Below are 141,586 nucleotides of genomic sequence, written 5' to 3'. Positions count from 1 at the left end.
CTGTTGAGAACCCCTTTTGTTTGTCAGATTTAAATTTTTCAAATAACTGATGGCATTGGAACCAGTCTGAGATGTGTTCTCTTATTTCCTCAAAGTTTTTTAATTTTATTTGGTTATCTTCATTTTTTAGAAGTGTTTTATATGTTGGCCAGCTTTCCTGAGTATTTTTCCGTTTTACTGCTATGGCTTCTATTGGAGAAGTCCACCACGGGACTTTAGGCTCCATCAGGTCTTTATATTTTTCCCATACAGCAAAGAGTGATTTTCTTATTATATGATTGGTAAATTTTTTATGAATTTTCGCTTTTCCATATATCAGGTAGGCGTGCCATCCCCAACGGTTGTCAAAACCTTCCAGGTCCAGGAGGTCTGGATCCTGCAACGTGCACCAATCTTTTAGCCAGGTGAAACAGGCTGCCTCATAGTAAAGTTTTAAGTCGGGTAGGGAAAAGCCTCCTCTCTCTTTTATGTCTATTAAGATCAGGTGTTTAATCCTAGGTTTCTTCCCTTCCCACAGGAATTTGGAAATTTCTCTTTGCCATATCTTGAGACAACCTGCTTTGACGTTTGGGCATTTTTAATATTATCTGCTGACTTTATAATTTAACTCTCACAGTGAAAGAGGAAGGAAAGAAGAAAAGAAGTACTTATACACTCACCTCTTGCTTCAGCAGTTCCTCTGCTTGCCTTCTAGTTATGTTTTTCAAATACCACCTGAAACATGACATAATATTTGCCAGGGAGAAAATGCAAAGAAGAGGGCTGGGAGGTGGTGAACCTCTACATTTGGGGTGAAATGTTAACATAAAGCTCAAACATTTCCCACCCAATCAGGGCAGATTACTAGGTACCTTGGTAAATGTGTGTTCTCCAAGGTTGCAAATCTGGGGGCAATGGAAGTATTTTGTAAGGGATGAGCTGTCAGGAAAATGAGACGGATGCTTAACCACTCCCCCATGAAATCAATTCTCCCCCATGAAATCAATTCTCCCTTGACGCCAGTTCCCCCTTTGCCATATTTCTGCTTTCCCCGACCACTTAGCAGGGGTGTGGGGGTGGGATGAAAAATGGGTTGTCATGGGAGGCATTTGCAAAAAAGAGGAATAGACAACATTGTCAATTCTGGTTTCTCCTGTTCTATTTTTTCTAATCAGAAATTTGTTTTGCCCCATTTCTGCATTTATTTGTGATTTTTTTTATTAAAAAAAACCACTATGCAAAAAATTCCTGTGTATGTTTGGGAGCTTATCTCCTATTATATGCAATTCTGCTTAGGATAAACATTTTGCAAGTCGTTCCCACCCCCCAATATTTGTGTATTATCCACTATGTCTACATGAGCTTTTCATGATTATATGCAATTTTAGTATGCATTCTTTGGTAGAAGAATGGCATAATAAAATTTGGAGAAGTGTGAATTTTGAAGGAGAGCTGTTGCTTGGTTCTCGATTTGCAGATTTGGTAGGTTCGCGAAACACATTTTCCCCCTCATCACTACCCCCATTCCAGACTCCAGAATGTATCTTATTACAAATGCAAAGGGACAAATATTATTATGTTTTTCTCATAATATTTAACTTCTGCCCTCAGGCCCACAGTTCCAAGGAAACTCACTCATACATCTCCAGAGAATCTTTTGTTTCTGTGACATAGTTGCTGGGAATGTAGCCTTCTTTCCTGTAGGGCGAAAGAAAACAACAACACCATGAGCCACTCCCTATGCAACTGACAGGAACCCAAGAGGAAAGGGCTGTAGCTCAATGGAAGGGCGCCGACTTTGCATGCAGAAGGTCCCAGGCTCAAATGCTTTGGCTCAGCTGAAAGTCCAGCTCTTTTTTAGCAAAAACACGATCTCCAAAGACTCGGCCCAGTATACCTGAAGGAGCGTCTCCACTCCCATCGTTCAGCCCATACACTGAGGTCCAGCTCCGAGGGCCTTCTGGCAGTTCCCTCTCTGCAAGAAGTGAGGTTACAAGGATCCAGGCAGAGGGTCTTCTCAGTAGTGGCGCCCACCCTGTGAGACGCCCTCCCACCAGATGTCAAGGAAATAAACAACTATCCGATTTTTAGAAGACTAAAGGTAAAGGTACCCCTGCCTGTACGGGCCAGTCGTGTCCGACTCTAGGGTTGTGCGCTCATCTCACTTAAGAAGCCAGGAGCCAGCGCTGTCCGGAGACACTTCCGGGTCACGTGGCCAGTGTGACAAAGCTGCTCTGGCAAGCCAGCACCAGCGCAGCACACGGAAACGCCGTTTACCTTCCCGCTAGAAAGCGGTACCTATTAATCTACTTGCACTTAGGGGTGCTTTCGAACTGCTAGGTGGGCAGGAGCTGGGACCGAAGACGGGAGCTCACCCCGCTGCAGGGATTCGAACCGCCGACCATGCGATCGGCAAGCCCTAGGCGCTGAGATTTTACTCTCCAGGGCTTTCCCCAAACAACCAGAGACTGTACCTATGGCAGCCAACCTCTCCTCTCCTCTCTTCACGCCTTGCCTAGTTCTGGGAGAACAGGAGAGAGGGGAGCTTATCACATCAGGAGAGAGAAACACCTGTGACTCTTCACCAGCCTGATTAAGCTCTGCTTCTTGATCTCCCTCTTCCCATCCTCCTGCTCCTGCTCCAGCTTCTGGACTTCTCTCTGCCACAGACTCTCCCTGCTCAATAAGGCCTGTTACCTCTTCAACTTTCGACACCACCTCCTCTCAGGTTTCTCCCTCTGACCACTCATGGTTGTCCTACCACCACTCTCCGGGCTCTGAGCCTGCTTCCCTGGGGGGTTCCTCAGCTGGTTCCTCCCAGAACATTCCTCTGCACCCAACCAGTCCATGACAAGCACCATACATTTTCTCCTTACACATGCTTTGTATTGAATTTTCCCTAAGAGGTACATTTTTTGCAAAGCAATTTCTCCCAGAATAATGCATCCTTGTATGTTGTCTTCACTAGTAAATGCATGTTTATGCATACTTTATCCCAGCAGGTGCATTCTTGCACATATTAATTGGCTGCAAATCTGCACAGCAAAATTATGAGAAGTGCACATTTCGAAGGACAGCCGACTCCATTCTCATATATTCCCACCCCACCCCGGAAAATGTGAATTAGTTAGGCTCACCTTTAAATGATAATTAAATCTACTTTTCCCCTCATCTCCACCTGTGGGACAGGGGGTGTGCAAGTGGAAGGTGGGCTCCTGGCAGTGGCCTTGCACTGTTCTGCCCCCTACTGTCTGTGTTGGGTCTCTTACCCATTCTGGTCTTGTGCTCTCCACCAGGACTCATTGCTCTCCTCCAGGACAATGTACTCTTTGCCCTTTTGCAGCTCCAGGTCCTGTTCAGTCATTGGGAGATAGTCATAGAGAGCCACGACTTTCCTTGTCCTAGACTGGCCACCAGGCACCGGTTCAGGGGGCAACTGCTTCTTGATCATCTTTGCCCGTGTTCAGAGAGGAAATAAGAAAAGAATAAGACTTTCAGGATACCACTTTCAGCACCTATCACAAGTAGAGGGAACTTGATGGAAAGAAGTCCCAACGAGAGAAGAATGGTTACGGAAACGAATGGACTATGCAGAAACGGCAAAACTTACCAGAAGAATAAGAAATCAAGACAATAAACTTTTTTTAGTAAGAAATGGAAATGGTTTATTGAATATTTACAGATATGTTGCAAACAAGACATTAGCAGGATTGTTGTAAAAACTTGCAGTTTCTAAAACATATATGAATTAGATGAGAAAAAAGGATAGAGTTAATTGGGATATGCAGGGGAAAAGAAAGAAAACAAATTCATGGAACTGCAGAAAAAGGAGGAGGGAAGTCTGGGAAGTCAAAGATTGATATGTGAGAACTGTTTCATTTTCTTTGTTGAAATGTTTATTTGTTACAAATGAAAATAAATAAACTTTTTTAAAAAAAACAGGTGGAAGGAACTTGTGAAACACACACAGAGAGATGTTGCTGGACTACAACTCCCATCACCCTTGGCTATTGGCCATTCTGCCTGTGGTTGATGGGAGTTGGGAGTTCAACAGCACTATGCTGCCTACCCCTAATACAGTGGTGGAGAAACTTTCTGGCGGGCCAGCTCTGACAGGTGGGCACAACAACCAAGTAGAGAAGCCTTGTTTTTCCACTCCCTATCAGGTGGTGGGGAGGAAGAAGAAAAGCCTGCAATGTGTAAGCATGGCTGCAAGCAGGAGGAGACCCTCTTGCCTGCAAAAAAAAGAGCTGCTTGCTTTAATAATAATAATAATTACAATAATTATAATAATAATAGTACCCCACCCATCTGATTAGGTTGTCCCAGCCACTCTGGGTGACTTCCAACACATACAAAAACATTAATAACAAAAAAATAATACTACAAAAACACAATAAAACATTAAACATTAGAAACCTCCCTGTCCTGGGCTGCTTTCAGATGTCTTCTAAAGGTTGTATAGTTACTTATCTCCTTGAAATCAGATGGGAGGGCATTCCACAGGGTGGGGGCCACTACCAAGAAGGCCCCACTACCTGGTCCTTTGCTTCAGCTGGGTATGTCTGTTCTCAGTAGGATTTAACTCCCCCCACCTTGCCGTACTGGTCAGCTGATGAGTGGGTGAAGGAACAGCAAATTCCTGCTGCTTTGGGTATAAGAACAGTCATGTGCAACCAAGGCAGAAATGAATCCCACCCTCCTGCCCATCAGATGATGTCACAAGTGATAAAAAGTTAGTGTGGTTTGAGGGAAATGGCTTCATGGGCCAAAATAGGCCAGTTGGAAGGCTAGGATTGGCCCTTGGGCTGAAGGTTCCTCACCCCTGCCCTAATCCTGTCTCTGCCCCAAGGTGCAACCCACCCACCACAAAAAATGCAAATCCTGGCTGCTCATACCTTGTTCTCCTCTGGAGTTGGTGGTAGAGGCTTGTCAGGCTTGAGAAGACAACGGCCACTTCTGAAACCTTCAATTAGAGGAAAGCAGGGCATTTTAAGTGCATCTCCAGTAGGAATAGAGAGAGAAATTCTTCATCACGCACCCAAAACCACATCTTTTACAGTTAAAATGCGTATAAAATGTGTATTTTATGTGAAACTGCCTTGGTTGCGCTGGTCAATGATCTCTGGCAGCTAGACGGGTGACTGGGAGTGGCTGCCGAGACCACATAACACCGGTCCTGAAAGATCTACATTGGCTCCCAGTATGTTTCTGAGCACAATTCAAAGTGTTGGTGCTGACCTTTAAAGCCCTAAATGGCCTCAGCCCAGTATACCTGAAGGAGCATCTCCACCCCCATCGTCCTGCCCAGATACTGAGGTCCAGTGCCGAAGGCCTTCTTGTGATTCCCTCACTGAGAGAAGTGAAGTTACAGGGAACCAGGCAGAGGGCCTTCTCGGTAGTGGCGCCCACCCTGTGGGACGCGCTCCCATCAGATGTCAAGGAAATAAACAACTATCTGACTTTTAGAAGACATCTGAAGGCAGTCCTGTCCAGGGAAGTGTTTAATGTCTGATGTTTTATTGCCTTATTATTATTATTATTATTATTATTATTATTACTATTCATTCTGTTTGGATCCACCCAGAGTGATTAGGGAGACCCAGTCAGATAGGCAGGGTATAAATTATAAATTGATGATGATGGTTGATGATTAGGATGATGATGATGATGAAAGTGCACTGAAAAATCCCTGAAAAATAGCATTTGTGGGAGGGGAGATGCAGACAATAATGCTTATAAAAAGAGTACAATTTAAATAAAAAAATTTCATGCACTATTTCCAAAAATCAGCATGAAACAGGAAGGAATGGAACTATAAAAGAGTGCCAGCAAAAATAAGACAGGACAGACTAAGGATGTTCTGTCTGTCCCAAAGATGGGGAATCTTTTCAGTCTGGCAGGGCAGATATTTATCTCCCCACCCCATGAACCAACTCAATCATCTGATGCTTGGAGACTGATAGGTGGGCAATCCAATCAGTTGATTAACATGTGGCGTGGTTTAGGAGAAAAGGCTTCGCAGGCTAAATTTCACCCCCTGCTGGGCTGAGACTGAACTGCAGGCTGGAAGTCCTCAACCTCTGGCAAATCCCTATTCACAAGTAAAGAGTGCCTTCCTCAAACTCGCACACGGCACTCTTTGAAAGTAGTGAACTACTATAGCAGGGCAGGGGAGAGCACTCCAGCTGAAAGGGTTACAAGGCCTTGCTTTGTTAGGGAGGTTGCTCTTTAGAGCAAGCGAGAAAAATCCTCTACTGACAAGCTGCCACCAGCCTGAGCTGAACAGCCTTCCTGGTCTCCAAATATTCTGAATCAACCAGCTGGGGCTTATGGAAGTTGTGGCCCAAAACATCTGGAAGGAGAAGGCTGGAATAGGTTTAGAGGCTAATCAGGCAAAGTGGACAAGGAAGGAAGCTTTCTATGCTCATATCACATACCAGAGGTGATTCGGAGGTAACACACCTCTGATTACTAGAGACCATGTTGTTGCTATCGTTGTTCATCGACATCGTCATCATGCCACAAGCAAGGCATGATGGGCGGCAACAACTTCCTGCTAGCTCAGCAGTGAAGCATCTGCTCTGCCTGCAGAAGAGCTCGGGTTCAACCCTCAGGCTGGTGGCTGCTTTAAGATTTAGACCTCAGGAGAGCCTTGGTGAATCAGGCCAAAGGTCCACCTAGTCCAGCACTCCACTCTCACAGCAGCCCATCAAGTAGGGCTGGGAAAGACTACTGCCGAAACCCTGTCAGCTGCTGCCAGTCAGTGTGGACTGCACTGAGGTAGATGGAGCAATAGGCAACTTCCTATGCTACTGTCTACTCCACTCGGGATCTGTTGGAAGCTAGCTGGATCTTTGGTCAAATGACCCAGAACTCTTCTGTTATTACATCTGATTATCTGTTTTCAGGAATGCTTTAGACCCCCACAAGATGATTAGGGGCACCTGCATTTCAAGCCAGCTTTCTGGTTCTGTGCTCTGAAATTAGGCCAAATATGCTGAACTAGACATGACAAGATGGGACACAGGTGGCGCTGTGGATTAAACCACAGAGCCTAGGACTTGCCGATCAGAAGGTCGGCAGTTCGAATCCCCGCAACGGGGTGAGCTCCCGTTGCTCGGTCCCTGCTCCTGTCAACCTAGCAGTTCGAAAGCACGTCAAAGTGCAAGTAGATAAATAGGTACCACTCCGGCGGGAAGGTAAACGGCGTTTACATGCGCTGCTCTGGTTCGCCAGAAGCGGCTTAGTCATGCTGGCCACATGACCCGGAAGCTGTACGCCGGCTCCCTCAGCCAATAAAGTGAGATGAGCGCCGCAACCCCAAAGTCAGCCATGACTGGCCCTAATGGTCAAGGGTCCCTTTACCTTACTTTAGACATGACAAAGCAGGCATATGTATCTTAAACATGTGTCTGCCCCAGTCACAAATAAAGCAGAGGTGAGGTGGAGGTTTCTATTATTTCCATCAGGACTGGAGAACCTGTGCCTGCCCCCCTTCAAAAAAAACAAGGTTTCTGGACTCCAGCTCCCATCAGCCCCAGCCAGAATGATTAGTGGTCAGGAATGAGGTGGGTTGTAGTACAAATATCTGGAGTGCAACAGGTTCCTCCTCCTGGCTTTAAGCAAAGATGAAGTGCACTAACATATACAAACCACAAGGAAAGTTCAAAAAACAGCCAAAGTGAATTCTTACTTCTACTCTTGCCTCCCAGAATCTGGCAGCCCATGGCCATTTTTGCTGTCTGGGAGCAGCAGAGGTATTGTCCGTCAGTCCAGAAGCAGGGATGATATTTCTGCACCAGGTTGGCGTTGTAGCAAATCACTGCAGCAGGAAGGAAGGGTTACTATAGTTTCTGATCTTGTTTGAGGATGGTAAACAGTTCCAGAAAACAAAACAAAAAACCAGGATATTGAAACTCGGTTTGAAGTTGGTTCAATATCTTGACTTTCTCCAGAGCTGCTAGCCATAGTTTCCCAATTCGAATGAAACAGGAAACAACTGTCAACGAGAACTTCCTGGCTTGTTTGCCAGCTTAGGTGAAGGAGGAAGTGAAGGGCTTGCATGTGTGGGCAAAAAAAAAGGGTACATTCACATCACACTTTAGTAAACCGATATATGATGATTCAAATGCGGCCAATCAGGTTAAACAGAAGCAAGTAGTGTTAATCTCCTCAAATGGTCCATTTGCTTAATCTTGGCCTGAAGAGGAAGGGTCTTTAGGCACATTAAGAACATGAACCCATCCCTGGCAAGGCCTGATACTCATCACCAATTGCCACCACTCACCTCTCTGCCCCTTTGTAAGCTTATCTTGGGGGGGCATCAGGATAGTTCTGGGCGAGTCCTAGAGGGAATTTTTGTCAGGGCACCCTCAATCTTTGTGCCAGCCCTGGTCAAGGCTTTACCACCTACCTAACCTATAAAGGGGATGCGGGTGGCGCTGTGGGTTAAACCACAGAGCCTAGGACTTGCTGATTAGAAGGTCGGCGGTTCAAATCCCCGCAACGGGGTGAGCTCCCGTTGCTCGGTCCCTGCTCCTGTCACCCTAGCAGTTCGAAAGCACGTCAAAGTGCAAGTAGATAAATACCGTATTTTTCGTTCTATTGGACACACCGGACCATAGGACGTACTGGACCATAGGAGGGGGACAACAGGGGGGGGGAAATTTTTTTTCTTGTTTTCCCCCTTTAAGTCAAGGTGCGTTCTGTGCATTCAAGGTGCGTTCACCTGAAGCCTCCGGAGAAAGCAGCGCTTCTCCCCACCGCCAGCCTCCAAACCAGGTCAGGGAACAGCGGGAAGGCGGCGCTCCGCCTCCCCGCTGCCCCCCGAGCTTGTGGGGCTGGCAGTGGGGAGAAGCACTGCTTTCTCCACCACCAGCCCCACAAGCTGGGGGGACAGCTGGGAGGCGGAGTGCCGCCTTCCCGCTGTTCCTCGACCTGGTCTTTGGGGCTAGTGGTGGGGGAAAGCAGCGCTCCCCCCCCCGCCAGCCCCAAAGAGCAGGTCGAAAGTAACCCAAACCAGGTTGGGTTTGGAGGCTGCTATCCGCAAGCCTTGGGAGCCCGGCGGGAACTCCCGCTGAGCTCCCCAGGCTTGCGGATAGCTTCCTGAAGCTTCCTTCCGCACCGACCCCTCTCGCTCTCCAGGCTTCAGCGAAAGGCTGCATTCGCTCCATAGGATGCACACACATTTCCCCTTCATTTCTGGAGGGGGAAAAGTGTGTCCTATAGAGTGAAAAATACGGTAGGTACCACTCCAGCGGGAAGGTAAACGGCATTTCCGTGTGCTGCTCTGGTTCGCCAGAAGTGGCTTAGTCATGCTGGCCACATGACCCGGAAGCTGTACGCCGGCTCCCTAGGCCAATAAAGCGAGATGAGTGCCACAACCTCAGAGTCGGTCACGACTGGACCTAATGGTCAGGATTCCCTTTACCCTTTACCTTTAACCTATAAAGGTGGAGACATCTTGATGATGGACTTTCCTAAGTATTACATTTATAAACCCACCTTTCACCCAAGGAGGACAATGTGGCATATATGACACACACACCCCACTCTCCCAATTTTATTATCACAATAGCCCTGTGAGGCAGGTTAGGTTGGGAGGCAGTGACTGGCCCAAGCACACCAGAGAGCTTCATGACTAAGTAGGGATCTGAAACCTGGCCTCCCAGATCCTAGTCCAATGAACAGCTAGCTTCTTTATCAGGATTATCTGAGAGAAACCATGTACAGTGGTACCTCGGGTTAAATACTTAATTTGTTCCGGAGGTCCGTACTTAACCTGAAACTGTTCTTATCCTGAAGCACCACTTTAGCTAATGGGGCCTCCTGCTGCTGCCGCCACGCCGCCGGAGCACAATTTCTGTTCTCATCCTGAAGCAAAGTTCTTAACCTGAAACACTATTTCTGGGTTAGTGGAGTCTGTAACCTGAAGCGTCTGTAACCTGAAGCATATGTAACCCAAGGTACCACTGTAAACTCAAAGCAATGTAAAATAAATAGAAACCAATACAGTAAGTCTGCAACTTACAAAGTGGTTATGTTCTGGGGATCATGCCTAAAGCCAAGTCATGTATAGCCAAATCACATTGGGTGCAGTGGTAGGTTGGGTTGCGAAAGTGTGTGTGTGTTTTTCCCCTCAGATGCCTGGCAACTTTCCACCTCCTTTTAAATTTCTTTTTGCCAAGATTGTAAAGAGGAACGTGTACAAGTTAAATGTGATTGAGGTTGAATCCTGACAAGACAGACGTACTGTTTCTGGGGGACAGGGGGCGGGTGGGGGGATTCCCTAGTCCTGAATGGGGTTAACTGTGCCCCTGAAGGACCAGGACTCAGTAGTGGTGCCCGCTCTGTGGAACACCCTCCCAACATATGTCAAAGAAATAAACAACTATCGGTCTTTTAGAAGACATCCGAAGGCAGCCTTGTTTAGGGAAGCTTTTAATACTGGATGAATCATTGTAATTTAATATTCTGATGGAAGCCGCCCAGAGTGGCTGGGGAAACCCAGCCAGATGGGCAGGGAATAAATAAATATATTATTATCATTATTATTATCAGTTGTGGCCTTACTGTGTAAAAAGTTTGACATGTTGATATATATCTGGTGAGACAAATTTTTAAAAGGTAAGACTGCCAGGGTTGTTGGAGAAAGGAATCTATTGTTTTTTGCATTATAAAGGCACCCCAGAACAAGGAACCTGTGTGAACCTTAGTTAAATAAGATTATTGGAAGGAAGCATGCAATAATGACTTTACTTGTAATCAGGTTGTCATCCATGCAACGAACAATTTCTCCCCAGGCTACTGCTCCTCTAGATGACCTGTTTATTAAACATTCATCCAGATTTGCTTCCACATAGCGTACACAGAGGTTAGACTATGTCTGGGGTTTCCTAAACTTGTGTCTCCAGCTGTTTTTGGAATACAACTTCCATCATCCCTAGCTAGCAGGACCAGTGGTCAGGGATGATGGGAATTGTAGTCCAGAAACAGCTGGAAACCCTATTACAGGCCAATCATTCTGATTTGTCTGCAGGGAAGTAATACAACAGTGAGCATACATCTGGAATTCATCCTGATTTGCTTACAGGGCATTTATATGCCTTCTTGTTAATATTCATTCTTCTCACGCTTTTCAGGGTGCTTCACTATCACTTTCCTAAGAGCAAAAAGTCAGCTGTGTGTGTATGCTTTTAAGTGGCTTTGTGGCAAAAGGGCAACAGATTGCTTTAATTCATTTCAAGTGTGCAAACCTAATTTTCCACCTGAATCCTTCCTGCAAAATATTGTTCCTATTTAAAATATCTAGATTTTAACTACTAGAGAGAGAGACTTACCATTTTTCAACTGGTGAATCCAGCGGCTCCTCAACTCCTCTGTTGGAGAGAAGACGTAGAGGGGCCCTTCATCATACACCACCTAGTGGGACAGTGTCAGAGCAGCACAGATAAGAGCCACGAACACATTGTACACAAATAGTGTCATATCAAGATGGGAGTCTGAGTCCAAGAAACCAATAATTGCAGCGGATTCTTAAATGTACCATGGCTGGTTTACTACTTATTGAAAGAAGGGATGGGAGAAAGAAATAAGATTTTATGTGAATGTAAAGAGAAATGATGTGATTCATGCTTGGTTAACCAATAGGATAACTGAAACACAATTGTCCTTTGAAAATTGCATTCTTCTGAAATTTTTGATGGAGTTATCCAACCAAACAATGCATACAAAAAAAGCATTCATAAGGGGAAAGTACAAACAAAATCCATACTGTCATGAAAATAAGATACAAAAATGCATTTTTGCGTGTGCACACACAAAAGTATTTTAATAAAAATTTCAGTCAAAAATGTATCTTAGGAGGAATTCTCACTGAAATGGCAAATATTCGAAAGGATTTTTTAAAATGCAAATTGCTGTGGCAACATGGAGAATTGGATTTAAAACCAGGTAAATGAGAAACAGAGAAACCGAAACTGACAGTACTGGACTACAAAGACCAATGGTCTGAAAGTCTGCATGCACACACCACACATTTAAAGCATTTGACTCCCCCCCCACACAAAAAAATCCTAAGGATTGTGGTTTACCCCTTACAGAACTAGTTCCCCAAACCCTTGGCAAACTATAGTTCCCAGGACTCTTGGGCTGTGTTCTTTAAATATATGGTGTGTGTGCAGTTTTAGCCAGGGGAAGAGGAGCATAAGACTATGACGCTTAAGCTTCAGGGCCCAAATCCTGGACAGGCCCCAGAAGTGACTTTGGTCCACATGGCTTAAAATTTTTTGGTCCACTAGACCCAATTTGAGCAACATGACACAACCTATTCATTTTTTGTTGTACAGTCATACCTTGCGTTAAATATGCTTCGAGTTGAGTGCGTTCGAGTTGCGCTCCTCGGCAACCCAGAAGTAACGGAGCACGTTACTTCCGGGTTTCGCCACCTGCGCATGCGCAAACGCTCAAGATGATGTCACGCGCATGCGCAGAAGTGACAAAAAGCGACGTGTGCGTGCGCAGACACGCCGTCGCTAGTTACGTTTACCTGTAGATGCAGACGGGGCTCCGGAATGGATCCCGTTCGCATGTTAGAGGTACCACTGTATATATTTCAACATTCCTAAGCTTGACCATCAGTAGCACAGACGTTGTACATGTGTGGTGATCTGTTGTAGAACAACCCCATTGAAGAAGATAACAGCAGTTATCCAGACCTCACTGCTGGTTGTGAAGGAGTGCCTTGCGACACTTCAACATTCAGGGCCCCAGAAATGTAGGTCCATCACTGGAAGACTATTAAGTCCAGAGTAAGGTAAAAGTAAAGGGGCCCCTGACCATTAGGTCCAGTCGTGGCCGACTCTGGGGTTGCGGTGCTCATCTTGCTTTATTGGCCAAGGGAGCCGGCGTACAGCTTCCGGGTCATGTGGCCAGCATGACTAAGCCACTTCTGGCGAACCAGAGCAGCGCACGGAAACGCTGTTTAGCTTCCCACCAGAGAGGTACCTACTTATCTGCTTGCACTTTGACGTGCTTTCGAACTGCTAGGTTGGCAGGAGCTGGGACTGAGCAACGGGAGTTCACCCCGTCGTGGGGATTCGAACCGCCAACCTTCTGATTGGCAAGTCCTAGGCTCAGTGGTTTAACCCACAGCGCTACCCGCATCCCTTAAGTCCAGAGTAGCCCTGTTTAAAGGCATTTTGAGCTGAAACCATCCTGCCAACAAATTCTTTCACTTTTTTTTTGGTATAAATGTACCTGATAATGTTTTAGCTGTACCTGTGGCTTGACCATGGGGCAGGATGGTGGAGGACTAAAGCAACAGATTCTGGGAGTCATTAAGGGCAATAAAGTAAGAGACAAGACAGGTACAGACACATTCTCTTGAGTCTGGAACATGTGACCCAACTGTCTATGATGGGGTGGCTAACAGGAAAAACAGCTCACCTGGAAAGGATAGGGGAACCTCTCTATGATGTCTGTCTCGCTTAGATCTTCTCCTTTTCTCTGTGTGCATGTGAAATAGATGGGAGATTAGTACATTAGAAATGTTTCCCCTACACACCAAAACTCACGTCCAGGAAACTGTGGGCAGGTGAAAGTGGGTGTTGCTTAAATTTTAAGGTCTCAAATATAGAAAATAAATATTCATAAATGCACACATATTTAAATATATGAACCATTTGTCTTAAATAGTACAGGAGAACAATCCTAAAGCCATTTTAACTCTCCCAATAACCTCAAATACTCCTCTGCAGCAAGGGAGGCAAATGGGGAAAGCCTTCCCATTGTCTTTTTGCTTGCAAATCCTGTCTTAAGGGCACATTTGTGTATGAATAGGGTGAGCCTGTGGCCTGGATTCAGGAACTAAAGTATCAACCATCAGAAAAGAATGGCCAGGCTGCCCAGGTAATGCAGCCAGTGACCATTATCAGGTATCCTAGCAAACAGGATTTCTGCTGTAGACCGCCTCAGCTGCAGTAGACTACCTCCTTCTGTGATGTACGCCTGATGTTTTAGGGGGGTGGTCTGCGTGTGGTGAGTGGGGACCCTGTTGCAACAGTTCCTTGAATAAAGATCTAGCTGCTTTGCTTCTCAATATACTCTGGTTGGCCTCTGTTATTTTCTCCTACCGATAGGGAACCCACTTAAGGACTCATCATCATCAACCTTTTATTCGACCGTCAGTCAGAAAAAAGTACATTTGTCAACACACAGTTAAAACATCCAGGAAGATTTAGAACTTAGCCAACACTAAAATGGGCTAAACAGATAGCCCCATATCAATACAGTCAATTATAGTCTTGCGACGCTTAAAAGCTAAAAAAAGAAATTTGGCCACCAAGGAAGGTATAGCTCTAGTGACATTATTCAGCAAGTGTAAAACCTGGTTTTCTCCGGGTAGGAAGCTAAATTGACATAGGAGTGGGTCTATAAAATTTTGTCTAAGCTCTGCATAAGAAGGGCAAGTCAAGAGAATGTGTTCGGTGGACTCAACCACACCCATGGCACAATGACAGGTTCTCTGGGCGTATGGTACTCCCCTGTACCTTCCCCACAATATCGCAGAGTCAAGGACATTTAATCTAGCCGCTGTAAGAAGTCTGCGGTATTCCACATAGTGGATTTCTGCAAGGTAGGGGGCTGGTATGGTCTGATAAATCTGGTCCCCTAGAAACATCCCTGGTTTTACCAGGGCTATGTCCTCTTGTCTGGCAATGTCACTCAGTCTCCGGGAGATCACAGCTCTAGCTTGATTGTACGTCATAGACTCAAAGTAAAGGTGAAACAATCCGCAGGATTGAACCTCGTTAATGACCTCCCTTTCCCACGATGATTGGAAATCGTCCCTCAATATCAAGGGGGCAATACCCACTGGTTTAAAACAAAGCTTGAGCCATAGCCAGAGCTTCGTCTTCAAGGCCACATACCGTAGAGCTTGCCAGCCGACCTCTAATCTCATAACCGCACCCGCTACCGAGGGGGGAATCCTAAGGATGGCTCTAAGGAATCGTGTTTGGATAGAATCCAGTTTCAAAAAATCCCTACGGGAGCCTAAAGAGATGCCCACCAAAAGAAGGGGGAGGACTTTCATTTGAAAGAGTCTCAAAGCTATCTTCACTGATTGAGCCTGATTCTTAGCATATAGAGATCTAATCTGGGTGGCTGCTTTAGATGCATTAGTTGTTATATAGTCTCTACGGGCCAGAAAAGACCTATTTGACCGTATTACTTGTCCCAGATATTTAAAGCAGTTAACCTGCTCTAGGGGGATCCCGTTCATCGACCATCGATGGAGTCTCGGTCGGGCAGAGAAGACCATGATCTTGGTCTTAGCATAGTTGGGTTGGAGCTCATGCTGATCACAGTATTCATGTAGAGCTTGCAACATTCTCCTCAGTCCAATAGGGGATCTGGCAAGAAGTGCGGCGTCATCCGCATACAGAAGAACATTCAGAGATCGGCCTGCTAATTTGGGGGGGTGCAAAGCATCATTGGCCATGTGAGTCACCAGTGAGTTAATGTAAAAGCTAAACAATGCAGGGGCCAATAGACAACCCTGTCTTACCCCTCTAGTGGTGGTAACAGGGTTGGAGACTAGGCCTTTATTGTCTAGCCTGATTCTCAGAAAGGTGTTTGTATGGAGGCTGATAATCAGATGAAGGAGACGACAATCGATCTTTGTAGCAGCCAGTTTTGTCCATAGCTGCTTTCTAGAGATTCGATCAAATGCCTGCTTAAGGTCAATAAAAGCCACATGAAGAACCTTTGGGGCTTTGCCGGCATACTTTTCCGCCAGGTGATTCAAGGTTAATGTTCGGTCTGTGGTAGATCTTCCAGGGCGAAAACCCGCCTGTTCATCGGCAATGATATTGTCGTCCTCCATCCATTTCGATAGTTTGTTTAGCAGGTACCCCGAGTAAATCTTCCCAATGACATTTAGCAAGCTGATTGGCCTAAAGTTGCTCGGCTCTGTACGTGGGCCTTTCTTATGTATTAATACAATCAACGCAGAGCTCCAGCTTGAGGGAAATTTTGCTGTTTTGTTTATATGCGTGTAAAGTGCTGCTAAAAGTGGGATCCACCAATCTTTATTTGCTTTGATGGCATCAATGGATATAAGGTCATCACCGGGGGCCTTGCCTGCTTTAAATCGATCTATGAGAGTTTCAACTTCAGGGCATGTAACTGGGTCCCAATCGGGCAGTGCTTCCGGCTCCACCGTATCTCCGCAGGCATCATGGGCTGCATACAGATCGGCGAAGTATCTTTCCCAAGTGTCCGCTGAGATGTGGGGTTCTATTCTTGCAAGCGGCCTACCCAGGTATCTGGAAATTAACTGCCAAAAAGAGGCTGGATTTCTATTCTCTGCAGCTATCAAAAGGTTGTTCCAATTGTTTCTTTCTGCCTCGAGCTTCTTTTCCTTTAGTAGGGCTTTGTAACTTCTCCTGAGGGTGATAAGGCGGTTATTTGGCATGGGGTCATTTGATGCTCTGTATGCCAACCATTCATTATACAGATGATTCTTGAAGTTTTTGCATTCCTCATCGAACCATTTTTTGTGGAAAAACTGTTTACCATGCTTTGTGGGGGACCGAGCTAGTGTTGAAGTTCTACTAAATCGTCATATATTGGTAGGGGCTCATCCGCCTGCATAAGGGAAGCCCTTTTTATTTGGAGCTGATCAGACCAGAGAAGTTCGTTCAACTGCTGGGCCGAGTTGGAGGTCCATTTAAGGGCTGTAGGTCTTATCTCCAGATGATCATTTGATAGGTGCACAAAGGAGTGCCTATCAAGTTCGTCAGCCAGAGTCAAGGAAATTTCTAGAGGGAAGTGATCACTCTCCAATCTTGTAGCCACCTTAAAGCTGGATATTTTTGGGGTAAGGTCGGGAGATATCCATACAAAATCAATAGTGGATGCACGTGAACCTGACCAATAGGTGAATTCGGCAGGGTAGTCCGAGCTGACTGCCCCATTTAGCAGAAGGAAATTGAGGGCCAGCAAAGTTTGCCTGCATTTGAAACCTGCGTAAGTGGCTATGTTATCTTTGAATTTCCTTGGTAAAAGATCTGTAGTCATAAGAGGTGAAGAAGGGTACTTGTTAAATTTAGAGAATAAGATTTGGTCAGTATGTGACAGGCGTCCATTAAAATCTCCCACCAACAGAAAAGTGGCTTCGGGGTATTTATCAAAAAGCGTTTCCAATGTCACTTGGCTTTCCTGCAATCTCAGATCAACCAAATTTCTCTTATAAATTGGACATAAGTAGATATTGATCACTACTATCGTTTCCTTTGCTGTTTGCAACTTTATAATCAGCATGAGTGACGACTGGATGTCAATTTTTTCGGCCTGAAGATTTATGGCTAAGGAAACAAAAGTAGCCAAGCCTCCTTGCGGTCTACCATGTGATAACGAGTTCTGCGTGGCATTCAGGTAGAAGCCCTTGTATCCTGTTAGATAGAAGTCCTTACAGGCCCATGACTCTTGGAATAGAAGGATGTGGCTGCCATTTATATAGGCAACAAATGATGGATCTGTCAGTTTGGATTTAATACCAGCCACATTCCATGATAGTAGTGTAAGAGGTCGCTTTGTGTTTCCCTCAAGTCATGATTTCTCTTGCGTGGTTAATCCTGGAGAATCCAAATGGGGGTGCACGCTGCGTGAAGGGGCAGTAGGGTGAAAAAAGGCAGTGATTTTTGATTGTTTGCATTTCAGGTTCAAGTTGTCACATGTCACAGGAGCAGCCAGTGGCTGGGGCGAATTTATAGATCGCTGTAAGAGAGAATCTTGATACGAGGGGGTGTTACTAGCCGACAAGTCCATAGACTCGTCGTTTGCCGTATGCTCTGTAGTTGCAGGAGTCGTGCCTTGAGGATCGAGGCTTGTTGATGGGAAAGCACTATGTAAGACAGAAGAAAGACATCCTTTTCAGTTAGCTTCCAGTAGCTTGTTTAGCCTTGCCACTGCCTCAGTGTTTGTCCAAAGGGCTACTGGATCTCCCAGTGTCTCTTGCATCGTCATGGTATCAGCACAAGGAATGCAGCCATTTTGAGGCTTGGAGATCGTTATCGCTGCAGGGGGGTCCACATGGGCTTGTGTCTGCCAATCTTTAGGAGCATCTATAATGGCCAAGGCTGGACCCGTCAAAGCTCTACCCCTTAAGGCAGTCCCTTCTTGCCGGTGGGATGGTCGGCTAGTAAATCGTAGGGAGGGGTTCATAGGAAGGGTCCGTTGCTGCGAATTCCGGTCATAATCCTCAATCCTCCTTGTAGGCCAGCTAACCAAATTTGTGAGTTTGGGATTTTCCCAATAATGCCCCTACAGTTGTTAAAGAAGCATCTTTGTGGGAAGATTCCATACCAGTTGAGGCGATTTTGAAGTTTGCTCAAAAGTGCAGGAAGCCTGGGAGAGTCGAACTTGAGCAACAAGCGCTTAAATTTTGGAGTCTCTGGCAGCCATTCTAATGATAGGAGATCACCCTGGGCCAAGTAGGACCTGGTCAACATTCGCAATGAGATCACAGCAGCTTTACAATTTCTCCAGGCATAGTAGGGGAAGCAGGAGTGAGCGATGTTCAAGCATATATTGTTAGGGGTGAGTTGGAGGTTTACTAGCTGCTGCCCCCTACTTAGGCTCTGTGCCTCATGATTATCAGGTCCCTGATGATTTAATGGCGGATTCAAAATCGAAGCAGGGGTTTTGGTGAAGGCATTTAGTTTTCCCTCTAACATATCAGCCAAGTGCAGGCAATATTTCTGCAAAGTCCTCAGCTCCACTGATTGTACTATATCACATAAAGATTTACGATGAGGGTTGGGGTGGGGAGAGAGGCCATCTGGGTTGGAGGTTATATCCAACAGCGATTTGTCTCCTGGCAAGGGAGTATTTGAAGTCGTTGCGGGGTCATATGGACAGTCTACCTGCTTGGAGGTGTTTAAAAGGTTGTTTGGAGTCATTGCAGGATCACGTAGGCAATCTAACTGCTTGGAGGTAACAGGCGAAGGAGGCACAAGATTGCAGAAAAACTCCTCCAATGATGAGATAGAAGGCTCTAAGGTCTTAGGTGGTAAATCCAGCCCAGTAGGCTTCAAAACCTTAGACATAGGTTCTGAGGCATTAAAGGAAAGGTCTTCCACAGAAGAGGTACGACCCCGTTTTAGGTTCGTCATGCTAAACCCCTTGAGCGGCTCGGTTATCTAAGAGTCCTTCAAAGGCCAAGCAAGAGCTGGTGGAATGCCAGGGAAGCGCGGCCGGTGGCTGCCCAAGTTACAGCTAATCAGGTTGTTAGTGAAGCTCATTAAGGAGACTTATGGCGCTGACTTTGCAAGCTTCCACAGGGTGAGTTCCTGGCGTTATCATCAAAACATTATCGTGCCAACTTCCAGAGAAAAAATAGGAGCGGAGTAACTTACAGCATGAGCTGAAAAGGGGAGCTCCGGCAAGCGCATCTTACTTCATTGCCATCTTGGCCCCTCCCCACTTAAGGACTCTATATGGGCTCTGGAATACCCCATAAAGGAAAAGGAGCAGGTATTTTTTTTCTTATAACAGGGGGCAAAGCAACAAATATATATTTTACCTTTGTAAAGTAAGCTAGCTTCTCCACACACCTTCCATTCTTTGCCCTCCATTCACACAATCAAGAGGAATTGTCAAAGTCAAAGGATGCATTCCGTCCAGGGCCAGGGAGGGAAGCAGGGGAGATGGGAGAGTTCCAGTTGGCACCTATACCTGAGGTTCCCCATGCAGGTCTAGCACTGAAGGGCCATGAGAAGCATCTTTCCCAGTCCTACCTGGAGACTCCAGAGATCAAACCTGGGACCTTCTGCATGCAAAGCAGATGCTCTGCTCACTCAGCTATGCTCCTACACTGAACCTCACAAGCAGCTAGTACCAGTGATACATTTGGAACTCCAGGACTTCGCCCTGACAGCCCCAAGACCCATGAAATACTCCTTCAAGGGGAATCCCAAAATGCAGGTATCTGTGTTGGTCCACTATTCTGTGGCCTCCCTTGTGGGTATGGATATGGACCCTCCACTGACCACAAGGAGACATGTCACAGCTGGTTTAGGGCACTGTCCCTGGATGGCAATTTGATGTAACTGTGGAGCACTGAAAAACAGTGTGGCATCCCCCCCCCCCAAACGGCATGCATGCATATGCTTAGCAGGTAAATCTTGTGGCTGCTGAGAGCAAAAACATCCTGTCTGGAATGAAGGCGCATTAGTGCTTCATTACCGGGATTCGCCGTTCTGGTGGAGGATTGTTCTCTGGAGCCACAGTCTCCACGCAGGTGATCTTCTCAATGTCCACGGAGCCTTTCTTACTTCCTCGGCGCTGCAAAGGAGAAAACAGGAATGGTTTAAGACAGTCCAGCTTTGAGCCAGCACTACTTGCACAGCAAGTGGGTTAGGCTGGATCTAGACACATCAAAAAAAGTTTCAGGAAAACGCATTGTAAAGCTCATAATGAGAAATCACCTACAGGTGGTACCTAACACCAAGAAAACTAGCGCTAATATGCCCAGGAACCTCACCAAAATGCTGGAGAGGGTGCACCTCCACAAGCACATACCTCCACATGTGGTGGGAATGCCTCAAAATCCAACTATTCTGGACAACAGCCATACGAGAAATATGTAAAATAACTAAGCAAGTATTAGAAATGACCCCAGAATTGGCCCTACTAAACATCTTCCTTATCACCTCATCTGTCTCCTGAGAAATCTCTATGTGGGACAAGAAGCTACAGTTAGAACTGGATATGGAACAACTGATTGGTTCAAAATTGGGAAAGGAGTACGGCAAGGCTGCATATTGTCTCCCTGCTTATTTAACTTATATGCAGAATTCATCATGTGAAAGGCTGGGCTGGATGAATCCCAAACTGGAATTAAGATTGCCGGAAGAAATATCAACAACCTCAGATATGCAGATGACACAACCTTGATGGCAGAAAGTGAGGAGGAATTAAAGAACCTTTTAATGAGGGTGAAAGAGGAGAGCGCAAAATATGGTCTGAAGCTCAACATAAAAAAAAAACGAAGATCATGGCCACTGGTCCCATCACCTCCTGGCAAATAGAAGGGGAAGAAATGGAGGCAGTGAGAGATTTTACTTTCTTGGGCTCCATGATCACTGCAGATGGTGACAGCAGTCACAAAATTAAGAGACGCCTGCTTCTTGGAAGAAAGGCGATGGTAAACCTAGACAGTATCTTAAAAAGCAGAGACATCACCTTACCAACAAAGGTCTGTATAGTTAAAGCCATGGTTTTCCCAGTAGTGATGTATGGAAGTGAGAGCTGGACCATAAAGAAGGCTGATCGCTGAAGAATTGATGCTTTTGAATTATGGTGCTGGAGGAAACTCTTGAGAGTCCCATGGACTGCAAGAAGATCAAACGTATCCATTCTGAAGGAAATCAGCCCTGAGTACTCACTGGAAGGACAGATCGTGAAGCTGAGGCTCCAATACTTTGGCCACCTCATGAGAAGAGAAGAATCCCTGGAAAAGACCCTGATGTTGGGAAAGATGGAGGGCACAAGGAGAAGGACAACAGAGGACGAGATGGTTGGACGGTGTTCTCGAAGCTACAAATATGAGTCTGACCAAACTGCGGGAGGCAGTGGAAGACAGAAGTGCCTGGCGTGCTCTGGTCCATGGGGTCACGAAGAGTCGGACACGACTAAACGACTAAACAACAACAAACATCTTCCAAGACAATAATGCCCATTTACACCACAAAGAACTCATAACCCACCTACTCTCAGCAGCCAGAAACACCATAACCAGACACTGGAGAGACCTGTCAGGAGTAAGCATGGACCAATGGTACCAAACACTGTGGGAAACAGCCTTACTAGAGAAATTAACCAATAAACTGAAACTGACACGGTGACAAATAGAAGAAGACGCCTTTCCCCTGGTATGGCTCCCCTTCAGCACATACACAGCCCAACAAGACAATGACAATAATCCACCAACAGCATACAAATCAATATGGCTAACCTGATCCAAAACACCCACCCATCCCACTCACACATGGAAACAAAGATCACCACAGCCAATAACAAACAAACAACCACTCCCTAGGCCAACCCCAACCTCTCTCACCACCAAAGGAACACAAGTAAACAGCAGAGAACCTGCACAAGCAACACTGACACCAAACCCTACATAAAGGTAAAGGTAAAGGGACCCCTGACCATTAGGTCCAGTCGTGGCCAACTCTGGGGTTGCGGCGCTCATCTCGCTTTATTGGCCGAGGGAGCCAGCGTACAGTTTCCGGGTCATGTGGCCAGCATGACTAAGCCGCTTCTGGCGAACCAGAGCAGCGCACTGAAATGCCGTTTACCTTCCCACCGGAGTGGTACCTATTTATCTACTTGCACTTTTGACGTGCTTTTGAACTGCTAGGTTGGCAGGAGCAGGGACTGAGCAACGGGAGCTCACCTCGTCACGGGGATTCGAACCGCCGACCTTCTGATCGGCAAGTCCTAGGCTCTGTGGGTTAACCCTCAGCGCCACCCGTGTCCTAAACCCTACATACATTAAGTATAATAGAAACATTGCCACCCGACCCCACCCATCTTCCCCCCCTGCACCCCTCTCTCCCTTTTCTTCCTAATGTCTCAACAAATGAAACTGATTTGTAAAAATGTTACACAGAAAAAATACAAGAGAGACACATTACACATACTTCTGTAAATCAAGAAAATATTTAATAAAAATACATTAAAATAATAATAAGAAGAAATCACATTGCCGAGGATTGAACTCCACAGCACCATGTGGTGTCACAGTGTTATAACACATTTAAAATGCTTTTCTTTTTTTTCTAATGTAGCTGAGTCCCTAGGATCAAAACATGAGTCCTTCTGTATGCATCAAAACAATCACACCCACATACCATACATTAAAGCACTATTATGCCACTTTAACAAGATATGGCTTCCCCCAAAGGATCCCGGGGACTGTAGTCTGTTAAAGACACTGAGGGTTGTTAAGAGACCTTACCCCCCCCCCCCACAATCAAGCTACAATCCTGGGCATCCTTAACAAGCTAAGGTTCCCAGGCTGTCAAAATGGTTTAAGAGCACTTTGCATGTAACCGTGCAGATGTGACAGCACTCAGCCAGTTAAATGGGCCTTAGATCGCAATGCAGCTGTGTTTGCTGCACAGACAAAAACTGCCTTCCTCATGTAGATCTCCTTTACAAGATCCAGGTGTTTTGTGTGCCTTCAGAGAGTTAGTGTAGGCACCCCACCACATTGTTCTTGAATTCTTACCATCCCTGATCATTATCTGGGGCTGAGAGAAATCAGAGTCCAGCAACAGGCTCCCCATACCTAGTTGAGCATGTCAGACTGGGACAGTAGAAATCCAGCTTCAAATCCCCACTCAGCCACAAAGTTCACTAGGTGATCATGGGCCATTCATCATCCCTCAGCCTAACTGATGCACATTACCCAAGGCTGGTCCCATGGGCACCTGAGACAGAATATCCTACACATACATTTCCCTGTCCCTGTCAGTAAAAATACAATAACAATAAATTAAATAACTAAACACTTGCTGCCCTTTCATGGCATCTACAATCAACAGCTTTAGGGTGGCTAGGTTCAAAAGAGGACAGCGTTGCTGCATCTTTAGTGACAACTACCTGCTGGAAGTCCCTCTTTAATGCAACTATTAAAGGCGCAAAAGCCATATACTCATTTGCACCTAGCTACCTCACTTCTAGGGACGCGGGTGGTGCTGTGGGTTAAACCACAGAGCCTAGGACTTGCCGATCAGAAGGTCAGTGGTTCAAATCCCCGTGACGGGGTGAGCTCCCATTGCTCGGTCCCTGCTCCTGCCAACCTAGCAGTGCGAAAGCACGTCAAAGTGCAAGTAGATAAATAGGTACCGTTCCGGCGGGAAGGAACGGCATTTCTGTGCACTGCTCTGGTTCTCCAGAAGTGGCTTAGTCATGCTGGCCACATGACCCAGAAGCTGTACGCTGCCTCCCTCAGCCAATAAAGCGAGATGAGCGCCGCAACGCCAGAGTCGGTCACGACTGGACCTAACGGTCAGGGGTCCCTTTACCTTTACCTCACTTCTATCACAGCCAGCTGTCTCTTCTCTGTGACTCACCCCACGCTCAAAGTCGTACTCATAGTAGGAGAGCTTGCTCTCAGTCAGCAGGAAGAGCCGTTTCTTGAAGTTGAGAGGGGATGTCTTCTTCTTCTGCTGAGAGCGTTTTAGAAAGATGCCCTCCAGGATAACATTCGACATGGCTCACGTCGCCTTCTCCTCCTCCTCCTCCCCTTCCACGGTGGATTCGCTGGACTTCCGCTAATCAACAAAAAGGGACAGCTGCAATCATCATCATAATATAGACTAGAAAGGAAGCCCTGATTAACAGACTTCTGTGTAAACATGCTTATATTGCACTGTTAATGACCCAAAGCTAGCTAATTCTCTTTCTTATTAAATCAAAATACATTCAGGGTGATAAATATTCAAGATGCACAAACCCAGACCATCTTCAGAAGTCCTTCTTTGGTTGCCCCAGCCAAGTGAGATACTAGGGAAAGGGCTTTTTCAGTGGTGGCCCCCTGACTGCGGAATGTTCTCCCTACAGGTTGCTGGGTTCCTTTTTGGGATCATTTCAGTGCCATGTAAACAAAGGAACTTAGGAACTTAGGAAGTGGCCTTATACCAAGACAGTCATTGGTCCACCTAGCTCAGTATTGTCTATACTAGGGTTACCAAACGTCCCCGGTTCCTGGGGACAGTCCCTGGATTTGCAAATCTGTCCCCAGAATGTCCCCAGGTTTGCAAATCTGTCCCTGGGAAATGTGGCAGTGGCAGCCTCAGCAGCCCGGAGCCAGCCTGGTAACGCAGTTGACTCTGGCTGGCTGCGGGCTGCTGATTGCCGCTGCTGCCGCCACTGCCAAAAGGGAACCGGGGACGCCCGGCAGTACAAATCTCCTGTTCCCTTCCCCCTTTGTTTTGACTAATGGGGGAGGCTCGGGACTTGCGGGTGGGGTGTTGCCCAGGAGGGGTGCAAGGCGCACGGTTTCTCTGCTGGGCAAGGTGCAAAGCCCTTCTTTCGCACCCTGTGAAACATAAATGCAGGTTTTGTTTTTTTTAAACTGGGCAAGGGCCGGCTGCCTGCATGATTCCCAACACTCCCCTGATCTCCTGCCCCCTTCCCCCTTTGTTCTGACAGATTGGGGGAGGCTCAGGAGCCACGGGCGGGCAGCCATTGCCCAGTTTTTTAAAAACTCTGCGCATTTATGTTTCACAGGGTGAGAAAGAAGGGCTTTGCACCTTTATACAATATGCATGTGTGCTTGGGCCCAGGGTCTTTTGCCTCACCATCCCCACTACTGACTTCCTGTTGCTACTCAGCTTCAAAAAATTTTACAAGTGTCCCTGGATTCATTGAAAAAAAATCTGGTAACCATAGTCTATACTGACTGTCAGCAGCTCTCCAGGATTTCAGACATGGTTCTCTCACAGCCCTAAATGAAGATGTCATGAACATGAGACAGTCTGCCAGCAAGACAGATGTTCTGCTATTAAGCTACAGTCATTCCTTTGATGGGCAGCAAGCTTGACAGGGTCTCTTTTAACGGAAGATGCCAAGGGCTGAACAGGGGTGTTTTTTGCACCCCAATATATGCCACAGGGTTCAATTTTTCCATGAGGCAGAATTTTGATACTCAAAATAATAGGTGTTAATGACTTCCATGATCTCTTTTGCCATGTGTGCAATTGATGCTGAGAGCTGACTTTGGGTTCTGACGTTCTCTGTAAGATTATGAAAAGTTCCGTCATGTTCTGGTGCTCCTAAAAACATGCCTAGCCAAAGTTGCCATGGGAGTTACTCCCATGTGCAGTTGGAGATGGATCCAATTCCATGCAGCAGAGGACACCAGCTGCTTGGAAGTAGAAGCAGTATCTATCTTATGCATCTAACTTCTTGATAAGCCTTCTCATCTGCAGATTGTGGGGCTTTCAGATACGATGAGGCCCCATCAGAAAAAAGAACTGCACAGTTTAAATATGTTTCAGTTTCCCAACTTTGCTAATCTAAAAACAGCATAGCTGCTCTGTATTCCTGCTTGTTTTCCCCATTGAAGGAACCTTTGTGTTTCACCTAAGCATGGAGATCTGGGTGTAACAGCTTGATTTTATATTTTCACAAGGATGATGAACCATTGTATGTCTGTCTTGGGAAACAGTCCCACTGAAACCTACAAAATAGCAAAATATACCAAGTGTAGGGAAAATTTGGCGCTCTGGATGTTGCTAAACTACAAATCCCATCATGCCTGGTCATTACCCATGCTTGCAGAGATTGATGGGAATTGTAGTTCATTAATATTGGAAGGGCCAAAAGTTTTCCACATTTGAAATAGGTCCTCGTTGGAATGAGTAGTACCTTCTCCTCCCATATTAAGACTGTGACTAAATTCAGATTTCGTCCAACATCAGCCAATTTTTCCCCTTCCTCTTCCCCCAATCTTGTTTTGTTTACCACAAAGCCTGATAATGTGTTATGGAGGGCTCAAAAACTTGCACACTATTTTGTAGCATTTTGTTTGACCTAATAAAAGTATTACTTTTTGGATTTTTTTCTCTTCTGGGCCAACCTTTGCTTTTTGTATTAGAAGTAGCTTGCTCCCTAGCACAACTTCCAGAGCGTCAGAAAAAGGAAGGCATTAATTAGATAGAGCCAAGCAATGTTCAAAAAAGCTAACACAGACTTTTGAGCTACACCTCCTGCCACTCTCATCTGCAATTGCAATCCATATGGGATTACAATTAGATAATGCATCTGTACTACTTTGAACACTGGAAAGCACTGGTTGAATGCTATTATAATGTTTTATATATTTCTGTGGGGAGGTTATAGTTTTGCTGCTTTTGTTTTAACTATTTATTTGTGTTTTAACCTTGTATTTTTATCTTGTGAATCGCCCTGAGATCTTACGATGACGGGTGATACATAAGCCTAACAAACAGTTCCAATACAGAAGGAGGGGGGAACCAGTTGCCAATTAATTTATTAATTGTCTATAAATCCCTGGCTCTGCTATCTAAAGGTAAGGGGACCCCTGACCATTAGGTCCAGTCGTGACCGACTCTGGCGTTGCAGCGCTCATCTCGCTCTATAGGCCAAGGGAGCCGGCGTACAGCTTCTGGGTCATATGGCCAGCATGACTAAGCCACTTCTGGACACCAGAGCAGTGCACAGAAATGCCGTTCCTTCCCGCCGGAACGGTACCTATTTATCTACTTGCACTTGGACATGCTTTTGAACTGCTAGGTTGGCAGGAGCAGGGACCGAGCAACGGGAGCTCACCCCGTCGCAGGAATTCGAACCGCCGACCTTCTGATCGGCAAGCCCTAGGCTCTGTGGTGTAACCCACAGCGCCACCCGCGTCGCCTGCTCTGCTATCTACCATGGCTCTAATTTTGTCCATAATCACAAATGTTCCATATTTATTTACTTACTCTTCCTTTATACAAAAAGTAAGAGAAAATATAGCATGTAAGAAAAGAAGCCATCGAAATACTTTTAATTCCCTATGTGAATGGCTTCAAAAAGCAAGTCCATCACTGTCTGGTCTCTGCGCACAGATGGCTTGTGATGGCCACAGATGCCATGTTCCTTGGAAGAGTACAAATGCAGCGTAATCAGGAGCTGCTCTTCAGCAGTAGTGCACATGCTCCACATGAAGGTCCTAGATTTGATCTCTGGCACCTCAGTGTGGATAATACTGAGTTAAATGGACCATTAGTCTGACGGTGTAAGGCAGCTTCCTACATTTCTGCGTACGCACATGTATATCTGCAAGGTACAGAATTACAGTAAGAAGACATGGCGTCCAGGATTTGAATACCAGCAGCCAGAGGTGCGTGGGCTGGGAAATACACCTGAGAACAGAAAACTAGAGTGTCTGCGTGGCCCACAATTTAGTTGCACAACACTCATCAAATCTGCTGTTGCTCTGATTCCTATTGGTGTTCTCAGGCCCAAGATCATCACTCTGAAATTTTCCACTTGATTCCTGAGTGAGGCTACAAATTGACCTGCCTTCATTGCTTTCATTTCCCCCTCCCCACTTCTTAGTTTGCTCTCCTCTCTCTCCCCCTCTCTCTTTTTCAAAAGCACTGTTGATTCTGAGCTAGCGCAAAGGATTAAAGACTCACTGGTTGACTCTTGTCCTTGCTGTTCCACACACGGTGCTGCAAAGGGCTCCTCTCAAAAGCAGCAGGTTCCTTGAGACGCCTCTGGACTCTGGAACAGCCGGCACATAGGTGGATGGTTTTAAAATCTTTGAAGGGCTGGTAAAAGGAATGGCAGCAGCAGGAGACTCAGTCAAAGAGCTGTGTTGCACTGCAGGGAAGACTGTCATCTGGAGCTAACCCCACCCTTTCAGTTCCCCTTTTCTTAGTTTCTGACCAAACTGTCTTTATTTCCTTTCAACCATGATGCCACCCTCAGGGTGTCTCCAGACATAAGGGGGTTAATTTGCGAACAGGTCATTGGCAACAGGTGCCCCCCTTTCCTTTTATCCTCTTTCCCCTGAAAAGAGTTAATCTTGATTAAATGGGGGGGGGGGGTTAAAATGGGCTGGCATTTTGATGTGAAGGATGTTGTGTGGCTGCTGCAAATGACTTGTTTATATGGGAATACTGATCCCACAGTAAATGCCCATCTGGGGGCATACTCTGGGAGCCTCCAGCCCAGGCGGTCACTAATTTGTGGGTGGGTTTCAAGCACACACCATAGGTTCACGCTTGCACAATGAAAATGGATTAAATCGCTCTGTCACCCTAGCGCAACAAATCTGCTTTTTAAGAAAAACAATGCCACAAGTGTTTGGTTTTTTTGCTGCTAGGAAAGTGACTGGGAAATGTATTGAAAAGTGTGAGATGAACGAATTGTTAATGGGGAGATGTGTAAACACCCTGCAGGAAAACGTGGGTGAATGCTTGTTGTTGTATAGCTACCCCATAAACAAATAAGAACAAGTACTCAATAAGCAACAGACATAGTCTAACCACTGTGAAAGCTCTGTGCAAGCAAATGAGCTCAATAAAACCCCTGGAGGAGCTTTCAGTCTTGCTGCAAGAAAAGGAAGTCCTAGCTCAGTAGGGGGGCCAGGCCTTGCCTGGTAAGAGGCAATAGGTCTGTCTGCAGAGAGGCAAGGAGAGGGAAGGAGAAACAGAATTGGCTCCAGGACTAACTGCAAGCAGATGGTTCCATACACACCAGACCTTTAAGTACATTTGAAGTACATTACAGTGGCACCTCGGGTTACATACGCTTCAGGTTACATACGCTTCAGGTTACAGACTCCGCCAACCCAGAAATATTACCTCTGGTTAAGAACTTTGCTTCAGGATGAGAACAGAAATCGTGCTCCAGCAGTGCGGCAGCAGTAGGAGGCCCCATTAGCTAAAGTGGTGCTTCAGGTTAAGAACAGTTTCAGGTTAAGAACGGACCTCCGGAACGAATTAAGTACTTAACCCGAGGTACCACTGTATTTCTTTCAAAGAATTCTGGACACTAGTTTGTTAACTAGGTTGATGGGAATTATAACTTAGTGAGGGGTAAACTACTATGCTCAGAATTATTTGAGGGAAGGAATGTGCTGCGAATGTGCTATAAAATTATAGTGGGTACACAGCCATAGAAGCAGAGGGGAAGACAATGAAAGGAAGATACAGAATCGGTTAACTATCTTTTATTGGGCTAATTTCAGATTTATTTTTTCTGTTTTCCAGAATTCTTCATCAAGTAGGGTCAGCCTGTTGAAACATCCTGCGAAACTCAAAAGCTTTCACGCCAATCCAGTTGGCCCAATTCTGGAGCATGGGGGAGGGGGTTGGAATAATTATTGCACAGCAAACTGCAAAAGAGGCAAAGGAAGATGTTGCCTGTACTGTATAAGAAAGAACAAGCTGAAGAGGGGTCATATCCAAGATAGATCCTGCCATTACAACCAAATAAGGCTTGAGCAGGGTGCAATTTGAACTGGGGCTTAACTTTAGAGCTGGTTTTGAGAGCTTCATAAAATATGAAGAGTGATGCCAGGCACAGGAAGACTGTGGTCACAATGACACCATGCTGTACACTTAGAGCACACTTACATCTCGTTCACAGTCATGGCTTCCCCCAAAGAATCCTGGGAACTGTAGCTTGCCATGAATGCTGGGAACTGTAGCTCTCTGTGGAGGTAAACTACAAGTCCCAGGATTATTTGGTAGAAGTGGCAGCTGGTAAAGTAGTATAACCAGTGCTTTTTTCCCCCTAAAAAAATGTTTAGGGGTACTCTCATTTTCCTATTCACATTGAAATACTGCCCCTCAATGAGGCCAAACTTAGATTCAAAAAATGTTTAGGGGTATGTGTACCCCTGCATACCCCCAGGAAAAAAGCACTGAGTGTAACATTGTTTTAAATCTATGGTGGTGATGTGACATGTACAGCAATGCCCATTCTTTGTCCATGGCCCACATTAACCATTTCCCTTTTCCGCCTCCCTTTCTGTTTTGCTTACCAATTTGTCTGCCTAAGAGTTTTGGCAACTCAACATTACCGCTGCCTTTCATAACATTTGGGTTACCCTAATGTGCACCAAGGCTTCTCTTTTAACCCCAGCCTGCAACTCAGAGCTGAGGTTAACTCCAGGTCAGGAAACTACCCCCCCCCCCCAGTATTTGCAAAAACTGCCATTTGGCCAAGTCGGAGAGGAGTGTGTTTGTCAGTGGAAAGCTAAATAAAGTACTGGGTGCGTGTGTATAGGGAAGGTCAGGGTCAGAGGCAGCCCTCGCCAGTGTGAGCCCCGTTGAACATTGGGAGAATCTCCGGAATTTGCACAGCCACAAAAGCTTCCTCTTTCCAAGTAATGCACTATGTGAGCAACTCTCTTCCTGATAAAATGGTTAAATAAAACACACCACACAACCTTTTTTGTGACTTTGTCTACTTGTAACATTTACTATTATTATTACTATTTTATGAAGATGGCTACGATGGCTATGATTTCAGTATCATTGCCAGACATCTGTACCTTTCTATGAGCTGCGTAAAAAGGAAATGTTATGCCAGCTGCTCCTTATCCGTCGCAGTCGCCGCAACGTCCCAATTGGGAAAAGCTGCACTTGGAAAAAATCTCCTTCTTATACCAACTCATGCATCCCGACCTTAACCCATGTTAAGGTAAGTCCCGCCGAGTGCAATGGGGCTTCGTTACTCTCAGGTAAGTGTGCAACGCGAACAAGCCATGCAAGCACATGTGCCCGCAATTTCCTCTCCTTTCCTGAAGGTGGCGGACACGGCTCGCTCGTTCTTCCTCCTCCTCGACGACTCTATGATGAGCCTGCGAGTGGCGCTCTGGCCTTCCGGCTTCCCTTTCTTTTTCTGCTCTCGCGTATCTTTGACTTCCGCTTCCGGGAAGAAGTTCTTTCTTTCTCTGTGGAGGCGACGTTGACGCTGGCAAGATGGTGAGATGCTTGCATCCAAAGCCATCCGCTTCAGGGGCTAAGGGCAGCGGTTCGGGCGTGGGTCTCAGAGAAGCGGCGACAGACGGCCGACAGGGCTGGGGGGATTTGGTTGGGGAATCGCTGGGTTGTGGAGAGAAGGGAGGTGGAAAAGGCCCGAGGTTGGCAAGGCCAGAATGGGCATGGAGGGGAAGGGTAGACCCTGATTGTGCCTGTCCAGTGAGCGAGGCCCTGACGGTAGTGCAGGTCGCTCTTAGGCTATTGTAGGCTGCGCTGTGGTTCAGGTTGCGGGGGTGTTGGCGGAGGACATGGTGCATATAATGGCATTTACATTCCTGCGTATAGAAAACTAGCTTGTCTGTGAAAAGCTTTCCAACCCAGCCTTCTCGTGCTGATTTTCTGCTGGCGGGGATTTGATTATTTGTAATTCCGTCGTGTAAACCTGTCGATTGCCATGTGTACCTCAGAAGAGCAGTTGCTGTGGGATGTGAGAATGCTGTTGTGCTCAACTCCTGTTTTTTATTTCACAATTTACACTTGAAAAGAACACTGCTGTGAGCTATGTTCCATTGGCCCCTTGTATGCATTTTCGCTAGGTGGGTTTTCCTATTAAGGGGCATCTTACTCTGCCTGACCACATGGTATGCTAATTATCTAGTTAGCAGGATATAATCACATGGTTGCATGCAAAGCTAAGGAGACACACTTACTGCTGTAAAACTTAACTTGCTCTTCTTTGCCAGGTGAACGTCCCCAAAACCCGCAGGACTTACTGCAAAAAGTGTGGGAAGCACCAGCCCCACAAAGTAACCCAGTACAAGAAGGGCAAGGAGTCTTTGTATGCTCAGGGTAAGTTGCAGAAGTGTACATTTTACTCCCAATTTCTTGGAATCACAAAGAGCATGCCTGCAATATTGTAGAAATTGTACATTTTTTTGAAACTTGGGATTGCCATCTGTAAAACGTTATTTGAGCATATCTTTCATTAATTTAAGAAAATGCAGGAGGAGTACAGAGCATTGTGCCATGTGGGAAATACGGAATCAGCTCATGTCGTGAATACATGAAGTGTTCTACTTCATTAAGTGGATTTTGCTTTTACTTTGCAGTGTTGGCCTTTGTGTGCACAACCCATACAAAATGTGGAGGCGTGGGGGGGGGGATAAGGGAATAAATACAGAGGTTCCCTTAACATTTAAAAATAAAGATTCTCCCTGCGTATACCTCATCACACAACAACAACAGTAAAGTAGATAAACAACACCTGGCTTGTGAAACCTCAGAACCATAGGGGAGAAAAATAGGCAAGGTAAGCTGTTCCAAGAATGTGTGGCAGGAGGAAACAGTTGCATGTTGTAGGAATACAGATAACCAACCTACCTCATGGTGAAGTTGGTTGTTCCCTTGTCTTGTAGTGTTTAGGGGGGTTGAGTTTCAAGTAGACTTCACTGTTATCTGAAGGATTTAATTTCTTCCCATTAGGAAAGCGGCGATATGATCGCAAGCAGAGTGGCTATGGTGGCCAAACAAAGCCCATCTTCCGCAAAAAGGTGAGCCTGACTGGAAGGCTATGGGAACTTGTATGGTGCAACTTGAAGCTGAGTATGCTGGTGTGGAACTGGAGAATTCCTGTTTTGGGTTTATTTCAGGAATTAATATGAATGAATGAAAAATCAGGACTTCTGGGACTGGATCTTCCTTTTTAGGATCTCAGCTTAATTTTGTTCACTTTTCATTTTCACGGAATACTAATCTGACTGATTGCCTCACCTTTTCACTTTTCTGCTTCCCTTTCTGCCTTGCCTTGTAAGTAGGTGTAGGGAAGGTAGGGGACAAATGTTGAGATAGGCCTTTGTGAGGGCCTGAATAGACTTTCTTTTCTGTTTCAGGCAAAGACCACAAAGAAGATCGTGCTGAGACTGGAATGTGTGGAGCCCAATTGCAGGTCAAAGAGGATGCTGGCCATTAAGAGGTGCAAGCACTTCGAGTTGGGAGGAGACAAGAAGAGAAAGGTACAATCCTTTGCTAAGTCATGTTCTGTGCAATGCTGGCCCCATCCTTTAGTGTCCAAATTGATGCTGCCTGTCTTGCTAATTGAGGGTGTTTGTTGTGACAGTGAGAGATAATAGCTGTCCTTTGGACCATTAGATTGATTGTAAAAGTGGGTTTGATATAGTGTGATGACAGAAAAGAGTTGGAGGAATAAATAAGTGAAAACAAATCAGGATATGTACACCTTTCTCATGCACCTATCTTGTTTTAGGGCTTTTTGTGCAGTGGATTCAAATAGTATGAAAAACTATACTTTTCAGGGTGCCTTATATGGGACCCACAATCATACACGTTTAAAATCATTTTCTAGGTTTATCTTTAGTCTTTGGGAGTGGTCCTGGTCAGCTGATAGCAAGTGATAAGCCTCTTTTGCAAATGGGGGGTGGGGGGGAATCTACAAAATTAAAAATGCTTTCGGGTGCTGTTGGCTGTATACTCAGTCTGGTTTTTTTATTTCCCCTTACAGGGCCAGGTTATCCAGTTCTAGGCTGCTGTGGAACCCATTGTTGGTTGGTGTATGAAATGTAATAAAAGTCCTATTGGATCACCCTAATATGTGTCATAGCCATTTTTGTTTACTAGTGTGAGTTTATCTCATTTTATCCCTGTGACAAAGCAGGTCTGTGGCCCAAGATAGCTTTCCTTGACCCCCTTATTGCCCAGCTGCAACACACTAACCCTGCAAGTTTACCAGTGGATCTTACTCTTCAGTATTTGCTGTCACCACCATTCCAGTCCCTGATGGGAGGGAACCTAGGGTACACAAAAACAACTGCTTTTAAAAGAGTTCTGAGCCAGTGCTACAGCACTACTCTGTTCAACCCACAGCTTTGTGATTTACTCAGAATGTAGCATCAGCCCATTCTCTCTCAAACACACACCAGAGAAAAGTGCGCTGGGCACTTACAACTTCAGTCCTAAACTCCCAGTAGACTAAATACCAAGGGTCTACGCGCATGGAGATTATAAAACCCTGAGACTGGTGTATATTTTGCTCTAGGAGGCCGAGTTTAGTCAGAATTGAGTATACAGATGTGGATATTTTTCAGCTCTCGTGCCCAACTATGAGGCTTGCTGAAGAAAGTGGGGGCGTGTTTTCATTATATTGTGCTGCTATGTGTAGGACATGACTGCCTTTGCCTCTTGGCATTTATCTTTTATTTATTTCCTTTTTGTCATTCTGTTTTCTCTGCGACATTTTATACAGGCAGCCTAGGACCAAACCCTGCTTTCTCTGTTCCCCTTTCCCACTCATTCAATATTTACCCATGTCTAGCCTTTTCCCCCACTTGCACATTCCTTTTGGGGAAAACATTCATTGTAAGCCAATTCACTGACATAACATATTTCTCTGGGACTACTTTCATTGCTGGGACTCTCTGTTGGAAGATAAGCAGGGATGTTGCTTTTTCAGGTCTTGAAGCAATTGGGAATATGGAAAGTAATGTACAGTACAGGGACGAAAGCTATTTTCCATGCGTGTCTCGCTTCAGTCTCTAGCAGAGACTTCATAATTTGTGCAGTGATTAGGGCAGCCTTTCTCAGCTTCTGGTCCCCAGATGTTGGACTATAACTCCCATCACCCCAAGCCAGAAGGACCAATGGTTAGGGGATGATGGGAGTTGTAGTCCAACACTGTAAACCCCCAAGAGTTCAAAGGCATATGCAGGATAAGCCTTCACTAAACTCCCATAATCACTTGTAACTATATTCTCAGTCTTTTTTCTTTAGAATGCTTAAATTTTGAGATTTTTGCACCTTTATTTGTTAAAAATTTAGAAACAAACATTTAAGTTTCAAGAAATCATAAGCAAATTTTAGTTTCTTGCTTCATTGTATTTGGCCAGAACAACTGACCTGATTTTTCCCATTGTGTTCCTTTAACCAATAAGCAGCAAATGGAATATAACACGAAAACCCCAATAGCTTGATCATGTGGATTTTTAATTCACTTCCATTATCTCTTGCCAGCAACAGGGAATTAGTTCATGGCAGAAAGACAGCAAAGATTCATTGAAAACATTTTGCCAGTATCTCTTGTACAATCACATTGTATGGATCACTTTAGTGAAGCAGTGAGGCTTAGCGGTATGAAAAGTCCATGATGACTTCAAACTTACTGGTAGCAACACAGCTGAGATTTCCCCTAGATTTACTGATAAGACTGCTTTCCCCCCATACAACGTGGCTTACACAACAAACAAAACCCACAGGCAAAAATAGAAGTTCAATAAATAGGCATAGTACAATTTATTCAAGTGTCCTACTGAAACAGGTTTTCAGAAAAGTGCCTGAGGTACAACGGGGTGTGCATGTTGTAATCTCACCTGTGCTATAATTATCTTTAGGTAGTGGGGGGAGAGGACTAAAAGTAACAAAGCTGTGTATATTGTGGTTTGAGTAAGCTGCAGGAATAGGTGACTGCCCACAGGAGTTACTGGTGTATAACCACAGCCTTTTTCTTAACAACACAACTACATTCATCGTGCTTGGCATCCCCCAGAGGTAGAAGAAGAAAACATGGTGTTGATACTGTGTTTGGCAAAGCGCAATAAGGCATAGACTGCTATCTCCAGCTTACTTGCCCAGAAATGCAGGTTCTTACACTTTAAAGGAAATTTAGAAGTCACTGCAGGATTAGGAATGTGGCACTGAACTAAGGAGTTGATGTTGTAGCAACCTTTCCCCTGTAGGAAGGTTACTTGCTTCTGCTTAAAAGTCCTCCTTGGGAGAAAAAAATGAGGGGGGAAAGAATATGCTATGTTACAAGAACTCTGGAAAGCGCTTCTTTCCATTATCAAACAGTTTCTCCTCAGTCACCACCGTCTTCAGCAGCACTGTGCCAGTTGGGTTCACCACCACCTTCAAAGGTGAAACCCAGTTGTGCAGCCCCAAATCCTCGCTGGTGGGAAGGATCTGCTGGATGGAGCAGGCAGGGTTACAAGCTAAACCACTGCCAAGGTAGGCAGTAGAGAAGACAAAAGCCTGTGGTCCACCAATCTCCTGACGGTTCAGCACAGCAATGGCAAAGGCTCCGCCTGACAGGGGCCGCTCCCACAGCTCGAAGTAGTTTTCCTGGAAAGACACAACATCCATTACCAGCTGCAGTAACAATCACTGGGGATGGGGGAGCTGTGGCCCTCCAGATGTTGGGCTGCCAACTCCCGTTGGCCACAGCCAACCAGCCCAATAGGCAGGGTGATGGGAGCTGTAGCCATCAGCATCTGGAAGGACACAGGCTCCCCATCCCTGCTCTGTAGACTGCTTTTTCTGTTAACATACAAAACTGCTTACAAACAAAACAACAAAGACGACAAGTAAAGTTTACGAAACTTTATATGGCGAACCCTTAAAAAACTACTAAAAGGGCTTCAAGGACAGAACGACAAAAGATAATAATAATAATAATAATAATAATAATAATAATTTTTTATTTATATCCCGCCCTCCCCAGCCGAAGCTGGGCTCAGGGCGGCTAACAACAATCAAAATAATCCAACATTCTAAAAACATTCATTATAAAATTAATTAAAATCAAATTGATGGCAACCATTGAGCAAAATTCTGTGCAGATCATGTTGGGGACTCCCATGCCCTTCAGGGAAGGGTGTTCCATAAACAAGGGGCCACCACCGACAAGGCTGTCTCACTATATTCCTCTAGCAAGAGCACCAGGAGGCCTCTGATGGAGATCTTCAGGAGGTTGATACTGGAGGAAGCAATCCTGTGATAACCCTGATCCAATGTTATTTATTGCTATAAAGCAGAGCTAGGAACCTCTTGCTCTCCAGATGTTTCTCGACTGCACTCAGGATATTTATCTATCTATTCAAAATGGGAAACTTCGTTTAAATTGGGAGCAGGGAATTTTGGATGCAGGGGCCAAATGAAAACCTCCAGGCCTCTTTATTTGTGTCTCTCCAGTCCTGTTCCATGATTTCCTTGAGTGGTATTGTCCAGCTGTAACCACCTTGGAACTGTGATGCTGCCTTTCGCTTGCCTGGATGGAAAGGGTGTGGGTGGGTGTATGTGTGTGTGAATAAACTTGGGAATTTTGCATGGAATGCAGCCTTCAGGTTTCCCCTAACGGAATGTGGCCCTCAAGCTGAAAAGGACCCCTCACCTCTTATTTAAATGGATCATCTAAGGAAGGAAGAAAGATGGCTTGCTTAAAAGCAGCCACCCTGTAAGCTCACATCAGAGGCAATTTGAAAGGAGTCTTCCCAGCTCACACTCTTAATGCTGCAAAACACAGGCTCTTAAGAAACTTAAAATGTACTTCCTTAAAAGAACTGCCAGTTAAAAGGATGAGGAAGCAGGTGGTGTGAAAGACCTCTGCCCAAGTTCCTCTACTTCCAATATTAGGCTCAATGAATTAACAATATCACCTGCTGCTGGTGCCTGTTCGAAGTGGGCAGGGAGGGAAAGCAGAAAGCCCTACAAACAGGATCTGGAGCCAAAGCCAAATGACAGGGAGAGCTAACCAATTCATTCATAGAATGTGTATAAACTGCTTGAACGTAGGGGAGGAAATCTTAAAAAGTAATGAATTTTACAATAGCAGTACTGAGGCTACAGAGAAGGAAGCTGACAGCAGGGCCACCAGGTATTGCTGTAGGTAAGTAGGCAGGCAGGTGAGGCCTAACTGAGGTTGGTGGGGCTGCGTCCCATTTGTATTTGGAACATGATCTGGATGAGTACAGCCTTTCAACTTCATCTAAAGCAATTTCCCAAACTTTGGGTGTCCGACTGTTTTTTGGACTACAACTCCCATCATCCCTAGCTAGCAGGACCAGTTGTCAGGGATGATGGGAACTGTAGTCCAAAACAAGGCCGGCGACTCAAGTTTGGGAAACAAGGCTAAAGACATCAAGGCTGAGAACAGGAGAGTCCGACCTGGTGGAATGCTCTGTCCCACGAGACCAGGGCCATGCAGGATTTAACTTTCTTCCGCAGGGCCTGTAAGACAGAGCTCTTCCGCTTGGCTTTCAATTTGAACTTAGCCTTCCTTCCTTCCCTCCCCCTCCCCTTTTTATGAAGATTACCCGCTCTGGGATCCCACAGCTAATTCTCCCTGGTCTCCTCGCTGGCCCAAATAGGACTAATTTAGCCAGCTAGCCCTGGTGATAATCTAATGTTTATTGGATGGATTTCCCCCCTAAATTGATTTTTGAATTGTGAATTTATTGTTATTCACATTTTATACTGTATTTTATGCTGTTTTGGGTTGCATCAATTAAGTGTTTTAAATTTGTTGTTAGCCACCCTGACCCCGGTTTCCTGAACCAGGAAGGGCGGGGTATAAATTATTATTATTATTATTATTATTATTATTATTATTATTATTATTATTATTAAAACCACCTTGTTTCAAAACTTTCCTCCTCCTACTCTCCACACACCTTTTCCCCATGGCATTCTTACCTTGGTGATTCGATATCCTTGCTTGCCCAGTGGATCCTGGTTGATGGCTATCACTTCTTTGTTTTGGAGAAGAGCCTTGGCCTGTGGGCTAATCTGACGCAGGTCATTGGACATGAGAAGTGGAGCCGCCATGATGGCCCAGAGTGCCAGCTGAGTTACTTGCTGATCCCAGCTCAGTCCAAAATTTCCAATCACCAGCTGGCATAAGAGGGTGGTAGAGGAGAATTACCATATTGAAGGGGGTTACAACTCTTAGGTATCGGGATGCTACACTAAGGAAGGGAACTAGGCTGGTGATTAGCCGCTGGAGGCCACAGGGCCAAATCCAGCCCTTAATTATCACCAGATACGTCCACTCCCACAGCTCAGCTCATGTTCTTTGCGCTGAAAAGGTTCAATCCCAGGCATTCCCAGTTAAGAAGACGAGAGGAAAGTTTTTAGGAAAAGCCTGTGTTTGCCTGAAGCCCTGAAGAGATGCTGCCCGTCTGTGTAGACAATTCTGGGTTAGATGAGCAAACAGCCTGACTCAGTGTAATGGTCTCTGGCATATACTACCTCATCAGAAGGTCTGCTCCACACAGTGTAGAAATAAGGCCTTTACAGTGGTACCTCGGGTTACAAACACTTCAGGTTACAGACGACGCTAACTCGGAAGTTGTTAAGTTGTGGGTGAACATATCAGACGACACAGTGACTCTTCAAACAGCTCTTCTTTATTCAGAGGCCAGAACAGAACTGAACTGAAGGGCTCAGTCAGTCTGCTTATATAGAGCTCCAGTACCACGTTACTGTAACAACTTTCTAAAACTATCCAATCACTGAACGTCACTTTCGATTCTTCATTTGCATAACTATCTACAGTATCCATCCAATCACTGAACGTCACTTTCGATCCTTCATTTGCATAACTATCTACAGTATCCATCCAATTACTGAACGTCACTTTCGATCCTTCATTTGCATAACTATCTACAGTATCCCCCTGCTGGCCCAGGGTGAGAACTTCAGTACATAACAGAAGTAGTACCTCGGGTTAAGAACTTTACCTCAGGATGAGAACAGAAATCACGCGGCGGTGGCAGTGGGAGGCCCCATTAGCTAAAGTGGTACCTCAGATTAAGAACGGTTTCAGGTTAAAAACAGACCTCCAGAACGAATAAAGTTCTTAACCCAAGGTACCACTGTTTTGGTAGCACCTACTCTTTGCAAGGCCCATTGCAAAGGGAGGCACCATCTCTATTGTTTCCTTGGCTCCTAACGAAGACCTTTTCCAACAAGCCTTTCAAGTGGAGATTGTCACCAAAAGTGAATCCAGCAGAACAGCTTAGGCTAACTTTTATAGCCTGATATTGGTGCGCTTAAAATGTGTGGCTCTATCTGCAGTTTACATTTTTAAAGCAATATGGCACCACTATAATAAATATAGAGCCATGGTTTTCCCTGAGGAATCCTGGGAACTGTAGTTTGGTATGGTGCCGGGAGTTGTTATGAAATCCCTCTTTTCGCAGAGCTACATTCCGAGGGTCCCTGAGAAGAAGGACGGGCTCTTAGACCATTTTAGAAGTTGTAGATCTATAAAAAGCTAATAAAAAGGAGTAAAAAAAAAATCAGGAAAGGAAGGGTGGGAAGTCAAGAAGAAATTTGTATGCTAAAATAAAAAGGATACATGTTTTTAAATATTGTTGGAGACTTAATAAAAATGGATCTACAACTTATTTTTTTATATCAAGTTGTAGATCCATGAGGAGAATAAAAGTATTCTAAGAACTCCCAGAGTCCTTAACAAACTAAAGTACCCAAAATTCTTTGGGGAAGCCATGACTGTTTAAAGTGGTATGATACTGATTTAAATGTATATTGTGATTGGGGCCTGAATTAGGAATCAGACTCTTTATATTCTGCTGCTCTGTATTTTTCTTAGGAAGGCCCTGCACAGGGATGCCATGATATTTTCTCACATGTTCCATTTTTAATGCTTGTTTAATTAATAGCTGAAATAGCCTGAGGGCATCCCAAATGGCTATAGCCAATAGGCAGAAATTTTATGGTGCAGAGACACTTTGGCCATAAAATGCACTCTATACCACACTGAGTTTCCATGTGGGCCTCATGTAAAAACGTATTTGCAGCCAAGCTCTTGAAAGGAACACAAGGAGCTTATTGTCAATTTATAAACCTGAAGAAAACATGCAAATTAATATACAACCCAGAATTGAAGCTAAAGCCATGCAAAGCAGATGTCTGGGCTTGCAGGAAGATTGAGAGTGAATAAATAAAAGGCAGGTACCTGGGGAATACTCAAGGCAAGACCGATGAGCAGGGACTCACCTTCTTCAGCAGCCGGGACTGGATGTGCTTTATATATTTAGCAATGACTTTGGAATACAACAAGCTATTTTATGCCAGAATCAGCGAATTGGTTCATCAAGTTCAATATTCTCTACAGCAGTGGTTCTCAATTGGTGGGCCACAGAAAACTCACCCAGGGAGTCTGTGGCACCATTCACATAACAAAATATACCATAGATATACCAAAATCTTCAAAAGTAGGGGGTCCCATGGCTTGTCTTTTGAAAAACAAGGGGTCCATGGTGCATAGCTAATTGGGACCCACTGCTCTACAGCACTGGTCTTCAAGTTAGTGTGTCAGGACCCACCACGAAGCCATAAGGTGGGTTGCAACTGCAACGCTACCGCCATACAAATAATAAGGGCAAAAACAGAATTAATAGTAACAATATTTGGGTCCCCAAATGCATATTTGGGTTAAAGGCAGGTCTACAGCCTCCTACCCCAGCCTGATATCCTCTGTACATTTTGAGCTACCACTCTCCCAGCGTACGATGACTGACAGCAGTTCTCCAGGGTTTCAGACTGAAGCCTCTTCCAGCCCTATCTGGGATTGCTAGAGTTTAAATCTAGGCAGGTTCTCCTCTCCCAGTGAGCTACAGGCCCCTCTCCAGGGCTCAGGAAGGCTGCGAGGTTTTGGATGCTTGAGCAACAGCATGGAATCTGGAATAAGTGACCCAGAAAAAGGTTTTCTTACCATATCCGGGTCATTCCAGCCCCCTGGCCCAGCGGTATCCACAATGCTGTCCTGATTATAAGAAGTCCAGTCCAAGATGTTCTTGACGCTGCCCCAGGCATCGTAGACGTCAGCATAATTCCTCCAGTAATTGCAGTACTGTTTGATCTCTGTGTAGTTGGGCTGGAAGAGGAGTAAAGACAGAGAGAGAAAAGAGGTGGCAACGATTTATTTGTTTTATTTAAGATATGTGTCATATTTCAGTCCCACTGAGCACTGCGTCAGAATGGAATGGACTGTTTCAGTGGGGGATGTGGCTGGCTTCTACCAGAGACTGTGCAGGGCAGTTTTGCAGCACTGACTCAACTTGGCTTTAAATAAAGTGTGGGAAGGACGTGGATAGGGCTCCCTCCCTTTTTGCAAGTTCTCCTGAAGTCATTTGCCCCATGAAACTTTTCCTAGGAACATAGGAAGCTGCCTTACACAAAGTCAAACCACGGGTCCATGTTTGCATTGCCAGGGTTCCAGGCAGAGTGTCTCTCCCTGGAGAAGCCGGGGGTTGAACCTGGGACCTTCTGCATGCAAACCAGATGCTGTACCTCTGAGCTACGGCCCTTCCCCATAACGCCCCCTTCTTGCCATCTATATATCCCTAAGAGACTAAACATAACACATTCTGAACACAGGAGAAGCCGCTGCAGCAAGAGTGAGGAACCTTTTTCTCTCCGAGAACCACTCCTGACAGCTGGCGTGGTCACCCCACACTCTCCTGCACACAGCAAGCATACATGCACACCAGGACTCTTGGCTGACCCCTGCAAATCAGCTAAGGAGGGAAGTGTTATCATACCCTCCCATCTCTTCAGATGATTAATCTGGTGAGTTGGGGGTGGAGGATTATAGTCATTCCTGTTGCAATGCGGGAAGATGCTTTTCCCAAGGTGCAGCCTAACATCACAATCAATGGGTTTCACTATTACATAGCCAAACAGGCTCCCAGCACACCAAATATGACTGGTGTGGCAATGACAGTCACCTTTCCTGATTGTTTTATGTACTCATATGCAGATCACAAGCAGAGATTACTGTGCAGGAATGGGGAACCTGTGGAGACCCTCCAGACATTGTTGGATTCCAACTCACATCAGACCTCAACCAGCCCAGCATGACTTATTGTAAGGGGTGATGGGAGCTGTAGTCCATCAACATTTGGTTACCAGCCCTTGCCCTAGGACAGGTGTGGGGAACCTTTGGTCCTCCAGCTGGTGCTGAATTACTATTACAGCCTTCAGCAACCCTGCAAGCATGGCCAACTGTCAGAGCTGATGGGTGTTGTAGTCCAGCAATATGCCCCAGGGAAATAGCAAGGTTGCAAAGCGGCCTCTCCTTACCTTCCGAAAGGGTCTCTCATACAGTGGCCACTCGCACGAGAACACAATGTCTCTGCCTGTTTTGTTCAAAGCATGAGACATGTTCTTATAACCTGGTGGCAAAGAGCAGAGACACCCCCCGAGAATTAAAACAAATAACCAAAGCCTGACACTCATCACCAATCCCCACCACTCACCTCTCTGCCCCTTTGTAAGCTTATCTTGGGGGGCATCAGGATAGTGCTGGGCGAGTCCTAGAGGGAATTTTTGTCAGGGAACCCTCAATCTTTGTGCCAGCCCTGGTCAAGGCTTTACCACCTACCTAACCTATAAAGGGGACGCAGGTGGCGCTGTGGGTTAAACCACAGAGCCTAGGACTTGCCAATCAGAAGGTTGGCGGTTCAAATCCCCGCGACGGGGTGAGCTCCCGTTGCTCGGTCCCTGCTCCTGCCAACCTAGCAGTTCAAAAGCACATCAAAGTGCAAGTAGATAAATAGGTACCACTCCAGCGGGAAGGTAAACGGCGTTTCCGTGTGCTGCTCTGGTTCGCCGGAAGTGGCTTAGTCATGCTGGCCACATGACCCAGAAGCTATACGCTGGCTCCCTCGGCCAGTAAAGCGAGATGAGCGCCACATCCCCAGAGTCGTCTGCGACTGGACCTAACGGTCAGGGGTCCCTTTACCTTTACTTTTTCTTTCAAAGGTCTTCAATAAGGAAGTCAAAAATGTAAGTTAAAGCAAATGAGGCTCGTTTCCTCATTGTAAGTTAAAGCCAATGAGACTCATCAATTCTGGCTCTGGATCAAGGATGGGGAATCTGTGGCCTTTCAGACGTTGTACGCAACTGCCAGCATCCATGACCTTTGACCCAACTACCTGGGGCTGACAGGATTTGGGAGTCTCGTAACCTCTGGAGGGCTTGAAGTTCCTCATCCCTGTCATAGTAATTCCAGACACCCACCCTCCAAATCCTGGTCGCCTCCTCTGAACGCACTTAAGTGTGTCATTATCTTCTTAAAATGAAGCACCCTGAACAGTGCCTTACGCCCCAAACAGGAGAGAGCTTATGGATCAGGAGCTAGGTGGGGAGAGAGAGGGGAGAGTAGAAGTGGCGAAGGTGCTGGTGGCTTCTTCCAAGTATAGACAGTTCAGAAAATTTACTGTGAGCTGTTTTGGGAGGGGAGAGAGGAAGGACAAAGTGTGTCATATATTCCTCCTTAAAGCTCTCTTTCCTGCTTCCAGGGAAGTGAACTGGGTGACCCTATCCAAGGTCGAGGTAAATAGTAAATTCCACGCAGGCTAAAAGGTTCGCTCTGACCTCCTGGCAAATCCTGCTCTGGGACATACCTTCTGCCAACAGTTCCAGGGTGCCAAAGTTACAGCCGTCAAACTTCAGCAGGTCCACCCCCCAGCCAGCAAAGGTGTCAGCGTCCAAATCGTAGTAACCGCGGCTGCCAGGAAAACCAGCACATGTCTTGTTCCCGACATCTGCGTAAATGCCCAGCTTCAGCCCCTTGGAGTGGACCTGGATTGCAGGTAATTGAGGGGGGAAACACAGCAAGGTTTCTGGAGTGGAAAGCTTATGTTTTATAAGCAGAAATCAAAAGAATTCGGCCTGCTTTTAGTTAATGGGGTGGGGAGAAAATAGGCTAAGAAAAGGTGCACTAGTTTTTCAACAATGGAAGGTATGATGCTACTCAATGGAAGGTATGATGCTACAAAGGGGTTGACACAAGAAAATGAGACAGGACATGGGAGGGGCTATCCTATCAATGACCACTAGCCAGGAGAGCACAGTAGAGTCTCCATGTCCAGTGGGCTGTCTATCTTTAAATACCAGAATCTGGAGACAAACAACTGCAGGGAGCTGCTGCCTTCATGTTCTGCTTGTGATGTATTGGGCAGCAGGCTGGCTGCTGTTGGAAAGAGGATGCTGGTCTAAATTGACATGCTCAGGTCAATTCTTAGCAATTCCTATGGATGGTTAAATCTAGAGATGGGGAATGCTTTTCTTTGTCACGTTCAGCCCTGCAGTTATACAGCGCTAGGGACACACTGTGAAAGGGGAGCAGGCACAGGAAGTCCTCCCATTTCCATCATCCTTTCCAGCTCCTCATTTATATGTTCTCATTGACCTCAAGGTGGAAGAAGCTTTGGGGAAAAGGTCAGCAAGAACCCACTTACATAGTCAGCTAGTTTACGAATCCCACTAGGAAAACGGTTTGGATCCGGTTGGAGCTTGCCTTGCTTATCACGAGTTGGAGCCATCCAGCAGTCATCGATACACAAGTACTGGTACCCAACGTCCCTCCATCCATCTGACACCATAAGGTCTGCCATCTGCATGAACAGCTGCTCGCTGAAGAGGGCAAAAAAGGAAAGTCATAAGAAGTTGCCTTCCTCCAGGTCATATAGCCCAACGTCATTGTCTGATTGGCAGAGGCTCTGCAGAAACTTGTGCAATAGAGGGTCTCTGTCATCACCCTAGGTTTCTGATCCTTTTTAACTGGAGACGCCAGGGACTGAGTGAACCTTGGACCCCTCTTGTGTGCAAAAGTGCTCTAGCACTGAGCTAAGGTCCCAAAAGCTGGGTACCAACACTGAGCTGGTAGTGAAGTAGAATCCAATGAGAATCCAATATCATATTGCTTAGGGATGGGGGGGCGGGAATAGCAAAATGTCTACTCATATATTCTGCAACCACTTTCCGCCTCTCAGTGTTCCTCCCTTCTTCTTCCCCCCCCCCCCTAATAACCATCACTTTATTAATGCAGCAAAATGAGTACTCCCAAGACATGTGCAAATGGATCTGCATTGCCTGAGAAAATAGTCCTCTCTGTTGAGGGCGTGCACCTCTGCTTTGCAAGAGGAGCTCTGAAGAGAGGCAATAACTTTTCACCAAGGAGGAGACATGGGTTGTGGGTTTTGCAGATAGGACATCACTACAGCCGAGATAGACAACATGAAGCTGCTCATCATCTGTTTGGTATCTTCTGAACTCCGAGAATTGGCAAAGCTGATGAATGAACAGTAGACAGCAATCCAGGCACACCACTTTAGCTTCAGCATCAAGCCACACATACTAAAAATCATTCCCAGTAGATTCATGTAGTCTGGTGTGGGGTCTTCCAGGGTAGGGTTATTCTCTGTGGATGGAGGCTTGTATCTGAGAACGCGATTTGGCCGCCACGGGTCCATTACGTTGTTACCGGCCATCGTGCACCGCCTCTGGCTAACTCCAAGCAGAGCCCCCCCCCTCGGCCGCCGCCGCCCAGTGTTCCTCCCTTCTTGCTCCCATGCCATGACCACTACCACTGGACGACCTGTCTCCCCTCCCCTACCTTCATGCAAACCCAAGACTGCAATGATTCACGACAAATCCTCTAATGGGGTTGCAAAATGACGATCTTACATTTTTGTTATGGAGAGAGAGAGACATTGTACATGCACACAGAAACATACTGATGTTTAGTGGTCTTAAATCTCATGTAGATTATAGATCTGTGGTACTACTTCAGAAATAGAGGCTCCCACAACGGAATGCTCCATGCAAACAAAGAGAAACTATCCATACAGAACACTAGCATGTCAAGGAGAAGGGAAGGGTGCTAACCTAACCCTTTTCCTGAAATACTCACTTTCTACATGCAGGTTTTATTTGTTCTTAAATGAGGGAGCATTCCATCATGGGAGTGGGGTTTCCTATCTGGAGCTTAAAAGTGGAACATCACAGGGAGGGACAGGTTGACTACATCAGTTAAAATTAAGACTGACATTTAACCAGAAAAATGTGAAGAGCATCTATTTTATATTTGTCTGTACTGAAAATAGAACTATTTTCTGCTTCCACTGGCAATCCTGCTCCCCGCCCAAAAACAAACCCACACCTGGAAGGTATTTAATACAAGATAGTATTTAGTGTTTGCAGACTCCCAACCATTCATATTTAAATATTGCTATTACAATAATTATATGCCTGTTGTCTTTGTCCATGGAGTTTTCTTGGCAGGGATACTGGAGTGGCTTGCCGGTTCCTCCTCCAAGCACAATAATTTGGTTGGACAGTGTTCTCGAAGCTACAAACATGAGTCTGACCAAACTGTGGGAGGCAGTGGAAGACAGGAGTGCCTGGCGTGCTCTGGTCCATGGGGTCATGAAGAGGTGGACACGACTAAACGACTAAACAACAAATTACAATAATTATGACTGAGTAGTGCCTACAGCCCCACCTATGTGGCTAATGAAACAATACTTCTATGCATTCTGAGCCTTGCAGCAACAGCCTTTAACTGCCTGCAAAACCCATCACCTCTGTGAAGTTATTGGCTCAGCCCCTTACTGTTGTCCCCCAGCTGAAAAGGTTCTTACTCATTTTACTCATATTATCTGTTGCACAAAGTTTCCTCTTCCCAGCGGGCAAAACTGTAAGTTCTTTGAGATGAGGACCTCTTATTATATAAAGTGTCCATGTACAAGTCATGGCACTATATAATAATAATAATAATAATAATAATAATAATAATAATAATAATTTATTATTTGTACCCCGCCCATATGGCTGGGTTTCCCCAGCCACTCTGAGCGGCTTCCAACAATGATGAAAGATACACTAAAATGTCACATATTAAAAACTTCCCTGAACAGGGCTGCCTTCAGATGTCTTCTGAATGTCAGGTAGATGTTTATCGCTTTGACATCTGATGGGAGGGCGTTCCACAGGGCGGGTGCCACTACCGAGAAGGCCCTCTGCCTGGTTCCCTGTAACTTGGCCTCTCGCAGTGAGGGAACCGCCAGAAGGCCCTCGGAGCTGGACCTCAGTGTCCGGGCAGAACGATGGGGGAGGAGACGCTTCTTCAGATATACTGGACCGAGGCCGTTTAGGGCTTTAAAGGTCAGCACCAGCACTTTGAATAAATCATGATGATTTACATACATACATGGAAAGTTTAGCCAACTGTTTGAATCACAGAATATTCCATGGAATGAGGAACAGCTTATGTTTAGGCTACGTAGACCATTAAAGAGGAAACTACAATATCGGCCAGGCCAGTCATAGGATATGTGCAAACTGCACAGCTTGCTTCTTCAACCTGTGTTGACATATTTAGCAGAATGAGGTGGCACAATGAACTTCAGACTGCAGACTGTGCCCCTACATATAGAATTGCAATCAAAACAAATGAAACTTAGGACACCAGGTTCAGCTCAGCTGTTCTACTTTTCTCTTCACAGAGAATTTACTGTTGTTTATCTAGTGGGGAAACAATCTGCAATCTGAACTGATACACACACAGAGACCATTCTACCATTCTGTTTGCAAGCACAGGCCAGGTCCCAGATGGGTCCAGAATATCATAAAGGTAAAGGGACCCCTGACCATTAGGTCCAGTCGTGACCAACTCTGGGGTTGCGGCCCTCATCTCGCTTTATTGGCTGAGGGAGCCGGGTTACAGCTTCCGGGTCATGTGGCCAGCATGACTAAGTCATTTCTGGCGAACCAGAGCAGCACACAGAAACACCGTTTACCTTCCCGCTGGAGCGGTACCTATTTATCTACTTGCACTTTGACATGCTTTCGACATGCCAGTAAAACCAGGGCTACAAAAATCCAAGGCAGTCTGTTGCCAAGGCTCCCAGAAATGTAATGCATATGCTGAAGAAATGCAACATATTTGTCCTCTCCTGCAAAGAGAGTTGTCTCCCTCAGCTTCAAGGCTTGCTGTAGTACACAGGAGTTTCAATGTATTTTTGGGGCTCCTGGCTAAATACCTCCACACCAGCATATGCCAGTTTCTGACTGCGCTTGGCAAATTGTGAGTTATCGATAGCAGATAAGTCAGAGTTTGCCACCACACACTGGCAATTGTGGACACATTTTCTGATTTTGGATTTTCAAAGTGTCACATACGGTAATTAATGCACTTGGACTTATCTTGTAACCTTTTCAAGAATTAAGAGCCTCGGACGTGAGGTCTCCAGGCTGATAGTAGACTAAGACTGATGGTCATTTGTTGGGGATTAAAACCGGGAAAGGGGGGTGGGGTTTGGGAATCCAAAGGGTGCAGAATAATAATCTGTTTTTTTTATTTTGTTTTGTTATTAGTATGAAAATTGGGGAATTCGTGAAAGGGAATTTGGGTCGACTTTAGAAAAAAGTTTTAAGAATGAGCACTGATGTTTAAATACTGATGTTTATAAGTTAAAATTGGTTTGTTTTTTTAAAAAATGAATTAAATATAAAAAGGTCAAAAATTGGGGACAAGAACTTGTTGAATTAACAATTTGAATTGGAATATAAGAAGGGGAGGTGTGGGGAAGTCAGGGAAATATGTTATTGAAAATAAGGATTGTAAACTTTATGTGTTTTTAACTTTTTTGTTTTTCTCTTTTTGATTTTTTAATGTATAAAGGTGGAAAAACTCAATAAATATTTTATTTTAAAAAAAGGAAGTCAACAGATGGAACCTTCCCCTGCCCCAGATCTGTATGGATGATAAAACTTAATCTGCTGGTTAAAGTGTCTCTTAAAAAGCAAAGGAACCATGCAATGAAAGGTGACGACCTTTCATTAAAATGAACAGGGATGAGGAATCTGCAATCCTTGACATGTTGGACTCACGGCCAGCATGGACAATGGCTAGGAAAGATGGAAGTTGTAGTCCAATATTACATGGGGCCACAGGTTCCCCAGCCATGGACAGTCTTAGCCCACATTAATGGCAACAGATACATGTGGTACACCTTTATATTGGCAAACCTTTCATGAACCTGATGGATTTAACAGAGAGAGTTTTCTCTCTCAAGTGTGCACACACAGGTATAAAGTGCTGTGTGTGTGTGTGTGTGTGTGAGAGAGAGAGAGAGAGAGAGAGAGAGAGAGAGACTGTATGTATATATAAGCATTTTACCTTTGTTTATATAAGCATTCACTTTGAAAGGCCACTAAATGCAAAGGGCACAGCTATGATGCTTCCATGCAAGTCTCAGCATGTATACAAGCACACCACTTGTGGCACAATCTTTCTAGCTCTGCTAAGCCAGTTTAAAAACTTGTAGCAGGTGATAAGATGACATTGCCTGAACCCACAAGGTATAATTTAACAAATTGTGAACCCAAATGCAAGCAATGATGTCCTAAGGCCCAAGAGCACCCTGATGCAGCAGCAAAAAAAACAAATAAAAATATTCTAATGCTATTATAGGCTGCATCAACAGAAATACAGTGTCCAGAGATCAAGGGAAGTCACAGTATCACTCTATCCTGTTTTGGTCAGACCACATCTGGAGTACTGTGTCCAACAACATTGACAAGCAGGAATGTGTTCAGAGGAGGGTGACCAATATGACCAAGGGTCTAGAAACCAAGCCTAATGAGGAATGGTTGAGGAAACTGGTTACGTTTAGCCTGGAAAAGAGGCAACTGAGAGGAAATATGATAGCCATCTTCAAGTATCTGAAGGGCTGTCACATCGAGGATGGAGCAAGCTTGTTTTCTGCTGCTCTGGAAGGTAGGACTTGAACCAGTGGCTTCAAGTTACCAGAAAGGAGATTCCTACTCAACCTCAGGAGGAAGTTTGACAGTAGAATGGGAGGTGGCAGATTCTTCGCAGGTTTTCCTTTTTTTAACAGAGATTGGATAGATGGATGGATGATCTAGCTGAAATCCTGCTTTTGTTTTTGAAGAATGAAAACGCTACGTTCGAGCTGGCAGCCCTCTTGGCCCAAGATCCCAGGCGCTCACCTGATGCATCGGCGGGGCTCTTCGTCGCAGTCGACCTGGCAGAGGAAGCGCTCCCAGTGCAGCCAGCCCATGGGCGGCGTCCGTGCCAACCCGTTTTCTAGTGCGCCCGCCGGGCAGGACAGCGCCAGCAGCAGCACCGGCAGCAGCAGCACCGGCAGCCCCATTCCACAGCTCCGGTCCATTCCCGGCTGCCTCTTGCAGTGCCGCTCCCGAACTTTGGGACCAGCCGCGCCGCAAAACTCAGAGTTCAAGCTGAACCGAGGAACACGGCAATCCAGCCAATCGCAGCGCTTCGCTCTTGCCGCTCGGCCAACCAAAGGGCTCTTCGGCGGCCAGCGTGAAATGTTCACCAATCCGCTCCTTAGGAATCCTGGTGGGTGGGGGAATCTTGCAGAAAGAGGAACGAACGGAGGACCCAGGTTGGGTCACGCGGCAGAACGGAGAGGGGAGGGGCATTAACCCTTTCGTTGATACAACCCTGCCGCACTTAGAATAGCAGCATCGGCGTTTCTATTTGCGTTATTATTACTATTGATAATAATAACATCGTCGTTGTTTGTCGCACAATTATTATTAGCAACGCACGTTGTTGTTGATTTGTACATCGCCATTTCTTTTTCTTTCCCCCCTCTTTCTTTTCCCCTTTCTATCTTGGTTTGCTTTTCAGATTGAAATTTTACGGGTCTAGGTTAAAGGCGGATCTACACGGATCCTCATGGATCCTCCACTTTTAAAAAAATAACTCCAACAAATCTTGTGTCAAATCACATCTGGAAGGCACGCCTGCAGACTGGACTATAAAAAACGTGGATCCAACACTTAGCCGTGCTGCAGCACCACAAAAACATGGATCTTCATGAATTCATATGATTTTCATATTGAAACAAAATAAAAACACCATGATACTCTACACCACGTATTTGTCTGTAGGCAGAACCAAAAAAATCACACATCCACTGTTTCGTGGTACTGTAATGGCGCAAAAACATGGTTAAAAAACACGGATCCTCATGATTTTTGCACTAGCCCAAACTCACAGTCAAAGCACACATCATAGCCAGGGGCACAGCCTGCACCACAAAAATCATGGATACACGGCTTCCTGTGGCCCAAAAAGGTGGTTCTGAAGCAGGAACCTCATGTATCCTCAAGCTTTTTGCATTGGGCCACCCCAAATGCACCATCAAATCACACATCATAGCCAGGGGCACAGCCTGCATCACAAAAAAATCAGATCCACAGCTTCCTGGCAACTCCATGGCCTAAAAACATGGTTCTGAAGCACGGATCCTCATGGATCCTCACACTTTTTGCATTGAGCCACCCCAAATTCACCATCAAATCACACATCATAACCAGGGGCACAGCCTGCACCACAAAAATCATGAGTTGCACTACTAAAATCACAAAAATGCCCTTAGCAGCACTGTTAATGTCACCACTGGAACATTATTATTAGAGCCGAGAGGAGAATGTATGACTATATATTGTACCAAGATATGGTTCATCTTCAAGAACAGATCAAATGCATGCCGGATTGGTTGAGCGCCTTGCAAGCGAAAGACTCAGCCTTCATTAGGGCAAATGTTCTACCCTTATTTATGGGAGCCTTTGGAATAGAAAAAGGAAAGGACTGTGTCAGGATGTATTTTGTGGGGAAATTTGCAGAAGTGAAGGTGTTGATTTGGGGTACAGTCGGAGGGGGGTATTGTTGTGTATTGAGTCAAAGGATTTTATATCTGTATTATTATTGTCTGTATTTGCATTAGGGTAAAGTAACTGCCTTTTGGTTCCAGAGGGTACAGCTACTATTGGTTCATTTAAGCTGCTGTATTTGGATCCTCTGTCTTATTGGTTTCCTCCAAAAGGCAGGACTGTGATTGCCTGATATTGTTCCCTCCAAAATGTATCCTTTCTAGCTAGTTCCCTGTCCCTATAAATGTAGCTCTCCCCTCCTCAGTTCTCAGTCTTGTTTGCTTTAATAAAGAAGTGTTACTACAGAACTGTCTCCAGCATATTATGTCAAGAGAGCTGAAATCACAAACCCCATGTCACAACAGGTATGGTGCCTGCTGTTTGCAGTTCTGCTGCGGTTCCGCATCCCAGCCCCAGGGGTGAGTATTGGAGAAAACAAGAGCAGGGACTGGATCACTCAGACCTGCCCCCCGCTGCCCCCCTGGCTCTTTGCCCCCCACTCTGCAGTCCCAGATGCCAAGAAGCCCTCCCCTCACGAGGAACTGACAGCCTGACTTTTGCATTTCAGCTGCTGGAGGATGAACAGCTCTACCTCCTGGGGGTCATCCAGAGCTGCCAGGCAGCTGAGCTCAGGGGGCTCCGATCCCTGAAGTGCTCCAGGCAGGAGATGGCCCAAGCCATTCTGGTGAGTGATGGGGGGTGTGGAGGGAAGGGGTTGTGCATCTGCGGGGAAGAGGACCCTGCCGGCTTAGGCCATGGGGTTGCCATTCCCCTGCAAAGCTAAGCCTGGTGTTTGGGGTCGGAGCTGATTTTCCTCCTCTGTTCTCTTCCAGGACATCTTGGGGCCCTTGGAGCACTTCAGGGATCGGCCCCTGACCCTGGCCCTTGCCTTGGAGGCCCTCCTCCAGCTCAGGTGAGTGGGGTCTTTGGTGTGGACGGGGTTGTGGGTGGGGGGCAGAACTCCAGGGGGAAAGAGCAGGCGGGAGGGAGAAAGGGGCAAGGGAGACTCTAACTCTCTCCCTTTCATCTTTGCAGCACGATGAGGCCCAAATTCAGCTGCGATATGATCAGTGCCATCCTGCACAGGACGTTGGAGGCCATGCTGAAAGGGGCCAAGGAGGAGGAGGAGGAGAGAGAAGTATGTCCTTTGTTTTGACTTCCCTTCACAGGCTCTTTCTTCTTCTTCGTCACACACTTGCAGAATCCAACCCAGCATTCAAACTCTCTTCTCTCTTTTCTGCAGGAACTGAAGAGGCACTTCAGGCTTCTGCTGGGCAATCTCCTTATGGAAGCCCCCAACCCTGGCACCCTCCTCCACCTTCTCAGTGTAAGTGTCCCGATAGCATCAGGGGTGGTTTTAGGGTTGTCGTCCCCCCATCCCTTACCCAATGGACTGCCCCATTTCTGGGGCACAGAGCCTGTTTGGCCCCTAGTTTGGTCCAAACCCTCATGGTCCAGAAGTGCCAGGGACTTCGTGGTGGGGGCAGTGGGGGCCGCTTTGGCCCAGACTGGCCCCTGACTCTGAGACGCTCTTTCCTCCTGCAGGACCTCTGAGGATACGCCCTGGGGGAAAGTGGGGAGGCTCAAGAACTAGCGGCCAGCAGCATCTCTTTGCTGCTGGCCATTGCCCGGAAATACCCCAACCTCAGAGTACGTACCTCAGATGGTGCAGGGTGTGCCCCTGGGGGCCAGGACGAGGCCAGAGGCTTTTCCTGCCTCCTTTCCTGCTGCTGCCCTTCCACCTCTGCCCAGGAGGCTGCAGGGCCCAGGGAGGTCCTCTGGAACAAGGATTGGGCTCAAGACAGAGGTAAACCTGTCCTTCCTGACTTGGTGCTGCTTCTGTGCTCTCTTGCTCCCATCTGACCCCGATTTTTCTTTCCTCTGCAGATGACAGTAGTTCGGCCGGACCTGGCTTGTTTCCGCCTGAAGCCGAAAGAAGGTAAGCCCCACACCTTGGAGACAGCGACCTTTGACTAAAGGCCTGTGGGAAAATCTGATTTTCATTTTCATTCTCTTCTCATTGTCTTCCATCCAGATGACATCATCATTGAAGATTTATAGGTAGTGCAGACCTCGGGCTCCACTGGACACCAGAGAGAAGCGAACATCCAAATGCACTCAGCAGGTAAGACTTTCTCAAAAGCCCATCTGTAGTTAGAGATGCCCTGTTTCATCTGTGATAGAAGCAGGCACTCCTGGCGTCCTTCTTACCTTTTTTCTCTTGCAGGTGACAGAATGATGCCAGCAAGACCTCCTTCTCCATCTTTTCATGGGGGCAGCAGTGTCTGTGGGACCAGATCAGGTAGGGGGAAGCTGCCTTGTGGGCTCAGAGGCCAAGGGGTGGAACGATGTCATGGACTGGTTGGGCACAGAGGAATGGTGGGAGGAAGCAGCTGGAGAACCAGGAAGGGAAGACGTCTCAGAACCCAGGGGGTGGAGGGGGGACAAGGAGGAGCAGTCAGAGGGAGAAGAGGCCAGGGAACCAGGGGAGGGGAGCCAAGGGGTGTCAAACCCTCGGTGAGTGAGGGACTTTCCCCTGTCTCAGAAGACAGGCTCTGGCAGATGGAGCCCTACACAGATGCAGAGTGGAGTCCCTAAGATGGTTGGGTGGCATTTTGTAGGCCTCCTTCTGGCAACTCCTGCAGCCCAGCTGGTGCCTTATGCCTTGCTCTTATTTCCTTTGGAGCACCTCAGGGAGGCCGAGGTAGGAGTGTCTTGCTGTCTGGGCACAGGGTTGACACCTTTGTTTTGCAAAAGACAGGACAGGGCAGGGGACAGAGAGAGATCCAAAAGTTGTTAACATTATTTTGCCTCAAAAGATCTCACGGAATTTTGGGGTTTTCCATTCCTTAGGATATATGATCTACTCCCTATGTAACTCCACGTGTCGAGAAGAAAAAGAACTGCAAGAAAATGGAATAAAAATAAATATTTTTTAATGGATTTTGAATAAATGCACAATAAATTGTTACTGTTTTGAATTTCATTGTGTTATTGTCTTCCATTGATCTGGATACTTTTGTTGTTGCAGCCTGAAGTAGCATTAGCATTTTTTGCTGCTGCATCACTCTCAGGTTGACTCATGTTAAGCTTGTGGTCCACTAAGATCCCTAGATCCTTTTCCCTGCCAGCAAACCAGTGTCCCTCATCTTATATTGGTGCAGCTGGTTCTCCTGCCAAAGTGCAGAACCTTAGATCCCAAACTTTTTTCAAAGAGGGCCAGATTTGATGAAGTGAAGGGCCGTGAGGGCCGACCAGGTGCCAACCAAAATTGTTGACCTTTTTTTAGGATTGAAGTAGTGGAGTTTTTTTCAGGGTTGAAGCTGAGGGTTTTTTAGGATTTTACCCCACGAAATAAACTGCCACAGGAGCTGGATTCAACCGACCAACGGGCCAGATTAGGCCCTAGGCCCCCAAAAACAGACTTTGGACATGCCTGCCAGGGTTGGACTCAGACTCTCATCGCCTGGAGGGATGGCGGCTCCGTGAAGGAGAAAGAGGAGCTTGCCTGCACTGTAGACAACCAGTTGCATTGCTGAGCCACCCTGGCTCCCCAGAAGTGGGAGGAAATGTCCACAATCAATTTAGCAACACCTGCAACACAGCTGAAAATACACATTTTTGAAATCCATTTTGCTGCTGAAGCCCTCAAGTGTAGAACTACGGAGGGTCTGTTCACTGTTCTCACCCATCATTAGACCAGGACCACAAATTCTGCCTATTATGTGTACCCCATGATAGCCTTTCCCTGAATATGCCATCAGCAGCACAACCTTCCTTTTGGGGAACCTCTTCACCCTGTCCTCACTGATCTTGAACCGTTTTGTTTCATGCCTGTTTTCCTCCTGCTTTCCAACTTCTTCCACTGCTGCCTCTATGTTGCTGCAGCTGCTCTTCAGCCTCTTGGCTTGGTTGCCGGCCACGGTTCTCAATTCCTCGGCCACTGCAAAGCACTAGAAGAGATCATCCGAAAGCTAATGAAGTCCTTCATTTAAAGGGCATGTCAGCCATAGAAACCTTCTTTACACAGATATTGGATGGATCACTCAAAATCAACTGACAAAAGACAATTCCCTTAATGCAACCAAGCAAGTAAGTCCAAAAGGAGCTGCTGGGGTTTTTGGTGCAGTAATATCTGGAGAGATACAGATCACCCAGCACAGACAGGGAACCTGCAGCATCCAGATGTTAAGACTAGAAACCCCCGTCAGCCCCAGCCAGCAGAGCCAATGGTCTGGGGTGGGTGCTATTATTTATTAATTAATTTCATTTGTGAATCGCTTTCCATGAAGCATGATGAATTGGGAGTAGAACAAGATCCAGATCCAGAGGGCCACAGATTCCCCAACCCAGGACTATAGAAGCAACACTAGAATCCTCACCAGATTCTATATCAGAATTACCAGAGAATATATCCCTTTTGGCTTTGTAAGTTTTCACATGCAAGCCTAAATTCTGTAAGGGTAGAAATCAAATCTTCCAAGCTAGCATTGGCCTTAGCAAACTCCAACAACATCAAGCCTTTATCATTAACCATCATTTCAATGTGCTGTTTGGAACAGGTAAATTTGGGAGGGACAAAATGGTTTCAGGACTTTTTCTGTGCCCCTCCGACATGTGGTTGGTGTGTGTGTGCGCTTGGTACATTTATGAACATTTATTTTATATATGTACGGCCTTAAAATTCTTATAACAATAATAATATTTGATAATAATATTATAATATTAATGATATAAATAATTATTATTATTATTATTATTATTATTATTATTATTATTATTATTATTTATACCCCAGCCATCTGACTAAGGCTGCCAGAGACACTCTGGGCGGCTTCCAACATACGTAAAAACATAAGAAAACATTACGCACCTCACTATACAGGGCTGCCTTCAGCTGCCTTCTAAAGGTTGCATAGTTACTTGATCTTCTTGGCTCCAGGATCTCATGACTCCATTCTCTCACGTTTCTCTGATGAAAACAGGGACATCATACCACACCCTCCAACATTTCTCCAATGAAAATAGGGTCGTCCTAAGGAAAAGCGGGACTTTCCGGGATCAAAACAGAAAGCAGAATGGCTTCTGTAAATCCAGGAGTGTCCCTGGAAAGTAGAGACAAAAAGCATGAGGATCCGTGCTTCAGAACCACGTTTTTGGGCCATGATATGTTCAGGAAGCCGTGGATCCTAGCTTTTTGTGGTGCAGGTTATGCCCATGAGCATGATATGTAATTTGATGGTGAGTTTGGGGTGGTCCAATGCATAAAGTGTGAGGATCCATGAGGATCCGTGCTTCAAAACCACGTTTTAGGGCCACGGTTTCACCAGGAAGCTGTGGATCCATGATTCTTGTGGTGTAGGCTGTGCCCATGGTCATGATGTTTGATCTGATGGTGACTTTGGGCTGATCTAGTGCAAAAATCATGAGGATCCATGTTTTTTAACCATGTTTTTGCACCATTGCGGCCCTACAAAACAGTAGATGCATGATTTCTTTGATGCTGCCTACAGACTAAGACATGGTCTACAGTATCATGGCAGTTTTATTTAATTTGAATGAAAAAATCATATGAATTCATTAGGATCCGTTTAAAATCTGCTGGATCCACCTTTTACCCGTTTCCAAATTTTACAGTCACATACCCAACATACAACATAGAAACAAAATTCCAAAGAATCTCCTGGACTTCCCTCCTCTCCTTTGTGGGTCCTATTGTTAATCATTTCCTCCTGCATCTTTTATAATAATCCAAATCTTTTACCGCTCCATTGTGTCCCAAAATTCACTATTAAACTACAGTACAAGTGTTATTCCAATACCTCGCCATTTCTTTCTGGCTTCCCTTCCCACACCGATTTCTAGGTACAGCCTGACCATCTGCCATAGGGATTCCTTCATTGCAGAGAGTTAGTCTAGATGAGCCTCAGCATCCCTTCCAGCTCTATTAGTCTAAGTAGCATTTAAAATGTGGGGGGAAAGGGAGGTTGGCTTTTACAACCCAACTTATCACCAAGGGAGCTCATATTCCTTAAGTCCGTTGTCGGCCACAGAATAAAGGGTAGAGGCAGAAACCAGTTAAAGGAAAGCAAGGCAGATCTTTATTTTTCTCTTGCAACAGAGTCCCCACCCCACCCCTTTGCTAGGTGCTGAGGGGACCCAGAAAAAAAGGTGTGTATCAACTTTTAAAATCTTTAGAAATTGCCCAACTCCTTAGTCAAACCATCCCAAATCATAATACAAACGTCACAGAAAGAGGTGGCCTGAAACAGGGATTTGATAGTATTATGACTGTCTTGTCTGCCAGGATACCTGATGATGCTTGCTGATTGTCTTTTCCTGGCCAGCCTGAGCCATTCTTTAGGCAAGGCAAATGCCTTGGTTCTTGAATCCATTGTCACCCCTACCTTTATTCATACACAGAATATGCTCTTTTGACAGGTCTGCTTTTAACAGATACTTGCCAGACTGGTTTTACAGAGAGGTGGCAAGAAGTTTATCGCCAGTCTATTGGGAAATGTTTTATCAACAACTTCTTGCCATCCGTAGCATTTCAGCTCAGGTTTTACTGGTAAATGAGATATTTCACCAATAAATTGGTGGATTCATTGAGAAAACAAGGTGAAGTGAAAGCATCTCTGTAAAAAGGCACATCTGGATACTTTGTTACCATTTTGACAGAGTTATACAGTGATATCTCGGGTTACATACCCTTCAGGTTACATACGCTTCAGGTTACAGTCTCCACTAACCCAGAAATAGTGCTTCAGGTTAAGAACTTTGCTTCAGGATAAGAACAGAAATCATGCTCCGGCGGCGCGGCAGCAGCGGGAGGCCCCATTAGCTAAAGTGGTGCTTCAGGTTAAGAACAGTTTCAGGTTAAGTACAGACCTCCGGAACGAATTAAGTACTTAACCGAGGTACTACTGTATTGCACTTGCTATTTACACATAGGGGTTTGGGTGTTTTGTGGACATACATATATGTAGATACACTTAATTTTAATATGTCGTTATTTTTCCATACCAAAACTATACAGACACACTTTACAGATGCCAAGTTTCTCTCTACAGCCCACTAAAACAATGAAACACAACTGATCAGGAAGGTCACTTGGACAAGCACAACTGAGCGATTTGTACAAAAATGCAGTGGTTGTGGGGCCTATCCATGGTGAACTCCTATATGCAAGTTACTTCTGTAAAGGACATGATCTTTTGCAATGCACATTTCTAGTATGTTCTAACTGGAAGCATTTGCTTTCCTTTATTGCATGTGCAGCTTCAAATCTGTTTTAAAAGCATTGTCTTTGCTTGTCTATGTATAAGCCACAAATTCAGAATCCATCTATCAGAAGGAGGAAGAGCTCCTTCCTCAACTTGAGAATCACTTAGGACAGTTCCTGTGGTTCTCAGATGTCTGCATAACAGAGGCACACTCAGGCATTCAACCCTGAACCGAGAAACTAATTTGTACAACTGGCACCTGCATCTATCGGTGCACACTGATGTGCTTTTGTCCTGCAGAACCATTTGTATCTATTAATTAGGCCTGCCCTGGCCCTTCTTCCCAGGTTCTTCATGAAGGTGCTGGGATCACCACCATGCATTTATGTGAAGCCTTGCACAACCCTGTGAAAACAACTGCAATGTACTTCCAGTATATCTGAAGGAGCGTCTCCTCCCCCATCGTTCTGCCCGGACACTGAGGTCCAGCTCCGACGGCCTTCTGGCGGTTCCCTCACTGCGAGTGGCCAAGTTACAGGGAACCAGGCAGAGGGCCTTTTCGGTAGTGGCGCCCGCCCTGTGGAACGCCCTCCCATCAGATGTCAAAGCGATAAACATCTACCTGACATTCAGAAGACATCTGAAGGCAGCCCTGTTCAGGGACGTTTTTAATATGTGACATTTTAGTGTATTTTTCATCTTTGTTGGAAGCCGCCCAGAGTGGCTGGGGAAACCCAGCCAGATGGGCAGGGTACAAATAATAAATTATTATTATTATTATTATTATTATTATTATTATTATTATTATTCACATTTTGGAAAACTAGTCTGGACATTGAGTTTCAGCATGTAAGCGATAAAGCATTTCCTTCCTTGGCTATGTAGCTAAGACTGCCCAAGACTTAGACTTCTTACTTAGAAGTACATCTCTTAGAACTACATGGGATGAGCTTTCAAATAAAGATGCTGAAAAGTGGACCCCTCTCTGGAGATAAACCTGGCCGTTGTGGTGTAATTAACCCATTTTGGGTTTTATGTTTGGACGGAAGGGGAGAGGTGATTGTCAGTGTGGAGAGATAATGGAACTGAATGGAAACCTAGTTTGTAAGAGCTCTTATAGCAAGGCTTGTAAGAGTTGTTGCGGTCGCTAAAATAAAGTTCGGACAATGGTCTAAAGCAGGGAGGGATTTCTCAAGCCTGGTGACCAAATGAAGCCCCAGCCCTCTGGACTGTTCCCAGACCACAGCACACCTGTGTCAAACACTTCCCTGGCTCTGCTCTGCACTCTCAAATTATGTTTGACATTTGTTTAAATCTAACAACACAAAGGAAAAGATAGGGTGTTGTGCCTGGCTATAAACTCTGATCATTCTTTTTGCTAGCCAGCATGGATAGAAAGGGGCTTGCCTGTGTGCAGTAACTGGCCTACTGAACAAAGGTAAAATTATAATCCATTATTCTACCCACATTTCTTTCTGGCCCTGCCTACCACTGACATCTGGCCCCCAGAAGAGAATGTGGTCCTTGGGCTGTAAAAGGTTCCTCAACCCTGGTCTAAGGGCATATGATGCAGCTTTGTTACTGAAACTAAGCAATTTTAGCCATATAAACTGCATGCCTGGGAACCATGCAGAAACAGTCTTTAGCATTTTGGAAGGGTGGGGTTTGGGGGGAAGTAAGTGACACCCACAGTGCTAGAGTGAAGGCTTTCTTTGCATGCTTGAGATCCTAGGTTTTACTCCCTAACTTAAAAGTTTTTGGACTTGATATTGAATCATTAATGGATGACCGCAGGTCGTTCCCCTTCAATACCCTCAAAGAGTTACAGGGGGCTAGCCCCTTAGGCCCCATTTATCCCATCTGGGACCCCTCCTGAGGTGCCCTGAAGGCTGCTTGTCATGTTTGCTGCAAAACAATAAAAATAAAACATAGCCCTTTTTTACCGTCAGTTAGGCCAGCTTTAAAGAATTGCTGCTGTTGCTGCCACCTACCCAGGAAGAACAAAACACGTAGAAGAGCCCTGCTGGATCAGAGTAATGGTCCATATCTAGCCAAGCTCCTTGTTTCCCATCGTGACCAGTGAGATGTTTCTTCAGAAATCCACAAGCAAGGCATGAAGGTAACAGCCCTCTCCTGCTGGTGCTCCCCACAAACAGAGATATTCAGAGCCATGCTGCTTCTGATTCTGAAGGGACTGAATATCAAGACTACATACACACCCTACATTTAAAGCACATGAATCCCCCCAAAGAATCCTGGGAACTGTAGTTTAGCCACTTGCAGGGCTACAATTTCCAGTGCACTTCACAAACTGCAGTTACCAAGATTCTTTGGGGGTAGGAGGGTGCTTTAAATGTCTGGTACATACAGAGCCTAACCTCAGTGGCTAATTGCACTTACAACCTTATTGGCCATGAATTTGAAAGCTGTCTAAACTAAAGGCCAAATTAAAGGCTAAACCAAGAAGGAGGGAATGATGCACTTTCTCTACACCATGTATAATTTCATTAAGGTCTATCATGTCCTTCCTTGGGTGCCTCCTTTCTACACTACCCACCCTCAATGTTTCAGTTTTGATTCCCAATACACACACGGTTTCTCACCCCACCATGGTGTACACACACCAGCCTTGACACACCTAGGGAGGGTGTGTGGAAATCAACCTTCTATTTCTCACACAAGCATACCAAGGGTTTAAATGAAAGGGAATAAATTCCTAGCATCACAGAGAAACATTTTTTTTATTTACGCCCTTCAACCATTATGATGTGATAGCCAAACTTGGTTTTCACAGGAGGGTCTGTGTACACGGGCTTGTCCATACTGCTGACAGGCAAGGCGAAGGCTGCATCTTGGAAGGGCCCCACCATAGAGCCTCTGCTCATCCAGCCCAGATCTCCCTGGAAAAGAAGATCAATGGGAGACTGTTAAAGCCCTATAGCAGGGCTGTTGGGCAGATTTCAGTTCATTTAGTTTTTAGCAGAACTTCAGGGCCACCAACCAGAGCCAGGGTAGCTGTGGGGACGGGGCTACTGCTCCCCATGAGCCCCCACATTGTGCTGACCTTTTTGTACACATATAAATCCACATCTGAGTTACTACACATCAGAGATTCTAACAGTCTAATTTAGAAAGGGAGGAAGGAAGTTGTTGAAGTGGCTGCTATAACAGAAGTGAGAGTGAGAAGCCCTCACCAGTCTCCTGTACATCTTCCAGTGATCAACCAGGAGACCCAACCTCTCTTCTGCCCTTCCTTACTCTAAAAGGCACAAGCCCTTACAGCTGGATCTCAGTTCCCTCTCCAATATGCTATACCTTGCTTGCTTTCTGCATGTGCTCCTGACAAGCCTAATTTGCTTTTCCTGTAGGCCAGGTTGCTAAGATATCGTCAACATTTTGCTTAAGTTCGTTCTTCATTCCCTTTCACTCTCACCTTTCCAAGCCTCCTCACCTCCTGTGTCCTCTTCTGTTCGGATTTCCACTGAAAGCTCTTGAGGCCAGAGACCTGTCTTTTTTAAAACTCATTTTACTTCTGCAAAGTGCTGCACACACAGATTTCATTTGGCTCCGCCTCTGTGTTTCTGCTGCAGCTAAGCTTCACTCTAGTCTTTTAAATCCAGATCTCAACCAGCTCAGTGTTTCCAAATCGTACAGCAGAACAAGCAGGGAAGTAGCAAAAGCAAGACTATGGCACCTTGGCTGCCTCTTTCTCTCATGTCCTCAGGGCAGCAAAGGAAAAGCTGGCAACCACAGCAACAAGGTGGTCTGTCAGCGCAAAACAGAAAGAGGCACATACCCCTTGTCTGGCTTTGTCCTCGCTGTACTGAGAGGCTACTTCACTGAAGCGCACCCCAGCCTTGAGTTTTTCCAATGCCTCCAGGCATCTGCTATGCTTCTCACATAGAATATGCCTCACCTAAAAAAAAGCAGAATGCATATTAGACAAGCATACACCACTCTGGCAGAAGAGGTAACCCAGTCAGATGGGTGGAATATAAATAATAAATTATTATGAATTATGTATTATTATTATTATTATTCCTCAAGAGGTAATGCAACCAACAACAGCTCTGGCATTTGACTGTAATTTAATGTGGTTTACAGTACCCCATCTCACTGTAATAATTTATAAGATTAATTTATTATTTGTACCCCGCCCATCTGGCTGGGTCTCTCCAGCCACTCTGGGCGGCTTCCACAAAGACCAAAAATACACTAAGATGTCACACATTAAAAACTTCCCTGAACAGGGCTGCCTTCATATGTCTTCTGAATATCAGGTAGTTGTTTATCTCTTTGACATCTGGTGGGAGGGTGTTCCACAGGGCGGGCGCCACTACCGAGAAGGCCCTCTGCTTGGTTCCCTGGAGCTTTGCTTCTCGGGAACCGCCAGAAGGCCCTCAGCGCTGAACCTCAGCATCTGGGCAGAACAATGGGGGTGGAGACGCTCCTTCAGGTATACTGGGCCGAGGCCGTTTAGGGCTTTAAAGGTCAACACCAATACTTTGAATTGTGCTTGGAAACGTAGTTGTGCATCCCATAGCATTGAGTCATTAGTGTAGGGGAGAGGTGTTGAACTCCAACTCCCATCAGCCAGCAGTAGTCCAACAACATCTGGAGGGCCATAGAACCCCCACCCTCCTTGTGCAGACTGTTGTCAAGCTAGCTGTGTTGAGCGGCTAGAGATCAGGAAGCAAGTCACCCTCCCCAGTTTAGATGAATTACACTGTACATACATTCTTGTCTCTTTCTTGTCTAAAATTGCACCCCAGGGACATCATCCAAGGTGAAATGACACAAAACACCCACCTTCACACTGCTGCCACCTCCTTTGGGGCCCTGGGCTTTCTTATCTGCAGCATCACTGCCAGAGGATGCTCCACCTATGAAAACACACAAGGTCAGAGGCATCGGTGAGACACCCTGAGTACGCTATGACACCTTCCTTCCATAGTGCCAAGCCCACACCCTGTGCTCGGCTGTGTGTGCACCCTGTGCAGCCAAACTCCAGGTTGCCAGTCTCACAGTAATGCACAGAAGCATGCTAGACTTAAGCTGCTATAAGGCAAAGGCTGCTCACCCTACTTGAACCCAGGCAGGATGTGAAAGCGCACAATCACAGCACTGGGAACTTAATCACAATGAAAGCTTTTTTCTTTCCCCGTTCCTGTTTTGCTTGACACTCTGCCGGAAGAAGCATACTGTACCAGAGAGAATATGAAAAATTGCTCCCTGTTTTGTGACACTGGTTGGTCCTGATAAAAAGTATCCCCTCACTTTGTCGTGACTTATGTGTATCCGAACCGCTGTTCTGTACCATCTGCAGCTGGGGAGGAGGGCTCATGCCTCTCCAAATGCAGTACAATGGACACCATTACTGACCCTGCTGGCTGACTGGGGCCGATGGGAGTTGGGAGCATCTAGAGGGCCACAGGATTATATATCCTTGATCTGGGATATGCTGGTCCCAGCATACAAACCGGTCTCTTTGTGAGTCAAGGGGCTGGAAACCTATTAGGGCATGCCAGGTACGTGTGGAAAACCACATGTCTCGGAGATCTCTGCACGTCATCCTGGTGCTTAAATCTGCTTCAGGCCGGATTAAGATGTGCAGGGTTAGGCATGTCCTTCCAGAGAAGCTGGGGCTGGGGGGCAAGCAGAGACTCTTAGGCTGTACTGTCCCTTCTGGGAGAGTAAGGCAGAGAAGACAAATCAGGATTCCTGGTGTCCCTGTTGTCAGCACCTGGCTGGGGAGAAGGAAACTAGGACTCCTGGGTTCTCTGGTTGCAGCTGGAATTCATCCCATTCACCCCATCCCACCCCCAGTCAGCGCCCCCCATCCCTTACCCTTTCCCCCTTTGCCGCCGCTTTTCCCTTTCGGAGGCATCTCCAAGGCTTCTTCCGCCCTCTCTGAAGTGCTGCGGCGTCACTCTCCTCTGACGTCATGTCCCGCGACTCAACCGACCGGGCACCCCTTCCCCTTTGCGAAAGCGGACCAATTAGATGCCTGCGGGGCGGGGCTTCACAGCATCCGTCAAACGCATTGACAGAGCGAGGCAGCCCCTTCCCGGCATCGCCAACGTTCTGTCAAGTCGGGTTTCATCCTTTCAGCAAAACCATGATCACAGGCTTGTCGACAAACCCAGAGAAATGTGTTTGCTGCGGGCTGGCAAACGGGAGGCCGAGTGGACAGTCCTCCTTTGCTAGCCCCCGCAGTCGCCTACATGCAAGAGAGCTGAAGATGGCATACGTGGTTCCCTCTTCTCTCATGTTATATCCAGAAAAAGTTAGGTTGAGAGACGGTGGCTGGCTCTTGGTTCTCCAATGAGCTCCCTCAGAGTGGGAATTTGAACCCTGGTCTCTCCCAGGTCTTCCCCAACATTCTTTACTTACACTGTATTGGTTTGCACTGTGGTGCACTGAGGCAGATACACAAGGCTGCCATGTAATTATTGTAGGGTGCAAATACTGTGTGCTAATATTTTCAATATTTACTCACCACTTGAGTGGACTCTTCAGATTGGCATTGAAAATGCACCCAGGGTTCAGCTGGGGGTTTCAATACAAGTCCAAAGATTACAGCTGAGAGACAAAAATACTTTGAAAACATTAAAGTAGAAAATAAAGGAGTTACTGCTCTTTCTTCCATCTCCACCACTTCAGGAGGCCCCAAGACATAGATTTTGGGGTCCAGTCTCAGCATCTCAAGTTTAAGTCTCAGAGTCATAAGCTGGTCTCATGTTACTGTCTCTTTACCTTGGGTTGCTTGCTTCCAATCTTAGTCCTATTAAAAGCAGATCCATTGAAATTTATGGACTTGACTTAGATCCATTGATTTGAATGTGTCAGTTGTGAGAAGTTAGTTGGATAAAACCACTTGACTATAGTATTACATAGTATTATTTTAAAATACTAAACAAACCCAGCCATTTTGAAAGAGAAAATACTATTTATGTTTCCCTAAACTTCCATTTTCATCCAGTGGAAAAAACTGGATCCCTCCCCCTATGAAGAGAACCAATACTTTCCCCTTCTCTATGTTCCATTTTCCTGGGCCTTCACATCTTTAATTCCAACCCTTTACCATTGGGCTACAGCTCTGAGCCCTGTTTCAGTATCAGAAAGTATTTTAAGAACCTAGTAGTCCCATGACACCACTAGGTACAATCTTCCTTATCTGATATTTTGGTTTGGCCACAAAGAGTTTCAGACTTTAGAGTGCTGGATACTTGCCCAGCTGAATGGCAATGCTAAACCAAAATATCAGATAAGGAAGATTGTATTATTATATGCTTGCCTATGTTACCTGGACAGGAATGCGGGTGGCGCCGTGGATTAAACCACAGAGCCTAGGGCTTGCTGATCAGAAGGTTGGCGGTCAAATCCCCACGACGGGGTGAGCTTCCGTTGCTCGGTCCCAACTCCTGCCCACCTAGCAGTTCGAAAGCACATCAAAGTGCAAGTAGATAAATAGGTACCGCTCTGGCGGGAAGGTAAAAGGCGTTTCCGTGCGCTGATCCGGTTTGCCAGAAGCGACTTAGTCATGCTGGCCACATGACCCGGAAGCTGTACACCAGCTCCCTCGGCCAATAAAGCGAGATGAGCGCCACAACCCCAGAGTCGGTCACGACTGGACCTAATGGTTGGGGGTACTTTACCTTTACTATGTTACCTGGACCCTTAAAAACAATCTTCCACCTAGCGTAATCTAACATTACAGAGGGCAGTACAGTCAAGTCCACTTTAAACCTAAATGAGAAAAAGCAGGGCCTTGAAGTTGCCCTTTAGCATCTGGACAGCAGACCAACCAGGTGTACAGGTTACCTGGTCACTGTCTTCCTCAAATACTAAGATGAATTTATTTGTACATTTTTGAATTTGTATGTATGTATATAAATTAGCATATGCACATGTGTCCTTGGTTTTGTTTTTATGGTGATGCAGATATTCTGGCAATCTATAAGCGGCCATCCAATGTTGCCTGAAGACATATGATCTCCATCAGAGGCCCTGCTGCTCTGTGCCATTGTTGCCTTCGGATGCAGAACGGGGCATTTTTTAATACAGTCTCTAGTGCCTGCCATACTTGCCTGCCTTTGGCAGAGCAGCTTATTTATTTGAAGAGGCATTTTGTGTTTTTACTGACTGCTGTGCATACAGAGTTAATGAACTGTTGCCACTTCTGATAATGCTTCTTGTTTAACAGTGATCATTTTAATATTTTAAACAGCTTGTTTTATGTTGTATTAGTTGGACTCCAGTAGCCACTTTAAACAGAAAAATTTTAATGCAGAAAACACATGGTAAAATATGAAAATGAATTTCACATGGCCTAGCAGGAGTTTCTATGGCCAATCTATTCTTACTGCTATCTTTCCCAGTGTAGAGTTTAATAATCAGGGCACAGGAAAAATTGACCTATGGTACAAGCTACCTGCAAACTACCCTGTGATCTTCAGATGAAGGGTCATATAGAAAATTAATAAAGAAATGTTACAAGTGTGTAATTCATGGTCCAGTAGTATCAGAATTTAATTAATGCTTAGAGTGTTAAAACTGGGTGCCAGACTCATGTTTTAAGTTAGGTGCTAGACTTCTAAAATCCATGGATCCAGTGAGTGTTAGAATATAATTCAAGCTTGGGGTGCTAAGACACTTCTAATCCCTGGAATCAGCAAAGTGTCAACAGCTAATTAAGTCAGATTAGTCTCCTGTGTTGTTGCAACTGTCTAAGGTGATAAGTGATCAGACCAGAACAGAGGACCAGACAGAAAATGGGTGTGGCCCCTCCCTCAACAGATAAAGCCAGAGTTTTAAAAGTTAGAAGCAATGTGAGCTAGACGCATAGAGAGCATGGTTAGACAGTCTTAGATCCAAGACTGTAGTTATGGAAGAAGTAAGACATTTTGGGGGGGGGGTGTTGATGCTGTAAACCCGTCCACCATAGGCTCAGGTTATGTGTATTGTAAATAAATCCGATAGCCTAAAGACACCACAGTCTCCGCTGTGCCTCATTTCCAAAAGGAAACACAAACCCTGGGTAAAGCGCCTGGAACCCCCTGGAATCTTACACCACTTGGAGATTGGAGGTGGCATGCAACAATATTAATATTAATAGCACCCAGCAGATTGTAGCAAAGATACCACACATGGAGGAGAGCCACCACTCATGTTAAAAACCCTTAGCAATTTTGCAAAAGAATTCAGTGTTGCAGAATCAGCTTGATGAAAAGTCAGAGATCCATGATCAGAAACAACCCCCCCCCCAATTTCTTCTAAATAGTTGTTAAAAGCAACTGTGGAGGGGTCCAAATTGAACTGGGATCACAGAGCCAGGAGAGAGAAGAGACTGAACTTTTCTTCCATGCTATTTTTTAAATCTGCATTGGCATCTTTAATTTGTATTTAATTAGTTGTTGTTTTTAAATCTGTATAGGAATTGTTTTTAAGAAAATTTTATTCATTTACCACTTGATGTTTGCCCCTGCCCCAGGGCAACTTTGGGAGAAAGGGTAGGATATGAATTTAATAAACAAACAAAATAACCTCCACTCACTCAGGAGCTGTCATTTTCTCACCATGACAAATAGCAGCTTCCAGGGGAGAAAGGGGAGATTTCAATCAGGAAAGCAGCACAATGGAATGAATTTTTAATAGACCACCCCCGTCTACTGTAGCACTGCAGTCACATTTCAATCTCCTTTCTTCCACAATGGCTATTAAAATGAAATTTAAAGAGACAGCTGGTCTGATCATGGACCACCAATGTGTCATCTAGCCTGGCCCTTACAAACCTTTGCTAGGACAACTGTTCCCAAGTTTAAACACATGGAATGTGCTCAAAGCAGCGAATGTAAGCACCCAGGGGAGGGTGGTCCATTAGGGCAAATGGAGAACTGCCCCACAAAGCTCAGTCTGCTCTCAAGCAGCTGCCACCTGCCTACCGTCTAACTTGCATCCAGAGGGTGGCACTGGCTGTCAGCTTCCTTCCCGTTAGTCTAAGTGTTGCCCTTTTAGAACTCAGAAGGGAGGAGGATATAGACAAAATTAGTTGGCTCCAGCTGTCGTTGGACGTGGCTTGACCAACCCTTGGCCTCCCAGTCTTCTGCTCTACCACACCCAATAGCCACCACTGGGAGCATCTCTGCATACACACTAACAATGGAGGTAATGCAACTGACTTGAGAAACCCCAGAACTGGAACCAGCTGAAAAAAAGCACTGCTTTGGTCTTTCCACAATTTCCATAACCGTTTGAGAACAGATAGGTCCAAAATGACTGATTCTGTCCAAATAAAAGTCATGAAACAGAGTAATCGCAGCACTGAAATGAAATATCATATGGTTAGTTTCTAACAGAAATGTTAGGTCTCTCTGGTGGCTGTAAACCCACCCAACAAACAATTTCTGTTGCAAAATGGCAACAATTTCTGCTTGCAATCTTTCTCTTTATTATCAATGATAGAAATCAGAAAAAAAAATTCATGGTCCAAAGTCCTATTAGCTTCAAGTTCATGTGGCTGTTTTCAGTCCATCAAAGCCACAGAATTTCCACCTTTTTTCAAGGCTTGCTCCAACACCACTCATCTCCTGCTTGAAAGTGTGCTGGAGTCGCATCATGAGGGCTTCCACTTCACTAGCACAAATCTAGAAAAGAAAAACAGAATGTAACTGAAAACAGCTCAAGACAAAAAAAAAAAAAAAAAAAAGGACGATCCTCTCAGTTCACCATGAAGGGTTAACATTTAACACCTTGGGTGAGATGACATTTCAGGGTATCCTGAACAGATATGCCAGACTCACAATCCTGTTAAAGAACTTGGGTCACTCACTGTCCACTGTTTCTCTAGGGAGCTCTTGACTCCAGGGACCAGAAACACTACACCTACTACGGATGAACTGCACAGCCCACTTTAAAAGATAAGTGAGAATCAAAGAGCCCCCGATCTTTCCAGGGGTTTATCTCTCCCCTCCCCCTCCCCCCCCGCTCTTCGGTTTGCAATTCACTGGCTAGAACAGGCATAGGCAAACTCAGCCCTCCAGATGTTTTAGGACTACAACACCCATCATCCCTAGCTAACAGGACCAGTGGTCAGGGATGATGGGAATTGCAGTCTCAAAACATCTGGAGGGCCGTGTTTGCCTATGCCTGGGCTAGAATATGTGGATAAAATCAGGAGGTTGTTATTGAAGCACAATAGATTGTGTGACCACAGCACTTAAAATGCAGAGGTTGGGAATCTTTGGCCCTCCAGATGTTGCTGGCCTCCAATCCCCCATCAAAGCCAGTTAGTTTTAAATAAATAAATATATCCTTTATTAGACATAGCAAACCACACATTATCAAACAGACACGGTATACAAATTGTGCAAAATACAAGCTCAACATAACAAGGTTTGTCCCAGTCAGATCTTTAACTCCAGATAAAATCAATTTGCATAAATAACACAACATTACCACATCACCAATCAATAAAGAACCACTAAATCTCTTTATAATGGCCCAGTCTTTCCACATGGACAGCACTCAAAAATTCAGCCACTATTAAAGTAATTTGATCATTCCTGTCCGAGAGCAGGTCCTGAACCGTTGGTAGCATAGAATTGAGCCTATTGAGTTGTAAGGCCTCTAATTAATTGTCTTCTGGCACAAATGCCAAAATCACAAGAAAAGAAAATAGGTTCCAAAGTATCAGGTTCCTGTTTACTACATATGCAGAGACGCTCTGATTCTGGGAGAGCTAAGTATCTTCCTCTTACTATCATCGAGGGAAACATATTAAATCTGGCTAACAAATACAGCCTGCACAATTCATGATTCTTCAGATTTGTCATGTATCCCTTTTGAAAATCTCTACAAAATGGGAGATTTAAATAGAGAGGAGAGCAAGTGCTGTGCTTTGCAACCTCAAGAGTGGAGAGAACACCTTTTTCTGTAAGATTCTTCCTGATAATTTCCCAAATATCTTTGGGGTCAGAATTTTCAAAGTCAGTTAAATTAAGCCCTATCAAGTTCAATTTTCTCCTACAAATCAGTGATAAATTGTAAATTACATTATCACTTAAGAGGTCGTAAAGGAGAAAATTAGGCGATAGGGCTCTATCATGCAGGAAGATCCAATATTTCAAGGTTCTCAACCATACTCTTACTGATAAAGGAAGTATACCCAACTCACAACATATTGATTCATATTTTACAGAATTTGCAAGTCCTAATAATGACCTCAGAAGAGATGCATGGAATTTATCCAACCTCTTAAGGTCACCTGAAATCCACACTGGGGTGCCATATAAAAGTTGGGTACAAAGTTTCGTATCAATCACTTGCAATACAGCTGGAATATATCTATTTCCTACAGGAGAAAAAAAAAAGATTTAATATGGTGAGCTGTCACTTTAGCCTTAGCTATTGCAGCACAGATACAGTATGTGTGTTCCAATTCATGTTATTTTTAAATACAATTCCCAGATAATTGAAATGCTTCACTTCTTTTATTAGATGTCCATTGATTATCCAATTTTTTGGGTTCCCTCTTTGTAAATTGCATAATTTTTGTCTTATCATAGTTAATTTTGAGGTTATTAAGAGGGCAAAAGTTTGAGAAACTCTTAAATATTTTTTTTAAACCCAAAGAGGAAAGTGAGATAATTACCGCATCATCTGCATATAGTAATAAAAAACCTGGGATACTGTTTAAATAAGGAATATGAGTGGTTACATTTTGAAGAAATAATGGGAGGTCAGATAAAAAGAGATTAAATAGGGTAGGGGCCAAGATGCAGCCTTGCCTAACTCCTCAGTTATTCAGAATTGGACCTACAAGTCTACCATCTTTTGAAACTTTAACATATATTTGGTTACTGGAGTATAAACATTGAATCAATGTAAGCAGGTATGGATCAATACCGTGGTATTCCAATTTGGTCTACAGTTTATTACGATCGACCAAATCAAAGGCACTTTTTAAATCGACAAATGCCACAAAGAGTCTTCGTTTGTTTCTCAAGACATATTTGTCCACAAGATGACTTAACACTAGACACTGGTCAAGAGTTGAAGGTCCTGCCTTGAAACCAGCTTGTTCCTTACCAGGTAGACCTTTTGTAAGCATCCATTCTTCCAGTTTAATAAGCAGAGTTTTGGCATAGATTTTACTTATGCATGGTAACAAACTAATAGGCCTGTAATTCTCTTGGCAATTCCTATCATTTATTTATTTTTAAATCAACACTACTATTGAGTTATTCCACAATTTAGGTACAAGGCCTGAGTGATTGATAGAGTTAAAGAGCTGGACAAGATTAATGGCCCACCATTCCACATTTAATCTCAACAGGTCTACTGAGATGCCGTCCATACCAGGGGATTTTCCTTGCTTAAATGAAAGAATTCTCCTTTTCATCTCCTCAACCGTAATTTGAAATTGTGTGGTTATTGCCGAAGAAGATTTAAAATTTTCCATCTTAAAAACTTGGGAGTCATAAAAAACAATGATAAAATGTGTAATCCAAGCCTCATCACTTATATTAGAGAAATCAGTGGTAGCTTTTATTAAAACGAGTGCCCAAAAGGTTTTGGTATCTTTAATTTCTAATGCAGTAACAATTTTGGACCACCTGGCTTGTGAAAATACATTTTTTTTTCCAGGAGCATGTTCTTCAAAGCATTTTTCATTTCAAAATAGGTCTTCCAGAGACCTTAGGAGTTAGTGATAGAGGCTTATTTTAGACAAGTTCTAAGTTCTTTCTTATGTTTGATACATTCTTTATCAAACCAGTTATACTTATTTAAAGGTTTGTTGCTGAACTGGAAATTTAAAGAAGAAAATAATTCCTGAATAGTATTATAATAATAATCAATGTCTGGCAAAGGCAATGCCAGTTAGTATGGCCAATGGTCGAAAATCATCGGGGGGGGGAGTACAACGTTATCGGGAGGGTCACGGGTTCCCTATCCCTGTGCTAAGTAATGGCTTATGTTGCAGCTACAGGTGGGTGGAATTAAGCCTGGGAGGTAGGGAAGGTAGCCTGTTCTGCATGGGGTTACCCTCCCCTAGGGGTAATCCCAGTTTCAACATTGTCACTGGAGGTTCTGGTGGCCTTGGTGAGTAGAGAGTGCCTATTTCCATTTCCAGCTGATTTGGAGCCATGCTCCCTTTTGGACAGAGATGTGCTCTGGTAACTTCCAGAACGGACTCCTGCCTATTGCAATGTGCTCTATGTGGTTCTGTCTTTGAAGGAAGACTTGCAAAATTGAATTGGTCCAAAATGCAGTAGCCAGTTTACTGGCTGCGGTTCCATTAAGAATTCACATACACCCCAGAACTAGTTGCCAGTTGGTTTCCAGACCAAATTCAAGGTGCTCACATTTAGTGTTTGAATTCCTAAATGGCTTAACCCCCAAATAACTGAAAGATTGCCTCCTTCTCTACAGATCCTCTTGGGTGTCACGACTGGCAGAGGGGGGTGGGGGCACTTGGTAGTTCCTACATCCTCAGAGGTCTGGGCTGGAGGGTCCAAAAGAGGGCCTTCTCAGTGGCAGCACCTAAGCTGTGAAATTCCCTGCCCATGGAGCAGCTTCTGGCACCTTAAGTAGTTTTTGTCATTTGCTGAAGAAACACTTCTTTACCCTTTGACACTAGATATATACTTTATGTTTTAGAACCCACCTCTTGACTGTAATTTCTTTTAACTGAATATTTAATATTGTATTTTTAAATCGCTGCAGCCTGCCCTGGGACCTCAAGGTGAAAGGCGAGCAAGAAATAAAATGATAATCATCATCTGCAGGGACTCCAAAATCCATGGGACGACTCCTTGGCTGGCAACAGCTTGGGCTTTTATTTATTAAATTTATATTTCCACCTTTCCTCCCAGTAGAGCCTAGTGAGGCTTTTAATTGTGTCACAAGATGTCCCCAGTGGCACAAACTTTACTTTGCTCATCAGACAAGAGGTGCAGGCACATACCTTGCTATCAAGGCGCTGGAGGTAGGAACAGATGTATTCAATGCTCGCTCCAAAAGGGTGAACGTGCAAGAAGGTTGAGATTATTCCTAGAGAAACAAAATTAATGGAGTTACATCCAGACTCAGATGCTTGCAGAGAACACATTTGTCTCTACTGTGAGCATTTCTGTATCTTTGGGGAAGAGCAGAAGCTGCCTTTTGGCTTTTCAAAATGTCGTGGGAATGCCCAAGCAGCAGGTCATTAGTGAAGGAGCATGTCACCTCCATATGTTTTTAGCTTCCTGCTCCCATCAGCAGCAGTCCAACAACATCTGGAGATCCACAGGTTCTCCACTTCTAGTGCAGAGAGATTCACACTGCGGGCTCCAACTTATTTGTTATAATATCAGGTGTTATGTATGTGGGCCTGACTCAGGCCAGGCTGCATTAATGGTTATCAGACTGGGCTGCACTTCTGGTGGGTGGATCAAGCCCCAGACAAAAGCATCCAGGAGTACTTCTGAGCCGATGAACCTTTGTTAATAAGCTCTCAGAACCGATTTTGCCTGGTTGGCAAAATTATTCACAGCTTGGTGTGTTTTGGGAATTAACCAAGAGAAGGTCTGCCTGTTGATTAAAAAAAATACTGACACATAAACTTGTGTTTGCTTCAGGACTGCATCATCTGTCCCACCCATTGGAAAAGTTTTTACTTTTATGGGGAAAGGCCAATTTGTTGTACAATAAAGATGCTTGGAGTGCATAATGAATTTAGGTTGTGCACATTGCAAAAGATAATGAGCCTTTACACCTGAGCTTATAGAGCTGGCATATTTTGGGGAGAGGGAGGTGTAGCTGGGTGTTAAAGAGCACATGCTTTGCAAGCAAAAGGTCCCAGGTTCAAGGTCCCAGCCTGAAACCTCGAAAGGTTGCTGCCAGTTGATACTTAGGTAGATGGACCAATGATCCAATGGTGCCCAGCAGCCTCCTATGTTTCTGTGTGGAATGTATCCCAGCCTCAACAATACTGTGGCCGGTGATCCTTACCCACTAGCAAAGCTTCCCTTTCTGATTTGATAGGGCTGCTGTTGAGTCCTCTCTCAAGTGTGCTCTCCTTCTCCTGGCACACTGAGCAAGCTGGTGAAAAGTCGTTGGCCTAAAGGCAATTACAGATAATTACTTTCTAGCACTGATTTGTATCCTAGCAATCTGTCAATTAAGTCACCAGCTGCATCCTGCACAGTAAGCATACTTTACAAACAGTAAAAATATTATAGAATGGGTATAGGATAAAGGAGCTGGAGAAAACAAATTAGAAATTATTCCAAAGGGCACGCATGCACACCCACCCACCCCTGAATGGGCATTGACTTCTTCACTTACAATGGATTTTTATTTTTATTTTGCAATTAGTGTAATATTCTTCAGGAAAACACACAACTGCAAATCAGAGTCAGCCAAATTTGTTGTCAGCCAACAAATGCGAGCTTCTCTCTGCAAATGGAAACAGCAGGTGTGGGGATCTAGATTGCAGCAGGGGAATGCACTTTTCCCTCCCCTCTATGGGCCTGATCCAGTTCCCCCCTTCCCCTAGCACACTGGTTGTTTGTGAAAGAAAGAAAAAATCCCCTAGCACACTGGTTGTTTGTGAAAGAAAGTAAAAATCCCCTAGCACACTGGTTGTTTGTAAAAGAAAGAAAAAATCCCCTAGCACACTGGTTGTTTGTAAAAGAAAGAAAAAATCTTGCACTGAAGGTAAAACCTTTACATCACAGGTAGTTAGCCTCAAGATGGCTTTTAAAAGGGATTAGACTAATGCATGGAGAAGAGGTCTATCAGCGGCTAGCATAGCTAAACAGAACTTCCATGCACAGAGGCAGTATCTCTCTCTGAATACCAGGCGCTGGGGAAGGGCATCATTTCCTTGCTCAGCTTGGAAGCCCCTAGAACAGGCTTCCTCAAACTCGGCCCTCCAGATGTTTTTGGCCTGCAACTCCCATGATCCCTAGCTAGCAGGACCAGTGGTCAGGGATGATGGGAACTGTAGTCTCAAAACATCTGGAGGGCTGAGCTTGAGGAAGCCTGCCCTAGAAGCAACTGATGGCTGCCTCTGAAAACAAAAATGACAGATTGGGCAGACCTCTGTCTAACACAGCAAGAGTTAATAATAATAATAATAATAATAATAATAGTAATAAAATTTTATTTATACCCCGCCCTCCCCAGCCAAGACCGGGCTCAGGGTGGCTAACAACCAATAATAAAAACAAGTTGATTAAAATACAATTTTAAAAAGATTAAAATACAACATTAAAACATTAGGATGCAGCCTCTTCACAGGAGGAGAAAGGAAAAAGAAAGAGGGGGAGGGAATCAAACTTATTCTAAGCCAAAGGCCAGGCAGAAAGAAATCAGATCCCTAGGGGCCCTGGTCTCATGAGACAGAGCGTTCCACCAAGCTGGAGCCAGTGTTGAGAAGGCCCTGGCTTTGGCTGCGGCTAATCTAACTTCCTTAGGGCCTGGGACCTCTAGGGTGTTGCTATATATAGACCTTAAGAAAGTGGGAAGCTTACACGGTGGGGATAATCCATCAGGGAACAAAATGGTGAGGGCCAGCTAAAACTGAATTAGCCCAAAGAAATCTAAACAAAAGTAGGTTGCAAGATTTTCATAATCATGGAAGATCTAGTAAATCAGACAAAGGGTGCAATTCCATAAAGTTTGAGAACAGTAACTGTTACAAACCATGTAATCACCATGACTAGAATTAAGCATCACATGTCATAGGGAGAAACTTCAGTTCCAGTGCAGAAATAGAAAGGGGCAAAAGGATGGTTTTGTACCTCAAAGTCACCATTGTCACCATTGTCTATATTACCTCAACAGGTTGGTTGAGGCTCATTCTAGGATTTGTGGCAAGCGAAAGAAAATACTGCCTGCTACCCTGCATAGTAGGACTGGGTTAATAAAAAAGCAGCCATATTTGAACCTGAATTCACAAGGAAATATAAAAATAGCACTATGTCAAAGTATTCAGAAAGAAACTTACGAAACTCACGTGGTCTTGATCATTGGAGTCTTTCCCCCATTCTGGTCCAGAAGCCAGCTCTTGCTATATTCAGTTGGAGAAACAAAAAGTCATAGTCCCAGTAGCATGTTATTCTTGTTAGTTGAACCACTCAGCACTTTTCCCTCTCAGTTATAAACATCACCTTATCAAACTAAGGCCGAGTTAACAATCAAGAACAGAATCATGTGCAGCCACTAGCCCAATATTATTATTTTAAGATGAGCAAGTTTTGTGCAAGTTCCCAAAGAAGTGTCTAATAATTAAAAACAACAGCAATATTGTAAAAACTCATTATGTGGGGAAAAGTCATACAGGCAGGCAGTATGAAATGCAACACTGGCTTGAGACTACAAGACTTTTGACATGTAAAAGATTTAAAGTCTCAACGGATGTGATGCAAGTTACCCAACTTCATACACCTTTGCTCTGTTCATAGCAATGCCAGTAAATAGGTAAAGATACCCCTGCCCGTACGGGCCAGTCGTGTCCGACTCTGGGGTTGTGCGCCCATCTCACTTAAGAGGCCGGGGGCCAGCGCTGTCCAGAGACACTTCCGGGTCCTGGGGCCAGTGTGACGAAGCTGCTCTGGCGAGCCAGCACCAGCACAGTGCACGGAAACGCCGTTTACCTTCCCGCTATAAAGCAGTACCTATTTATCTACTTGCACTTAAGGGTGCTTTCGAACTGCTAGGTGGGCAGGAGCTGGAACTGAACGACGGGAGCTCACCCCGCCGCGGGGATTCGAACCGCTGACCATACGATCGGCAAGTCCTAAGCACTGAGGTTTTACCCACAGCGCCACCCGCGTCCCGCCTGCCAGTAAATAGGTTACTACATAATTCAAGACTATTTTGGCAAGACCTAGATTATGTATGTATGTACATTTTTATCCCACCCTTCCTCCAAGGATAGTGGGCAACATAAATGGTTCTCCCTATTCCATTCTTTTTATCTTCACAACTACCCTGTGAGGTGGGTTTAGGTTGTAAGAGAGAAATACTGGCTCCCAGTTACAAAGGGAGCTTTATGTCCAAGTTAGGATGGAGAGCCAGCAAGACCAGCAGCTGGGAGCAAATCTTACCTTTTCATTTAGGCTTTCAAGCAATTTGTCGAGTTGTGCTTTTTCTTCATTGACTTTTTCCAGTTCAGCATCTCTTCTTTCACATTCATCTTGGAGTTTCAGGAGATGCTTGGAAAGAGGAAGAGAATAGTTTCACCTATTGTATTTTTAGCCACCCAATCCCATACACTGAGTAAAGTACAAACAAAACCGAAACCAGTATTAGACAAACTAGTATTTATTTATTCATTCATTAAATGAATTGGCACCTAGTTGGCCACTGTAAGAACAGGATGCTGGAAAACATGGGCCCCTGGTCTGACCCAGCAGGGCTGTTCTTAGATAAAGTGTTACTTCCTCTGCTCTGTCTACTTTTCCACTGTTTTATCCCCTATTTTATTCCTACCTCTCTCCCAGCAGAGCTACTTTTCTGGCAGGACCTATCTTCAAGGCATTGAGAAACATTTATTATATAACATCCAGCCCATTTTACATATACGGCCAACTGCTCATGGTATACAAAAGTTGCATACAAAAGTTAAAGCTACCTGAGCTGTTCATTTTTAGAGGACACCCCTTTTTTATTATCCAAAACACTTGCTGTTGTTCTTTCTGGGGATGAGAGAGCCTTTGTAGTCTCTCTGACTATCATAGCATTTAGGAACATAAAAGATGTTCCTGAAACAGCTGCTTGGAATAAACAATTTAGGTGCCCTTTCATGGTGCCAACTCTGTGAAGAAGACCCGCATTAGTCCATGTGATTAGGTCCATTAATTGTTCTACCAGTCACATGGAACCACACTGATTAACTCTTTCCCCAGCCACATAGAAGCAGTTTTACAACTACATCAGAAATCACATTTCAGAAATGCATTCAGGGAAGGCTCTGGCACTGTAAAGCCTAAACAGTACTGCTCTGTAGTCAAGTCTACTTCTTAGTGAGGGAGTATTCCCATGTTGCAATCTTGGAAAGAGATTTGGACATGTTGACATGTTGCAAGCTTCACAAGGGCATTTATTTTCACTCCAATAAAAGGCATCAGTAGAACAGCCTTCCCCAGAGGTTAGGGCTACAACCCCCGTCAGCACCGTCCATCATAGACAGTGGTCAGGAATTATGGGATTTGGAATCCAAAACGTCTGGAGGGCACCCTATTGGGGAAGAGAGATCTTCTTTGGCACAAGGCAATTACTACAAATATTCATTGGAGGTGGTTTCCTTTTGCAGGAAAGAGTCCTACCTGCTGCATGCCTTGCAAAGCCTGCTGGAGAATCTTTAATTTCTGGTCTTTGCTTATGTCTTCATCTCTGTCCACTTTGCCCTGCTCTTGCTTTAAGAGATCCACCTCATTCCTGTAGGCATCAAGCTGACATTTTAAGCTGTCATTTTCTTCCTTCAGAGCTTCTGCTTGAGATATTAGAGCTGGGGGTTGGGAAGAGAAAAAATGGGAAGGTGGATACACCTATTGTCCTTGGAATTAGTTTGACCTTCATTGTTCCCCATTTGTTTTTTTTTTATTTTCTGGAACACCTTCTAAATATATGCTTAATTCCTTAATAAATGTATTGGAGATGTTTGTGTTATACATGTGTTATACATCAGGGTCTGGTCTCACCTGTTTTGGTAATTTGCTCTGTAGGCACCCATGACACAGCTGTAGTATGGACTGCGTCAGACTGATCTGTAGTTTGCATGATACCATGCATGCTTTGCAGCAGGGGACAATAAGCAAATGCAATGGCTGTACATCACTGGAACAAATCATTTTCTACAGGTCCCATCCCCTGTATTAAGTGGTGCCTCAGACAGCTCTTTGTGGAACTACAATTTCAGATTTTATGGGAGAATCCAGATCTGCAGGAACTCAAACAATGTACCGTATTTTTCGCTCTATAGGACGCACCGGACAATAGGACACACATTGTTTTAGAGGGGGGGAAACAAGGGGGGGAAATTTCTCCCCCTCTCTCTGCCCAGCGCCCCTTCAGCGAAGCGGCAGGAGGCGCTGCGCAGAGAGGGGGAGAATTTTCCCTCTCATGTTTCCCCCCTCTAAAACAAGGTGCCGTTTAAGGTGCGTTCAGTCACCTTCAGGTGGCTACCTTGGAAGCCTGGAGAGTGAGAGGGGTCGGTGCGCACCGATCCCTCTCGCTCTCCAGGCTTCAGGTTCCTTTCGACCTGCTCTTTGGGGCTGGCGGGGAGAAGCCCACCACCAGCCCCAAAGAGCAGGTCGGGGAGCAGCGGAAAGGCTCAGCGGAGAGGCTGCTGCCATAGTCGCGCGTCACCTCTCCAGCTGGGAGAGGGTCGCGGGGCTATGGCTTCTTTAGCCCTGCGCTCGCTCTCCCGGCTGGAGAGGTGGCGCGCAGCGGAGAGGCTCCTGCCATAGCCGCCCGTCACCTCTCCAGCCGGGAGAGGGTCCCGGGGGGCTTCTTTAGCCCTGCGCTCGCTCTCCCAGCTGGAGAGGTGACGCACGGCTATAGAAGCTCCTGCCATAGCCGCGCATCACCTCTCCAGCCGGGAGAGGGTCCCGGGGGGCTTCTTTAGCCCTGCGCTCGCTCTCCCAGCTGGAGAGGTGACGCACGGCTATAGAAGCTCCTGCCATAGCCGCGCATCACCTCTCCAGCCGGGAGAGGGTCCCGGGGGGCTTCTTTAGCCCTGCGCTCGCTCTCCCAGCTGGAGAGGTGACGCACGGCTATAGAAGCTCCTGCCATAGCCGCGCATCACCTCTCCAGCCGGGAGAGGGTCACGGGGCTATGGCTTCTTCGCTCCATAGGACGCACACACATTTCCCCTTCATTTTTGAAGGGGAAAAAGTGCGTCTTATAGAGCGAAAAATACGGTATATAGGTAGGTCATCTAGAAATATGAGATCCCCAGTGCAGGAAATAACTGCAACTAGCTCTGCCATTTCCAATCAGCTACTGTTTCGTAACTGACTCTAGCTTGAAAAACCTGGGGCCCTGATTAAAAATAATACCGTAGATTCTGGCATATAAAATGACTTTTTAACCCCGGAAAATCCTCTAAAAAGTCGGGGGTCGTCTTATACGCCGGGTATGGGTTCGCTGGGCAGCGGCAGTGGGCGGCGGGCTCCACACCGGGAGGAAGCTGCCCGGCGAAGCTGCCCAGCGGTGCTAAGCCGGCTTCACTGGGCAGCTTCCTCTCGGCGCAGAGCAGAGCCCACCGCCCACTGCTGCTGCGGTGGCGGCAGCTTCGGCAGCTTTGCTGGGCTGCAGCAGTGGGCAGCGGGCTCTGCGCCAGGAGGAAGCTGCCCAGGAAAGCTGGCTTAGCATCGCTGAGCAGCTTTGCCAGGCAGTTTCCTCCCAGCGCAGAGCGCACCGCCCACTGCCACTGCCCAGCGAAGCTGCTGTGTATAAGACTGGGCGTATAAGTCAACCAAATTGGCAGCTGCCAATTTGGGGGGGTCGTCTTATACGCCCAGTCGCCTAATACGCCGGAATCTACGGTAGGTAAGTAGAACACACATGCTTGAATACTGCTCACCGCTGAACTTGAATACTCTGGCTTCCTTTCAACACAGTGCCAGTCATACCTGACTCTTCCATCTCCTTGGCATCTGATGGTTCTGTCTCGTCGTCAGACATTTCCATTTCCTCTTCTCGTCGGATGCCCATCAGCTCATCATTCTGAATGTTGCGGATTTCCTATGATTTAAAGAGCATTTTTTATATATATAAAAGAAAAACTAAATGCTACTGATTGCTCTGCATGCTGGTTCACAGTTAAGAACCTGCAGGAAGTACCAGGAGAAAAGGAATAGGGGGAGAAGTGTAGCGACTTTGTGTTTGGTAATGGCAAGCTTTGGACACTTAAACCTATCAAGTTCCTAATTTGTGCAATTTGATAAAATTCATTCACAGAATTTTGGGGTGGGGAAGATTAGCATGGAATTCAAAGCAACTCCTCCTTGATGATAAATATTGTAACTTACACAGAATGTTCAGAGAACAAAATGCTTTATGTTCGTCCATTTTTTAATCCTCAAGTAATTGAGGATTGAGTAATTTTAATTACTCAAACAAGCCTCATGATCATTTCATTCCTTATACACATGGCTGGGGAATGATGTAAACCAAAGCCACCCCAGTTCAACTCTTGAGCTTCTGGGACACCAGATCTTAGCAACAGTCAGGTTCTAAGGTAGAAGTGCAGTCTGTCTAAAAAATGGTTATTTGAAGGAAAGGGTGGGGGAAACCTAAGAGGTTTATCCTTTGGCTATTGCCTGGATATTAGGGAGAGAAATCCCACCAAATCCCAGCCCCTTCCACAGATGCAAACCATGGAGGGTCCTATTGCAGCAAGGGGGTAAGTGAATAGCAGTTCCAGAATACACAGAAAAGCCACATGGCAGCTAAACAGAAATGAACAACCAGACAAAAGTGTGATGGTTAAAGAGATGGAATGATTTGCTCCTAGGGCATTGGGGACTTTTATGCTAGATTTATGTTACCCAGCCTAGTATTGCTTACACTGACTAACATCAGCTGTTCAGAATCTCAGGCAGAGAAGAGGCTTTCCCAGGGTTTTTTTCCCCTAGAAAAAGAGGTGCCGGAACTTGTTGAGCTTTTTTAGGGGGAGCAAAGTTGTGCCAGGGAACAGCAACACAACAGAGGTGCTAGAATGCCCTGGTCTTTCCCATTACTGCTACCCAATCCTTCCAACTGGAGATACCAGGGATTGAACCTGCAACCTTCCACATTAAAAGCACCAACAAAAATAAAGGAATGAATGAATGACCTACTTATGTGACACTTACACACAAAAAAATTGCACAAATACAATTCAGTAGAACAAAATATCATTATACCCGCCTTCCTTCTCCCCTCAGCCCTTTCTTTTTCCCCACACTGAACGTTACTGAACTGTGAAAAAGACCCTATGAATTGAAAAAAGAGACACTATATGTACTTTTATTACACAGTACAAATCTTTAATAAAATAAAAAGTAGGCAGCATTCTTCCCAAGTTCCCAAAACTCCATATTATGGCTTTCATCTCACACTATCTCCTTTTTTTTTGGATGAAGACAGATCAATACTGGAAAGTGCTGAAAGGTTTCTTAATGTCAGACAATCAAAGCCATCAAGACATAGGTCCTTAAGAACTCTCTATTAATATGTCCCTACCCAACCACTAAAAGTAGGTGGACTACGCATGTCAGGGTGTTTTCTCTTACAGTACCAAAGGTGTGGAATTGCTCTCCAGACGGAGGCCAATCTGGCCCCATCACAGCCAGCTTCCTGCCACTCTGCAAAAACATGGCCCTTTCACAGAGCCCTTGGCAGACAGACAGCAAGATCATAAGCAATACTACTGTTTGGGCCAATTCTCTTTGTTGCATTTTAGTTGCTTTTTATGCTTTGCTGGGATTCGTTAAGACAGAGAGGCAGGATAGCAGCGTTTTTATAAATAAACATAAATGAAAATGGTTTTGGAATAAGCGTGCCAATTACTCCGCAGGCACAGCAGGACAGGATCTAAATTTCATTTATTTATATCCTGCGTTATTCTACTCCAGTTACGAAACTACCAATAAAATCGTGCAGAATACTTGCCATATGTTCCAGATCACAATTACTTACCTGAAGCTGCCACAAACTGCAAGGAACCTCATTGTATATTTGTATTTTAAACCAGTTTAACACATGCCCAGTTGCTTCTCACCCCAACTATTTATCACTGCGATCCAGAATAATCGTGAGCAAACTATGAAATCACACAGAGTAGCACAGGCACCACTCTTGAACAAGGCCAGACATAAAGGCACCTTTGCTTAAAAATTGCCATTCTATATCAATGTTAGTTATGGCCTGTTTGAGTACTAAGCTATACCATGGTTTCATGTGAATCCTTATATCATTTGCAAGTATGTCTTAATGTAAGCCAGTATGGCAAAGCTCTGGCCCTCCAGTTGTTGTTGGATGAAAACTCCTATCATTTCTGACCATTGGCCATGCTGGCTGGTGCTGATGAGAGTTTGAGTCCAACACCAGAAGTTTCTGGGGAAGAACTTGGACTGTCTTCATTTCCATGTTTCTTATGTTCTCAGTTCTGCATGCCTGACAACTGAATGCATGCTGAACATTTTTAAAGCTTCTATGGATCTCCTTAACCAAGCCTGTCCATCTCCAGCCCTTTCTAAATCATATAAGAATACTCAGCCTCTTCATAATTCTACAATGCACCACCACTTAGGGGCTTCGTTCAAATTATGCCTGGCACATTCGCCATTTCTGCTGTGGGCTTCAGTAGCAGACAGACTGCATGGTTGCCCAGAATTTAGAGTCAGAATAGGTCAAAGAGTCAAATCCTTGCAATAGCAGAACTTCTTTAAATCATACCTGACAGTAGTTCATCTGGTCTCATCAAATGTGTGGAGAGAAAAAGCATCCAGGGAAGGAGAATCCATACTCCTTTGTTCAACTATTACAGCTAAGAATACTTATTCACATGAACCCAAGCTCATCTGCAACTTGAACCCAGCGCAACTGCTCTTTTCTCCATAGTGTCTGTCCCCCGTGGGACATTTGTAGCCTTGTTACAGCCTCATGGCTAATGCTAGAACAGCCACATCTTTCCAGGCATTTAAGCTAAGAAGAGCCCTGGCAGATCAGATTGAAGGCCCACCTAGACCAACATTCTGTCCCCACAGTGGTCAACCAGAAGCTTACAGGAAGCCCACCAACAAGACACCCCCTCTCCATGTTCCCAAACAGCTGACATTCAGATGATTGGAGGCTACAGATGATGACCTCCTTGCCATGGTTCTAGCTACCTAAGTTTTTATATGACTACTGTGTGTGTCTTAAAGCACCTGAATCCACCCTAGTATAATAGTAATAGTAATTATTATTATTATACCTCACCCATCTGACTGGGTCACCCTAGTCTCTCTGGGTGGCTTTCAACATATATAAAACATAATAAAATGTTAAACATTAAAAAGCTTCCCTATACAGGGCTGCCCTCAGAAATGAAGAGAGCAGAGCTACTATCTTTAGGTAATGGGCATAATGCTGCCCAAAAATGCAAGTACAACTATTTCTAAAGAGCTTCATTCATATCCCACTATAATTCTGAGCTTCTTCTTAATAGTGTTCACCAATGGCTGTTCTCTTCCTCTCCTGAACTTCCTCGTGCTGTGTTTTGCTATGAACCTAGCTCCATGTGCGTTGCTACTTACCTTCCAGAGCAAGGTTGGAAAAATCCATCCTTTTATAAGCAAGCCTATAGGCCAAAAGGAGCTAACAAAAAGTAAAAGGAAGTACCAACCTCAGCTTGCTTGCACCATACGCTGATGTTCTTACGTTGCGCTTTCGTGAAATGGTCCCAAGCCTTTTGTTTGGATGCAGAATGGTACACGGCCACTATCTGCTCGACTGCAGTTTCAAAATCAGCAGGCAAAACCAGGCCACAATATCATCCAGAGAGGGCAAGAGAAAGGAGTAAGAGAGCGGGATCAGGCAGGTAGTCCAGTGAATCTTTTTCTTATGATGCTTTGCTGGGTGGAACCATAGCTGAGAAAGATGGTGCTCAGGAAGAAGCCAGAGCCTCAGAACTTGGAGATCAAAGCAGCACAACAGGCAAGATATGTTTGTATGTCCAATCAGGCAGAAGCCAAGGTAACAGAGTAAGCTGTCTTGATGAGGAGGGTGACACTAAACACTCAAAAAAGGAGTTTCTTAAAAAAAACTCAAGAGGAAGAAAAGCACTCATGTAAAAAGAAATAGATGCTTGGCCAGAGAGAGAGAGAGAGAGAGAGAGAGAGAGAGAGAGAATTTTCCCCCCTGCTTCACAAACATTGTGTCATAAATAGGGCTGGGTGTATTCCATAAATCTGTAACTGCAAATAAGTACTGGGCCCAAAATCCTGCACACTGAATCTTACCTTGGTTTTTAATTCCATTTCTAGTCCTTACTACCACAGTGATAGACTTGGAAAAATCTCAGAAGCCAAAAAGAAATGGAGTGTGACTTCCAGCGGAGCTTTAATATTCGCAATGGGTTGGCTTGCTTGTAACACTAAGGCAAACAATGGTTTAGCATGGGCTCCCAGAGAGGAAATCACAGCCACTTTACTTCTCCTCTTGTTCTTCTGCTGCTGCACTGCTCTGAGCTAAGCCATCATTTTAGCTCAGCATGTGATGAACCCAGGATTGTAACTTGTCTCACTCCAGACAAACAACAGCAAGGTCTGTTCTTGGGTTTACAACTTATGGTTTGTCTTGATTGAGAATAATAATAATAATAATAATAATAATAATAATAATAATAATAATAATATATTTATACCCCGCTCATCTGGCTGGGTTTCCCCAGCCACTCTGGGTGGCTTCCAACAGAATATTAAAGTACAATAATCTATTAAACATTAAAAGCTTCCCTAAACAGGGCTGCCTTCAGATGTCTTCTAAAAGTCAGATAGTTGTTTATTTCCTTGACATCTGATGGGAGGGTGTTCCACAGGGCAGGTGCCACTACCCAGAAGGCCCTCTGCCTGGTTCCCTGTAATTTGGCTTCTCGCAGCGAGGGAACTGCCAGAAGGCCTCGGCGCTGGACCTCAGTGTCTGGGCAGACATATCCTTTCCCAAAACATATTCCTGCAAATTTCTAGCCAAAAGGTTTAGACAAACCATGAACCTTAGTTCAGTCAACACAATGAGCCAAACCATGGCTTAGCTCAGAGCAGTAAAGCAGCAGAACGAGGGAAGGTGTGTAGCAGCAGTGATATCCTCTCTGAAAAGCCTCACACTCATGCATTTGTGCTGAGCATTTGGCTTAGCATTACATGAGAACCAGTTTTATGACTAGATTATTTTTAAAAATCACCACATGTACATATTTGCACAGCTTACATGAGAAGTTACAACGCATTGTTTTCCTCGGGATGGAATGTTATTTTAAACACCAGAGTAGGGCCCTGCTGGTGATGTGAAAAGTATGATATGCTACCCCACATTCAGTAAAGTAATATAGGTCCTTTCCTAAAACATATTCCTGCAAATTTCTAGCCAAAAGGTTTAGTTGTGAAAGATTATCTTCCCTGAAAGAAGCTAAAAATCCATCGCATAGCCACAGGTGATTGGCTTGAACACTGGAGAGGCTACTGAATTGCTCTTACCCTGGCTAAAGATTGACCAACACCAACATGATGGCAGGATTCAGGTCTGAGGTTCCCCCCAATTGCTACTTACTGTAACTCCTTCTGGAATCCGGGACCAATATATTTTTTTAAGGTTAACAGAATAAAACAATTCAAAACAAACACTAAGCAAACTGTAAGGGACTGCAGAATCCTCTTGGTACACTCAGGAGACGAATGCTCACACTGTGCTGTGATACATAACAAGGTGACCTTAAAAGGCCAGGAGGCTGCTAAGGTGTCGGCTTCCCCAGCGGTGAGGCAGTTGCTGCCTGCCAGGGACTTGGTTGGCTAGTTACTCAGTTCCAGAGAATGAAGGAGAGAAAGCTCTGCAGGACATTCAATAGGAACAGAATCTCCTGGTTCGAAATGGATCCTGGTTAATAACAGGGCAATGAAAACTGCAGAACACTCCCAGGGCTCAGAAGAGCATCAAATGTTTTGTATATAACGTTTAAAGTGACGCAAAAAAGGAAAAATGAAGCAATATTACATTACCTTGAAGGCTTAAATCTCCCATTTAGTAAGATGATCTGTAGATCCTCAAAGGAACAGGAAGATAAGGGATTTGGCTATACACCTACCTTTGTTGCCTAAGCCTCTCAGCAATCGCCAAAGGTACAAGGCTGTGGTTAACAAAGGAGCAGCCTGCGGGTAGGAACATCACTAAGGCAGAAAATACCTGCACATTCCGAGTGTGAACAGAAATTAAGAAGACACTTCAAAGAAGATTCAGAAGCTTCAGCTGGTGCAGAAATAGGTGGTCTGTCTCCTGATGCAGTATGTATGCTGCAAGTACATGACATCTACTAAGGCTCACTACCATGTTCTTTCCTGTGTCCCATCCCATTAATCACCCAAGAATGCTCTCCAGACTGTACCATTAATTTACCAAAGAAAATGTGCACAGTAGGAGTTTCATGGGCTTTTTTGTTTGTTGTGTCTGGGGCCCATTTTTTCTTCAGAAACCTATCAGAATAAGATTTTGATAGTTTTCCAGAAGCTTTGTAAGATTTTATTGTTTCCATTGAGCATTTATGGCCTGGTAACCTTTCATTCATTTAAAATTAATTTTAATATCCAGCATTTTATCTGTTAAATGGTTTGTTATGTTTTTCCTTTTTTAAAATGTTTTCTGGTTTTCTTTGACATTTGTACGAATGCAGCATGGTGGTTTAGAAATTTGTAAGAAATAAACCTAAATATGTTTCCTAATAAAGGGAATGTATGTTCCGGATCTGTGTCTCTCTCTCTTGTTCAACCTTCAACTGGAAAAAAAGAAAACAAAAAATGGTACATTTCCATCAAGTGAAGCTTTGAAATCCTGGTTGCAAGCCCCAAACACTTACACTGAGCAAGAATTCCTGAGAGTGCAACCTTGAACTTCTCCTTTGCTTCTTCCATTTCCTTTTCATGGACTGCTTTCTCATTTGTAAGCCGGCGGATGTGGCTGTTGACCGACTGGATCATTGAGTAGAAGTTGTTTGCAGTCCGTCTGTTCACTTCCCCACGCTCTATCCAGGCCAACAGTGTCTGCACCGCTTCCAAAAACTTGGAATCATCTGACCCAAGAGAGAAACACTGCTCAGGTACAAAGCACTGGTGAATTTTGCAAGTAATACTATTTAAATCATCGCTCCCTGTGTGAGAGTTTAAAACACAAAAACATAGTAAGATGTTTGATAGGCTAAAATGATATTGTTTTGTTACTAGTGCTCTGCCAAAGCTTCCTGTGGTTGCTATAGGGGTTCTTTTGTTATGTTTTTATGGTATAATATATTTACATTTATATATTAAACATTAATTAAGTCACTTGGGGGACACGGGTGGCTTTGTGGGTTAAACCACAGAGCCTAGGACTTGCCAATCAGAAGGTTGGCAGTTTGAATCCCCGTGATGGGGTGAGCTCCTGTTGCTCGGTCCCTGCTCCTGCCAACTTAGCAGTTTGAAAGCACGTCAAAATGCAAGTAGATAAATAGGTACCGCTCCAGCGGGAAGGTAAACGGCATTTCCGTGAGCTGCTCTGGTTCGCCAGAAGCAGCTTAGTCATGCTGGCCACATGACCCGGAAGCTGTACGCCGGCTCCCTCGGCCAGCAAAGCGAGATGAGAGCCGCAACCCCCGAGTCGGTCACAACTGGACATAATGGTCAGGGGTCCCTTTACCTTTTAAGTCACTTGGAGATGTTCAGGTAACAAGCAACAGTCTAATTAATACTACTGTTTTGCATAGATTTGCATGAAATGATCCACCCAAGCAAGGCAAAACTCTGAAAGGCTGTGATGGATGAGATTAACTCCACAGACAGTTGCAATGTACTCATCTGTTGTACGTCTACATGGGATGGATCACATCTCAGTGGAAGAGCATCTGCTTTGAATGCAAAATGTCTTGGGTGCAATCCTTAGAGTCCCCAGTTAAAAGGATCAGCTAGGAAGTGATGAGAAAGATCCTTCTTCTTCCAAGACCCTGGAGAACCACAGCCAGTCAGAGTATATAGTACTGGGTAAGAAACAGATAACTCATCTGATAGGGTACAGGACAGCTTCCTATGTTCCTAACCACCTGCCACAATCCTCATGCAACAGCCTGCCAGTTTGGGACATTATACTACAGCCCTATGTACCTTTTAGCTTCTCAGCAACAATACTGCACTCATAATACGAATAGTGGACAACAGGAGGTGGGGAGGGAGGGTGGAACTGCTTTTCTGCCATCCTTCTCCGATGACGCTCTTCCCGGGCAAGCATCCGCTGCTTGCATTCCCACTCGTAGAAATCATCCCGGGCTTGAGCAAAATCCACATGCAGGCGCCCTGTGTCCTTTTTATCAGTGCTGGAGCCCAGCCTGATGCGATATCCTGGCAATGATAGTTACAGAAACAACCATCAGCAGTTTCCCTGTGATAGGGAAGTTTTTAATGTTTGATCTTTTATTGTGTTTTTAATATCCTGTTGGAAGCCACCCAGAGTGGCTGGGGAGACCCGGCCAGATGGATAGGGTATAAGTAATAAAGTTATTATTAATATTATTATTATTAGACTGTTCCTCTGTTTCCCCCATCTGCAACATGGGGGTCTGCCTGCTTTGTCTCCAGAGACTGCCAGAGACACCTATCAGAGGAAATGTGAACAGCTACAACTCAGGCTTAATAACATCCATGTTCAAACTGGATAAAGAAATGAACATCAACTGCTACGCATGCTCATCCACACATATCAATATGTTTGATTTATCAATGATTGTATTACATCTATGATGCAGACCAGCTACACAGCTCAAAAACACTTCAGGTAAATTCTGTTTGAAATTGTAACTGCAATATTTGCTAAGTTGTAAACATCACAAAGTAAGCTACATGGGAAGGGTGAGCATCAGGTGAAAGGTTGCTGCGGTTTCTGTTAAGTTGCTGAAGCCTTGCCAGATCCCTCTTACAACTCTGGAGGGTGGTTCTCATAGGGTACAGTGACACTGACTGGACAACACATGTTATTCCAGAAGGGAGGCTAACCTCCAAAGTTCTCCAAAGAAGCCATGTTGGTTCTGGATAGTTTGAAAAGGTGGTAGTTTTCAATAATCAGCAGGTATTATAAAGATTTCAGGCCCTGAAGGAGCGCCTCCACCCTTGTCATTAAGCCCAGCCACTGAGATCTAGCTCAGAGCCCAAGCAGAGGACATTTTTTGGTAGTGGTGCCCACCCTGTGGAATGCCCTCCCATCAGATGTCAAGGAGATAAGTAACTACTGTATACAAGGTTTACCTTTAGGATACATCTGAAGGCAGCTATGTATAGGGAAGTTTTTAATGTTTAATGTTTTATTATGTTTCTGTATATGTTGGAAGCTGCCAAAAGTGGCTGGGGAAACCCAGTCAGATGGGCAGGGTACAAACAACAACAACAACAACTATCATCATCATCATTAATCATAGAGACTCACTGCTTGTTGCACTAGAATTATTCCCTCTCTTCATGAGCTGTGCAGCTCACAAGAGTTCCTTACTGTTGTTTCATGCTGACATTTTTTAGCTTGTTGGAATTTTGGAATTGGGCATTTTTCTGTTTTTATTAGACAAATTTATGAAAGCTATTCACAATGGTCTGTGTCACCATTGCATGTTATAGTGAAGTTAAAAGACTCCTTAGCCAAATAACTGAAACTGGTGAGAGATGACTGTACAACTGGGAAAATGGAAGGGGACACAACAGACATGACTGCATGTGGCTTTTGCAACTCTACAGAAAAAAATTATCTCTGAGTCAAAAGCAAAGACAAACAATATCTACCAGACAAATAAATAGCCTTGTCCACCATGTATTCCTCAGAAAAACGGATGTGGCAGAAGTGCTTTTTGCTTTTCCGAAGCGCTAAGATCTCTCCACACTGCTCAAAAATCTCCACAACAGTCTCTTCTGTTGCATTTTCTGGCAGTCCTCCAACAAATACCGTCTTGCATCCAGGAGGTCTTTCCCTTGTGGTGGGAGGAGGGAGATCTAAGGACAACAAGAAATATGATACATAACCATGCCAGAAGCAAAAGACATCTGGTATTCAACTACAATCCGACAGCAACTGCTGCGCATTTGTGTTTAAGTGTCAGAAGGCTTGGCCAGCTCTGGCCTCTTCCACACTTGCACTTGTCCTGTGCCTAGAAAGCACAGATCTACTTGCCCCATGCTTGAGGCTCCCAGCACTCCCGTTGAGGTGGTCCTGCAATCTAAAAGCTATTCTGGCTTGGCCAAACTATAAAAAATATCCTGTTGGGAAAAGAGCTTCTTCTTCCTTCCATGATCTGTACATCCACCAGACAATTCGTCAGATGTCCCTCTTTACTTTCAATCGTTACCAATTGATCCCAGTGCAACTACAAGAATTATGGCAAGGATTACTTGAGTTAGGTGGGAAGAGTGTGCAACTTTTGCAATGTATGATCTCCTTAATCACTGGTGGTGGCACTATTTCCAAGCCAGGCATCAAGGGACTGATTGGTGGGATCCCAGTCATCATTCCAAGCGCAGGGTCGAAGTCTGAAATAGAGAGGACATCAAGCTAGAGTGTTTCAGCTGCAACTGCACAATAATTCTAACTAGGAAAGCAGATTTTTTCCATCAATAAAATCAAAACTTAAAGGACCTGAGAGATACATAAAGCATACATAAAAAATTAGAGTCATTTGGCAGCCCACATAATCCCACAAAAGCCAGTTCTCATGCATAGGAGGACAAAGATGTGGACAGGCAGGATTGAAGAAAAAGAGAGCTCACAGTACATCCCAACACTGGGAGATTAGCCTCACTTCCTCCCAGTTTTGTAACTGAAATGACAGTCATGCATACCACCACACTGAAAGCTGGCTCAGGCATCTGTTTTGCCTCTTCCACTCCAGGCTGCCTTTCCTTCTTTTAATTTTAGAAGTGCTGCATGAGTACTTATGCATAAATCCATTCATTCAGTCAATTACTTTTTTTTTTTTAGGAAACTTTTAAAAAAGTGCTTAACAGCTCTATAGATGGAGTGGAGGTGTTTTTTGGTAACATACAAGATGGTCGGCCAATCAGGCCGATCACAGTCAGATTCTGCTTTAAAGTTGCAGAGCTGTTTTTTGTTTATTATCGCAGCCACTCCTAAGGGCCAAGTAGACAGAGCACTCAGCTGATTGTCTAGTCTTGCAAAGACCCTTTCAAAGTGCTATTTTGCAGGGTGCTTTGCAGGTGCTGCCGATCACCTGATCAGTGAAACCTGCAAACACCTTTTCAGATAATCCAAGTTTTGACCTACCCCATAACTGACATCATATATGACTTCCAATAGATGTAGGACAGATGGGCATGGCTTCCCTGAAAATGGCGTTGTTGGCTAAATAAGGAGGCCTAACAGGCCTAATCAGACACAGGCCAGAGGTTCCCCACCCATTTTAGGCTATGGATCTTGTGTGTTCTCTGAACATTTACTCCCCTTAACACTCCACTGGAAAAATTCAGCATTGCGTGCTTGCAGCAGTGATACCAAACCAAGAGCACAACCTACCAGGCAAAAGAGGATCTCCTGTTATTCCCATTGGTGCCATCCCCAAGTTATTCATTGCAGTGGTCCAGGCTGTTGGGTCTGACATGCCCAAATCCATTGGAGGAGACTCTAGATTCAGATTTGGGATGCTGTCTGCAGAAAGGATTATGATTGACAAACATATTAACAAATGTACTTAAAAAAAAAATTATCACTATTACTTACCCCAATTTTTAATTTTTTTTACTAACGATAAAACTGGAAGAGAAAGTGATAGAAACCAAATAAATCTCCCCTATAAAATGACACCCTGCATATCTTGACAAATGATGGGATAAATTCTAAGGGGAGAGTAGGATGCAATAAATACTCACTTTAGGCACAAACTATTTGATGCAAACCACATTTGCCTGTGCTCCCCTCCCGAGTATCATCCCATCCCCCATGTACCAACGTCTTGTTCTTTCCAAAATAAGAGCTCTAGTTGTAAAGGCACAAGTCTTAAAATAGATCTGAGCCAGCACTTATCATGGGCCCCAGAATGATCCTCTGATGGCAGAGTATAACCCCTAAAAAAAACACACTAGGCCATAATCCAGGGCAAAGTCCATGTGTTATCTGCATGTCCAAAGGCCAAATCCCACTGTCAAACTCCTGAATACATTTTCAAATTCTCTCCCATCTGCCCCAAGCTTAAAAAACAGTGGAGAGATTTGGCATAAGAGCAGCTTCAAGTGGCAAAGTCACACACAAAACTTAGTACATCGCAATGCCATCTTAGATCTCATGCCGAGTACTAGTAGTTTAAATTTGTTTGTTTATTCTTTTACTTATATCCCACCCTTCATCATGAAGCCCTTCATCTCAAGGCAAGTAACAGCAGCAGGGTTGCCATATTTCAAAAACTGAAAACCCAGACACAAAAGTTGTTGTTGTTTTGGCCAAAGTTATTGATGCCCATACATTTCAGCAATTTCCACCTGGATACTGTTTCCGATGTCCGAATCCCGGGAATGTCTGAAAAATTACGGTCTTATGGCAACCCTAAACAACAGGGCAATACACAAGTAATGGAATTACCAGGAGGACCTCCCCAGCCCATCTTGAGGTTTGAGCAGGACAATAGGAAAAACACTGACTGGCGAAAACTGCTTCTAGGGAATCTCACCTCGCATACTAATGACAATTCATCTGTCCTTCTCTGTCTGAAATAATTATTTGGCTCCTCCCCTTGTACCTGTGATTACTCTATTCCAGCTCAACAGTGAAGGGAAAGCACTGGGGATGGAATGCTTAGAATGAGCCAACAGGCCCTTGCACATCTCATCAGATCAGTTTCCACTGCAACAGGTGTACTTTACATCCTCTGACCCATTCCTTTAATTGCCTGAAGAACTTGTAATTCAATTAACTCCTACCTTTCCTGGCCACTGGCCATACTGTCTGTGGCAGATGGGAGTTAGAATCCAACAATATCTGGAGGGCCACTGGTTCCCCATCCAATGCTCTGTTGGGGTGGGCGCTCATGAAGAGTAAGGAAGTTTTCTGCTTCATGCAGTATCATTTTAGCACAATCATCAACCCTGATGTGTAGTCTGGGGCTCTAATTTCCTTTTGGATGGCTTTGCTATTTTCAGCAGGTTCCATATCACAAATCCCCAAAATAAGAACAATCCCACATTTTTGCATGCAACTGATGCAGGTTAAATGGTATTGCTATGAGTTTGTGGGTGCCAGGCCTCTCTAATCCCTGGATTCAGCAAGTGTTAAAAGCTAATCAATCCAAGCTAGCTTTCTGTGAGTTGATAGCCTGGGTGATGAGCCATTAAGAGGGATTAAGGACTCTGTGGGAGATGGCAAATGAGCCCCTCCCTCCACTCACAGATAGTGAGAAGGACAAAAGTTAGAGTTGAGAGTGAGCAGTGATGTGTCCGAGAAGCAAAATAGCAAGCAGAGTGACCGAGAGCCATGATGGATCTCTGCTTGAATCCAGTGCTGCAGCTATGGAAGAAACAATGCCCATTCGGGGTATTAATAGTGTGAACCCCTGCATAGCAGGCTCAGGTTGTACATATGTGTAAATAAACCATATATCCTAAAGACTCAGCTGTGCTTCATTCCCAAAAGGAAACATGAACCCTGGGTAAGTGCCTGGAACCCCTGGAATCTCACACCACTTGGAAGTTAGGGGTGTGTGCAACTGTATCTATATTGGGCTAATGAAAATTGGTAAAGGAACATATAAGCTATTGAGTTTCACAGAGCTGTTCATCCAACACAAGGAGTTACCTAGCTTGTGAAATTTTGTGAAATTCAAGTCGTATTTCTTTATCAACCTGCCTTGGCTCAATTAAATATATGCTTTTCCTTAGCTTGTGTTTCACATACTTTGGGATCATCATGGCAATGTCCATGTTTCATTCCAATTTTTTATGGCAGTGAGGGTGTCTTCTAAGTAAGGATAAGAAGTACTTTGTTTTTGCTACTGCATATCAACCAGACCAACAAACATAAACCCCCAATTCAGATTCATCCTGACTCAAGCACGTACACAGCTGTGACTCGCTGACTTCTGGCTATCAAGTGACAAGTAACAGAAATCCCAGAACTCAGGATCCCTGGCATGGAATGAGCTAGAATAACAGGACATTTTTCCATTCTAAAAGTGAGCCTCCGCTCGCTTAGGTTCTCTCATGCAGCCCCACAACTAAAATTATAAACAGAATTTAAAACATTAGATTTTAAAAGCCAATTAAATCATCCAACACAATGCGGTAGATAAAAACAGCAACCATTAAAATTACAGACCAACAATCTTATTCAGTTAAAAGCTGCAAAAAACAATTGTGTGTTTTAAGGCCTGCTTATATATAAACAGACTGAGTATAAGACAAACATCCTGGGGGAGTAAGTTCCACAGTGATGGGGCCACCAGTAAAAAGGCCCCGTTTCCCCCCACTTCCAACCTGATGAATCTTAAAGGCAGACCTACAAACAGGACTTCTATGGCCAATATCAGGGTTGGGCAGGTTCATGTAAAATATAGGTAGCCCTTCAGATATCCTGGTCCCAAACCATTTAGGTTTTAAAAAGTAACCGCCAACACTATATCTGGGCCTGAAAACTCACTGGTAATGAAAGTGGCAAGTGTAGAATTGGGGTTATATGCTCTAGTCATCTGGCCCCCCAAAGCAACTGGGGAATGCATTCTGTACCAGCTGAAACTTTTGAACAGTGTTTGAGGACAGCCCCACATACAGCATGTTAAAGTAGGATAATTGGGATGCAATCAGGGCATGGACTACTGTGGTCAGCTCCACTTTCTCCAGATAGAGTAACATCTTATGTATCAGTTATTTATGGGAACAGATTCCATCAGCAACTTCCTAGAAAACAGCAAGTCCAGGAGCATCCCTCAGACTCTGTGCCTGGTCCTTCAGGTGGAGTGCAACCTCATCAAACTCTGAGCACACACTATGGTCCAGGGCACCATGTTTCCTACCCGCAGTGCCTCTGTCTTATCCAGATTAAGCTTCAGCTTGTTTGCCCTCATCCATCCTAGAACCCCTAAAACTAGAAGGTGGAAACGATGAACAGAGTTGTACATCATCCACAAACTGATGACGCTTTAGCCCAGACTTCCAAACTATTTCTCCCAGCAGCTTCATGTACATGTTAACAATAAGGCAAGACAGGAGAGACAGAAGTGGTCATGGAGAGGAAAGAACTTTCCCAGTACCATCTTCTGGGTCTGTCCTGTTGTGTTCTTGTATCCCCCATTCATAGTTAAGACATCCCCCAGGCACAAACACAGATTGCTACACCACATGCACACATGGCCTACCTGTAGGCAAATTTATCCTCTTCCGTTTCTGGCTTGCCTCGCCTCCATTTTCAGCAGGGCTGCTATTGAATGGCAGAGGTTTGCTATTGCCAGGGTCAAAGGGCAGGTGGTTTAGTCCTGAGAGAGATGGAAAAGGGAAGAATTTGTTAAGAATAGCATTTGATACCTTCTAATTTGTGTGTCGAGACCCCACAGCCACCCCCTCGTTGGAAATAACTCACACAAGGACACAGATATTAGGTTTATGTTATTGGGCAAATTTTGCCCACAACTTTATTGAATTACAGAATGTGAGCGGTATTGGTTTAGGCATTGATTGAACCTGACTATATCTGACTCCTGCCCATTTTGCAAGAAGTCCAGTTAGAGTAAGCCACCGGTAGGGGGAGCCCTGTTGATGCGAACCAACTCAAGCTCCCCCTGGTGTTCCCGTCGGGGTCGTGTCAAGGCCCTAGCCCCAGCCGGGCTTCAGACTAGATCAACACCCCCGGATTCCTTTAACGGAATACCCTAAAGCATGGAGGGGCAGGTGGTGGCCACACCTCCCCTCCCCCACACAAGGTCAAACAATGCCTAACCGCAACCCTAACAAAGTTGTGATGATTGCTACGAGGTAGGCGAAAACCAAGTGGCCAGTGCCAATTTGCCAAGTGGGAAAATTCCCACCAGGCCCCTCAGACAACCAAGGCAACCAACCAAAGTCCATAGCAAGGCCATTGCCTAGCCTGCAAAATAGGGAGGGAGGGCGGGTGATTGAGGAAGCGAGCCAAAGAGAAAGTCCTCTGGCTCGCTCCTTAGTTTAAATGGCCCCGGCCACGCCCCCACGGCCAGTGGATTGGCTGGTCGGGCTCTGACGTGGCCGGGATCCCCCAGGCAATGGGGGACAAAGTCCCCCGCCCCCGGTGGGGAGTGGGTGGCCACGCGGTCCACCACAACTCCTCCGCACTGGGAAGTGGAGCAGATTTCCAAACAAATCCTCAATACTCAAGTGCAAGCCAAATGTTTTCACAACACAGCCTCAGAGAGAGAAAAGCCTGAAGTAATACAAGAAAATACTGCACTATTCACCTACTGATGCACTGCTAGGAAAAGAGGTTGGCAATTGGCAGCCCACGGAACAAGCACTGTCCAAAGGGGATGCAGGCCCTCCCCACACAACTGCCAACCCTCTTCTCACTGCTTAGGGGAAGCAGACAATTTGCATACTTCTTTATGGATCTAAATTAGTCCCATAACTATAAAAGCTATTCTACCTACTTTTTAGTCAAGTATTTCTATATACCATTGAGGGCAAGAGCTGCAGGTATTTTTATAATTTGAAAGGCATTTGATAAAAGGATGACTATTTATACAGTACTTAGATTATTCTCTGCTGTACAGGGACTAGTAGTTTAAAAAATGAATAAATTTTAAAAAACAAACAAACAAACAGGAACTTAATAATTGATGGCCACTGATGCTGCTGGTGCTGAATACCTTCCATAGAAATCTGAAGTCCAGCTTTGTGTGGTGGTACTAGGAAATGAGGGGGGGAAACGAGAGAGACACAAGCTTTAGAAATTTGTTTGCAATTAACCTTGGCACCTAGCACAATTGGTTATGACAACAAATACAGGACACAAGTGGTAAGACTGTCTAGCATTGAAACACCTCAAAAGCAAGAGGAAAGCTTAACTGAACAGAACATCTTGACTAAGTTCTCACCAATATAGCTTATCACATAAGAAGAACCTGGAGAAGTGAAAGGGTCCTTTTGTAGCAAAGAGGGAATGAGCTGTTGTGAAGGAATTATCCTGGCATGTTGTGTATCAAGCAGACTTGCCTCTTGAGGACAGAACTTTATTTGATGATGCTAGGTGTTAAACCCTATGCTAATCCCAAAGCCCTGGTGAGAGTAACGGCAACAAGTCTCAGCCATCACTGGGATGGTTGGAGAGTCTTGGGGCACTTCAGAACGATAAACATTTACTGCTAGAGCATTCACTACATAGTCAGGTTTACATTTCCTGCACCTGGAACCAAGGCTGCAATAGTGACAGTCTTCTCTCTTGCCAGAATGCTGGGACAGACATGTCGGAAAACTCTGAACGGAGATGTTTAAAGTAAATGTATAGACTTCAGTTCTGCATACACCAGGGCCACACAATTTGCAACCTACCAAACACAGACTCATTGCACACAGACATGCTGTTACAACACCTCTCAATTTTATTTTATTTCATTTATTTCATTTACTGTACTGGCCTGAATATAAGCCTGACTTTCCCCCCAAATTCCGACCGTGAAAAGTTAAAGCACGGCATAATTCACGACCTTACAAAAACTGGCTTTTATGATATCACTGCTGAAACAGACATATCTAAGCCAAAGCAATCTTCTAAGAGCTTGAGAATACTTCCCAGCCTAACTCCATGAGGAGCAAGAGGAGCTAAACAAAGATCCTCTTTTTCAGCCACCTTTCTAGAGATGTTTGAGGAAATTATTATTTCTTTGCTATGAACTAATTTGATCTGTACTTCTCAAAGCTGCAAATCAGAATATAACTATCCTTTGGGATTTGCACATATTTACATTTTGCAAGGTATTTTTAAAGCAAAAACTTTATCAAAACATGTTTTAAATTGCATTGTTTTGAGATACATATATTCAGAAATGTGATCCTCCCTCCCACAGCACTGCTTTTAAATGGGGCAGACCAGAAATATGAATGAACACATACAAAAGTGACAGGGAACCAAAACAGTCAAATCTGCCCGATCCTATAGCTCCCTTACAGAGATGGTCCCAATATGGTCCTTTTGTAAATTAATTATTTATATAGCACCATCTACCTGCCTGCCACTTTGCAGAGGATAATGACAGGCCCAGCGTAGTTTACGATCTATAACTTAACATGGGAAATAAAGCGAGGAAGGTGGGGTTAAAGAGGGGATAAGTGGACTACGCAGAATTAGACAAGCTAACAGGAAGGATCCGAGACCGGTGGGACCAGAGGTTTACCGAGGACTGGACTAAATTTACTGAGTATTTGAAAAGTATTTGTGATGATCAGATTACGTTTGTAGGACTACAAGAAGTTCTGTGAGGAGTAATTTAAGAAATATTGTAAAAATGGAAAGGGAGAAATGATTTGTTAGAAAAGGTAAAGGCAATATTAAGTTAATAATTGCGAGAGAAATAATCAAGACGGAAGGCTATCAGAGATGCTGAAGGAAGTCCAAACAAGGACATATGTATAATAATTTGTGTGGTATGTCTTAAAAAATTTTGTATGCTAAAAATTAATAAAAAATATTATTAAAAAAAGAGGGGATAAGTGTGTGCTCATCTGAGTTACACACACAAAAGTTTAACTTCAGTAGGAGTAGGGATTAAAGAGTTAATTAAGCATCCAAAAACAGCAATAGGTAATCCCTTGCAAGTTCATGTGGTGACAGAGAATCTTTGTGCTGCTATTACAACATCAACAAACCAAAACCAAACATTGAAGCACTTGCCTGTGACTGTCGTAGGACAAAATAGCAAGTGAAATGAAAGAATGAGCAGATTCAGTACAATTTGCCTTAATCACCATAACCTGATTTTGGGAACTCTGACATGGCTCATTAGGATACGTTTGTAGTTGGAGGAGTTCACAGCGAAGCCGAAGCTTTGGGAACCATCTGTTCCAAGTTATTTAGTAGTCCACACTTTCCAAGAAGCAAATGAAAAGAATGCAAAGCGCCTGGAATATGACTGAAGGACTTGGAACCCCTAATCCAAGACACAAGTGCATTCTTGAAACACTGCAGCTAATTTTAAAGGAATTGTGAAGGCACCAGCAATTGAGAATACCATCCGCAAGCTGCTTGGTTACAATGTTGTTATTGCCATGTGCCCAAGGGTGCGGTCTGCAGAAATGCACAAAGAAAATAGCACCAAGGGGCTTATGCAGCTGATCAGTACAAAGTTTACCCTATACAGTGGTACCTGGGGTTACAGATGCTTCAGGTTACAGACTCCGCTAACCCAGAAATAGTACCTCGGGTTAAGAACTTTGCTTCAGGATGAGAACAGAAATCGCGTGGCGGTGGTGCAGCAGCAGCGGAAGGCCCCATTAGCTAAAGTGGTGCTTCAGGTTAAGAACAGTTTCAGGTTAAGAACGGACCTCCGAAACGAATTAAGTATGTAACCAGAGGTACCACTGTACATAGATACACCACAAACTTACATTGATTTTATGCCACCTCAAGTGTCCTGGTTTTTCTCAAAAGAATTCCTGGAACTGTAGTTTATAAGGGTGCTAAGTACTCTCTCTCAGAGATCTCGAACACCTAAGGAAGTACAACCCCCAGCGTTTCTTAGTTACATAGAATGCCTATTAAACCACTTTAATTCTATGGTATAAAGATGTACATAGTCTGCAAAACACTCTTGCAAGTTTCAATTCAAAACAGGGCTGCATCACTTATTCCCCTGGATGTTCACTTGGTATTAAGTCTCACTGAGTTTAATGGGGCTTGCTCCTCTAGGTGTTAAAGCTACAATTTCCATTCCACCCTGTTTTCAATACAATCAATGCAGTTTCCATTCTGCCGCAGCTCAGTTTCCACGAAATACTGCGCTGTTTGACTCACGGTCTGCTATTTCACGTAACTTACATAATCAATGACAAAATTATTTCCACACCAATCAATTCAATATAAAAGTGTAAAAACAATGTAAAAAAATACTATGTATTGGTTGAAACAAACAATTTGCAGGAGAATAAAGATTGTACTTGCTGGATTGATTTCTCTTCTGGACCTTGGATAGAAATAGTGGCAATTTCCACTCCCACTAAAATTCTCTGATGTTCCAACCTGCTCCTGAATAAGCATGCATAGGATTTGCAGCCACCGTTTATTTAAAACATATTGACAAAAAAGTGTGACTGGTTATTTGGAAAGCAAATTAAAATAAAATAAACTGCATCTAAACTGCTCACCAGAGATGAGGGGGTTGCACTGGCACAACCCAAGACCTACCTACTGCAAACACACTCAGCCCAGGAGACATTGGATTTCAATTGTGCTGTTAGGATGGTGACAGCTCAAATTCATAAGGAATAACTTGCCAAACTGCTAAATACAGTGGTACCTCAGGTTACATACGCTTCAGGTTAAATACACTTCAGGTTAAATACACTTCAGGTTACAGACTCTAGAAATAGTGCTTCAGGTTAAGCACTTTGCTTCAGGATGAGAACAGAAATCGTGCTCCGGCAGCGAGGCGGCAACAGGAGGCCCCATTAGCTAAAGTGGTGCTTCAGGTTAAGAACAGTTTCAGGTTAAGAACGGACCTCCAGAACGAATTAAGTACTTAACCTGAGGTACCACTGTATGGCCCTCATCATGAATAGGGCAGGAATTATCTATGCTGCTACTCTAGCTTCCTCACGCCCATTGTTTTAAAACAGGGGTCAGCAAACTTTTCCCACTGTCCCTCAGACCTTGTGGGGGAGCCAGACTATATTTTTGGGGGGTGGGGGGATGATGCAAGAGCACCACGAGCCCCCTTACCTGTGTCTTGCGAGCGACAGGGGCTGGTGGTGGTGGCGGGGAAATGATGAGCGGCACACAAAAGGGCTCCGGAGAGGGGCTGCTTAAAATGGTGGCCGCTTGAGCGCTGCTGCTGCTGCTGGCACCAGCAAAACCCAGCCTTCTTGCTCCTCTAGGCAGGGCAGGAAGAAGCCAGGAGGAGGGAGGAGGAGGAGGCGCCACCATGTGAGAGGGAGGGAAAGAACGTGCGCACCTGCGATCCACGTGGTGATTCCCGGACCATCTGCGGGCCGGATCCAGAAGGCAATTGGGCCTGATTGGCTTGCGGCCCTTAGTTTGCCTACCCATGTTTTAAAAGCTACAGTTTTTAAAGCTACAGAAGAATGGACTTTCATAGAAACTGAAACAGACTACTTTAAAGCAAGTCTGCAAAAACAATTGCCAACTTCTTAGTTGCAAATTCAGCTAAATCTAAAGATTAAATCTAAAGGCTTACAACAGCAATACAATTACACACTGTGCCATCTGTAGTCCCACATATTTCAAAGGAAAAATGTGGAAAAAACCCCAAAGGAAACAAAACACATACATTGCCTAAAAACATTTAAAAACATTATTCCATATTTACGTACTTATAGATAACCTGTTTGGGGAAGCTAAAACAGACCCCAAAAATGCAGTTGGCCACATTTGAATTAGAAATTAATTAAAACAGCAGCATATGATCTTTTTAGGACCAGGTGAAAGGAGAAATAAATAGATACCTTGTGAGTTTCATGGAATTCTCCATCAAGCAGGGTGTAAAATAAAAAAGGGGGAGGGAGATTAATGAAATTGGAGATTATAACTTGTGTATCTACTAAAAGCAAATTCAACAGAGACCGAAGTGGAAAGTAGTATGTACAACTACACTGTATTACTTTCCAATCTGACTTCTATTTGAGACGTTTTGTTTCACACATAGAAAAAGTGACAGCATTAGGTGGTAAAAGGTAGACTTCCTCCTTTTCTATAATTGCTTGACAATAAATTTGGTATACTCAAAGAATACAAAGGTGCCCTGAGCAGCAATAGAATCAGTTTCAAATATCTGTTGTTCTTTAACATTTTCAGTGGGAAGCAATTGTTGTTTCTCCATCCCAGTATACTTTGATTTAATATATTTTGCTCTTGGCACAATCTTAAGAGCTTCCTTAATTAGTACAGTATCTTAAGGACCCAACTATTTGTGACCTCAGCTGCACAGTTCTGCCCTTAAATGCTGGTGCACACTCCCCCAGCTGTGAACACCAAAGACCCGAACCATATTGGAACTCTAGTGTAATGTAGCCTTTAAGCCTAGTATAGTTGTAGGTTTTAACCCAAGTCCCCCATTGCAATTCAGATCTGAATTGGGGGTGGGGGGGTTCCGCAACTCCAATTTATGTGGGAGGTGGGGTGGAACTGCACTCAACAGCAAACTCTGCAATTGCAGTCATGTATAATTTGGCTCTTACCATGCCTTCTATCAGCAACATTTTTCTCTTTTTTTAAAAAAAATACACATCTTGCCTGATGAATAGCTGTGAAACCTAACAGATAGCTCACTTTCTGTGACTTTCAAGTGGTCTAAATAAACGTATTATGCTACTGCTTCTATCTGAACCTGCTACTGCTACTAATGACATGCTTCACTGACCTCTACCACTGTACGATGAAGATGACTATTGTAAAGGCTAATAGCTAAGTCAACTTTGCCTTCCAAAACGTTCATGTAGCAGGGAGACACCTTGACCTATAAAATCTAAAAACACTGCAGGAATGCTGTGCCACAGGCTTCCTTTGTCAGATGCATGCTGCACATACAGAAGAGACTGACTATGATAACTACACAATGAAACTCATAAAGCATGCTTTGGAAGTATAAGCAGCTGCAAAAGGGGGGAAAGAATGGAGTCAGCTTTCATACTTTTGGCCAAGATAAGCTAATTTTAATCTTTAATATTCACCAGTCACAAAGTGCTTACCTATCAACAGTGGCGGCAATCTGCATAAAGAACAGAGCTTGATTTCCGGTTTGAGGTAATCTCAATTACGTTTTGGATATAAATGTTATTAATTTTTCCCATTACACTGAAACTTGAGATTCAGAGATGACCTATTTTCCTATAGTCCCCTTGCACCTAGGAGTGGCTTGCTTCTGTTTCAAGCCACAGCTAGACGTCAAGAAGCCACTGCCCATCTGGTTAAATACTGCCTGTTTCAACATTTATTATAAAAAACATATTCAAAGACACAATTCCAAATCCTTCCCATAACACATTTCAAGCCACACAGAAACAGATTTAGAAAATTAAAGTCTAGAAAAAAATTGAGATAAAAAAATTAAAATCCCGAAAGCTCTTCTGAACCTCCCCTCCCAAACAGAGAGCCTTTGATGATTCCAAGGCAGATTGGGAAGGCTAAAAGCTGGGGAAACAGCATTAAAAGGCTATCAAGAGCACCAGATTGACCAGATACACTGTGGATTTAACTCCAACTATTCCATATTTAAACTGTGCTCTTGCTGAATCCATATAATCCAAAAGATCCGGGAGCTCAGATTCAGTGTTATACTTGGCTGCAGGCACTCTGGCTAGAGCACCGGTCTCACTTGACTGTTGGTGTCTGTAGACTTTACTCTCCACCTCCCCATCGCAAACTAAGACTGCTAGTGGCAAACATATTGGAGTCGAAAATATTGAATCTCATTACACCAGAATGCAAACCGTACCTGTGAAATGCACAAAAAACATGATGGTGCTTCGCAAAGAGTGCTCTTCAGTCTCAGCGTGTTTTATCTTGCTACCCACACTACCGCACCATCATATAAACACAAACTAGTAACACAGTTCAGCCTGCGTGTGACGCATGTGCTGTGCTGGACCCTGCAAACAAACCAAGTGCCAGCAGCCAGCGTAACAAGAGGAGAGCTTAACGTCAATAAAGCTACACAGCAGGCAATTGGAAACGCTGGGATGCTAAAGAGGAAAGGCATGGAACTCTTTTTTTAAAATGAATTGCTGCCCACTACTGCATCTGTCCCCATCAGTTACCAATCAGTGACTCTGTAAGAGACTAAATCCTGAACATTATGGGGAGATGGCCAGAGAGCAGGTGGCGAAGTAATTAACAGCATGCTCATCTGTGAATCTGCAAAGGATTTCAGTACTAGGATCACTGAGAAGCGGCATGCAATTGGCAAGCCTCAATCTTGCTGGCTGCCTGCCCTGTGAGTGGTTATCTTTGCCATAACTTAACCCTCAAGAGAAACTAGTACTTCTTCTTAAGAATTGATACTAAAAAACCTTTTTAACTTCCCAACATGCTTATTTTATAACCATAACTTTGAAACAGAAAAAAGGTGAGGGGAAACCAAGATCAGCAGATAACCATACAGCCTTGTATTTTAAAAACTCACCTAGTAGCCCTAGGTAATCAGGAGTTCCATGAAGGTGAGCGAATAGGATGGCAGAGGAAGGAAGCGTTACTCTGCCCCTTCTCCCACAATGCTGTTGATAGAAGGCACTTTTTTTACTATCCTACAAAGAAGCTAGTAGCCTGCATTTCTACCTGGCTGTGGAGGAGGAGGAGCCTTCCCTTCATTTTCAACCAGCATAGAGACACAGGCTACTATTCTCTTAGGTAAAGGGAAAGGGACTCTTGACCATTAGGTCCAGTCACGGATGACTCTGGGGTTGCGGCGCTCATCTCGCTTTATTGGCCGAGGGAGCCGGCGTACAGCTTCCTGGTCATGTGGCCAGCATGACTAAGCAGCTTCTGGTGAACCAGAGCAGCGCACGGAAACGTTTACCCTCCCGCCGGAGTGGTACCTATTTATCTACTTGCACTTTGACATGCTTTTGAACTCCTAGGTTGGCAGAAACTGGGACCGAGCAACAGGAGCTCACCCCGTCATGGGGATTCGAACCACCGACCTGCGTCCCAGTACTATTCTCTTAGCAGGCTGTTAATTTTTGTAGGCTTATTTACAAGGCTAAACATAAATACAGTATGGCGAATATTCCAGAGAATAAATATTGCTGCAAAGCTACACTCTGGGTGGTAGGAAATTCTGTGGCAACTGCTACAAGGGGTCCTTCCTACAAAAGATATTCATGCATTACCTGTTCTTTGGCCATGCAAGATAAAAAAACCAAACAGGTTTATTGTATGTGTGTCAAGTAGCATTTATTTCTCTCTCTCTCTCTCTCTCTCTCTCTCTCACACACACACACACACACACATATAATCATGTCAATGCACATATAGACTGAGATAAAAAAATCTTCACATAAAAGATTTGCTGAAAGGTTTTCCCTTAGGTGCCAAAAAGACAACAAAAATTTCACCTGTCTGATATGCAGTGGAAGAAAGATCCAAATGGAATCTGCCATAACTCCCAAGGCCCAGTTCCTACAAAGTATGAAATGGGCCTCCTGATAAGATGGCATATTCAGTGAGCAGTTGGGTATACAGTGATACCTCGGGTTAAGTACTTAAATCGTTCCGGAGGTCTGTTCTTAACCTGAAACTGCTCTTAACCTGAATCACCACTTTGGCTAATGGGGCCTCCTGCTGCTGCCGCCGCACAATTTCTCTTCTCATCTTGAAGCAAAGTTCTTAACCCAAGGTACTATTTCTGGGTTAGTGGAGTCTGTAACCTGAAGCGTATGTAACCCTGAAGTGTATGTAACTTGAGGTACCACTGTAGTAGCAACCCTAGTTTACTGTCTCCTTGGCCTGACACCAAGTGCACACACCCTCACAGCCAGCTCTAAGCCAGAGTGGTTTCCTGGAAATGGAAGTCATGTGGACCACAGCAATTCCCCTGTGCCTGCAGCTTGTGCTTATGCTGCACCAAGTATCCAGGTGGGCACAGCTGTGCCAAAGCAACTCCTCCCAGCCTGCGCAGCCAGGTCTCAGTAATACAAACCAGATCAGCACCCTCATCCACAATCAAATCATAGACTGTCTGATTATTCCGTTTCAGATCATCCTAAAAATGTTTTATTGATAAGTGGCACAGGTATATATAAATCTGAGGGGGAAACCATTACAGTCACAGAAAAGAATGTCTGTTGTTCCATAGGATGATGTGCAATACCTCATAAGAACATAAGAAGAACCGCTGGATCAGGCCAATGGTCCATCGAGTCTGGCATTCTGGGCTTAACAGTTGCCTGTGGGAAACCAGCAAGCCGTTTGAGAAGTATTGCTGCCTCCAACTGTGAAAGCTATCACATGGCATTTCTTTCATCTTCCAATGAAAGAAACCAGTGTGGACAAGGCAACAGGGCAGTTACTATGGTATCAAATTTCTACATGAGAAGCAATTTAATGTAGAGGCTCATGTGCAATAAACATTCACTTCGGCTTTCACACACAACCTCGGTATGCACATTAAGTGTCCATAGATTAATATGGGGGGGGGTGAGTAACCAAGTAATCACCTATTGGAAAATAAGCACCTCTTTTTCTGATTTAAAAAATAAACAAGCACACTGATTGTCTTAATCAAACACTGAACGTTACACAAAAGATTTCGCCCACTTTTTATGCTGGGCAGAATACTGAATATGTGGTTTATACAGAGTACCCCAAAATATAACGTATATATCTAATTAACATATTGTTGCATGCCACCCCAATCTCTGAGCAGTGCAAGATTCCAGGGGTTCCAAGAACTTACCCATGTTTTGGTTTCCTTTCCTTTTAATTTGCATACCGCCTTTCTATATTACTATACACATGGCAGTTTACAAGCTGAAGAAACAACAAAATAGACAGCAAAGATCACCCACCTAGTAACAATCCGACATGTTCAGAGGGACAGCAGAGACTACTGTATTTATGATATACGGTTTATTTGCACATACAGGAAACTCGCATCTTATGCAAGGGTTAGATGTCAGGGGTCCACATGTGAACACAAAAGTGCCAGGAACCCCTGAAACTGCTTCTCACGCAAGTTGGAGGGCTGCTTACTGGGCTCTGAAAAGTTTGTTGGAACTCCTTCAATCTTCTGAGAGGCCGGTAATCCAGATGCCTCAGTTACTGGGCTTTGTGCAGGAGGTGCAAAGGATGCTGCCACAGCCGTCATGCTGTTTGCCCAAAGCCGAGTAAGCAAGGTGTCAAGCTTTGGGTATGTGGCACTAAGGCTCTGGCAATATCCCAGAACCCTCAAGCTGCCTTCTCAAAGCTGAATAACAGAGGCGCCAGGCTTTGGGAAGGAGCCATGAGGGTTGTAAGATGCTCCCAGAGACCTTGTGCCTTCTTTCCAAAGCCCAGGAAGCAAGGAATACCTGCTGGGTGCATAGGTGGAGTTGGGAAAAATAAATAGACAGCAGGGAATAGTGGATTTTCCCTGTTCTCCATTTATATATTCTCTCTACCCTCATCAAAGCTGCAATCACACAAGTTAAAGCAGTGTGGGATGAGAATTACCTGTATACACAACCTGAGCCTAAGATGGAGGGGCTCACAGCATTAACACCCCAGTCTTACTTCTCCCATAGTCACAACCTTGGATTCAAACAGAAATCAAGCTTCTGCCTGCATCTAGTGCAGCTCTCAGCTCACACAACTCTGTGGTTTGGGACTTTCTGACTACTAGCTAGGTATTTCCTTTGTTATACTAAGGACAGTACAAAGGGCCATTAATTCACCAATAAGCTTGCCTGGTTAGTTGAGCAATGGGATCCTCCATTAGATTTTAACCCCTGCTGGATCCAGGACCCCAGGAATCAGAACGGACTCAGGCTTCATGAAGACTAACCCCCAAACTTACAACAGTGTTATACATTTATTATTATTATTTTTGTTAATGATTGCAAAAAAAAAAAAATACACAATACAAATACAATTCTGGACAAATCATTGGGAATTATTATAAACATTTATATACAGCTTATTCAAGAAGCTCAAGGCAGCAAAGATGGCTCTATAAGAAAATCTTTTCTGTGTCGGTTCCTTGCCTTTTGAATGCCCTCCCAAAGACAGATGACCTGGAAATCTCATTACTGTACTGTTCTATTATTTGAGGGCAGGCAAAAATAATTATGTTCACAAAACTGCTAATGCCAGCATTACAGGCAAAAAACCCATTTCTATTTCTATATTCACAGAGCTGCTGAGGCTAGCATTTTCTACTTAGAGCAGTTTGATTTCACCCTCTGCCTGAATAAGCAGTTGCTGCTTTAGCTGTTGCTTTAAATCACTGTACTGTTATTACAATTCGCTTAAATAATAAATTCTAATTATTATAAATATTTATTATTATCATTACATTTCACTTTTTTTTGTTTCTCACTTCTCTACTAGCCACCCTGAGAAAAATACTATTTATGTTGAAGGTGCAGGATGCGAATGGCAGGTCACAGCCAACCTTAGCCCTACACAGAGAAGACCAATTGAGATGAATAGGCATGGGCTAACTTAGTTCCGTTATTCTATTCAGAGGCGGGCTTAACTGGATCGATCCAACCAACCAAATCATTCATACTCACAACAACCCTGTGAGGTAGGCTAGGCTAAGAAAGCACGGCTGGCTCTTCATGAGTGGGTCCGGGGATCTGAAATGAGGTTCTAGATTCAGAACTCTAACCACTACACCACCTCACCCAGGTGATTAAAAAGGCAAATATCGGGTCCAAACAGGGGGCAGCTGCTGCACCTGGTAAATAGGGCCAATGGGCAAAAACCGGGGAGCTGCCCTCTTTGAGAGCGCAGGCCGCTGCCGGTTCCCATGACAACGGTGGTGAGGCAACCCCGCTCCATCCACCCTCCCATCCGATCCCGGCAGGACAGGAAGCAGCGCCCTGCCCCGCCCCGCCCCGTTGCCCAGCAACGCCCACCTGCTGGTCCCGCAGTCCTCCGACGCCGATATTCCCGAAACATCCTTTCACCAGGAGGGCCCCGCCGTTGCGATCGCTTCGCAAACCCCGCCTGCGAGCTGCCTTGCACGCCGTCTTGTTGATTGGCGGTCTCTAGGGGCGTGGCTTGAATACCCGAGAGCATGATGAGCAACCGTAGATTCGTGTGCACCGCGCAGAAGGCTGGAGTGGGGGGGGGGACCGGGGGGCGGGATTTGCCGGATTTTAAAAAGGGGAAGTGTGGGGGTTAAAGAGGGAAATCGCTTCCGCCTGCTCTGATTGGCTGCTCGAGTCCACCGTGCTGTGAAGGCTTCTGGGTAATGTAGTCTCAGGGACTCCGCAGGGTTCTGAAGAGATAAGGCTGATCTGACAGCTTGTGTGCATGAGTATGAGGCAGAAAGTGGCACAGATCAGATGAGGTTTGTGCCTGTCTTTGCTTCAGCTTTATATACCCCTCATTATCCCCCAGCACTCAATTGAAGTACGGTTGCGATTTTTAAAAAAATCGGTTTTATTGTTTTATCTTTTTGTAAACCGCTTTGAGGTTTTTTAAAACAATCAAGCAAACAGTGTATAAAGTTTATGAAATAAATAAATAATGCGATTAACTATATGTTATTGTTTTGAAGAACAAATAAAACACTATAAAGGGAGGTTGGAGTGTGTGCAATGCATCTTTGATTTTCATTCATGGGAATGCTATTCTCATACTGACATCCAAAGTATGGAAGAAGCACAATAAATGATTTCATTGCTGCTAAGGGAGCACAGAAGACTTCTGGAGAACTCAAAAGCTCATGCGATATTTATTCACTTATTTATTATTATCCTAACAAATATTTCTGTTAGCACTTAATATACAAAATCCCTAAGTGCTCTGTATAGAAACAATATAATTATTGTGAACCAAACTTTGTAACCAAAAATGCAGAGAAATACATCAGTAAAAACACAATCCCTCGATAAAACATTCAATTAAATATAAATAATAAAACAGCAGCATCATGAATCTTAAGAGCAAAGGAAAGCCTGCCTAAATAGTAGGATCCTCAGAAAGTATATAAAACTTGCCACTCTTTCTTCCTCACAGACAGCACACTGAAGGTTGTTCCAATAACAACAAAGAACTGAAGATACTGCAAAAATTTAGGGTCCATCAGTTTACATCTCCACCCTGCAACATTCTCAGAGATGATCTGGAGAGTACCATACAGACAGGAGTAGGCCTAGTCCGTCATGTTATTTAACTAAGTGGTCGGAAACAGTTAAATAAGACATGTTCACGGTTTTTCTCCCTATTCTTTTTAACTTAACCCCAATACCCATCTCTGGCTTCCTTTATAGGGTCAGTTCCAAGAATCTTATTTGATTTCAAACTCTCAAAAGAACTTCATTTCTGCTTTCTTTGAAGATGTGGCCATTTCCTTTTAGAATTCTATTGTTTCTGCAAGGGGTTAGTGGGTACTATAAGATGTCCCAAGTGGAATATTATTAAAGAACGACAATGGGGAATATCTTCATGGCCCCCCCCCACCCGACAGTTGCTGTAAAATTCTAATGTCCTCATCAAAATTCACAGGGGACTTTTACTCTAAAGTTAATGGCTTCCTTCTGATATTTTGCAACATTTTAGTTGTCTCTCCACCAGCCAACCACAGCTCACTCCGGGACAAATAGAAATGAGAAGACTCTTAACTGATACAAATCAGCTTCAAGCGTTATACAAACCTGCTTAATGTTTGACTGTATCATTTACGTTGTCTGTACATGAAATGTTTATTAGTGTGGGGTACAAAGTGGTTGTTACAAGTATTTTCAGAAATGGAAAAAATAAAAGTCACAACTGTTTAAAGTGGTATGATATTGCCATGATTAGCTTACCATGCATGGCTACTCAAGGAAATGTACAAGTAGAAAAAGAGTTTTCTGTCAAAAAAACGTAGGAATGCAAGGAATACAATACAATACAAACACAAACTGATGGCTTCATCACAAAGGCATGCCATTTTGAGAGTACTGTGGAACCTAGAGACACACTATCAGAGGTAAATAGAGAATGTGGCCTTTGCTTGTTCAGCAAAGTTGCAGGAAGCATTTCCCCTCTCCTCTCTCAGGTTGTCTGGAAACTGGGGGAGGGACTAGACCTAGCACCTGGACAGGTATTGCCAGTATGAACTTTGCAAGGCTAGTGAGCTGAAGGTGGCAGAAGGCGCTAGGCTCTCAGGAAACGGCAAGACACTCATTCAACGCATCATATCCTGGTTTTGAATTTTTTTCCAAATAAGTTCTGCAAGCAAGGTGGTTTCCCTAAGAAGCAGCTTGGGTTGCTTGTACTGACAGCAGAGCTCCTTTCTTCTGGTAAAGAAAAAAACTGCCATGGGAAATGTTGGGTTTGGGGTATTACTTGCGATCCTGGCCTCCCTCATCCTAGTGATGAATGCTCTGGTGGTTGTCGCACTGGTACGGCTGATCTCGAAAGGGGGCTGCCTTGGGCTGTGCTTTGTTTTAAATCTGGCTGTTGCTGACTTCTTGGTTGGATTTACCATCACAAGTCTGATCACAGAGGAGCTGTCCAGCTCTGAGTACCAGACGCCCCGAAAGCACTGCCTCCTGAGAATGGCCTGCATCACCTGCCCCTCAGCTGCCTCCATCTTCACTGTTATTCTGGTCACCTTTGACAGGTACTTGGCTGTTAAGCACCCTTTCCAATACTTTAAAATCATGCGGAGCCCAGTTGTTGGGGCTTGCATCACAGGGCTCTGGCTCTTAGCCTGCTTGGTTGGCTTCCTCCCTGTGATGGCTCACAGCTTCCAGGCAGACGGCTACACAGGGCTCTGCACCTTCTTCAGAGTCTTCCAGCCCACCTACATGCTCACTTTCTTCTGCGTGGCTTTCTTCCCAGCTTTCTTTGTTTTCATCTACTTCCACTGCCACCTGCTGAAGATCGCCTCCCTCCACGCCCAGCAGATTCGAGAACGGGAACACATTGGACTGGAGGCAGCCTGCCGAGTCCCTCAGCCCTCCAGCGACACAAAGGCTTTGCGCACCATCACCATCCTGGTGGGGTGTTTTGTGCTCTCCTGGTCACCCTTCTTTGTCGGGAGCATCGTGCAGGTTGCATGCCAGCACTGTTCCCTGCAGCGCCTCCTAGAGAAGTACCTCTGGGTGATGGGCTTATGCAACTCTTTGGCCAACCCCTTGGTCTATGCCTATTGGCAGAAGGAAGTGCGCCTTCAAATCTATCAAATGTGCTTGTGCATGCGAAGCAGGGTCTTTCCCTTGTTTCGTGCTGACAGCCGTCCTCCTATTCCTAGCAGGGTTGTGGCTTCAGTGCCTGCCATCTCGCTAGCTCAGCTTGAGGAGTGATCGGTAAGAAAAGGTCCTGTGGGGAGTGCTGTTTCTTGGATGTGTTCTTTGACACACATGGTGCCTTTCACCTGGAGAAGCAGGGGCAAAACTAGGCTTTATTCACCTGGGTCAAAGACCCAGTTTGGGACATGCATTCATGCATATTTGCATACACACAGAGAGAGAGAGAGAGAGAGAGGCTGGCAGCCTCAATGGCGCCCCTCTGGAAGCTTCACCCAGGGCAAAAATCCCGGCTAGCTCCCATGTAGCTACAGCTTTCTCTGGGAGAAATGCTTGCATTGTGTGAGACTGCTAGCAAAAATGTAATTTCACACTTCCTTCCTCCAGGGCAACTTTTACTGGGCAAGTTACCTTTGGAGATGAGAGCGTAAGAATCAATTTATAGTGTCTCTGTGGAATCTGTTGCTTTGAAAGATGTTCAGGTTGAGCCGGCAGTGCAAAGTGCAGAGGCAAGTACACACTGATATTTTTTGAATATGCCAATGAGCCAGGAAAGCTATTGGCATGGCAATTAAGCGAAGATGGCATTAAAAACACTGTTAATAAATTTAAAGAAAAGACAATTGATTACAGACCTATATTGGATCGGACAAGAGAAAAGAGAAGAAATGGAAAGTTATATAAGACAAAGTAAATTACAAAAAATTCAAACAGGAAAATTAATTACATTAAATGCACCAGTAAATTTTTCTGAGGTCTCTGAAGCAATTAATAATGCTAAAATAGTGAAATCACCAGGACTGGACCGCCTTAGGCCAAATATTATAAGAAGTTACAGAAGCTGGTAATTAACCCATTACTGAATGGAATTCTGGAAAAGGGGAAGGTACCAGAAACGTGGGAAGAGGCCTACATAACTTTAGTGCCTAAACAAGAGATAGACTTGACATTGGTTACACATTATAGACCAATTTCATTATTGAACAATGATTATAAACTGTTTGCAAATATAATGGTAAACAGAATTAAAGCAATACTATTAGAAATAGTACACCAGGACCAGGCAGGATTCCTTCCAGATCGACAGATGAAGGACAATATTAGGAATATTATGATGTAATAGAATACCCGGAAGTAAGAAATGAAAAGCAAGCAGCATTGATGTTTATTGATGAGGAAAAAGCATTTGAGGAAATGAATTTTGGAGAGAAATTTAGGAAAGGAATAGAAGCAATATATTCAGAACAAAATGCCAGATTAATTGTAAACAATGTGATAACAGAGAAATGTAAGATACAGAAAGGGACAAGACAAGGCTGTCCCTTGTCACATTTGTTTGTTTGTTTGTTTGTTTGTTTGTTTGACATTAGAGGTCCTGGTGAGAAATATTAGGGCAGATGAAACTATCAGAGGTATAACAGTTGGAAATAAAGCATATAAACTGAAGGCGTATGCTGAAGATATTGTAATAACAGTGGAGGATCTGAAAAATTCTCTTCTGAAAGTCCTAGAGAAAATTCATGAATTTGGACAGGTGGCTGGCTTTAAGTTGAACAAAAATAAAACTAAGTTGATAGTGGAAAATGTATCAGGAAAAGATAAAAAAGAGATTCAGCAGGACTTAGAAATAGAAATTTACAAAAAGGTTAAATATCTGGGAATATGGTTAACAACTATGAAAAGGTATGGAAAGAAATAAAAAAGAATTTAGAGATTTGGAGACGGATGAATTTGTCACTTTTGGGAAGAATATCGGTGATTAAAATGAACTTATTGCCAAAAATGTTATTTCTGTTTCAGTCGGTCCCGGTGATAAGCAATATGAGATGCTTCAAAGAATGGCAGAAAGATATTATGAGATTTATCTGGAAAGGGAAGAGACTGAGAATAAAATATAAACCTCTTACAGATCTTAAAGATAGAGGAGGTTTCGCCCTACCAGATTTAAAGATATATTATGAATCATCCTATATCTGTTGGATTTGGGACTGGATTAAATTAGAAAATACGGATCTTTTAGATTTGGAAGGACATGACAATAGATTTGGTTGGCATGCGTACTAAAGCCAAAGTGCACAAAGAATTCCAGAACCACATAATAAGAAATGCAATTTTTAAAGTATGGGAGAGATATAAGGATTTATTAGAACAAAAGACACCATGGTGGATCTCACCGACAGAAGTAATATCAGTAAAAAAAAGGTTAACATGAGGACTAAATGACCAATGTACAGAGAGCTGTTAAAAGAAGTGGATAATCAATTAGTTGAAAGATTTTGAGGAAATCAGGGAGAAAGTAACAGATTGGTTACAATACTTTCAACTAAATGAAACTTTTAAAAATGATAAAAAGAAAGGATTTAGTTACATCATATCAAGATTTCAAAGAGAAATAGTGGAGGATAATATAAAATTGCTGTAAAAAATGTATAATTTGCTGTTGGAATGGGAAACTAAAGATGAAGAGGTTGAGTGTGTATTTATAAAGTGGGCAAAGGATATGGGACATAATATACAAATGAATGAGTGGGAAAAACTTTGGAAGGTGGATCTCAAATTTACTAGATGTAGCACACTTAAGGAGAACTCTATGAAAAGGATGTATCGGTGGTATATAACACCAGTAAAACTTGCTAAGATGTATAAAACAAGTTCTAGTAAGTGTTGGAAATGCAAAGAAAAAGAGGGTACATTCTGTCATATGTGCTGGGAATGTAAGGTTATTAAAAGCCACTGGGAAATGATATATAATGAATTGAAGAGAACATTTAAGCTAACTTAAAAAAGAAAAAGAAAAACAGAAGCTTCTTTATTAGGTGTAATAGGAACAGAAATTCCCAAAGAACAGAAGAAACTATTCATGTACGCCACAACAGCAGCCCGGATCCTGTTAGCCCAAAGATGGAAAGAAGAACAGTTGCCAACAATAGAAGAATGACAAATAAAACTTATGGAATATGCAGAAATGGCAAAGCTGACGGCAAAACTCAGAGACTCTGACAATTAGAAGTTTAAAAAAGAATGGGGGGAAAGTATTGTGTATTTGCAGAAATATTGTAAACAAGTTGGTACATTGACAGGGTTCGATTAAGCACTTGTAAGCAGTAAGGAACTAGAAAATGATAAGGAGTAACAGTTGGATTAAAATGATAACAAAATGCAGAGAATGATGTAAGATGCAAAGAACCAGTAGAAGGGGGTGGAAGGAAGCCTTGAGGTTTAAATAACCTCAAAAGAAGACTTGCAAAATAGCAGGATTACTTATTAGAAGTTCAAATATTAGATTGTGGTTTGATTTTTGTATCCTTTTATTGTTTACTATCTGTGAAAATTAATAAAAAAAATTTACCAAAAAAAGTGATGCCAGTACTAGCCTTTAATTTCAAATCACCTGTCCTCAGCCCATAGATACTTGGGTCTCTAGCTGTTTTTGGACTTCAGTTCCCATCATCCCTGACCACTGGTCCTGCTAGCTAGGGATGAAAGGATCTGTCACCCCAAAACAGCTGGAGACCCAAGTGTGGGAAACACTGATCTAAGGTCACACCCACACATTTATAGTACAGTACTTTCACAATCGTGGCTTCCCCTTAAGAAACCTGAGAACTGTAGTTTGCCCCCCACAGAACTACAATCCTCAGCACCTTTAACAAAATAGCTCCCAATATTTGGAGGCGGCGGGGAGCCATGTGCTTTAAATGTATTATGTGGTTGTGTCAATTTTTGGTGACCTTCTGGCAGCAGGCAAAGGCAGGGTACAAAGGCAAACAAACAAGCAAACAAAGAAAACAAGAGACCTCCTCTTGCCCAGGATGTGCATCTTTAGCACCTTTCTCAGCTATCCTGCACTTTGTCCTACGTGCCATTCAGGATGTGTGGTCATGTTAGGAGGGGTGGACAGCCTTCACTAATGTATCTTATCTCCCCCAATTGCCACTTGCGTCAAAGCAAAGTGGTTGATTTATTTCAGACTTCCTCCCTCCGTTATAAACAGGCTGGGTATGAAATAGAAAGCCTTATGCTTCAATGCTTCCAAACAACACTGCATTTCCACTCTGCTGTTGCTTGCAGGGGCAGTGTCTGGGAAAATGTGGTTATAGATAGGGGATAACAGACAGTACTGGGAGTTGGGTGTTCCAGGCATCTTGGGATGCAGGTGACAAAACACCCTAAGGGCCATTGTTGAGTAGGGTAGCATCTACTTTGCATGCAGAAAGTCCCAAGGTTCAATTTCTGACACTTCCAGGTTGGGTTGGAAATGTTCTCTGACTGAAACTCTGGAGAGCTGCTGCCAGTCAGTGTAGCCAGCACTGACCTAGATGGACAGTGGTCTGACTGTGTTTAAGGCAGATTCCTATGAGACCGTGAACATAGGCCATTGGAATATATCTGTAACAAACATCCCAAGGGCTGTCACATGGAAGATGGAGCAAGCTTGTTTTCTCCTGCTCTGGAGGGTAGTAGTCAAATCAATGGCTTCAAGTTAGAAGAAAGGAGATTCTGACTCAACACCAGGAAGAACTTTCTGATAGTAAGAGCTGTTTAGACAGTGGAAATGTCTCCCTTGGGAGGCGGTGGTCCCTCCTTCCTTGGAGGTTTTTAAGCAGAGGTTGGATGGCCATCTGTTGTGGATGTTTCATTTGAGATTCTTGCATTGCAGGGGGGGGTTAGACTAGATGACTCTCGGGATCCCTTCCAACTCTAAAATTCTATGATTCTCCATTATCATAAGAAGAGAAGAACTGTACTGGATCAGGCCAGAGTACCATCCCGTCCAAAACCTGTTTTTGCAATCGACTACATGGAGATGGCTGAAATGACTGGCAGAATCCGTGATCAGGGAGAAGATTTGATTGAACAGGATTGGAAAAAGTTTAAGGACTATTTACAGAAATATTGTAAAATCTTGGAGTGTTAATATGTTGTGGGAAGTGAAGGTGACAGGGTTTGTGTGACTTGGTTAAAGGTAAATTAAAAGAAGAATGTTAAAAAGGATAAGGGGTTATGAACAGAACATTATTATGTCATAGTATATAAGATGAGATATGGATTAAAATAAATGGAAAATTGGGACATAATAATTAGAAGAATGTAAAATTAAGTATGGTTTAATAAGGGTTTGAATTTGCTGAATTGGATTAGAATAAAGAGGAACACAAAAAAGGGGGATGTGAGGAGGTCAAGACAGAGGGGTATGGAACTTCATAATTTTAAGAATAAGGGTTTTTTCTCTATTTTTCTTTTTTCTTCTCTTTTTTTTGCTGTATAATTTTGTTTTTCTGTTGTATTTGTTTTTCATGTGAACTTTATGTATGGAAAGGATACATTTTGAAATGATGAATTCTTTGTTTTGTAAAATCTTAATAAAAATTTATTAAAAAAACAACAACCTGTTTTTGCAGTGGCCAACCAGATGCCTATGAGATGCTCACAGGCAAGACCTGAGCCACAACACCACTCACCCCACTTGTAAGTCCCAGCCACGCAGCTGGTATTCAGAGGAATACTGCCTCTGGCAGTGGAGGTAGAACATAGCCTTCTTGGTTAGTAACCATTGGTAGCATGTTTCATTTGGGGGATAAAGCTATTTACAGGCCTTATCATAACTGCCAGATGCCATGAGACTATGGGACTGGGGAGGGAACAGTCCGGCCTCAGTACCCAGGACAAAGGATCAAGTTTCTGGGTGTTGTGTATCGCTTCCTCTGCAATCATAAACGAATCATGATGACCCCATCAGCTGCTCTTGGGGCAGATTACCAGAAGGTACAAGCTACTTTGCAGACTTTTAGGCAAGATTTCAGCATTCCCTCCAAATCTCAGGATAGTCATCCCTGCTGCAGCTGAGGCAAGAGCCACAACCCTCTGTGTCAGCATTAAAGAAGGGCAACTAAAGTGCTTTTCTGAGGCACAAACACATGATGAAGGCACAGTGTGGTGATCTAAGACTTGCCTTTAGGTGTCTTAGAAATGTAGTAAGCAAGACCTGTGTTTGAGAGCATTCATGCAAAAACACTGTCAGCCTATAACAACAACAACAACAACAACAACAACAACAACAACGATAGAAGTAACCCTATTTCCACTGATTTGAATCCGCCCCAAGGATGAATAAGTCTAGATCCAACCCAACAAATAAAACACCACAGACTATGTAAAGAAAGGTCAACTGAACAGCTATATCGCTGTTCCTCTTCCAGTCCCATGGCACTGGCTTATTGAGAGTGGCTATGTTATTGATCTCCAGGACATTGTGCAGTTTGCTCCATAGAGTTAAACGATTTTGACTTGGAACTGCATCCCTTAATTCTTTTAATAGCCAAGAGGAGAACGGAAGGAGTGCTTAAAAGCTTCCAAGCTGGTGTAAAAAGCAGCCCTTGATGTCAGAGCAGAAAGGAACTCCGCTTTCTTATTCAGCTCAAAGGTGAAAATGGATTGCAATGTACATTTGGAAAAAAGGAACTGTGCTGTATAAAAATTAGACGCAGAACACAGGAGCATATTAGTCAAACCATTGGATCAATTTTGTCCACAGCAGTAGCCTTCAACCTTTTTAGACACAGGACTCATCTTTAATCCAAACATGTATTTGAGGAACCATTTATTAATTTACCACCATATATTTGAATGCGGTAGCACTGCTGTTGTGACCCACCTTAGATCAGACCATAACACTATAGTAGGTCCCCATCTACCAATGGTCTATACTGACTGGCAGCAGGATTTCAGACAGGAGTATCCCCCAGCCTTATCTAGATATGCCAGAGATTGAACCCAAGACCTTCATGCAAAGCAGATGCTCCAATGCTGAAGTATAGCCCTTCACCCTAAGTCAGGGGTTGGGTAAAAAAGACCTGGGGGCTGAATATAATGCTCCAGGACTATCTCCCCAAGCAACATCACCCCATCTCACGTTACCTGCCCACTGTCTCTGCTTCACATCCAGAGTGTTTTTGCCTAGTTGGAACTCAGGTAAGACCTATTGCTTTTCTGAATGGAGAATACAGGTGTCTGTATATGAACTATCCTACTGCATTTGTACAAAGGTAAATTTTACACATGTTACTTTGTTCACTTTTGCCTCTGGCCCTACTCACCACTGCCGTGTGGCCCCCGGAAGGTTGCCAGATGGGAATATGGCCCTTGGGATGATCATTTTCCCTCCCTTGCCCTAAGACTGTTGGTCCACTAGTAGTCTATGAAGTTACTCTCCAAGGTCTTAGGAAGAGCTCTGCTACCTGAGACCTTTTTAAATGGAGATGCTAGCTGCTGAAGCTGGAACTTGATAAGAGGCACATATTTTATTACCTAATACGGAGCTACTATTACCCACCCCCCAATCTGTTCAGATTCTTTTTACTTTACAAAAAGCAAATGTCCAACATAGCCTGCATTTGCAGTAAAACAGGGATGGAGAAGCTAGGGCCCTCCAGATGTTGTCAGACACCAACTCTCATCTGTCCCAGCCAGCACAGCCATTGGGCGGCCAGCATCTGGAGGTTCTCCACACGTACACTGCAACATGTACTTTCTTGCTTTCTTATTGCAGTATTGAGTGGATGTCTTGCACTGGTAGGAAGAGAAGAAATGAACCAGGACAGAACTAGGAGTTATCCTCAAGACTCCTGCTCAACTGTCTCTCCAATTCAGAGTGGGGACAATTTGAGCTACTCCCCACAATTACTATTTGGTGAATTTGCAGCTGCCCACTTTGTACTGCCACTGAGGAAGAGTATCACCCTCAGAAGATAGATGAATGACATGGATCACAAGCATTTTGGACTTCTCCGTGTTTTATTTGAAAAGACACCTAGAGGTATTGAATGTCTCCAGTCAGTACAGACTTTTAAGAAACTTTTGGATTCTAGAAAGTCACTGTGTCAGTATTAAGAGGAATGAAATAATCACAACTCGAATGACCAGAAAACTCACTTCTATGCTGAGCAAATCCAAGAAAAGTTTTATGTGAAATATAATATGCAAATGGCACAAAAATGTATTATTGCAAATGCAGCTGATTTTATATGCAGGATACAATGTCTTACAGGTTTTCACAAGAACTTAAAAGGCAAATGGTTAGCTGTGACACCATACACCAACCACTGTCAGTGAATGCTACAGTTGCACCCTGACTTCATCTCAGGAAAAGTGGGACCATGTACTGATGTTTTTTGGAGACACAAGATCATTTTTGTACATTAGGGAACAATAACGGAGTTGAGAAACAGAGGTGGCTGAAGGAACTGAACCCTTGATATAGATATGAATTTTATTTCCGCAGCTTTATGTCATCAAAGTTGTGATGAAGGAGAAAAAAGGTGTATTCAGTTTGGACTAGGTATCGGTCTATTAATTCGAAATTACGAAAAATACCATTTCAGATGTTTTGTATTAAATGAAGAATCACATTTGATGATGTGGAACGTGCTTTTACACTGATAATCTGTTGATTGCTTGGGTTGTCATAGCTGGAACCTTGTGAAAAACAGGTGAGTGTAGGCTACTAAAAAAAAAAAAGGAACCAAGAAGTCCCTTGCCTTTCCTATCAAGGGAAACAGAGATGCAGGTTAAGCCTGTTCATACAAAATACAAAACACATGAGGGAAGCATGTAGAACAAGGATCTCACACACTAATCCCATACATCTTCCTCTGCATGTCAATACTAAAATCTGAACAGAACTTATCTGCATACAAGCTATATAGGCATAGGCCTTGGTCAATTTTGCAGTGTATTATAGGAGGCTGGGGGAGATCCTGGTCGATTTCTACTCTGGCTTACAGCTCCTTGGATGACTTTGGCCCTAGTCTCTCAGTCCAACATACCTCCCAGGGTTGCTATAGGACAGACTTAGTGCATCATCCTCAGCTCCTTAAAAAACAAAACAAAACATAGAAGTGATTGACTTATTTCTTTGAGGGTGAAGAAGTATAAGCTGAGAACTATAGATCTTGCTTCCTGTGTGCACTGCTTTGCTGGGTGAAGAAGCCACATCCCAGAGAGAGTATGGCAGCTGGCACAAGGTTGGTGCTTAGCAGCCATTTACGATATTTTGAATCCCTGAGTTTGCATTCTTTTGTTTGATAAGTTTGTTTTTCTGCCTTATTTACCAGCACTTTGAATTGGGCCTGGACACTAATGGGCAGCCAGTGCAGTCAAGCCAGGAGTGGTGTTATATGCTCAAACCACTTTACTCTAGTGAGCAAGCAGGCCCCATCCTTATCAAAACCTTGTTGGTGCTTAATAAATATTAAAAATTAGAGTAACGTAAGCAAACATAGAAGCTGCAAGGCATTTCCTTTATGCTCTGTTTTATCATGTCTTGTGTTTGCACTTAAAAAACACACACAAAAAACCCCCCAAGCACACGAATTAAGTGAATGACACTGAAGAAACCCTGAAAAAATAAATATTTGCTATTATGATGGAGCACAGCAAATGTAGCAAAGGTGCCATCTGTGACACACAGTTCACAGGTGTCATCCTGAATACTGCCCAGAAAAAACTGGTGCACAGAAGTCAGGATGTAACTCCATCTGACTAATGAAGGGGAAGGAACCTGAAGCTGGTTGACTTTCCAGTGCTAATACTACAAAACAGCTAATATGGATCAAGACAGAGCACGACTACCTGCTACCTTCGTGCAGCCACTTTACTGGGGATATTATACAGACAGTAACATCAATATAGCACACTCTCCAGAGACAAGAGAAATGGATAATGCACATGGGGGGGGGGTTAACTCCATGTCCCCAATTTCTAACTTTCTTCATGGCCCAGGCTAACAAGCTATAAAATCAAAATGTATAGAAGAAACCTGCATTACAAGGCTATTTTTATTCCCTCCCTTCCCTGCAATGTACCTGTTTTTCTAAAATCTAATTGAATTTCCCCATCTCAGATGGGGCTCAGATGTCCACATCCTTGAAAAGCAATTTATTTGCCCGGTACTATCATTTGTTTGCCATCTGTATGCAACAGACTCCTTAATCATTTTTTCATCTTCAATAGCTCTACGCATAGGAACTACCTTGATGAATCATTCCTGGGAGGTCAATTTGCCACCTTAGAGGGTTAACAAAGTACAGATCAAGAGGTTTGCCTCTTTTAACAAACTCAAGGACGCTAGTGAAAGAAAACATATTTAATAGCAATATACATCCATGCATCAGGACATTCTGATCATCTTTACTCTGTTCTCCTCAGTTCTTTAGGCTTCCTCCATCAATAGGCAAGCATGAATCACCATCCAAGTCAAAGTGACTTTCCAATTTCCTGAGGGCAGCAGCATTAAATTTGAACATTAAGCAATTTATAGAATCAAAAACTGATCCTTTCTTCACAATAATTAGAATGTTCACCAACATTCTGCATCATCACAGCAGTGCAGCATTAGGAGTTGGTGAATTCAGACATTCTGTGACAATGCTACCTTGGGGGCTGGTGAACAGGGCAGTTGGATGTACAACTTTTTAGTTTTTGTCTACTAAGAGAGCAGCTGTTCTTGTTCACAGGCTGCCTCCTCCAGCACCAAACTTACAATACTGAAAAACACAAAACACATACATAGCTCCAATAAATAGTTTATTAAGGTAACATGACAATGGAAGGGAATGCAGCAGCTCCTTTGAATTTCCCCCTTGCACAAGTTAAGGGGAAGGCACAGCTTACTGCAAAATCCACATTGCAATAAGCTGCACTCTGAAAGACCTCAAACTCACACAGCTCTTCACAGAAGATACAGACTCAGCCCTATGCATTCTCTCCCCCTTGCTCTCCAACTTTCCCTTTATGGGAAAGCACTGAATATCACTGGCCCCAACATCCCCCTTCTCATCCAAGCTATGCTCCCGAGGCCTGAGCATTCAGGAGTGGGGATGGTAGGCCTCAGTCCGCATAGGCAAAAAGACATGAAGATGCAGGAACAGGTGAGCAAGAAGGGCAGCTGAATCACCAATCTGATCTGGCCCCTAGAAAGGGAGCCTCTTCAGCTGCTCGTAGGTGATAAAAAACTGTCAACAAGTTAAAGAAATGCCCTCAAGGAATTGGCTTTTCATTCCATACCCTGCTCCCTGTCCCAAGTCTCATCGCAGCTAAGCATCCACTTTATAGGTTTCTATTTCAAACCATGAAACAGAAGGGCAATCCAGTCATAAGTGCTTTCGACCTGGAGCTGCTGGGACAAGAAGACTCTCAACCAACACCTGCTTTGGATAACCATCTGCAACTATTCACTCGTGAAATATCAGAGAAGCTACTTTCTCACCCAAGTAATGAGACAGCTCCACAGTCAGAACTGCAGAAGCCTAGAGACTGTTACTATTTGGTCAAAAAGCAGGAGAAAGAAAAATAATCACCCAGCTAACAAATATTCCTAGGACTTCCCTCATTGTTTCTGCAACTTGAGAACTACAAAGCCTATTTTCCACCTGTGTTGGTCATGCTAGACAGCTAGAGTACTGCTTCATCATCCCCACCCCCATTTCAGGCTAGTGAGAAATCTGGGCTATACATATAGTCCAAATACACAGTTAACATATGAAGCTCCCTTATACCAAGAAATACCACTATTCTGAAAGCAGAGATCTTTCCTGTATCTGACTACTAGAGGTCCTTTTTTAAATGGGAGCTGCCCGGATTGAACTGGAATCCTCTGCATGCGAAGTATGAGCTCTGCCACTACTAAGCTGTGCTGTGTGGTACCTATGGCCCCTTTGACCACTGTTCTACAGCCTTAACCTTGCCCACTCAGTGTAATTGTATCACCACTGTTTAGTACACCCTAGATAAATAAAATAAAAACTGAAAAGGGCCCCAACTCCCCACTCCATGAGAAAATATCAATTTGGCTAAAAATGCACAGCACACAAAGACTACACAGAGGACCAGTTTGTTTGTTTTAAAATGAAAAACAAGGTCCTTTCAGCTCCAAGAGTCTCACAGTTCCCATAATGTACAGTGGCCTGGTTCGCATACCACTTTAAACTAAAGTACAGTTTAAAAGCAAGCACACAGTGATGAAATCACAGGAGCTTGTCTCTTCCCTTATTCCTGCTGGAAACTAAGCTGTAATGTGGCTTAGGATTACATCTTAACGTAGGTTAGTGGTTTAATTCTCTCCACAAGTATACTACAAACTGTAACCAAAGTCTGTTATTGGCTTACCACTTATGGTTTGTTTAGAGAGCAGTAAACCCACAAGCCCAGGTTCAGAACCAAAACTAAACCAGACCATGGCTTGGTCCCTAGCAGCAACAAACAAGGAGCAAAGTGAAGCCCTTGCAATTTTAGCAGTCTGCATCAGCACACTGGGCATTCACCTTTAAACAACAGTTTAATTTAGTTGCAGTTGAAAGTGAAATGAGAATACATCATTGCTGGATTGTTGTAAGATCTGTCTAGCTATGATCTAATATCTAACTCCAGAAAGAATACTATGGGATAATTGCTTTGAGAACTCTCTCCGACTTTCCTTTCCCACCAAGGTCACACACATTAAAGGATACAATGATGTTCCAGGGGCCAAGCCGCAACCAATTTGGCCAGAATCCTTTGTAAAGCGCGAAGAAGCCCTCACTTTTCCATGTCTGGGAAGGAGACAGAAAATTTTCAGGACCCACTGTGATCAACCTACCAGTTCTCTCAAAGGCCTGCAGCTATATGGCAGAACAGAAAGCAATTAACTTTCTGTTACAGGGTGATATTCAGTCTCTAGAAAACCTCTAGTTCAGAGGAGGGGAACCTGTAGCTCTCCAAGTGTTGTTGAAGTCCAGCTCTCATCATTCCCAGGCAGAATGTCCAATGGGTCAGGGATAATGGGACTTTGTAGCCCAGCAACATCTGGAGGGCCACAGGTACCCGCTATCTCCTCCAGCTGCTCATTACATGCATTTGCTCTTTCTAGTGTTTTAACTGCAGGCAAAGTCCCAATGTCTAGCTTTGGAGGCAGGCACAAGAATTACCAGGAATACACAGACATGTGTTTGTGTGCAAGTTTCCTTCATTTAGAAGGCACAAGAAGTTCCCAGTAGATTTGTCATTTATCCTTGTCTTGGAAAAAGTGCAATCCCTATATACACACCAAATCACTGATCAGGTTGTATTTATTTATTTAATTTTTAAAAAGTAGTAAAGAAGAAAGGGGCTAATTGAAAGAGGCTGCTTTATACTGTTTGCTTCTACAAACTGTGAACGAATGGCATAACACTAGGATCTTAATTAGCATTTGGAGAAACCTCACGTGCCATATACACATCACTGAATTATTTTAATGTTGTATGAGCAACTTCAAAGGACTTTCAGGATTTTAACCCATCTTCCATTTTGTCCCTGACATTTCAAGACCCAAAAGTGACTTCGTTACAAACCTTACCTTTACCAGACCATCCAGTGTACCCCTGTAGAGGTCAACGGTCCCCACAATGGCCCTTTGATTCATCATACGTGTCCGCACCACATCCACTGGATTTGAAGCAACGGCACCAGCCAGCCCACATGTAAAACTGGAACTAAATAGAGAAGAATACACGAGGTTACTTTTTGCACTCCAGGGGGAACAATTCGGGGTTGCGGATTCCTCCCATTCTTAATATACTGCTTCTAGAAACAAGACTGACATAATGGAGGTGATGTGCACAGGAACCATTTTTTCTGGTTACCACCAGCCCCTCTCCCCTAAATCTTCCGGTATACACAGACAACTCAAAGTAGGGCCAGGATTAGTTGGCACTGGCTTTGGTAACAGTTCGAAGCAGTGCAGATCTGTCCTGACTGCTCCTGACCAGAATCTGGAAAGAAGTTAAAGATGAGGCCCTTTCTGTTCCACAGATCTCTGTATGCGCCTGAGGACTCAAGAGAAGGGCAGGGCTTGCCTCTAATTTCCAGCATGAAGTGAGCGAAGGGGCATTTTCTCTTTTTACTTCCCCTTCCTCTTCTGAAAAGTGGCAAGTCTCAGTGCTGAGAGTAAGAAAGGGGAAAGAGGAGGTGCCTGCCAGAATTGAATGTAAGGTGCCTACAGATGATTTAGTAACTGTTTTTTCTTAATTTATTTGTGTTTATGTTAGATTGATACTTCCATGACACAAACATTAAAAAAAACACCTACTCCTCAGGCAGTGGAAATGAGAAACTTCAGCACAGAAGTGTAAAGTCCATGGGCCACATTCACCTTTGACAAATCTTCCAGGAGCTGCATGCCATCAACAGGTGTGACCAAAAATAGACGTACCCACACAATACTGCTCCCCGCTCATCCTCTCACACCAGAGCTCACACCCTCAGCTGATTCGTGCAGACCAGCCTCGGAGAAGGAGTTATCATCACCTCTGCTCATCAGAAAATTGATCTGACGGTGGGTAGAGGTGATCTGCCCAACACAGCACTATGTTTACATTCATTTTATACATGCAAAACTGGTCAATAATTACATGAAGTGGGCAAGGATTGTGTCCCCCACAAGTCCTGAAAGGATCAAGTGCTTCTTGGTGATGTCATAGACTGGCAATTCGACTCCCACAACTATGGCAGCTCTCTGAGCAGTAGGGACAACACCCTGCCAAATAAAAAGACTGAAAGTTAATAGTGCTGCCACCAGAGACCCTCAGTCTAGTAACTCCCATGCATCTCCACTCCCAAATACCTTGACGTTTGCAGCCTGCATAATCTTTTGGAAAAGGAAGGCTCATTGGCTATTAAGGACTACCAAAGTATCCTGGGCATAATAACGTTTGCTACCCTTAGAAAAGATAGATTCCTGTACTATCCTTAACTCTGCAATAGAAAACAAAATTTGACTAGAATACAGCACACTGATTTCTTTATATTACTTAATGTTCTTGCCTTGTAGTCCCCCTCCTTCCAAGAAGTTGCATCTTGGTATTTGCTTGCTTAAGTCAAAGCTGGGGAATTGAATTAGGGAAGAAGGCAGTATTGGATCCCACTTTGTGGCTATATTAAACTGGTTTAACTCTACAAACCCAAGGGGTTTGCAACCATGATCCCAGTTGCTGCCTCCCCCCCACCCTCAGAAAAGACAAGCAAGCTACTGAATCCACCTCATGAACTGGATAAATTAAGATTCTGCAGAGAATTTCCCCCCAAGCAGGTCCAATAGCTAAAGAAGGGGAAGGCAAAAGCAAGGAATAAGTCAAGTTCATTATTGTTTCATTCCAGCACTTTGCTAGACATGCATACAGTTTTATAATAATTTATTATTTATGCCCCATCCATCTGGCTGGGCTTCCCCAGCCACTCTGGGTGGTTTTGTTGTTGCACTTCTTTGTTGTATGTATTTTAAATTTATTCTTAACCTTGTGGACCACCTTGAGAACTTGGATGAATGGCGATATAAATACTATTTGTTATGGAGCAGAAAGCATTTATCCAGCGCAAAAACATGTTATCACATTCCATGTTCTCTCATGCTAAGGTGGCATCCAGAACAAAGATAGCCTTAAGACAGGGGTAAGCAAGCTTTTTCCACACGGGGCTGGTCCATCGTCCCTCAGACCTTGTGAGGGGCCGGACTATATTTTTTTGGGGGGGGAAATCCCCCCTCACCGACTCTCCCCTCCCTTCTCCACAGCACTGGACGAGCCCTGGTGGCTGCTTATCTGTGCCTTGCGAGCGACAGGGGCTGGTGGCGGAGGGACAATGAGCGGCATGGAAGGGCTGGCTCGGGGGGGGGGGCTGCTTAAAATGGCGCTCACCCAACTGTGGCTCAACAAAGCCCAGTCCCCTTCCTCCTCTAGGCAGGGCGGGAAAAAGCCAGGAGGAGGGAGGGAAGAGGTGCTGCTGCCACAGTGTGTGTGTGGGGGGGGGGAGAATGGCACAGCCTGAACGATCAGAATCCCCAAGGTAATTCCCAGACCATCTGCGGGCCGGATCCAGCCCCCGGGCCTTAGTTTCCTGACCCATGCCTTAAGACAACCACAGGAAGAACCTTGGTCACTTCTCAAACTATGGCAGAAGAGTTGGGGAGCAACTTACCCCCTGACCCCTCTTTAATTGTAGCAAAATCAGGCTTCCCTCAATAATCTCTCTAAATAGTAGACAATGGGGACATCTGAAAAGGTACTGGGCAAGGTCACCTCTGAACACACGCCCCAGTAATTTGAGCACTGTACTTAAGGAATACATGCTGGTACTAAGGCAAACTAGGAATATTAGCCGATTTAATCTGCAGCACACTCACTCACTATACCAAAACAACGTGGATTTTACATGTTAGGAAACCAAAATGCAGAAATTCATATTATCCTTGATAAGTCTCACTACAAAATAAGACTTGATAAGACTTGATAAGTCTCACTACAAAAAAGTTTGTTTTCTGAAGAATTTTTTAAAAAGCAAATGATAGATGGATGGGATGCTAGCACTACAAGGAGAAGTAGACGGTGGGGAAGGAGGGTAAGAAAGAAAGAAAGAGTACAAAAGAAGCACTTACTCTCCATAGCCCCCGCGTGCCTTCCTGCTGGTAGATGTCTATGAAGCTTCCAATCATTCCTCCTTGAAACAGACTGCCCTGAGCCTGCATTCGGATCTAAAAGAGACGGATGAGCAAGAGACTTCCCAGTTAGAGAAATGAATCAACATTCCCAATAAAGTAATGAATGAGCTGCTATCCAAAGTAAACTGCTTGTAAACCCAAGAATCTAAGCATGAAGCAGCTGTCTAGCACGGTATCAAAACCATTTGTTGTATATGGCTGGTTTTGAACTAGTGAGCCAGGGCCTATGGGTGGGTCATGCTGTAAACTAATATGGTATTATCACCACAAACTTTTTGTGTATGTGTGCTTAAGGTTGAAAAAGATGTTTGAGAGAGAAAATGTGACCAGATGCAAGGAAGGCAATCCTCCTCTACTGTTAAACCATTCTGTGGGTGTTCTCATCCCTCAAATATCAGCAGCACCTGCTTAAATTACCTCTTCTGCACAAGTACCACTGCTGTCCTCCTTTGCTTCTGGTTACCCGAGAGAGAAAGAAGCAGGAAGACAGCCAAATATAGCTTGTAGGGGGTTAAAATGAGTCTTACAATAAGCCTGCAACTTATGCACATTTAATTTGTCCACATTCAGCTTTATGTGCAAAGTAATATTTTAAGAATTAAAAAGGGGTGAAAAGGGGGGTGTTCTGGGGAAATTTACTTTGGCAATCCTGGCCACCCACTGAACCAAATGACTTTTGACTATAAGTGATTTTGGCTTTAGGGGTGATCCCTAGAATGTAGCCACTGCATAAATTGTGGGCTTACTGTATTTAAAGTATATAGAGTGGATGCTCGGGTTGCGAACGTGATCCGTGCGGGGAGCACGTTCGCAACCCGCAGCGCCTCGTCAGTTGCAATTCAGCGTTTCTGTGCATGCGCAAAGTGTGATTTAGCACTTCTGCTCATGTGCCGAATCCTGGAAGTAACCCGTTCTGGTACTACTGGGCTCAGTGCGGTGCGCAACCCGAAATCGCACAACCCGAAGAGTCTGTAACCCGAGGTATGACTGTAAACTGCTTGATCAGAAATACTCCAAGCAGTATACAAATAAAAATGACAAAACATATTGAAAAATCCTCAAACAAATTAAAACCAAATATGCATGGATCCATCATCATTTTAAACAAATACAAAAATTCATTAATATTTTTAGAACAAGATAGCAGGCTGTAGTTAAAGGCTCATCAGAAGAGGCTGAGGGCTACTGGTCTTCACATGTCTAACTTAAAAGTGTTACACTAATGTGAAACTGTATTGGGTCTCTTCCCTTTGTTGCTGTGTGTGTGGTCAAAAAGTATGGCAAACATGGAGTAGCAGCTATGGCAGCGCTATGGATTGTAGAAGCAAAATAACAGCATCTCCACAGGCTAAGGACCAAAGGAGATAACATATGGAAGCAGCAAGTATATACACAAAGGCAGGTCCCTCTTACCTTCAGTACATCTGTTGGATTTGCCAGCGCAGAGGAGATCACCCCTGACACAACTCCACATATAACATTTAGTAGTAATGTTTCATCTGCAAACAGGAAGGAGTTTGGAGACGGAGTTATAACCCAAGAATAGACCCCAAAGGAGGGAGAGCAAGAGAGTATTTTAGGAAGAAAAACAAAGACAACAAAGATGAAATGCTACATAAAGACCAAGAGTTCCAGCTTTTTTTCTTCTGGGCCTATGGCACCAAAAACAGCCTTGTGACACTTCTGGTTTTTAATGAAAGTACTTCTGCAGCTTGACCAATGAGAGCACAGGGGCACATTACCAGTTAACTTGCTCTTTGGGACAGTTATCTGTCTAAAGAAATGTCATCCAATCCCATAGGGGCAATGTTCAAAGAATTTTGATGGTGGGGGTGGGGAGGATTCTACCAAAACCTAGAAGAGCCATCCCCAAGACCAAAAAAACCCCAGCCAAGGAGATTAGGTCATTAGTTCAGAAAGTAAAAGCCAAGAGTTAGAGCAGAGTTAATGCTGGGAAGGGCAGTGGTACTGACCGCAGCGCTCTCCAAAGGAGACCGGGTCAACAGCTGCGTGGGGCCTGAAGGGAAACAAATATTTAGGACATAGTACCCAGAAGCAGAGAGACCATGACACACCACACGTGGCAGGCATAGACAGAGAAAACTGTGTTGGGCAGCCAAGAGACAAGGAGGCATGTTGCTGGATTCTAGTAAGTTATGTTACAGTCTACAGTTGCTAGTACTAGAGGAACTCAAGCTATGCTATGGTTTCTCCATCAGGAGCCCAGGGGTGGCAGGACTACCAGCTTAATCAGAGTCCACAACAACAGTACCAAGCTCCAAGTTTCCAAAAGGAAAGCAAGAGGACAGTGCTGCCCAGGAACTTGATTCTGAATTGCAGGAAATACTAGAGAGGCAGCCAGAAAACGGACCAAGATGAAGCTAAGTAACAGCCAGTTGTTTGAATTAAAATCACAGCATGACTGGCTACAATACCTCACCTACCTCCAGTAAAAAGCATCTCTTCCCCCAACACTCAAGTATCACTCCAGTTTTGCCAGACTCCAGGAATAGCAGGTGCTATTTGTAGTGCATCTATGTGTGTGCATAAATGCATGCATAGAAGTCCTTTCAGACTGATGTCAGTTGTGCACTGGCTGTGGTAGTAGTGCATGTCAACCACGCATGCCCGTATCCAGAGGGTGGGATTAGTCCATGTATGCACGAGCCCCTTCACATGCTTATATTGTTGTGAGACCTGAAAGACCTGCTCCCTGCCTTGCAAGCCTTTTCCACCTGGTCTGGGACAGCCAGGTCCTAACTGACTCCAGCTACAAAAGCTGAAGCTGCTGAACAGATCTCAGGCTGGGGTGTTGCTTGGGGTGGTTTTTTGGGGGGGAGGGGGTATCTTTATTTTACATCTTGTGATTTATGTGGAAAGTGTTCAGTCTGGTTTTTTTTTTTTTATTACTACTTTCGTAATGTTGCAGTTTTGTATTTTTTCGTATTGTAAGCCACCTTGAGCATGGCTTGAACTGTGGAAAGACAGCATACAAATGAAATTATGTATGTATGTAATAGAATCATCCATGCATGCTTAACTTAGTATACCTCCACCAAAGGGCCCAATCTCATACAGTAGCCACTGATAAACAAACATTAAGTGAGAACTTTTTTAAAAAAACATGAATTATGACCAACAAGAGCAATTGCAGCCAAAGATGCTGTAGAAAATGTCAAAGACAGCAAATAAAGGGGAGAGAAATGTGGCTCACTCTCCCTTGAAAGAACAGAAGTAAAAAATAAAGCTACTCCTGAGGAGTAAACTTTATAACTTGAAATATGTTGAGTCTTTCTAGAACACCTTTGGGTGCAGTTCTATCTTCTATCTGCAGTGGATTGATGCAGCCCTTTTGTCCATCTTAGGGATTTGAGGCCAGAGACATAAAAGAGGAAGCCCAAACCAGATAAATTATTTATAGTATGGCATCATCAATATACATGGCCCTATAGATTAAGAAAAAAAGGCACACACTGTTTTCTTGGCAAACTAACCTTCTAATCGATCCACAAAAAGTCGCTTCAAAGTCTGGTATATACCAATCTTTATTGTGCCATAAGATGCTTGTCTTAACAAGGCTGGAGCGATCCTGTGGTGGGGGAAGAAGACAGTTAAGTTCCACTCAGCAAAGCAGGAGCATCACTCCTCCTTGGGGGTTTTTGGCTGAGTTCTCCTAGCATTCCAATTACAGTACACAGTTTTGACTCTTGCTATCTACAGGTTCTAAAACCTCAATTTAAAGGATGGGGAAGATGCCTCAAGCATTGTGTGGTTACTGTGCATAAAGGACAGAGCTTTACCCAGAGTAGAGTGCAAGAATGCCTTCTTCCCTGGAGATGCGAAACAAGGCATGGAACATGCCCCGATACTTGATCTCTCGGAAACGGGCATCAATGCTTTGGCCTTGGACTTGAAGCCGTGTTTTGGTGAGATCCACAGGAAACGTTCCTATAAGAAAAAGAGAGAGACTTCAGTTCAGACACCACAGTGAGGGCTGAGAAGGATGCTGACTGGTCAACCCTGCCCCAAATCCATGCCAACACTAGCCGCTCTGTAATAATTTGCATATTTGACTAGGATGCAATCAAGTTCATTGACTTATTTCTTCCTACAAAGCAGAAGTATTGCCTGTACTGAACTAAGCCATCCAAACAGAAAAGTATTTCTCCCATCTGCTTCCCACACTCCACCAAAACCAACTAAGGGTCTTGTGGCACCCTTAAAGACCAACCAATTTATTAAGGCATTAGAAGCAACATAGGAAGCTGCCTTATACATAGTCAAAACATTCGTTCATCTAGCTCAGCATTGTCTACAGTGAGTGGCACAATTCTCCAGGGTTCAATAACTGCCAACTGAGCTACAGCACGCTGTTGAGTCATATCTGAACAGCTCAAGAAGGCAGAAACCAATACAGTGGTACCTCGGGTTACATACACTTCAGGTTACAGACGCTTCATGTTACAGACTCCGCTAACCCAGAAATAGTATCTCAGGTTAAGAACTTTGCTTCAGGATGAGAACAGAACTTGTGCTCTGGCGGCGCGGTGGCAGCGGAAAGCCCTATTAGCTAAAGTGGTCTTCAGGTTAAGAACAGTTTCAGGTTAAGAATGGACCTCCGGAACAAATTAAGTTCTTAACCCGAGGTACCACTGTACATTTTGCCATAAGGAATTAATCTGTTTTGTTATTCACTGTAAATAAATTAATGAATTTAGTGTTTAATTGCATCCTATCAAGAACCAGAGCTGAAGTGCTGTTTGATACCTTAAAAACTGTGTCTATATGCACACATGTGATTTATGGATGTCAGTAAGATACAGTATACACTTGATTTGCAAGGGAGAAGACAGGAAGGCCCACCTCATCAGCTCTGCTGTGACTGTCTTTTGGCTCCTCCTCTCTGATAACTCTCTTTCAGTGGCTGTTTCATTTGTTTATGGAACAGTTATGCAACTATGAAGAACTAATACCTGAATTTGCTTTTTCTCTATTCCTTGCCTATCATTTCCCCTTTGAAACATGTCTGCTAGCCTTTAAGTGTACATACAGGAACTGTTTTTTGCTTTTAAATCTTTGCATAGCACCTAAAAAACACTAGGCAATTTATAAATTATCATACAGAAACACAAAGCAATGTGTACATGCATGATGTATGCATACACACATAGATGTGATAACATTTCATGCAGCTAAAGCGGTCTCCAATTGACAAAAGCATGTGTCACAAATAAATCTACTTACTCCTTAATGTGCCAGAAGAACATTTAGTTGCTTTTACAATTAAAATATTTTAAAAGTCAGGAACAACCCATTGACTCAAGTCATCCACTGTTGTATATATTTATATGTATTTTTGCCACTCTTCCTCTGAGGAGTGCAGATTGGCATAAAATATCCTGCTTTTCATTTTCACCCTCACAACACATAGGTAGAGTGAACGTATAGCGAACAAAGTCACCCCAAGAGCTTTTGTGCTGAGGAGTCAAATCAACTTCTCGCCTGAACTAGTATGAAAAATGAGGCCCTGCAACATAGGGGCTTCTCGCTATATCCCAACTTCCTTCTGAGGGTCACTAGACCTGTGTATGTGGTTCTCTCATCCCCACTACAGCCCTACAAGGTAGGCTAGGCCAAGTGACAGTGCTAGGCCCAAGGTCATCCACTTAGCTTCACCGGCACCTGGGTTCCTTGAGTTCTAAGTCAGAACTTTTAACCCCTACATAATACTGTCCGTCCGTTCCCCATCTTCCCCTTTCTCTTTCCATTTCCAATAAGCCACCCTTGCAATGACCACCCGTTATTAACATTCAGATCCTCATTTTCTCCCTCAAGCAACAGAGATACCGTGGTACCTCTGGTTACGTACTTAATTCGTTCTGGAGGGCTGTTCTTAACCTGAAACTGTTCTTAACCTGAAGCACCGCTTTAGATAATGGGGCCTCCTGCTGCCGTCGCACCGCCAGAGCACGATTTCTGTTCTCATCCTGAAGCAAAGCTCTTAACCTGAAGCACTATTTCTGGGTTAGCGGAGTCTGTAACCTGAAGCGTTTGTAACCTGAAGGGTGTGTAACCCGAGGTACCACTGTACTTTTGCCTCACAACAACTCGGCGAAGTAGGCTAGTCTGACAGCGCACGACTGACCCAAGGTCACCCTGCGAGCTCCGCCGGCAGGTGGAGATGCGAAGCAGGTGATCTCCCCTGTCCTAAAACCCCCTCACCCCGCCGAGGCTTCCCCACCCCCTCTTCTCTGGCAGAGTGGTATGGACCGAAGTGAAAACGGGATGCGCCATTAGCAGTGAGGGGATGGAGATAAGGAAAAGCCCTCAAGGGCCGGACAAAGCCTCCTAACGGGTATCTGACAGCAGTCCGGAGACACTAGGCCCCAGAAAGGGCGGGGCCTGTTGCCCGGTAACGGGGAGGGGCGGGGTTAAGCGAGAGCGTGCGCCCAGGCCGGGGCCCCCCACCCACCTCCCTCTCTCCCCTCTCACCCACCGAACTCAGCGACGAGCGAGGCCAGGCCGCCGTAGACGAACGGCTTCCAGCTCAGGACCGACATTGCGGCTGAGGACGGGAGCCGGCAGGGACGCCCCCACCCCCGCTCCTTTTCCCCAGAGCAGCCTGGCTCTTTCTTTCGCACGGCGGCGCTCCTGCTGAGGAGAGAGAAAGAGCGGCGACGGCAACCGGCAAAGGCCAAAAAGCAGGAGGGAGGGGGAGGAGTAAGGCTTTCGCTACCCGCGTGATATAAAATGCGCAAGACCGTCCCATAGCTTATGACTGGACAAGTGAAGCGGGCGTTTTCCAAGGGGCGGGGTAAAATCCGGCCAATGGCAAAGCAGCAACCGGGGGCCCTGCCCCGCCCATGCAGCGCGCGCGACGTCACGCCCTCCCGCCCCGCCCCCTTCCCTTGGCCAGGATTCCTGAGGGATGAGCGGGAGAGACAAAGGAGAGGTTGAGGCTGCCGCGGCGGGTTGAGTGCCTGGCACGTGGGAAAAGGTTATACCCGTGTGTGGCGTAGCGATTAGGACTAGGTTCTTGCAATTTCATTCTTGCCTGTTGGCCAGCATGAGAGGATGATGGTCATATTAAATACTGTATAGGAGGACATCATCACTACAGATATTTGGGAAGGAACAAACCACCTATCTACACAACAGAAGAAAGGTCTTTCTAGGCCTTTGCAGTGTTTTTATCAAAGCGACTCCTTTCATTTTCACATTTAAAATTTTAAGATTTTTGTAGAGCATGAACAAAACAGAGCAAGACCTTCATGGCAGACATCTGTGGGGATTACTGTGATCTGCCAACTCTTGTCAGATCTCGAATGTTTTCCTTGACTAAATTTTAAGAACAACCTTTCTCAGAAACTGGTAGTGTATGAGGTTTATCACCCTTGGTCTTCGGTTCCAGACAATCAACTGTATCTGACAATAAACACATCAATTTAGTCTCAATAAAGGCATTGTTAATAGAACACAGTATCATCTATTGATGCCAGTTACCCTTCCTGCGGGTGGGGGGAACCCTGTGGCCAAAATGAAAAGGGGGAAAAAAGCTCAAATGAGTTAATAACTGATGGTGATTTTAATCGGAACATAAATGAATCATTGTATTTAAAAAAAAAACAGTTTTATGTGTTTTTTGCAAAAAGACTACATGTCCATTTTGAACAAATAAGTTGCCATTCTGAACGTTTTATTGGCTCTCCTAACCCCTTCACATTTAAAGTAATTAATACCTGTACTTATTTTGGCAAATAATCAGTAGTGTCCTTCACCAGTCTAAGCTTTGCACAGTTTTGCTATAATTCTGCAGTTCAGTTACTTCTATAATAAATCTACATATGTTTGAAAAAGCAGTTGAATTAACTTAAACCTTTAAAAGATACAGTATGGTTTATGTCCTCTTTCAACAGTAGAGGGCACTCCAGTACCACTAAATGTATAAGGTAAACTATAAGAATAACAAGAGAATTAGAGAATTGAAGACTTAGAAGCAGTCCTGAGGATCATCTAGCCCAACCCCCTGAACTGCATGAATAAGCAGCTGTCATACAGGGATTAAACCTGCAACCTTGGTGTTATCCGCACCATGCTCTAAGTGACTGAGCTATCCAGGCTCCAGCATATTTTAAACAAATAAATGATGGGGCATATTATAAAATTTTATGGACCAGCTGATAGCAACTAAATTTTTATTTGTTCCAAAATAATTTTTTATTATTATTATTATTATTATTATTATTATTATTATTATTTCAAATGTTATCCAGTTTGTATCACACCAATCCATACGTCCAAATGACAAAGGAAACTTAACAAATTCATATTGCAAACAGGCAGGCCACACATTAAAAAAATCTTTGGTGTACCTTCGCCCAACTGTTGGAGGATGGGGACTCCCAAATCTAAACAGCTATGACAACGCATGCTAATTCAGCAACATGACAGAGCTAATGTCTGGCAAGAAGCGAGCTTAGCGGGGCACCTTAAAGAACTTGGAAATATATGGTGTCCTAATAATAATAATAATAATAATAATAATTTTATTTATTATAAAAGCAATGTTCTGTTTTTGTTTGTTTTTAAATACATCTCTCCTCTTTACATTGGCCTACAAAAAATCCATTCACACTTACAACTTTCTGGATTTGGACAAAATGTGCAAAAGGTTCCGGTCCCAGGTCCAGTTTATTCAAGGGACATTATTATGCGTTTTCATTGTTTCAAGAAAAAATGTGAGATTTGGAAAGCTCTTAAGAAAGTTGGAAGGAATATCCAACCTAAGACAACAACCCAGTTAAGATCTTTCAGGATTTACCTTTTGACACTTTAAAAAAACTTCTCCACAGAAAACAAAAGCATCCGGACTGGAACGGGTTATGCATTGGAAATGCATTCTTAAAGAAGGCACCTGGGGACAGGCATATGTTGTTTGAAAACAAAGGTTGATTTCAATATACTCCCACATTTATTTCTTTAAAATGTTTGAAATATATTTGCTTTTTATGCTTGTGGTATACAGTACTCTGTACCCACAGAGGTGCTGCATTACTCTCTGCTGTTCAAATAGAGCATGCTTCAAGCTATATTTCCCTAATGTTTTAATAGTTTTAAGAAGGTTCCAGAGCTGGAACTTAGGTAAACTTGCTGGAGTTCCAATTAATTAACAGAACAAGAACAGTAAACATAGAAGGTGTGAATTGGTAGAGAAAATTAATAATTATTTACAAAAAACGACTACAGGTATAAATGTAAATACAGTGGTACCTCGGGTTACATACGCTTCAGGTTACAGACTCCGCTAATCCAGAAATAGTGCTTCAGGTTAAGAACTTTGCTTCAGGATGAGAACAGAAATTGTGCTCCGGTGGTGCAGCGACAGCAGGAGGCCCCATTAGCTAAAGTGGTGCTTCAGGTTAAGAACAGTTTCAGGTTAAGAACGGACCTCCGGAACGGATTACCTAAGTTATTAACCCGAGGTACCACTGTACATACTTTAAACAGATGTTGTTGGCAAAATATCTTTGCAAAAAGGACCCATTACTAGTATTCTCAATTGTTTTCACGTAGGAATCTCCAAACCATACTCCTCAAAGTTATAATCTTACCATTCAATTTCTTTTCTTAATTTGGATTATAATTTTTTTTACAATCCTGGCCCTAAATTTACCCTACCACTAGGGGAAATTTCTGCTATGTCGTCTGCCACTATTAGAATAAATAATATAGATTTACCTAAATGTCTTCTTGGCCACAAAACAAAACAAGTCTGTCGGCTATCACCTCTGTTATTTGCATTAATCTTAGAACACTTAGCAAGAAGTCTACACTCAATTTTAGCTGGAAAGGGGGTAACCATTAACAGAAAGGAATACATCCTGGGATTTTATGCAGATGGTATTATTTTATGTACATCATGTACATCAGATCCCATTATTGTTGATAGGGTGTTAAGTGAGGAATTTGAGGCTTTCCCCACTGTTTCTGGACTTAAAGTAAAATTTCAAAAAAAACAGGAGTGTTTTTCCATACACCACAGGCTCCAAAAAATATTTTCTAAAACATTACAGATACCAATAGCCAGGAAAACTTTCAGATATTTAGGAATAGCAGTCACCTATAACTTTACACCGAGGGAAGCGGGTGGCGCTGTGGGTTAAAGCCTCAGCACCTAGGACTTGCTGATCGAAAGGTCGGCGGTTCGAATCCCCGCGGTGGGGTGCGCTCCTGTCG

General features: G+C 44.2%; 8 protein-coding genes and 1 long non-coding RNA gene across 15 annotated transcripts in view; 3 read left to right on the top strand and 6 right to left on the bottom strand.

Moving 5' to 3' along the window:
• The window catches only part of LOC128406375 (uncharacterized), an 11,184-nt gene extending 7,277 nt beyond the window's left edge, over positions 1–3,907 (top strand). The window contains exon 2 of the long non-coding RNA XR_008328482.1: positions 3,276–3,907. This is a non-coding gene — a long non-coding RNA (uncharacterized LOC128406375). The remainder of the gene's footprint in view (positions 1–3,275) is intronic.
• Positions 1–31,367, bottom strand: part of BTK (Bruton tyrosine kinase) — a 43,446-nt gene extending 12,079 nt beyond the window's left edge. The window contains exons 1-11 of one of the 2 annotated variants that reach the window (XM_053373709.1): positions 31,076–31,367; positions 28,206–28,340; positions 24,132–24,332; positions 20,233–20,331; positions 13,429–13,488; positions 11,322–11,403; positions 7,676–7,804; positions 4,878–4,945; positions 3,249–3,430; positions 1,615–1,677; positions 660–714 (exon numbers count right to left, since the gene is read on the bottom strand). In XM_053373709.1, coding sequence (XP_053229684.1) covers positions 660–714; positions 1,615–1,677; positions 3,249–3,430; positions 4,878–4,945; positions 7,676–7,804; positions 11,322–11,403; positions 13,429–13,488; positions 20,233–20,331; positions 24,132–24,272 — 879 coding nt within the window. In that variant the 5' untranslated portion in view covers positions 24,273–24,332; positions 28,206–28,340; positions 31,076–31,367. Of the gene's footprint in view, positions 1–659; positions 715–1,614; positions 1,678–3,248; positions 3,431–4,877; positions 4,946–7,675; positions 7,805–11,321; positions 11,404–13,428; positions 13,489–20,232; positions 20,332–24,131; positions 24,333–28,205; positions 28,427–31,075 lie in introns of those variants that run through there. The other variant, XM_053373708.1, reaches the window with a different exon arrangement.
• A 20-nt stretch (positions 31,368–31,387) lies between these two features.
• RPL36A (ribosomal protein L36a) lies at positions 31,388–34,104 on the top strand. Its single transcript, XM_053373710.1, has 5 exons — positions 31,388–31,508; positions 32,249–32,354; positions 32,988–33,055; positions 33,395–33,517; positions 34,024–34,104. The coding sequence occupies exons 1-5, from the start codon at positions 31,506–31,508 to the stop codon at positions 34,042–34,044; spliced, it is 321 nt and encodes a 106-aa protein (XP_053229685.1). The 5' UTR covers positions 31,388–31,505; the 3' UTR covers positions 34,045–34,104.
• A 1,376-nt stretch (positions 34,105–35,480) lies between these two features.
• On the bottom strand, positions 35,481–51,404 carry GLA (galactosidase alpha). Its single transcript, XM_053373223.1, has 7 exons — positions 51,117–51,404; positions 45,560–45,734; positions 44,723–44,900; positions 43,398–43,489; positions 42,028–42,189; positions 38,982–39,179; positions 35,481–36,632 (listed from the first exon to the last, which is right to left on the bottom strand). Exons 1-7 carry the CDS (start codon positions 51,296–51,298, stop codon positions 36,321–36,323), a joined length of 1,299 nt encoding a protein of 432 aa, XP_053229198.1. The 5' UTR covers positions 51,299–51,404; the 3' UTR covers positions 35,481–36,320.
• Positions 46,123–46,641, bottom strand: LOC128406169 (PAT complex subunit Asterix-like). The gene has a single exon (XM_053373225.1). It carries the CDS (start codon positions 46,589–46,591, stop codon positions 46,271–46,273), a length of 321 nt encoding a protein of 106 aa, XP_053229200.1. The 5' UTR covers positions 46,592–46,641; the 3' UTR covers positions 46,123–46,270.
• An 11,355-nt stretch (positions 51,405–62,759) lies between the features above and the next one.
• On the bottom strand, positions 62,760–66,011 carry PIN4 (peptidylprolyl cis/trans isomerase, NIMA-interacting 4). The gene is made up of 4 exons (XM_053373224.1): positions 65,885–66,011; positions 64,847–64,920; positions 63,834–63,953; positions 62,760–62,937 (listed from the first exon to the last, which is right to left on the bottom strand). Exons 1-4 carry the CDS (start codon positions 65,922–65,924, stop codon positions 62,779–62,781), a joined length of 393 nt encoding a protein of 130 aa, XP_053229199.1. The 5' UTR covers positions 65,925–66,011; the 3' UTR covers positions 62,760–62,778.
• A 4,452-nt stretch (positions 66,012–70,463) lies between these two features.
• ENOX2 (ecto-NOX disulfide-thiol exchanger 2) lies at positions 70,464–111,732 on the bottom strand. Of its 5 annotated transcripts, none has more exons than XM_053373220.1 (16): positions 111,517–111,576; positions 109,353–109,426; positions 98,124–98,240; positions 94,301–94,432; positions 93,163–93,300; positions 92,560–92,766; positions 90,901–91,134; positions 89,625–89,837; positions 86,406–86,512; positions 82,666–82,777; positions 80,356–80,537; positions 79,135–79,242; positions 78,033–78,095; positions 76,031–76,139; positions 75,006–75,091; positions 70,464–70,683 (listed from the first exon to the last, which is right to left on the bottom strand). In XM_053373220.1, exons 2-16 carry the CDS (start codon positions 109,384–109,386, stop codon positions 70,549–70,551), a joined length of 1,977 nt encoding a protein of 658 aa, XP_053229195.1. In that variant the 5' UTR covers positions 109,387–109,426; positions 111,517–111,576; the 3' UTR covers positions 70,464–70,548. The 5 variants fall into 5 exon arrangements, 4 of the variants coding, with proteins under 4 accessions (XP_053229195.1, XP_053229194.1, XP_053229197.1 ...); XR_008328412.1 differs by lacking the exon at positions 109,353–109,426 and adding an exon at positions 72,260–72,389 and having other exon boundaries at positions 70,593–70,683; positions 111,517–111,732; XM_053373219.1 differs by lacking the exon at positions 109,353–109,426 and having other exon boundaries at positions 111,517–111,731.
• Positions 111,733–113,841: 2,109 nt separating this feature from the next.
• On the top strand, positions 113,842–114,900 carry GPR119 (G protein-coupled receptor 119). Its single transcript, XM_053374884.1, has one exon. It carries the CDS (start codon positions 113,911–113,913, stop codon positions 114,898–114,900), a length of 990 nt encoding a protein of 329 aa, XP_053230859.1. The 5' UTR covers positions 113,842–113,910.
• Positions 114,901–125,410: 10,510 nt separating this feature from the next.
• Positions 125,411–138,093, bottom strand: SLC25A14 (solute carrier family 25 member 14). Of its 2 annotated transcripts, none has more exons than XM_053373820.1 (9): positions 137,847–138,093; positions 135,151–135,298; positions 133,324–133,367; positions 132,764–132,849; positions 131,288–131,383; positions 129,270–129,394; positions 128,216–128,351; positions 127,350–127,430; positions 125,411–125,855 (listed from the first exon to the last, which is right to left on the bottom strand). In XM_053373820.1, the coding sequence occupies exons 1-9, from the start codon at positions 137,908–137,910 to the stop codon at positions 125,814–125,816; spliced, it is 822 nt and encodes a 273-aa protein (XP_053229795.1). In that variant the 5' UTR covers positions 137,911–138,093; the 3' UTR covers positions 125,411–125,813. The 2 variants fall into 2 exon arrangements, with proteins under 2 accessions (XP_053229795.1, XP_053229796.1); XM_053373821.1 differs by lacking the exon at positions 133,324–133,367 and adding an exon at positions 134,845–134,939 and having other exon boundaries at positions 137,847–138,091.
• Positions 138,094–141,586: the final 3,493 nt, after the last annotated feature.

The sequence above is a fragment of the Podarcis raffonei genome, chromosome Z (genome assembly GCF_027172205.1).
Source record: "Podarcis raffonei isolate rPodRaf1 chromosome Z, rPodRaf1.pri, whole genome shotgun sequence".
Lineage (NCBI taxonomy): Eukaryota > Metazoa > Chordata > Lepidosauria > Squamata > Lacertidae > Podarcis > Podarcis raffonei.
This window is presented reverse-complemented; position numbering and strand designations above follow the sequence as displayed.

Bases quoted from the DNA above. Each gene is read 5' to 3' on its own strand.
- RPL36A (XM_053373710.1), top strand. The intron at 33,056-33,394 runs GTGAGCCTGACT...TTTCTGTTTCAG, and splicing joins AGCCCATCTTCCGCAAAAAG to GCAAAGACCACAAAGAAGAT. The intron at 33,518-34,023 runs GTACAATCCTTT...TTCCCCTTACAG, and splicing joins GAGGAGACAAGAAGAGAAAG to GGCCAGGTTATCCAGTTCTA.
- LOC128406169 (XM_053373225.1), bottom strand. From the start codon at position 46,591: ATGGCCGGTAACAACGTAATGGACCCGTGGCGGCCAAATCGCGTTCTC.
- GLA (XM_053373223.1), bottom strand. From the start codon at position 51,298: ATGGACCGGAGCTGTGGAATGGGGCTGCCGGTGCTGCTGCTGCCGGTG. The intron at 43,490-44,722 runs GTATGTCCCAGA...CTTTGCCACCAG, and splicing joins CCTGGAACTGTTGGCAGAAG to GTTATAAGAACATGTCTCAT. The intron at 36,633-38,981 runs GTAAGAATGCCA...GTGTCTTTCCAG, and splicing joins AAGGATATCGAATCACCAAG to GAAAACTACTTCGAGCTGTG.
- PIN4 (XM_053373224.1), bottom strand. From the start codon at position 65,924: ATGCCTCCGAAAGGGAAAAGCGGCGGCAAAGGGGGAAAGG. The intron at 64,921-65,884 runs GTAAGGGATGGG...GTGTTTTCATAG, and splicing joins CGGCGGCAAAGGGGGAAAGG to GTGGAGCATCCTCTGGCAGT. The intron at 62,938-63,833 runs GTATGTGCCTCT...CTTCTTTTCCAG, and splicing joins AGGACAAAGCCAGACAAGGG to GGAGATCTGGGCTGGATGAG.
- ENOX2 (XM_053373219.1), bottom strand. From the start codon at position 111,679: ATGCTCTCGGGTATTCAAGCCACGCCCCTAGAGACCGCCAATCAACAA. The intron at 92,767-93,162 runs GTAATCCTTGCC...TGTTGTCCTTAG, and splicing joins ACTCTTCCCACCTAACTCAA to ATCTCCCTCCTCCCACCACA. The intron at 76,140-78,032 runs GTAAGTTTCTTT...AATTGCCTTTAG, and splicing joins ATCAAGACCACGTGAGTTTC to GCCAACGACTTTTCACCAGC.
- GPR119 (XM_053374884.1), top strand. From the start codon at position 113,911: ATGGGAAATGTTGGGTTTGGGGTATTACTTGCGATCCTGGCCTCCCTC.
- SLC25A14 (XM_053373821.1), bottom strand. From the start codon at position 137,910: ATGTCGGTCCTGAGCTGGAAGCCGTTCGTCTACGGCGGCCTGGCCTCG. The intron at 134,940-135,150 runs GTAAAGCTCTGT...CCCCCACCACAG, and splicing joins ATTCTTGCACTCTACTCTGG to GATCGCTCCAGCCTTGTTAA. The intron at 132,850-134,844 runs GTTAGTTTGCCA...TCCTGTTTGCAG, and splicing joins TTTTGTGGATCGATTAGAAG to ATGAAACATTACTACTAAAT.